Source organism: Eucalyptus grandis, chromosome 7, assembly GCF_016545825.1.
Source record: "Eucalyptus grandis isolate ANBG69807.140 chromosome 7, ASM1654582v1, whole genome shotgun sequence".
In the NCBI taxonomy this organism is placed as follows: Eukaryota; Viridiplantae; Streptophyta; class Magnoliopsida; order Myrtales; family Myrtaceae; genus Eucalyptus; species Eucalyptus grandis.
The window spans coordinates 51,035,489-51,147,064 of record NC_052618.1 but is presented as its reverse complement, the minus strand read 5'-3'; the positions used below and the strand labels follow the sequence as shown (position 1 = coordinate 51,147,064).

Here is a 111,576-nt window from a genome sequence, read left to right as displayed (position 1 = left end):
AGTTTCAAAATTGACTAAATTTAATTAATCAAAACACATAAACGTGATCATGCAACACAGGAAAAGTATTTGAAATTTTTTCGCCCTAATCTCTATAAATTTTCATTAAGTAAGCCCCAGGCGAAAACCCCTAATAACAACCACACGGTTTAGCAACGTTTGGTTCACTCGTAGCCGTCCACACACAAAATAAGAAGACATTATTTCTTTAGATAGTGTCAGTCTAATATATAAATAGATCATGTTCTCTCCCATGTAGAAGACGCAGTGTACATCTGCACCTACTATGCATTTAACTTTTCTAATTATCCTATTTTCGCCTCAAATCCTTATGATGTGGTCAAACGTTTCTTTAATTTCCAGCCATGTTATTGTCTGAAGTGCTCATTTCTTTATTTAAACATTATGAACTCTTCAAGAAAATGAGAAATCAAATTCCCCACCTTCCTCTTTTCAAGTAAGAATGGTGGCGACTAAGACAACTCTCAATAAGCAAACATTATGAATTTATGAATACTATATTTTTCATAGCATAATCTCTCCCCCATAAACTTTGCCATAGATTCCTCCCTTTGATACCTTTTGCCGTCCGATTGATGCCAAAACCACGTCCAGAGCAAAGCAGTTAGGCCGTCATCACAAGAAACGAACAAAAAACAGGCACCCTCACTTATCAAAGGGGTTCTGGTGATCACTGTTCATTTCAACCTATCTTTTTCGCAGAAAGAAATCTGAAAACTGTCTGACAACATGCTCTCCTTTGAATCCACCAAAATGGGTATTCTCCAATTAATACAAGAGCGCCCAAATCCAATTGGCGTTGCATTGGCTCTAGGCGCAATCTTCATTTCTGCGGTCTACATTTTCAAAAGAAGAAGATCAAGAGGTTCGTGCAAAATTCTAAATTTTGGTGCATCGTTTTCTCTTTAGCATCCTAGAAAAGTTGGAGAACTATTTAAAATATCCTAAACTTATTATATGACCGTTAGTTTAATTATAATTTTTTAATTTAGCTAATTTAATCCTAAATCTTTTGATGATTTGCCAATATAATCATATGGGTTAATGTTGGCTGAAAATCACTCAAGAGAACATCAATCGTTCTACATGACACAGTCAAAGTTGATCTGAATGATTTTTGTAATTTTTAAATTTTTTTAAATTTTATCCTTTTCTTTTATCTCCTTTTCCTTTATTATTTCCCCTTGCATTTTAGAGAAGTATTGCTAGAAAAATCTATCGACATGTTAAAAAATGCGGATTGTCCATTTGGCCACGTGATTATTGAGCTAGCTTAGCTGCTGTCTCGATTTCTAGGGCCATTTTATTAGTATATATTTATTTCTCAGACAAAAGCGTAAAAATGGGAGGAGTTAATTGCACCTTACTGTATATTTTACCGAATTTCGTAGACAAGACCGCATGGATGAAAGCGAATTAAACGTAGTTCAGCTGACCCTAAAGACCTGTTCTTCTACTATGTTGATCAGAACATGCAATAAGCAATCCAGTAACGAAAGAGAGAAGAGAAAATTAAAATTTTACGAAGGGGAAAATGCTAGTCTTTCAGAGAAATAGGACATATTTTACAATCAGACTCTACGTTGTGATCTAATTCTTGCGGAACTTGATGTATTGAGATGAATCGATGTGATTTGACAGTCTTTTTCCCCTCCAAGGCACACTGACTATATCCCAATAATTGAATGAGGAAAAGGAAAAAAAATGATTCATTAATAAGACAGAAAGAGTGTGGTGCTATTAATATCTCTCCCACGTCTTCGTTGATCTCATCGAATTAACCTGCTTGACCAATCTTCTTGCGTTGATTTTATTTTAGCCTGAAATTAATTAGTAACTCGGAATAATAACACATCTTCTGGATTTTTGTGGTTCACTAAGGCTGCTTAGACCCCTCAAAGTTTAAGGAATTCAGACTCATCAAGAAGACCCAGATTAGCCCTAACACCGCAAGATTCAAATTTGCTCTTCCTACGCCCAATTCGGTCTTGGGACTTCCTGTGGGACAACACGTAATCTGCAGGTATAATATCAAATAATTTGTCAGAAACAAATAATTATAATTATAATTATATATATAAGGTAATTACACCGTAAATGTCATAACTTTCGAACAGCACTTACTCAAGTGCCTTAGCTTTTTTTTCAATGACTTGAGCACCATAATTTATATACAGAGCTCACTTGAGTGTCACAACAATTTTTTCCGATTACTTGAGTGTTATATAACTTTTCAATTGGTCACTGAAGTATCATAAATCTTTAAAATTGTTCATTGCAAGTGTTGTGTCATGTCAAAATTTTGGCACTAACAATATTAAAAAGTTATGGCACTCAAGTGATCGATTGAAAGTTATGACATTCAAGTGAACGATATTATAAAAATTACATTATTTAAGCAGTAAAAAAAACTATATGACAATTAAGTGATCGTCATATGAAAATTATGGCATTTATAGTATTCTCGTCCCTAGCAAATAATTATTAAAAAAAAAAGAAAGGTCGATTGATAAATAGAATATATTTGGAGTGGATTAACCATGGCACTAATCTATGTCGAGCAGAGGAAAGGATAAAGACGGTGAAGAAGTTATCAGGCCATACACTCCCATTACACTAGACTCTGATGTTGGTTACTTTGAATTGGTCGTGAAGGTATATGTTCTTTCATTAAAATAATCACTAATTACACTATGTAATCTACAATTATTACAAAAACAATGATTTGACTAACTTACATTGTGTTGATTTTGGGAATGCTTTAGATGTACCCAGAAGGAAAGATGTCTCACCATTTTAGAGAAATGCGAGAAGGTGATTACCTCGCTGTTAAAGGACCCAAGGTACTAATCAGCTCTATGATTCCTTAATTTTAAATTATAGATGATATGTATTTGCTACGTACTTTCCCTCTTGATTTCAATATGGGCCTGGTTGCGATGGGCAGGCCTGGACAATAAGTTAGGCCTAACTTTAAAGGTCGCCTTGGTCTAAGACAGGTCCAATGATTACCTTGGCTACTCATGAAGACCTAAATGGGAAATCTGGAGAATGTTTCTATTATGTCAACCGGGGTATCCGAGACTCTTAAGCACTTGTGTAATTCTTTAATATTAGTCATAAAATCAAAATTTTTACAAAGATTGTGTCTCGAAGCATACTATAGATACAAATTTAGATAATAATTTATTAACTCTATTATTGCAACAAATTGTTTTCACGCGAGTCAGCCCTTCTAAAGGAATGTCCACGCATTATCATTTGAAACGGTCTCCATTAAGCATGGATCTAACTTACTCAACATCATCAATCTCACACAATGTGCATCTTGGAACATCACAACATTTCGTTGGGAAAAGATACAGGCGAGACTAGTGCAATATATCTTCTTCAAATCTAAAATGATCTTGTATAGTGACGATGTTTTGATCATCTCTTCTCAAGGGACGACTCAAGTATAAGCCCAATCAAGCTCGTGCATTCGGGATGATTGCTGGAGGCTCCGGCATTACCCCCATGTTTCAGGCAGTGCTTCGTTATTCTCATCAACTCTTGAAGAAAATATCTTTATTATTAAGTTGAAATGTTCTATTTTGCTGTTTACATTGAGGCTTTTTCCCTTCTTCTTTTTTTGCTTTAATATTCTGATGCAGCTTATTCGCGCCATACTGAAAAATCCAAAAGACAAAACAAAAGTGCACTTAATTTATGCCAATACTACTATCGACGACATACTTTTAAAGGTACACATATTTTTCTCGATTTTCTCCTTTTAAGATTGATATCAAATTTGTCATTTGTTCATATCTCTCTTCTATAATTTGGTGCACCACGTTACGGCATCTCAGACAACAGTCGTGACACCGTTTGTAAAGCACGTTTTTGAGACAGTATTTCATGACCTTTTTTGAACATTTGTCGTCTAGAAAGTGGATTCCAAGCAATAGTGACTCGGTTATCCAATCACATGCAAGCAATTTATTTTTCCATAGAGGAGATTCAAAGGGAATTAGAAACAATATCTCATTTAAAAGGTTTATTTTACCGCTTCGAATTTATACCGACATGAAATAGCATTTCATGTTTTCCCACGAACTTAACATCTTGCATTAAGTTCACCTTATTTGCTTCCTGTTTAATTTGCATTAACAAAGTAATTCGCATCCTAATGACTTCCTAAATTATTTGCAGGAAGAATTAGATAGCTTTGCCGAGAAATTTCCCGACCGTTTCAAAGTGTATTATGTTCTTAGTAAGGTGAGTGAGGAAATTCAGGTGGCTTATAAATCTTCGTTCCTTTCCTTTTTATTTATTAAACCGTGAAAACAATACATTCTCGGATTGTATATACATCATATTGCTCCATCTCTTGGCCAAATTAGCGCCCATTTCATCAATTATAAAGCATTTTCTGTGCCCACAAATTGATTTGGCCATTAATTAATCTTTGCCATTTTCAATTATCTAAAGCATTTCTTGCACAATTTTCAGCCTCCTGAAAATTGGAATGGTGGAGCCGGGCGGGTAACAAAGGAGATGATCCAAGCCCATTGCCCACCACCAGCTTCCGATATACAGGTTAATCTCTCAATTTTCACGTACTTATGCAATTCATTTTGTTGAAAGCCTTTTCTCCTTAATGACGCTATTTTCTAAATATGGCAATTTATTATTTTTGGTGTATTGGGAGTGAAAAATTAGTACGATTTCTCTCTGCATTTAGTTGAGAAATCCTTAGTTTTTAAAACTAAAATATGATTTGGCCCATTTAATTTTTATTTATTTATGGTTATTTATGATGTTGTAGATACTGAGGTGTGGTCCTCCACCCATGAACAAGGCAATGGTGGCTCATCTGAACGAGCTTGGTTACACACAAGATATGCAGTTTGAGTTCTAATTGGCAAGATTTGGATGTGATTAGCCATCCTTAATATGTAATATTTTCATTTTCAATCACATGACCATATAAATGTAGTGCCTAAAAATGACAATTTTTTTATTTATTTATTGAAGTGTTTTTTTTTTTTTTTTGTCAGTTCTACTCTATTCCTACTCTACACTTACTCGCAGACTTGTGCCCTGCCTCTTGCAACTGCCAAATAAACACTCATCAATAAAATTCTTATTAGTTATTAAATTTCAATTGGATATTCATAATTTGATATGTAATTCCATCATAAATCATATGTATAAATTTATTATATTCCTAAGTTTAGAACTAGACTTTCTTTTGTAGAAATCTTAGGGTCTTTTTGGCAATCGGCTAAATAGTACCTGACTCTATTCTTTTATTCCTAGGAACAAAAAAAGAACATAAATCTATTGGTTAAATTTTTTATTTTCAAGAATAGATTTGGAATATAATCAATGAGTAAAAAAAAGTTACTTCTTTATGCTCAAGAATAACTTTAGAATCAAGCCAATCCATTTTTCTTTTTTTCTCGTTTCTTTTCTTTTCTCTTTTCATTCTCTCTTCTTCTTCCTCCTAACTAGTCACTGGCCACTGCCGCCCGCTAGCCAACAACGTCGCCACTTTGCTAGCAACCAACTGGGCAAGGTTAGACAAGCTCATCAAAGGCTCATTTGGCCACTAGTGAGGCTGAGTCTCGCCCCAGCTAGCAAGGCCAAGCCTCGCACGAGGCTTGGTCTCACCAAATCTAAGTGAGGCATGTCGGCACGGCCCAAGCCTCGCCATGGCTCTTGGCAATGCTCTGGCGAGGTCGTTGGCCCTCATCCAACCTACAACTAGAGGTAGGAGAAGAAGAGAAAAGGAAAAAAGATAAAAAGTAATAAAATTATTTAAAAAAATTAAAAGAAAATGGTTAGGGCTAGAAATTTTAAAGGTCCTACTAAACACATTTATATTTTGAAACTAGAAATTTTGGATAATTATCAAATACTTTCAAATGTTCATAAACTTGTTGATGAAATAAAATAAAAAAATTAATTTTTTAGCAGAAATTATTCTCGAAAACAAAATGATTATCAAACATGCCTTTAGTCTTGAGAAGCATGATAGAAGAAAGTTAATGGGTCATCATCGAGTGAGGTCAATACCTATTGTTTCAAAGTGTATATCAAGAGTTCTAAAAAAAGTTAAATTACATAAAAGCAAGGTTGGACATTTGGTGGGAGCATTTGTCCACACTGCACAAGCCATAGCCTCGCTCTTAATTAATGAGTATGTCGAAACATTCATTGAACACGCTAAGTAAGAAAGGTTTTGATTTGTAAAATATAAATTGCATATATTGCGAGTGAATGAAGTACTGTATTGAAAATTTAAACTTTTCTATTAATTAGTTACTTAACCACAAGGCAAGGCACTAGTGAATAATTCTTTGAAAATATTAAATGGAAAGGCCGGCCTAATCCGGGTCGACCCGGATAAGGATTGGCAACAATTCGAACACTGTTTGGGATTTATAATGAGAGGAATGGTCTCCCTGCTCGAGAATTTCTATCATTTTCTATTGCTCTCGTGCCGATTTAGAAAAGGTCCAAGGAGTCCTTCCTATTCATACAAGGATTGCACCTAACCTCATACAAAACAAAACATTTAGGAGGTTTTCCAATTTCCTCGTATAATTTCGCCTTTTAGGAACATGGTTTTGGGCCCTAATTTTCTATTAATTAAAAAAGAATGATTGATTATGTGGCAAGTAAAAAATCCTAATAATACCCAACATTTATTCGATAATTGGAAAAAATGAAATCGATGACTGCCCTAAATAGGGCCGACCTATTTTATTTATTTATTTATTGCTGAGAGCGAGTAGGGCCTACTATCATAATTATCCAAACAAAACAAAACAAAACAGAAAACAAATAAAGTATAGTGAATGACATAGCCAAAAATATATGGGTTAAAAAGGATGAATGAGTTACACCCTTAACGTGGGTTGGCTATGCAAGGACCTATTCATGTTAATAAAATTGAACATACGCCTTTTATTTTTAGCTGGCGGGTAATTATCTTTTGTCATTGAGGTAATAAGGCATTCTTTTCTATTTTATCAATTACGTCATTCTCATTCATCCACACTTAATTAAATTAATGATTTCTAGAAAGTAATCATTTTTAACTGATTCCATTCCTTTAAAGGCTGTCCAAGATTAATTGATTATGTGACCAAAGAATTATTCTTGAGCCAAAATATAATTCTTCTAGATGCTGGTTGACCTTGACTCCCCCATGTAATTTCTTCTTCTCCCGTAACATTTGAATTTGACACTGAAAAAAAAAAAACACATCGATTACAAATATCGACTCAAAAGGCCATCGTTGATCCGTTTGTGACTGATGCAAGCCTCGCCTCAGCTTCATCCCATTATAGCTTCTACTGGACTTTGGCGTTTGGTAGAGCTATCTACACCACCTGCAGACGGCTCTAGCAAATGCCAAGTCCACCGGATCAAGGAGTATTAAAAATCAACATAGATGCAGCTTACCAGTCCGATTGTAGTGAAGCTTCGGTGGCCTGCGTGTGTCAAGATTCCTTTGGCATCTTAATCGATGGATTTGCCTCTTCCTCTTCGGCCCTGCAAGTAGAGGTGATCGCACTTAATCTCACAATTCAATTTTTGCTGCAGAAAGGAAAGGCCACAGATCAAATGGTTCTGGAATCCAATTGCTTAACTCTTGTGGAAGCCATTCGAAGCCCTAATCTGACGCCTCGGGAGAACAGATCCCTTTTTGAAGAAAGCACGGCGCTTTTGCTTCGGTGCCCTAATCTACTAATCACACATTGCAGAAGGGGAGTGAATACAATTGCAGACCGAAAGGCCCATGGGGCCTACTAATTGGGTTTTTTACGAAGACATTATACGACATAAAACGTCTCCTCTAGTTTGACATATTAATATATTAACCGGCTTAGACCAAAAAAAAAAAAAAAGTCCTCACATAATAATTTTAGAGGGATATTGTTTATTATATCTCTCTAAGTGGGGAGTAAAGCGTCGGGGACGTTAAAACAATTGTCAAGTTTCAAGATTCTTCCACCTCCGAATCATGAATTAATAAAGGTATTTCTATGAGGCTATGTATGTCTTCCCAAAATTTTGAGGGCAGTATAATAAAAGGACCATAGCAAATGTAGGAAAATAGACAAATTAGGACTTGGGAGAGTATGAAAAACTTAGAAATGGACACAACTTATCGTTGAGATTATGAACACTAACACTTAAGATTTCTCATAAACCCTTTCTTTCGTTGACTACTCCTATGTATAGCCTCTTTTCTTAACCAGAGATGAATATGTAAGTTATTTTCACACTCATAATGGACATAGACTGTGATGTGAACATTGTTACTTTTAGATCTCAACATTAAAAAATAGCTAGTTACTAAGGATGCCAATTGTATTGGTGTTTCTCACCTCTGTTTGAAAATCATTCTCAGTGATTGATACGACATTACAAATCTTAACGGATGTCACATCAAATGAAATTACCACGTGAAAATACTATATTGCTAGTGGAAAGATTGCCCGGTTAGCTAATGAGAAATCACAATAATTTAATCCACGCAATATCAAAGTTGGCTAAACTTAATTCATCAAGACACAAACGTGTTCATGTGACACAACAAGAGCATTCAAAGACTTTTTGCCCTAATCTCCATAATTTTTCATAAAGTAAGCCCTAGATGAAAAACCCCAATTGCAACCACACAATCTAACAAAGTCTGGTGTGCTTGTAACCGTTCATACACAAAATAAGAAGACATTATTTCTTTAAATAGTGTCAGTCTAACATATGGACATGTTTTGTTCTCTCCCATATATAAAATTTTACACAAATAATGGACCCAAGAAGACATAGCGTGCATCTCCACCCACTATGCATGCAACTTTTCAAATTGTCTTCTAAGTTGCCTCGAATCCAAATGATTGGTCAAGCGTTTCTTCAATTTTCAGCCAAGTTATTGTCCCTCGTTTCTTTATTAAGACATCATGAATTTATGAATAGTAGATTGTCCCCAACATAATCTCTTTATGAAAATTGCAATCGATCCCTTCCTTTTGATGCCTCTTGCTGTCGATTGATGCCAAAACCCGGGTCAAAAGCAAAGCAATTAGGCCATAATCACAAGAAAAGAACGAAAAAACAAGCACCATCATTCATAAATAGGGTTGTGGTAACCAATATTCATTTTAACCCATCTTTATTTGGCAGAAAGAAAGCTGAAAACAATCTCTCGACATGTCCTTCTTTGGATTCACAGAGGGCATTCCCCAATTCATACGAGATCACCCGTATCCCATTGGTGTTGCCACGGCTCTGGGCGCAATTTTCCTTTCTGCGGTCTACATTTACAAGAGAAGAAGATCCAAAGGTTTGTGCAAAATTCTAAATTTTGGAGGGTCGTTTTCTCATTACACCTTAGGAAAGTTAGAAAAAATGCCCAGAAAATCCTAAATCTACTGTACAATAGCCAATTTTGTATTAAGCTTTTCAATTTGACTAATTTAGTCAAAACTTTTTGAGAATTTGCCAATGTAATCCTTCAAGCCAAAATTAGCCCGAAATTGTTAATATAGATGCCAGCCGTCCTGACAAGGTTGATTCTCATTTTATGTTTAAGTCATTTGATTAGTATATATTCATTTCTAGAGAATTCAGGCAAAAGCGTAACCTTACTGTATTTTATACCAATTTACTAGACAAGACATCGTCCGTTGGATAGAAGAGTGTAAACACAGTTCGGATAAACCTAAAGGTCTGTTTTTCTATTATGTTGACCAGAACATGCAATAAATATTCCAATAGCAAAATAGAGAGGAACAAATCAAATTTTTACAAAGGGGCAAATGCTAACTTGTCCAGAGGAATAAGACATATTTTACAATCAAACTCTATCTATCGTTGTTAATTATTTCTTGCCCAACTTTATATGTCGAGATGGGTCCGCGAGACTTGATGGTCTTTTTCCCTCCCAGCACCCTAAATATATCTCAATAACTCAATGAGAAAAAGGAAGGGACGATTGAATAATAGGATAGAACGAGTGTGGTACTATTAGTATCTCTCAGTCGTCATCGTTGATCTCATCGAATTAACCTATTTGACCATCTTCTAGTGTCGATTATATTTTAGCCAGAAATTAATTAGGGATAATAACACAAGCTTCCGAATTTTTGTATGGTTCACTAAGGCTGCTTAGACCCCACGGAGTTCAAGGAATTCAGACTCATCAAGAAGACCCAGATTAGCCCCGACACTGCAAGATTCAAATTTGCTCTTCCTACGCCCACTTCGGTCTTGGGTCTTCCTGTGGGACAACACGTACTCTGCAAGTATAATATCATTCAAAATTGTCAAAAAATAATAACAATTGTGCATACACAAATTATTATTATTATTTATTATTATTATTATTATTATTATTATTATTATTATTATTATTATTATTATTATTATATGGAGCGGATTAACTATTTCACTAATCTATGTCAAACAGAGGAAAAGACAGTGACGGTGAAGATGCGGTTAGTCCTTACACTCCCATAACTGGGGACTCTGATTTGGGATACTTTGAACTCGTCGTGAAGGTATGCATTTTTATTTAAAAATCCTTAATTAAACTATGTAAACTATTGCTACTGCAATAATTATGATTGGACCAACTTATGATGTGTTGATTTTGGTAAACGCTTTAGATGTACCCAGGAGGAAGAATGTCTCGCAATTTCATGGAACTACGTGAAGGTGATTACCTCCCTGTTAAAGGACCCAAGGTACTAATGAGTTCTATAGCTCCTTAAAGTAGAGTTAAATTACAGATGGTGTGTATATGCTACTAGCTAGCTAGTTTTAATTTGATTTGAAGCTTGAGCTCGTGAAATACTATTTTGTCGTGAAGCCCAACGTGTGCCGATTGTGACGGACGAGCTTGGACATCAAGTTAGGCCTATATTAAAGCTCAGCTTGGTCTAACATAGGTCCAATGATTACCTCCATTCTTGATATGAAGGACCTAAATTTAAATTCTCAAGTGAATGTTTCTTTGTATATCAATCGATGTTCAGGGCTTTTAAACACTCGACTAATTCCCATTGGTTAGTATCTAAACCAAAATTGTTACGAAGAATATGTCATCTAAGCCATACTATACATACGAACTCTAGATATAATTAGAGTCTTATGTTATCTTTGTTATTACAATGAATTGGTCTTTTCATTTATGCGGGATCTCAAAAGAATTTTTCTTGCATTACCATTCAAAATGATCATCCTTGAGGATAGATCTTGTAAATCACGCAATAGCGTCACTATCATCCAATGTGAATATGGAAATCACAACATTTAAAATGAACTTTTTTAATGAAGATTTTTTGCTCATCTCATCTCAAGGGAACATACAAGTACAAACCCGGTCAAGTTCGGGCGTTCGGGATGATTGCTGGAGGTTCAGGCATTACTCCTATGTTTCAGGCAATGCTTCAATATTCTTATCAGTTCCTAAAGAAAATATTTGCATCATCAAGTTAAAATGCTCTTTTCTCAGGGGTTTAATTGCGGTTTTCTTCTTCTTCTCTTTTATATTTTGATGCAGATTATTCGTGCCATACTGAAAAATCCAAAAGACAAAACGAAAGTGCACCTTATTTATGGCAATCGCACTGCCAATGACATACTTTTGAAGGTACGTATATAGTTCTTCTAAATGTTTCCCTTTAAACTTTAAATCAAATTTGTCATTCACATTCATGCATGCCCCTCTTTTGTAATTTGGTGTACTCTACTAGAGAATCCTAGAAAACATTAAATCCGTTCTTAAATGAGTGACGAGCTTAGGTGACACTCACGAATTATTACTAGCGATTTCTCAAAACCGTCCCTACAAAATGTTAGCATTTGTCTCGGAAAGTGAATTTCTAGTAGTGACTAGGTTTAAAAGACATTAATTGAACTAAACCTTCAACTGAAAAGAGATATTTTAACGGAATTAAAAATAACATATGATTTAAAAGGTCTATTTTACACGTCGCATTTATATCACTCTAAAATATTAAATTCATGATTTCCCATGAAGTTGATATTTTGCATTAAGTTGACCTGATTTTCTTCCTGTTTACTGAAAAATTGCTAAGCAATAAAGAATTTACATTTTAATGACTTCATAAATTATTTGCAGGAAGATTTAGATGGCTTCGCTGAGCAATTTCCCAACCGTTTCACAGTGTATTATGTTGTCAGTGAGGTTAGTGAGAAAATTCAGATTGCTTCTAAATCTTCGCTTTAATATGTCTACTATATATATTATGCACCTCAATGATTTGGGAAAGATTTTTCTAAAAACGATTGTTTACATCACTTAAAATAATTAGCTAATGGAAAATATTTTTCATTATCGACTACAATTTGTATCTAAATATTTTCGTAGGCAATAAAAATATTATTTATTCAATCACTTTTGTAAGTGATGTGAGCAATCATTTTTAAGAAAATATTTTTCAAATCATTTAATTTTTCATGAAATATCTATTAATTATTAAGCATTGCTTACACCCATTTTCTGCCATGGAAATTAGTTTTGGCGTTAATTAGTCTTTTCCGTTTTTTTATTATGGCTATAATACTTCATGCATTATTTTTGCAGCCTTCTGGAAAGTGGAGTGGTGGAGTCGGGTATGTGACCAAGGATATAATCCGAGCCCACTGCCCACCACCAGCTTTTGATATACAGGTTAGTCTCTTCATTCGCGTATTTCTGAAATTCATTTTATTGAAATCTTTTTCTTTAATGAAGCTTCTCTTATTCTCCTTTTTTTTTTTTTTTTCCTGAAGACGGGAAATGTATTTCTTAAATGCTTAGTTTTTCAAGATAAAGTACGGTTCCATTTATGTACTTTTTATTTTATTTTATGATTCTCTATAATTTTACAGATTCTAACATGTGGTCCTCCGGCCATGGCCAAGGTAGTAACTGCTCATCTTAACGAACTTGGTTACACGGAAGATATGCAATTTGATTTCAACCGAGACGGTATTTTCTATTTATTATTTTGAACCAATCACGCAATTAAAGAAACATAATGCTCTGAAGATACTTTATTATACGTGTGCGTAAATTTCGATCGAATATCTATTGTGTAATATTTCGTTTAATGATAAATGACTTGTGTAAATATATAACTTCGGCATATTCAAAAGTGGACCTCTGAGTCCTGTAACTATCCAATCGAACCCTGTGTCACTGTCAATCGTGAGTTCTTCCAAAATAGACACTAGCCAAGAAGTAGAGCTCTGTGACATTCTCGATCAAACTCGCCGTGGCTGATTGGTTGACCGGACCGCCACCTCCGCCGCCTTCGCCGACCGTAGAATCGACTCTCTTCCTCATCCTGCGCTTTTCTCGTGGTCTCGGGCACCATAACGAGGATTCATACGAACAAAATTAGGTGAAGCGACAGATACGGATCGGCAGCAATTCGAGCACTCCCCATGGCAGAGCTGACCACCGGCAGCCGCCGGTCCTCCTTCCCGATGAGTGCTCCCCACTCTGCAACGACAAGCTCGAACCCGGATGCTCGCTGCCGCTTAGCGACTTGTTGCCACGGAAAATGATTTGGCTGTTAATTTATCCTTTTGCCATTTTCATTTATCTGAAGTGTTTCTGCACAACTTTCAGCCTCCTCAAAAATGGAATGGTGGAGCGGGGTGTGCAACAAAGGAGATGATCCGAGCCCACTGCCCACCACCAGCTTCCGATGTACAGCTTTATCTCTCAATATTCACATACTTAAGCATTTTATTTTGTTGAAAGCCTCTTCTCCCTAATGACGCTATTTTCTAAACATGGCAATTTATTATTTTTGGTGTATTAGGGGTGAAAAATTAGTAAGAATTATCTCTGCATTTAGTTGAGAAATCCTTAGTTTTTCAAACTAAATTATGATTTGGTCCATTTAATGTTTTTTTATGGTTATTTATAATGTTGTAGATACTGAGCTTTGTTTGGCCATCGCTGCCTGCTCACCAACGACGCCACCACTGCCAGCGACCAACTGGGCAAAGTCGGACAAGCTCGTCAAAGGCTTGTTTGGCCACTAGCGAGGCTGAGTCTCGCCTCGGCTAGCAAGGCCAAGCCTCGTCAGTGGTTGGACAAGCTCGGTCTCGCCGAGCCAATGCCAGGTCGGCCTTGTCTTGGCCGGGGGAGACTTGGCCTCACCAAATCTAAGCGAGGCATGTCGGCATGGCCCAAGCCTCGCCGTGGCTCTTGTCGATGCTCTGGTGAGGTCACTAGCTCTCATTCAACTGACAACTAGAGGTAGGAGAAGAAGAAGAAAGGAAAAAATATAAATAGTAATAATAATAATTATTATTATTATTTAAAAAATCAAAAGAAAATGGTTTGGTCTAGAAATTTTAAAGATCCTACCAAACACATTTCTATTCCGAAACTAGAAATTTTGGATAATTACTAAATGCTTTCAAATATTTAGAAACTTGTCGAGGAAATAAAATAATAAAAATATTTTTTTAGCAGAAATTATTCTTGGGAACGAAATGATTATCAAATACACCCTTAGTCTTGAAAAACATGATAAAAGAAAGTTAATGGGTCATCATCGAGTGAGGTCAATACCTATTGTTTCAAAGTGTATATCAAGAGTTCTAAAAAAAGGTTGAATTACATAAAAGCAAGGTTGGACATTTGGTGGGAACATTTGTCCACACTGCACAAGCCATAGCATCGCTCTTAATTAATGAGTATGTCGAAACATTCGTCAAACACGCTAAGTAAAAGAAAGGTTTTGATTTTTAAAATATAAATTGCATATGTTGCGAGTGAATGAAGTACTGTGTTGAAAATTTAAACTTTTCTATTAATTAGTTACTTAACCACAAGGCAAGGCACTAGTGAATGATTCTTCGAAAAAATTAATTGGAAAGGCCGGCCTAATCCGGGTCGACTAGCTACGGTCCCTTCTAATTCCTCCCACTCATTTTCGAGGAAGGCTGAGAGCTAATCACATTCAAACTCAAGTCCTTTGCTCTCCATTCCGGCATCGCGTCAATCAATCGTTGAGCCCTTCCAAAGTAGACACCAGCAGAAGTTAGTGGAGCCTCAGTAGCTTTCTGGATCAGTCTTGTCCAGGCTGATCAGCTGCTCGTCGTCCCCGTCCACAATCACTTTCGTCCTCCTCCTAGTCCACTCTCTTCCTCGTCCCGCGCCTTTTTGTGGCATCGTTTTCCTCCAGCACCGTAACGAGGATTAGTTCAAACAAAATTAGGGGAAGCAACGTATAAGGATTGACAACAATTCGAACACTGTTTGGGATTTATAATGAGAGGAATGGTTTCCCTGCTCGAGAATCTCTATCATTTTCTATTGCTCTCGTGCCGATTTAGAAAAGGTCCAAGGAATCCTTCCTATTCATACAAGGATTGCACCTAACCTCATACAAAACAAAACATTTAGGAGGTTTTCCAATTTCCTCGTATAATTTTTCCTTTTAGGAACACGGTTTTGGGCCCTAATTTTCTATTAATTAAAAAAGAATGATTGATTATTTGGCAAGTAACAAATCCTAATAATACCAAACATATATATGATAATTGGCAAAAATGAAATCGATGACTGCCCTAAATAGGGCTGACCTATTTTATTTATTTATTTATTGCTGAGCGAGTGGGGCCTACTATCATAATTATCCAAACAAAACAAAAAAAAAAACAAATAAAGTATAGTGAATGACATAGCCAAAATATATACATACATACATACATACATATATATAGCAAAAATATATGGGGTAAAGGATGAATGAGTTACACCCTTAACGTGGGTTGGCTATGCAAGGACCTATTCATGTTAATAAAATTGAACACACGCCTTTTATTTTTGTTTTTTAGCTGGCGGGTAATTATCTTTTGTCATTGAGGTAATAAGGCATTCTTTTCTATTTTATCAATTACGTCATTCTCATTCATCCACACTTAATTAAATTAATGATTTCTAGAAAGTAATCATTTTTAACTGATTCCATTCCTTTAAAGGCTGTCCAAGATTAATTGATTATGTGACCAAAGAATTATTCTTGGGCCAAAATATAATTATTCTAGATTCTGGTTGACCTTGACTCCCCCATGTAACTTCTTCTTCTCCCGTAACATTTGAATTTGACACTGAAAAAAAAAAAACACATCGACTACAAATATCGACTCAAAAGGCCATCGTTAAGTTTAAACAATTGTCAAGTTTCAAGATTCATCCACCTCCGAATCACGAATTAATAAAGGTGTCTCTATGAGGTTATGTATGTCTTCATAAAATTTCGAGGGCAGGATAATAAAAGGACCATAGCAAATGTAGGAAAATAGACAAATTAGGACGTGGGAGAGTATGAAAAACTTAGAAATGGACACAACTTATCATTGAGATTATGAACGCTATCACTTAAGATTTCTCATAAACCCTTTCTTTCATCGACTACTCTTATGTATAGGCTCTTTTCTTAACTAGAGATGAATATGTAAGTTATTTTCACACTCATAATGGACATAGACTGTGATGTGAATATTGTTACTTTTAGATCTCAACATTAAAAAAAATAGCTAGTTACTAAGGATGATAAGTTGTATTGGTGCTTCTCACCTCTTTGTTTGAAAATCATTCTCAATGATTGATACGACATTACAAATCTTAACGGATGTCACAACAAATGAAATTATCACATGAAAATACTATATTACCAATGGAAAGATTGCTCAGTTAGCTAATGAGAAATCACAATAATTTAATCCACACAATATCAAAGTTGGTTAAACTTAATTCATCAAGACACAAACGTGTTCATGTGACACAACAAGAGCATTCAAAGACTTTTTGCCCTAATCTCCATAATTTTTCATAAAGTAAGCCCTAGATGAAAAACCCCAATTGCCACCACACAACTGTTCTAACAAAATAAGAAGACATTATTTCTTTAAATAGTGTCAGTCTAACATATGGACATGTTTTGTTCTCTCCCATATATAAAATTTTACACAAATAATGGACCCAAGAAGACATAGCGTGCCTCCACCCACTATGAATTGTCCAAAAATGATTGGTCAAGCGTTTCTTCAATTTTCAGCCAAGTTATTGTCCCTCGTTTCTTTATTACGACATTATGAATTTATGAATAGTAGATTGTCCCCAACATAATCTCTCTTTGTGAAAATTGCAATCGATCCCTTCCTGTTGATGCCTCTTGCTGTTGATTGATGCCGAAACCCGGGTCGAAAGCAAAGAAATTAGGCCATAATCACAAGAAAAGAACAAAAAAACAAGCACCATCATTCATAAATATGGTTGTGGTAACCAATATTCATTTTAACCCATCTTTATTTGGCAGAAAGAAAGTTGAAAACAATCTCTCGACATGTCCTTCTTTGGATTCACAGAGGGCATTCCCCAATTCATACGAGATCACCCGTATCCCATTGGTGTTGCCACGGCTCTGGGCGCAATTTTCCTTTCTGCGGTCTACACTTACAAGAGAAGAAGATCCAAAGGTTTGTGCAAAATTCTAAATTTTGGAGGGTCGTTTTCTCATTACACCTTAGGAAAGTTAGAAAAAATGCCCAGAAAATCCTAAATCTACTATACAATAGCCAATTTTGTATTAAGCCTTTCGATTTGATAATCTAGTCATAAACTTTTTTGAGAATTTGCCAACGTAATCCTTCAAACTAAAATTAGCCTGAAATTGTTATAGACACCAGCCATCTTGACAAGGTTGATTCTCATTTTATGTTTAAGTCATTTGATTAGTATATATTCATTTCTGGAGAATTCAGGCAAAAGCGTAAAAATCGGAAGGTTTAGTTGCACCTTACTGTATTTTATACCAATTTACTAGACAAGACATCGTTTATTGGATGGAAGCGAGTAAACACAGACCGGATAAACCTGAAGGTCTCTGTTTCTATTATGTTGACCAGAACATGCAATAAATACTCCAATAGCAAAATAGAGAGGAACAAATCAAATTTTTACAAAGGGGGAAATGCTAACTTGTCCAGAGGAATACGACATATTTTACGATCAAACTCTATCTATCATTGTTAATTATTTCTTGCCCAACTTTATATGTCGAGATGGGTCCGCGAGACTTGATGGTCTTTTTCCCTCCCGGCACCCTTAAATATATCTCAATAATTCAATGAGAAAAAAGGAAGGGACGATTGATTAATAGGATAGAACAAGTGTGGTACTATTAGTATCTCTCAGTCGTCATTGTTAATCTCATGGAATTAACCTATTTGACCATCTTCTAGTGTCGATTTTATTTTAGCCAGAAATTAATTACGGATAATAACACAAGCTTCCGAATTTTTGTATGGTTCACTAAGGCTGCTTAGACCCCACGGAGTTCAAGGAATTCAGACTCATCAAGAAGACCCAGATTAGCCCCGACACTGCAAGATTCAAATTTGCTCTTCCTACGCCCACTTCGGTCTTGGGTCTTCCTGTGGGACAACACGTACTCTGCAAGTATAATATCATTCAAAATTGTCAAAAATAATAACAATTGTGCATACACAAATTATTATTATTATTATTATTATTATTATTATTATTATTATTATTATTATTATTATTATTATTATTATTATTATATGGAGCGGATTAACTATTTCACTAATCTATGTCAAACAGAGGAAAAGACAGTGACGGTGAAGATGTGGTCAGGCCTTACGCTCCATAACTGGGGACTTTGATTTGGGATACTTTGAACTGGTCGTGAAGGTATGCATTTTTATTTAAAAATCCTTAATTAAACTATTTAAACTACTATTACTGCAATAATTGTGATTGGACCAACTTATGATGTGTTGATTTTGGTAAACGCTTTAGATGTACCCAGGAGGAAGCAATGTCTCGCAATTTCATGGAACTACGTGAAGGTGATTACCTCCCTGTTAAAGGACCCAAGGTACTAATGAGTTCTATAGCTCCTTAAAGTAGAGTTAAATTACAGATGGTGTGTATATGCTACTAGCTAGCTAGTTTTAATTTGATTTGAAGCTTGAGCTCGTGAAATACTATTTTGTCGTGAAGCCCAACGTGTGCCGATTGTGACGGACGAGCTTGGACATCAAGTTAGGCCTATATTAAAGCTCAGCTTGGTCTAACATAGGTCCAATGATTACCTCCATTCTTGATATGAAGGACCTAAATTTAAATTCTCAAATGAATGTTTCTTTTATATCAATCGATGTTCAGGGCTTTTAAACACTCGACTAATTCCCATTGGTTAGTATCTAAACCAAAATTGTTACGAAGAATATGTCATCTAAGCCATACTATACATACGAACTCTAGATATAATTAGAGTCTTATGTTATCTTTGTTATTACAATGAATTGATCTTTTCATTTATGCAAGGGATCTCAAAAGAATTTTCTTGCATTACCATTCAAAATGATCATCCTTGAGGATAGATCTTGTAAATCACGCAATAGTGTCACTATCATCTAATGTGAATATGGAAATCACAACTTTTGATTTAAAATGAACTTATCTTTATTAATTTAAAATGAAGATTTTTTGCTCATCTCATCTCAAGGGAACATACAGGTATAAACCCGGTCAAGTTTGGGCGTTCGGGATGATTGCTGGAGGCTCAGGCATTTCCTATATTTCAGGCAATGCTTCAACATTCTTATCAATTCCTAAAGAAAATATTTGCATCATCAAGTTAAAATGCTCTTTTCAGGGGTTTAATTGAGATTTTCTTCTTCTTCTTTTTATATTTTGATGCAGATTATTCGTGCCATACTGAAAAATCCAAAAGACAAAACGAAAGTGCACCTTATTTATGGCAATCGCACTGCCAATGACATACTTTTGAAGGTACGTATATAGTTCTTCTAAATGTTTCCCTCTTTAAACTTTAAATCAAATTTGTCATTCACATTCATGCATGCTCCCTCTTTTGTAATTTGGTGTACTCTACTAGAGAATCCTAGAAAACATTAAATCCGTTCTTAAATGAGTGATGGGCTTAGGTGACACTGCTCACTAACTATTACTAGCGATTTCTCAAACCGTCCCTACAAAATGTTAGCATTTGTCTCAGAAAGTGAATTTCTAGTAGTGACTAGGTTTAAAAGACATTAATTGAACCAAACCTTCGACTGAAAAAGATATTTTAACCAAATTAAAAATAACATATGATTTAAAAGGTCTATTTTACACGCATTTATATCACTTAAAATATTAAATTCATGATTTCCCATGAAGTTGATAATTTGCATTAAGTTGACCTGGTTTTCTTCCTGTTTACCGAAAACTTGCTAAGCAATAAAGAATTTACATTTTAATGACTTCATAAATTATTTGCAGGAAGATTTAGATGGCTTCGCTGAGCAATTTCCCAACCGTTTCACAGTGTATTATGTTGTCAGTGAGGTTAGTGAGAAAATTCAGATTGCTTCTAAATCTTCACTTTAATATGTCTACTATATATCTATACTATGCACCTCAATGATTTGGGAAAGATTTTTCTAAAAACGATTGTTTACATCACTTAAAATAATTAGCTAATGGAAAATATTTTTCATTATCGACTACAATTTGTATCTAAATATTTTCGTAGGCAATAAAAATATTATTTATTCAATCACTTTTGTAAGTGATGTGAGCAATCATTTTTAAAAAATATTTTTCAAATCATTTAATTTTTCATGAAATTAATTATTAAGCATTGCTTACACCCATTTTCTGCCATGGAAATTAGTTTTGGCGTTAATTAGTCTTTTCCGTTTTTTTATTATGGCTATACTACTTCATGCATTATTTTTGCAGCCTTCTGAAAGTGGAGTGGTGGAGTCGGGTATGTGACCAAGGATATAATCCGAGCCCACTGCCCACCACCAGCTTTTGATATACAGGTTAGTCTCTTCATTCGCGTATTTCCGAAATTCATTTTGTTGAAATCTTTTTCTTTAATGAAGCTTCTCTTATTCTCCCTTTTTTTTTATTTTTTTTCCTGAAGACGGGAAATGTATTTCTTAAATGCTTAGTTTTTCAAGATAAAGTACGGTTCCATTTATGTACTTTTATTTTATTTTATGATTCTCTATAATTTTACAGATTCTAACATGTGGTCCTCCGGCCATGGCCAAGGTAGTAACTACTCATCTTAACGAACTTGGTTACACGGAAGATATGCAATTTGATTTCAACCGAGACGATATTTTCTATTTATTATTTTGAACCAATCACGCAATCAAAGAAACATAATGCTCTGAAGATACTTTATTGTACGTGTGCATAAATTTGATCGAAGATCTATTGTGTAATATTTCATTTAATGATAAATGACCCGTGTAAATATATAACTTCGGCATATTCAAAAGTGGACCTCTGAGTCCTGTAACTATCCAAGCGAACCCTGTGTCACTGTCAATCGTGAGTTCTTCCAAAATAGACACTAGCCAAGAAGTAGAGCTCTATGACATTCTCGATCAAACTCGCCGTGGCCGATTGGTCGACCGCACTGCCACCTCCGCCCCCTTCGCCGACCGTAGAATCGACTCTCTTCCTCATCCTGCGCTTTTCTCGTGGTCTCGGGCACCATAACGAGGATTCATACGAACAAAATTAGGTGAAGCGACGATACGGATCGGCAGCAATTCGAGCACTGACAGAGCACCAGCGGCAGCCGCCCGATCCTCCTTCCCGATGAGTGCTCCCCACACTGCAACGACAAGCTCGAACCCGGATGCTCGCTGCCGCTTAGTGACTTGTTGCCACGGAAAATGATTTGGCTGTTAATTTATCCTTTGCCATTTTCATTTATCTGAAGTGTTTCTGCACAACTTTCAGCCTCCTCAAAATGGAATGGTGGAGCGGGTGTGCAACAAAGGAGATGATCCGAGCCCACTGCCCACCACCAGCTTCCGATGTACAGCTTTATCTCTCAATATTCACATACTTAAGCATTTTATTTTGTTGAAAGCCTCTTCTCCCTAATGACGCTATTTTCTAAATATGGCAATTTATTATTTTTGGTGTATTAGGAGTGAAAATTAGTAAGAATTATCTCTGCATTTAGTTGAGAAATCCTTAGTTTTTCAAACTAAATTATGATTTGGTCCATTTAATGTTTTTTTATGGTTATTTATAATGTTGTAGATACTTGAGGCTTGTTTGGCCATCGCCGCCGCTCACCAACGACGCCACCACTGCCAAAATGACCAACCGGGCAAAGTCGACAAGCTCGTCAAAGGCTTGTTTGGCCACTAGCGAGGCTGAGTCTCGCCTCGGCTAGCAAGGCCAAGCCTCGTCAGTGGTTGGACAAGCTCGGTCTCGCCGAGCCAACGCCAGGTCGGCCTTGTCTTGGCCAGGGGAGACTTGGCCTCACCAAATCTAAGCGAGGCATGTCGGCACGGCCCGAGCCTCGCCGTGGCTCCTGTCGATGCTCTGGTGAGGTCACTAGCCCTCATTCAACTGACAACTAGAGGTAGGAGAAGAAGAAAAAAGGAAAAAATATAAATAGTAATAATAATTATTATTATTATTATTTAAAATCAAAAGAAAATGGTTTGGTCTAGAAATTTTAAAGATCCTACCAAACACATTTCTATTCAAACTAGAAATTTTGGATAATTACTAAATGCTTTCAAATACTTAGAAACTTGTCGAGGAAATAAAATAATAAAAATATTTTTTAGCAGAAATTATTCTTGGGAACGAAATGATTATCAAATACACCCTTAGTCTTGAAAACATGATAAAAGAAAGTTAATGGGTCATCATCGAGTGAGGTCAATACCTATTGTTTCAAAGTGTATATCAAGAGTTCTAAAAAAGGTTGAATTACATAAAAGCAAGGTTGGACATTTGGTGGAACATTTGTCCACACTGCACAAGCCATAGCATCGCTCTTAATTAATGAGTATGTCGAAACATTCGTCAAACACGCTAAGTAAAAGAAAGGTTTTGATTTTTAAAATATAAATTGCATATATTGCGAGTGAATGAAGTACTGTGTTGAAAATTTAAACTTTTCTATTAATTAGTTACTTAACCACAAGGCAAGGCACTAGTGAATAATTCTTCGAAAAATTTAATTGGGAAGGCCGGCCTAATCCGGGTCGACTAGCTACGGTCCCTTCTAATTCCTCCCTCTCATTTTCGGGGATGGCTGAGAGCTAATCACATTCAAACTCAAGTCCTTTGCTCTCCATTCCGGCATCGCGTCAATCGTTGAGCCCTTCCAAAGTAGACACCAGCAGAAGTTAGTGGAGCCTCAGTAACTTTCTCGATCAGTCTTGTCCAGGCTGATCAGCTGCTCGTCGTCCCCGTCCACAATCACTTTCGTCCTCCTCCTAGTCCACTCTCTTCCTCGTCCCGCGCCTTTTTGTGGCATCGTTTTCCTCCAGCACCGTAACGAGGATTTATTCGAACAAAATTAGGCGAAGCAACGTATAAGGATTGGCAACAATTCGAACACTGTCTTGGTTTATAATGAGAGGAATGGTTTCCCTGCTCAGAGAATTTCTATCATTTTCTATTGCTCTCGTGCCGATTTAGAAAAGGTCGATGGAATCCTTCCTATTCATACAAGGATTGCACCTAACCTCATACAAAACAAAACATTTAGGAGGTTTTCCAATTTCCTCGTATAATTTCGCCTTTTAGGAACACGGTTTTGGGCCTTAATTTTCTATTAATTAAAAAAGAATGATTGATTATTTGGCAAGTAACAAATCATAATAATACCTAACATATATATGATAATTGGCAAAAATGAAATCGATGACTGCCCTAAATAGGGCCGACCTATTTTATTTATTTATTTATTGCTGAGCGAGTGGGGCCTACTATCATAATTATCCAAACAAAACAAAACAAAAAAACAAATAAAGTATAGTGAATGACATAGCCAAAAATATACATACATACATACATACATATATATAGCAAAAAATATATGGGGTAAAGGATGAATGAGTTACACCCTTAACGTGGGTTGGCTATGCAAGGACCTATTCATGTTAATAAAATTGAACACACGCCTTTTATTTTTGTTTTTTAGCTGGCGGGTAATTATCTTTTGTCATTGAGGTAATAAGGCATTCTTTTCTATTTTATCAATTACGTCATTCTCATTCATCCACACTTAATTAAATTAATGATTTCTAGAAAGTAATCATTTTTAACTGATTCCATTCCTTTAAAGGCTGTCCAAGATTAATTGATTATGTGACCAAAGAATTATTCTTGAGCCAAAATATAATTATTCTAGATTCTGGTTGACCTTGACTCCCCCATGTAACTTCTTCTTCTCCCGTAACATTTGAATTTGACACTGAAAAAAAAAACACATCGACTACAAATATCAACTCAAAAGGCCATCGTTAAGTTTAAACAATTGTCAAGTTTCAAGATTCATCCACCTCCGAATCACGAATTAATAAAGGTGTCTCTATGAGGCTATGTATGTCTTCATAAAATTTCGAGGGCAGGATAATAAAAGGACCATAGAAAATGTAGGAAAATAGACAAATTAGGACCTGGGAGAGTATGAAAAACTTAGAAATGGACACAGCTTATCATTGAGATTATGAACGCTATCACTTAAGATTTCTCATAAACCCTTTCTTTCATCGACTACTCTTATGTATAGGCTCTTTTCTTAACCAGAGATGAATATGTAAGTTATTTTCACACTCATAATGGACATAGACTGTGATGTGAATATTGTTACTTTTAGATCTCAACATTAAAAAAAATAGCTAGTTACTAAGGATGATAAGTTGTATTGGTGCTTCACCTGTTTGAAAATCATTCTCAATGATTGATACCATTACAAATCTTAACGTTCACAGCAAATGAAATTACCACATGAAAATACTATATTACTCAAAGATTGATTGAGAAATCACACAATTTAATCCACACAATATCAAAGTTGGCTAAACTTAATTCATCAAATCTTAACACAACAAGAGCATGACTCAATCTCCATAAATTTTCATAAAGTAAGCCCTAGATGAAAAACCCCAATTGCCACCACACAGTCTAACAAAGTTTGGTGTGCTTGTCTTCTAAGTTGCCTCGAATCCAAATGATTGGTCAAGTGTTTCTTCAATTTTCAGCCAAGTTATTGTCCCTCGTTTCTTTATTACGACATTATGAATTTATGTAAACACAGACCGGATAAACCTGAAGGTCTCTGTTTCTATTATGTTGACCAGAACATGCAATAAATACTCCAATAGCAAAATAGAGAGGAACAAATCAAATTTTTACAAAGGGGAAATGCTAACTTGTCCAGAGGAATACGACAAACTATTTGAAATTGTTATAGACACCAGCCATCTTGACAACTCTATCTATCATTGTTAATTATTTCTTTACTAGCCCAACTTTATATGTCGAGATGGGTCCGCGTCCAGACTTGATGGTCTTTTTCCCCTCCCGGCACCCTTAAATATATCTCAATAATTCAATGAGAAAAAAGGAAGGGACGATTGATTAATAGGATAGAACAAGTGTGGTACTATTAGTATCTCTCAGTCGTCATTGTTAATCTCATGGAATTAACCTATTTGACCATCTTCTAGTGTCGATTTTATTTTAGCCAGAAATTAATTACGGATAATAACACAAGCTTCCGAATTTTTGTATGGTTCACTAAGGCTGCTTAGACCCCACGGAGTTCAAGGAATTCAGACTCATCAAGAAGACCCAGATTAGCCCCGACACTGCAAGATTCAAATTTGCTCTTCCTACGCCCACTTCGGTCTTGGGTCTTCCTGTGGGACAGCACGTACTCTGCAAGTATAACATCATTCAAAATTGTCAAAAAATAATAACAATTGTGCATACACAAATTATTATTATTATTATTATTATTATTATTATTATTATTATTATTATTATTATTATTATTATTATATGGAGCGGATTAACTATTTCACTAATCTATGTCAAACAGAGGAAAAGACAGTGACGGTGAAGATGTGGTCAGGCCTTACGCTCTCATAACTGGGGACTTTGATTTGGGATACTTTGAACTGGTCGTGAAGGTATGCATTTTTATTTAAAAATCCTTAATTAAACTATTTAAACTACTATTACTGCAATAATTGTGATTGGACCAACTTATGATGTGTTGATTTTGGTAAACGCTTTAGATGTACCCAGGAGGAGCAATGTCTCGCAATTTCATGGAACTACGTGAAGGTGATTACCTCCCTGTTAAAGGACCCAAGGTACTAATGAGTTCAATAGCTCCTTAAAGTAGAGTTAAATTACAGATGGTGTGTATATGCTACTAGCTAGCTAGTTTTAATTTGATTTGAAGCTTGAGCTCGTGAAATACTATTTTGTCGTGAAGCCCAGCGTGTGCCGATTGTGACGGACGAGCTTGGACATCAAGTTAGGCCTAAATTAAAGCTCAGCTTGGTCTAACATAGGCCCAATGATTACCTCCATTCTTGATATGAAGGACCTAAATTTAAATTCTCAAATGAATGTTTCTTTTTATATCAATCGATGTTCAGGGCTTTTAAACACTCGACTAATTCCCATTGGTTAGTCTCTAAACCAAAATTGTTACGAAAAATATGTCATCTAAGCCATACTCTACATACGAACTCTAGATATAGCTAGAGTCTTATGTTATCTCTGTTATTACAACGAATTGATCTTTTCATTTATGCAAGGATCTCAAAAGAAATTTTCTTGCATGACCATTCAAAACGGTCACCCTTGACGATAGATCTTGTAAATCACGCAATAGTGTCACTATCATCTAATGTGGATATGGAAATCACATCTTTTTGATGAGAAAAAATTATAGGCAAGATCAGAACAATATATCTTTATTAGATTTAAAATGAAATTTTCTAGTGAAGATTTTTTGCTCATCTCATCTCAAGGGAACATACAGGTATAAACCCGGCCAAGTTCGGGCGTTCGGGATGATTACTGGAGGCTCAGGCATTTCTCCTATATTTCAGGCAATGCTTCAACATTCTTATCAATTCCTAAAGAAAATATTTGCATCATCAAGTTAAAATGCTCCTTTCACGGGGGTTTAATTGAGATTTTCTTCTTCTTCTCTTTTATATTTTGATGTAGATTATTCGTGCCATACTAAAAAATCCAAAAGACAAAACGAAAGTGCACCTTATTTATGGCAATCGCACTGCCAATGACATACTTTTGAAGGTACGTATATATTTCTTCTAAATGTTTCCCTCTTTAAACTTTAAATCAAATTTGTCATTCACATTCATGCATGCCCCCTCTTTTGTAATTTGGTGTACTCTACTAGAGAATCCTGGAAAACATTAAATCCGTTCTTAAATGAGTGATGGGCTTAGGTGATGCTCACTAACTATTACTAGCGATTTCTCAAAACCGTCCCTACAAAATGTTAGCATTTGTCTCAGAAAGTGAATTTCTAGTAGTGACTAGGTTTAAAGGACATTACTTGAACCGAACCTTCGACTGAAAAAAGAAATTCGAACCAAATTAGAAATATCATATCGTTTAAAAGGTCTATTTTACGCGTTGCATTTATATCACCCTAAAATATTAAATTGATGTTTTCCCATGAAGTTGATATTTTGCATTAAGTTGACCTGATTTTCTTCCTGTTTACTGAAAAATTGCTAAGCAATAAAGAATTTACATTTTAATGACTTCATAATTATTCGCAGGAGGATTTAGATGGCTTCGCTGAGCAATTTCCCAACCGATTCACAGTGTATTATGTTGTCAGTGAGGTTAGTGAGAAAATTCAGATTGCTTCTAAATCTTCACTTTAATATGTCTACTATATATCTACACATACTATGCACCTCAATGATTTGGGAAATTTTTTTCTAAAAACGATTGTTTACATCACTTAAAATAATTAGCTAATGGAAAATATTTTTCATTATCGACTACAATTTGTATCCAAATATTTTCGTGGGCAATAAAAATATTATTTATTCAATCACTTTTGTAAGTGATGTGAGCAATCATTTTTAAAAAAAACAGAGGCTTATATCGATTAATTATTAAGCATTGCTTACACCCATTTTCTGCCATGGAAATTAGTTTTGGCGTTAATTAGTCTTTTCCGTTTTTTTTATTATGGCTATACTACTTCATGCATTATTTTTGCAGCCTCCTGAAAAGTGGAGTGGTGGAGTCGGGTATGTGACCAAGGATATAATTCGAGCCCACTGCCCACCACCAGCTTTTGACATACAGGTTAGTCTCTTCATTCGCGTATTTCCGAAATTCATTTTGTTGAAATCTTTTTTCCTTAATGAAACTTTTCTTCTTCTCTTTTTTTATTTATTTATTTATTCCTGAAGACGGGAAATGTATTTCTTAAATGCTTAGTTTTTCAAGATAAAGTGCGGTTCCATTTATGTACTTTTTCTTTTATTTTATGATTCTCTATAATTTTGCAGATTCTAACATGTGGTACTCCGGGCATGGCCAAGCAAGTAACTACTCATCTTAACGAACTTGGTTACACGGAAGATATGCAATTTGATTTCAATTGAGACGATATTTTCTCTTTATTATTTTGAACCAATCACGCAATCAGAGAAACGTAATGCTCCGAAGATACTTTATTGTACGTGTGCATAAATTTGGATCGAAGATCTATTGTGTAATATTTCATTTAATGATAAATGACCCGTGTAAATATACAATTCGGCATGTTCAAAAGTGGACGTCTAAGTCCTGTAACTATCCAAGCGTACCCTGTGTCACTGTCAATCGTGAGTTCTTCCAAAATAGACACTAGCCAAGAAGTAGAGCTCTATGGCATTCTCGATCAAACTTGCCGCCGCCGATTGGTCGACCGCACTGCCACCTCCGCCCCCTTCGCCGACCGTAGAGTCGACTCTCTTCCTCGTCCTGCGCTTTTCTCGTGGTCTCGGGCACCATAACGAGGATTCATACGAACAAAATTAGGTGAAGCGACGGATAAGGATCGGCAGCAATTCGAGCACTGACCACCAGCGGCCGCCCGATCCTCCTCCCCTACGCGATCGAGTGCTCTCTACACTGCAAAGTAGATCTCGAACCCGTATGCTCGCCGCTGTTTAGCTCCTCCATTCATCTCAGGTCGTCCTCCTTGATCCTCACCACTCGCGGCTCCTCCTTTCGCATCGCTGCAGCGCTCAAGAGTCGGCTCAGACAGGCGAGTGGGGCGGCGAGGGCACGATGTCGTTCGTGACGCTGGTGATGAGAGAGGGAAGGATGACATGGATGGAAGCTGGGGCTTGGGAGAAAGAGAGCGTGAGTCGAGGGTCGAGTTCAATTGTGGAGTCAAGCGCCACTTGGAGCGGGTTCGATTCTGAGAGGAATGAGAGCGGCTGGGGTGACAGGAATATTGAGGAGAGGACAGGAGATGTGGGAGAGCACCATGCATGCAAATTTTCTAATTGTCTTCTAACGTTGCCTCGAATCCGTACGATGTTGTCGCGTGTTTCTTTAATTTTCGGCCACGCTATTATCCGAAGTGCTCCATTCTTGATAAGATATTATGAGTTTTTGAATACTATTTTTTTCCATAGCATAATCTCTTCCCGTAAACTTTGCCATTGATCCCTCCCTTTGATGCCTTCTGCCGTCGATTGATGCCGAAACTCACGTCCAAAGCAAAGCAGCTAAGCCATAATCACAAGAAAAGGACAAAAGAACAAGCACCGACATTCATAAATATGGTTTGGTAAATCAATGTTCATTTCAACCTATCTTTTTTCGCAGGAATAAAGCTGACAATAACTGCCTCCTTTGGAATCACTAAAATGGGCATTCTCCAATTCATACAAGAGCACCCAAATCCAATTGGCGTTGCATTGGCTCTGGGGGCGATTTCCATTTCTGTGGTCTACATATTCAAGGGAAGAAGATCGAGAGGTTCGTGCGAAAAATCTAAATTTGATGGGTCGTTATCTCATTAGCATCCTAGAAAAGTCTGGAAAATCATCCAAAATGTCATAATTTTAGTGTACAGGGGTTAATTCGATACCAAGTCCACTAGAATGAATTAGGAGCAGGCCATGAAATTCCAAGTAGCCCCATTTCCATGTCATGCAGTAAAACTTTTTAAGAGAACCCAGTTGAACAGGATTTAAAGTTGCAACAAGTCCTAAGCATTCTCCTGCGTGCAGCAAATTTTCACGATGCATTCATTTCAAAGTCCTTCGTACTTGTTTTTTCTTTTCTTTCACTGCTGCACTGAGATGCTCTCCCAGCTGCGCTCCAAGTGGTGTCACCATCGTTGTCGGGTGGCAGTGATAGCGGCGGTGTCCTATTGACTTGCGAGTGGTGATGTTTGGTGCAGCCAAATTGCTGAGTTATGTGGAGGACGATTATGGAGGCGTCAAAGTGGAAATGAAAGAGGCTATGGACTCCGCGACCTTTGTCTCCATGCTCAGAGCTTCGATTTCACACTGGAGAGAGCAGGTTTTCTTTCGTTAGCCTCTCCGTTGAGCTTTAACCATTGATTTTCGCATCAAATTTGAGTTAGATGTGCCAGATTGGTTCTTCCTTCTATCCAGGTAGATTAAATAGAGCACGTAGATGACAGCGAATGTGGCCGACTTGCTGTTATTCACTCATGAATCATGTTGTTATCGATTTAGAATTTAAATCTTCAAATTTTAAGAGTCCCTCGTTTTTTGTTCATGTTACTGTTCTGTAGTACTGAAGTGCCAGCATTTTTGCAGGGCAAGAAGGGTGTGTGGATCAAATTACCTATTGAACTCGTAAATCTTGTAGAACCTGCTGTCGCGGTAAATGTTCTATCGACTCTGCAGATTGATCACTGAACCGTAGGTCATGTGGTTTGCTCGGGGGACTGGCTGGAGCAGGAAAGAGCCAATTGCCACTGATTATATATTTACTGTGATGATCATAACTTTCAGACTAGGTTTTCCGCTTGATGAGGTGATTGTCATCTACTTTGGGCAGGAAGGATTTTGGTATCACCATGCGGAGCCGAAGTACCTAATGCTTGTGTATTGGATTCCACAAAGTGCTCATACCATTCCAGCAAATGCGTCGCACAGAGTATCTGTCGGTGTAGTTGTTATGAATGAGAAGGACGAGGTATTCCTCCCAATCTAAATTTCCATGTGAGATCATCTTTCTATGTGAATGAATACGGGCCCTCTTCTTGCAGATTTATGCTTCAAATTATTTAGACAAGACAATTCTGTAGGATAAGTGGTAGCAAAACTACAGCTGAAATGACCTACTTAAGTAGAACTTCTTCTTGCTTTGGAATAAATCTAATTGTAGAGAGTCTGAAGAGGGCAGGAGATTCTCCCAGAATAAGTATTTGGGTGCAATGTTTTTTTTTTCCTTTTCCATGTCATTTACCCTTCAGATTTAATCCGCCAGAGTAGCACTGTGGCTTTCCTGTCATCTCTCTGTTGTAACGATGTCTATGCTCTGTGATCCTTCGGAAAATGTATGGTCATCCCCTGTGTATGTTGCTTGTAAAACTTGGCTTGGGACTCAATATCTTTCATGTTCCATTCCAGGCGTCCCATTATGTTTGGGGCGATTGTTTGGTTTTAATCTCTGGAGGCGTGATCATAACTTTAGAACTATGCTACTATGGCTTGTAAGTTTGACTCCCATTCTGGCAGCTGCTCGTTGTACAAGAGAAGACTGGAACGTTTGGAGGGACTGGTGTTTGGAAGTTCCCGACGGGTGTTGTTGATGAGGTCATGATTCCATTGCAGACTTAAATGTAGCAACATGACTTCTGCTAGTTTTTATTCATCTTTTGGCTTCACCATCTTCAGGGAGAAGACATATGTGCAGCTGCTGTAAGAGAAATTAAAGAAGAGACTGGAGTGAGTAATATTTACGTGATTATACAAACAGCTGCTTAAATGCTGTGAAGATTTATGTCGTGCGGTTTCTGCATATGCAGATTGATGCCGAATTCGTGGAAGTCTTAGCATTCAGGTATTAAGCCCGTTTCTCCTTTTCTTCTTGTTTTCGTTCTTGGGATAAGATTCATACTTTCTCTTCCTAAGCTTCTTCCTTCGAAACCGTGCGACTTTATATCTCGGTACATAACACACTCCACCTGCATTTTTGCGGAGGGTCAGAGCCAAACCATGGCCATTGCTTAGTGGCATTTTAGCATCCATTAGTTCCTGTCTGGAAAAAGAAGCGCGTTACATTATGCCGCTAATCTTGTGAAGAGTGCGTCAGGGCCTTGAAGCTCCTGGGCCATTAAACCAGATTTTGAGTAAGATACTACAATTTCCTAACTCTTCACCGACTATCCACAGGCAAAGTCATCGGATGTTCTTTCAGAAGTCGGGCTTATTTTTCGTCTGCTTGGCGCGACCTCTATCCTTTGACATCTGGAAGCAGGATTCGGAGATAGAGGCTGCTCAGGTAAACAGATATTGTACTAACGGTATAGCTACTTCACCAATTCGTTCTTTATCATTCTCGGTACCTTGATGACTACCACCACCCTGCCTGACTGACCAATTCTCCTTTTTCATGCATTCTCCCGTGTGCTTTTGCCGTTCACTCTGACCTGCCAAATGTAAGCCAAAGCTTACAATCAATTAACCATTGATCCGACTGAAACTGACATCAGGGGTTTCCCAAGCTAAGGATTTCCGAGTGCATCCTGCAAATGAATGAGGAAACTGCTTACAAAATGCTATATTACAGCAGGAGAAGCACCACTTGTGCTCGCTGCAGTAGTTCTTTAATAAAGTCCAGTGGTAATTCTCTCTTGTCGCCTGCAGTGGATGCCATTCCAAGAATACGCAAAGCAGCCATACTGCCAAAAAACCGAGGTTGTCCAGTACGTCATAGAGATATGCTCAGCAAAGAAGAACGGGAAGTATTCTGGATTCGCTCCGGTACCAACGACATCAAGCTTCTCTGACCAAAAGAGCTACTTGTACTTGGACAGCCATTTCCGTCGCAGGCAGTAAGTAGGAGCATGCGAATGCTGATGGATCTGAAAAGGATCTTCGGACTCATAGGTTCCATTGAAACTGTGCACATCGTATGGTCGGAGACATTGTAGAGTGCGAACGGTGTCTCTTATGGCATTCATGCCCTTGATCGAATGAGATTCCATGTCGCGTCGCAGGGCATATCTCGGTCTTACGGAAGCCTCTGGAGTTTCTATGACTGAACCTTCTCTCCCCGTCTCCTACGCCAGTAGTCGGGTGGAGCTTTTATGCGAGAAGTCCTGTTGTTTTCTACACATTGAAATCATTGATTAAGATTCAATCGGCCTACTTCTTGTCCCAGTCACTAGGCAAATCAAACATGGCCAAGAAATTGCAGCAAATCATAAGGTATGATCTGATGGGTAATCTAAACTTGGCTCCTTGCGGAAGTCTGCAAACATGAACATGAGCTAACAATGTAGCGAAATTGTAGCGAAATTGATTTTATGAGTGTTTTTCAAGTCCATAAACAAACTATCGTGTGAAATCAAAAAGGGAAAACATAGAAAACAGAACACCAACGCGAAGAGAAAGAAAAGACAAAAGTTGGCCCATGCAGGTCTCGAACCTGCGACCTTCGCGTTATTAGCACGACGCTCTAACCAGCTGAGCTAATAGGCCACTTGCGGCGGGTGTTCTTCTAAATTTTATTACAATCTTTTCCCGAGACTTCCAATTTTTCGTTCGAACAAAGCAGATATTTTATGAGATTGGCATGAAAGTTTTTCGGTTCTTTTTTATTTTTATGTGATCTATATATATATTTTTTGGAAATAAGAGTCCGTTGTTCAATTAAAAAGACAAATTTCAAAAAAAAAAAATTAAAAAATTAAAAAATTAAAAAGACAAATTTGTGTATTTGAGAAAAGGCAAAAAAATGAAAGGAACTAGAAAAGTCATATGTATCATTGAATATGGAAATCCCTTAGTATAAAGCAGACCAATAGATTACTTATGGAAAATGAATATCATTTTTCTATGATTTTATTTTATTTTATTTTTACAAAATAGTAAAACAACGTTTGCACTTCACAAAGATTTATGCTAGCAATATTGATGGGAAAATTATCCAAAAATATAAAACTTGTTGCACTGGAATCGAACAAGTGATTTCTTTTCTCTCTTTCTTTCTTTCTTTCTTTCTTTTTTTATCAATTTCTAGCAAGGAATGGAACACTGGAACCGAACAATTGATCGGAAAGAACATACTCTTGTAGAGTGTAAGTGTGTCCTATATATATATCGATCTAGTCCATGTGGTTTGGATCAAGAATTGCTTAAAATTGGACTGATTGAAACCTATTAGATTTTAAGTTCCAAGATATGCAACATAAAGAGAACCTATTTCAATGCATAAATTCTAGGTTTTAGGTAGATAAAATTTTAAATAAGTGTTTGTGTTTTTTTTTTTTTTTTTTAGTTTTGTGCGATCTTGCAAAGATTTTATGGCATTATGTATAATTCAAAATCATTAATCCAAGCTTCCATTTTATGATTAAAACTTTTACTTTGAAATGTTTTTCATGTATCTAAATATAAATTGTACTTAGTAAATTATAGCAGTGAGCGATAATCATTAAATATGATAATTTATTGCAATTAATAATATAAGTAGAATCTAAATAGACCTTAAAATCGACTCTAAAACCTATGATAAGTAGATTTCATGATATAGGATATGCGGGATACATCTCAGTTTCCAAAAAAATATGAATATATTTTAATAGAACTTGAAAACGCTCACCCCTATTAAACTAATAAATGGTAGGCATTTGGTATTAAAAAAAAATTCCAGAAAATTTAGAAAGAAAGGCTGGCCAAATCCGGGTCGACCGGCTGCGGTCCAATCCGATCCGACCAGCTCATCTTCGAGGAAGGCCGAGAGCTGATCATATTCGGACGTGGAATTCTAACATCAATCGTTGTTGTGAGTTCTTCCAAAGTAGACTCCGGCCGACCCACCGGAGCTCAGCGCGCTTTCCCCGTCGGTCAGAGTCGCCGAGCCGGATCGGTCGATCCTTCTCCGCCGCCCGCCGCCCGCCGCCACCGTCGTCCTTCTCCGAGTCAACTCTCTTCCCGAGCTCCTCGTCTCGCGCCCCCGCGCCTTCCTGCGGCGCCGTTTTTGTTCCTTCCGCGCCGTAACGACGATTCGTACGAACGAGGACTCGGGCGGCGATCCGAGCGCCATCGAGCTCCGACCCGCCGCGAGATTAAGCTCAATCGATGGCCGGAGCCGCCCTCCCCAAGGCGGAGCTGACCACCAGCGGCCGCCCGATCCTATTCCCCAACGAGATCGAGTGCTCTCTCCTCTCCAACGTCGAGCTCGAGCCCGAAGGCTCGCCGCCGCTTAGCTCCTCCATCCACCTCCGGTCCTCCTTCATGATCCTCACCACTCACCGCCTCATCTTCGTCTCCGACTCCTCCTCCGCCGCCGCCTCCGCCTCCGCCGCCGCCACCGCCAACGCCGCCTCCTATGTCCCCCTCGCCTCCGTCGCGCACATTTTCTCGCTGAAGAAATCGATCAAGTCGATGTTCGCGTCGCCGCGGCTCAAGTTCCAGCTGTCCGTGGGGTCGGACGGGCGAGTGGGCGGCCCGGCGGCGAGGTCGCTCGTGGTGACGCTGGTGATGAGAGGGAAGGATGACGTGGAGGCGTTTGTGGACAAATTCAGGCAGAATTGGGGCGCTAGGGCTTGGGAGAGAGAGAAGGAGAGCGAGAGCGCGAGTTCGGGGTCGAGTTCGATTGTGGAGTCGAATGCCAGTTCGAGCGGGTACGATTCGAGAGGAATGAGAGTGGTTGGGGTGGCAGGTATACTGAGGAGAGAACAGGAGATGTGGGAGAGCACTGATAAGAGCTTGCAGGACGCTTTCCAGGACTTGAATGCGCTCATGGTAATGTAGTATCTGTAAATTCGGTTCTTTTGATTGACATTGCTAAGAACTATTTAGGAGTGGGGGAGGGGAGGATTTAGATCCTCAGCATTGTCGTCTAGTTTGATTGCTTTGATTGACTTCTATGCTGAAATAGTAAATTATGGATGCGATTATTTGGGATGGACTAAGTGCGGTTGTCCTGGACTTATGGCGAGAAGGATATGCAGCAGTTAAAGAGTTCGATTTCTCTGTCCTTTGTTTGGCACATTACTTGGATTTTCTTTCAGAAATTAATCTGCTCTTAAGGTGTAACGACTTGAGAGAACTGTCTTTTTTCATGCCTCTGTTGACTAGCATAACATTTTGCACAAGGCATCGTTGCTTTGGGATGAGAAAAATGGGAAGGAGAAAAGACTTAGTTTTCAGCTTACCATCCATCTACTGTATAGGACCTGCCGAAAATCTTGAAGAAAGAGGAAACCCTAGGCAGATGTGAAGGACTTGTCCTATTTCTTGGCAAACAGCAACTATGACTGTCTGTTCTCTTGTATAGCTCTTCTGCTATCGATGAGTAGTTTACACTGAGGGTTCCATTTTCTTATTTCAATGTTGCTGTGTGTTTGCAGAGTAAAGCAAAAGAGATGGTGATGCTAGCTGAGAAAATGAGGTCGAAACTTTTGTCTGCCCCATCTCAAGCTGGATCATCCAATGACGAGGAATTAGGTTCAAAAGAAGAAATGCAAGAGTGGTTGTTGAGTGTTGGTATTGTATCTCCAGTTACAAAAGAGTCGGCGGGTGCTTTGTATCACCAGCAATTATCCCGGCAGGTCCTCTTCTCTTGCCATTTACTTAAAAAATGCAATTTTTTCTTATTGATTGTTTGCATCTGTAGCACTGGTAAGCAGGCCTTGGGACGAGTACTTGAAAATGGAACTCTGGATTTTGTTTGGCATTTTACATAGTAAATGTGTTGATTCTATGTCTTGTCTCAACATGACAGTGTAAAATAGGGTTGTGGTCAATACTTATTTAGTGCAATGCTTTCACAACAGTGGTAATTAAAAAAAAAAAAAATTTAGAACAAAGTTGATGGTGGTACATATTTTATCCAATCCGAGTGTTAGCATGCGAGTGCATACATCTCAAACTAGTAGGAGCTTTATATTCTTCCCTTGATTCCTTGCCTTTGGGCAATGTGGACGTCCCAAAAATTGGAACCTCTCAAGAGCGCAAGGGAAGAGATTTTACTGTTATGCTTTTTGCCAAATAGCTGCTGAAGTTGTATCTTGGTCGAATCTCATTATTGCATTTGATGTATGGTTATTATTTAAATAACGGCATGTTCAGTGCTTATCCTCTTGTGTATGGGGGAAGATTGATGTCTATTCTCTGTAACAGTTTTATTTAATAGGCATAGCGGGTCTACAGCTTCTCCTGCAGCATGATGTTATCTAAGTGAGATAACATTGATAAACTTTTCAGCTTTGTGCCTTTGGAATACTCATAAAAAATCACATACATGTACCCAAAATTTGGAATAGGATGACATGCTGTGGGACCTGAGAAAGCATTCTCTATAGATAGATGTATGAGGCTGAGCTTTTGATGTGATATTAGAGAACAGGATGAACTGCCCTTTGAAAGGGTTACAGCATTGAAAAGGATACACCTCAAGGTAGAAATTATGGAGGTGTTTCATCTCTATACTATGCACGTGGGGATCTCAATGATCAATGGCTGGAGTTGGGGAAATAATTGAACTGCTTGTTTTAAAAGTTTTTCCATAAGGAGTTTGCTGGTGTATGCATCGCGAATTGCAATCTGAGGGTGTGCATTCCAGTTCATGAGGAACTTGCTCCATTTTCTACCTTCTGTCTTATAGAGCCTGATGTCCTTGCTTCCTTTTGTATAGCCTTGTTGGCCTTTTCGTTCATGGGGAGAGAGGGGTAGAAGGAGAGGAGAAGAGGAGGGTGTACGTCAAAGCAAGAGAATGTAGACGATAAGATACATGCTGTTACAAAGCACTTATGGTGGAATTATTCATCATTTCCTCCCTTTAGCATTTGTGCAGTTATTCCATACTGAAGCATGTCTCTAATATACCTGCTTAATATGTTCAGAGTTCTAAAAAATGGACTACCTGTGTCCTTCTATTTGTACTGTGTGATTATTTGTATTTATAATCTTAGGTTTTTGGTTCTTTTTTCTCAAAATGTTTAACAAAAGGTTAATTATCCTTTTTTGGCTCTTAGTTAGCAGATTTTGTAAAGATTCCTCTTGAGAGGTCTGGAGGAATGATTAATCTAATTGACATGTACTGCCTTTTTAACCGGGCTCGGGGCACAGAACTGATTTCTCCTGAGGATCTGTTGCGAGCATGTTCTCTGTGGGAGAAGTTTGATGTGTAAGGCATCTTTATCTATTTGAGGGATGTCAGTGTCATTATTACTTGTTTTGAGATGATGTCTGATTTTTAAGATATACTTATGGAGCTTTCCCTTCTCTCAGTCCTGTAATGCTTCGGAAGTTTGATAGTGGAGTAATGGTTATCCAGAATAAGTCTCACAGCGATGAAGAGGTATCTTTCTCTTGCTCTCTAATCTATGAAGGCGTTGATCAAGTTTACTTTGGGGTGAAATGTCCTGCGTTCGATTATCTGTATTCAGTTTACACTGCCGAGATGAAATGTTGTTATGCTTGTGGCTGCTATATAAGTCTTGCTTTGGGAACTGCATTATGGACTGTGGTTTTCATAGATACACCACTTGCTCGTGCTCTCTAGACTCTAAGAGAGAAAATTTTGTAGTTTGAGGCAAGAGGCTGCCAAACTTGGTCATCATCAAGAGTTGGCTCATATGCAATGATCAAATTATGGCAAATCATTCCGTGAGCAGTGTTAGTGGTTGGATACGTATCTTTCCTTTGACAGTAGGAACTACTGAGGCATATGTGCTCTTTGGATTATATTACCCATGGAACTAATAGTACTCTAATTACTTATCTCCTACTTTGCCTGATAATAACTGAGGGATGCTGTTTATAGGTTTTTGCTAGAATCAAATCACTCATAACACGGCCTGACGCCCTTCAGATGGGTGTAAGTGCTGGTGATGCTGCCATGACCCTAGGAATTGCTCCAGCAATGGCCAAGGAGCACCTCTTAACTGCTGAGAGCCGAGGTATGTGGGTCTTAGAGAGAAAAAATTATGTTGAAACAACTAACATGCTATTGCAACAAGCATTCTTACATTGCTTTGCTCTTTGGCAGGTTTATTATGCCGGGACGTTAGCCCTGATGGCTTTCGTTTCTACATTAATCTATTTCCTGAGATTCCTACAGATGACATTTACCTGTGAGTAAAAAGCTTCTTATTAACAATGGTCATCCTACTTTGCTATGGCTTGATAATGATATTTGGACTTTGGGTTTCTTGTGCAGCACACTCCTTTAGTGAAATTTTGATATGCAAATAACTTTATGATATAATATCCTAACACATGACCACGCATGTTCTTTGTCCAAAAGAAAGTTCTGCTCAACTACTTTTGTGCTGGGCACTATTAATTCAAGGAATTGAAGTTATTCTTGCCAAAGAAACAAAAATACCGTTTGTGCTAGACTAACAGCTTCAAGAATTTGTTCTTCTGGACCATAGTATGTATACCACAAATTGGGTTTTGTTGCCAGTCATGTTTTGTGAACATTCTGTGCTGTCTCTGTTTATATCGCATTTCATATCCATGAAAAGTGGCTCCTGGATCTGCTACCCGGTAGCTATTGGGAAAGGACTCTTTAAATGATGAAATACTGCTTCCTTGTTTAGCACTAAATAGGACACATCTTGTGACTTTACAATATGTTGTCAGTGTTTTGTGGATCGTTTGATCAATTGTTGCTTGAGAAGCTGTCTTTGACGATGGTCCATTGATGAATATGTGTAACGGACAGCTCATCTTATTCTTACATGGTACATCTCTAATTTTCAAAGCACTGTCAATGAGGTCTTCTGGTATAAGGATATATACAGCCAGTGTTGCGATCATGAATTGTGTTAGATGCTATGGTAGTTGCATATGGTTTTCCCAACCACATCATATATTAGCTATGGTTTTCCCAACCACATTCATATATTAGCTATGGTTTTCCTTCGCAGGGTGAAAGATCAGGGAATCTATGCTACATGGATCAAGTGTGCATCTTCTACTTCAAGGCAAGACACACTCATTATCTCTTTGATCTTTGGTGGATATCCAACTCGGATTTGCAGCAAACTTCGCAGAAATGAGGTTGAAATTGTTTTGTTTTCATTTACTCGCTGCAGTCTTATGTTGGTGTTTCTTCTCCATAATGTTACAGGTTGGAATGAGAGAGAGACACCTCCAGGTTCCTTAACTTTGTCGCGAACAAATGTCACATCTGCTGACATCGATTGAAGAGGGATCGCCCTCTGCGTGCCTGCATTTCTATAGGACCGTGCTTCGACCTTTTTGATTATCTTTCATGGTGCAAAACAATTGGAGTGAGATCAACCGTTGAGGCATAAGCTTCGTCCCTATTCTGGAGACCGAAGAGAGACGAAGACTTGTGGAGTTCTAAGTCGGGAGGTTTATCTCCTCTCATCCTCACGATTTGTCATCAGAACAGATTTAGTCAAAATCGGGGGCCTTAGTCCATATGATAAGGATTCAGGGGAGCGCCGGGGACTCATCATCATGGTATAGCAATTCCTCATTCTTTCCCAGCTTCAGATTCTTGTTTCTAGCACATTTATAAGATTGCGAGCTCCTCCCTTCCCCTTGTACCTTTACCTTTTTGTTCGTGAACCAAAAGCCCGAGATGTCCATCTTACTTATTTTTCATAAATCAAATTGTGATGTTCACGCATACTTCATAGAGATCCGGCTCGTCATCGCGAGCAGCTCTAGATAGAAAGATTCATAGAACGGTGCGCACACTTAAAAGATACAAAACGAGTCTTTGCTCATCAGCCGAAATAAAAGCTATGTGGCTCTTTCTTATTAAAGACCATGACCTGCCATGGTTCTACTTCCATTCATTTCTCCAGAACCGGGACGTCCCTCAGAGCTTCGCCCGGGCCATGGTTTGGCCCGATCTGATCGGGAGCTGTAGGTTCACCCAATACGGGTCGATCCCATCAAGGCTGACGAAGAACTTGTCGACCATTTCGTCGGTGACCAGTTCCAGCTTTGGCGGGTCCCACTGCACTTGTCAAGATTAACAAGGGGGAACTCTAGAAAATTGAAATAAATGTGGGCAATTTTTGTAGTTTCTAACTTCGTTCGGCTTTTCTTTTAAGAATTTAATGTCACGAAAAATATCAAATTAATATATTTGTGATAAATATATTAAAAATTAAAATTTTCAATTTGATACATCTATAATAAATTTACTTCAAACAAATATGGATTTTCACATCAACTTATTATGTCAATTGAGTTATTATTATGTGTTATCTATTTTTACAATTTCACAATATAATTTGACAGAAGTTAAGGGAATGTAAATAAGTCACAAGTGCGTTAATTTGAGATTTTTGTTTACTCAAAAGTTAATTTGGATAATTTTGTCACGGTATATCAGTTTAGAATTTTTCGTAGTATTACCCATTTCTTTAACTTTAGCCCCTTTAAGGACAACCAAAATCATTTTTCAACAAGTCGAAAATTTTGAATTATAATCACAACATAATACCTGGGGCTTATTGTCCTTGTCGATTAGCATGGCTCTTGAACCCTGAAAAACGGGGAGTTTGTCGTCTACGGTCAGATGTGTGCGTGTGCGTGTGTATTTATTGAAAATTAAGAAGGAATGGATAAAATTAGTTTAGGGACCTCATAAAAATCTCGATGCATGGACCGACGCAACATGTGGCAAGAAATTGTGTATTCACGAGTCAGACATTGTTCCATGGTTTGTGCCCGTCCTTCTCTCATCTGGGGTGGCAAATTTGATGACGTCAATAAATTTTCCTAACTCCCTTAGATCATGATAACTTATATATCATAAAGCTAAAAAAAGAATCAAATTTTCACATATGAAAAGCAAAAAATAAAGAAAAAAGTGATGGAAATGCAATTAAGTACCGATTTCAGAGTTATCTTAAGGCTTGTTGGAGAGGCTGATCTCATTGACCTTATAGCATCTTTGATCCATTTCTTTTCTCCATCATTTTCAACCTCATTTTCCTGCTATAAAAAGACCTAAGTTAAGTACATTAGTATAAACCAAGCGCGAAATTGTATGAAATTATTCACTTTTAGATCTAATGTTACCAATGATGATAATATCTCCTCGACGGTCGGTTTTGAGAAGCATCTGTTGATTATCTCCAACCTGCATCGCCAAATGGCCAATTTCAAATGAATAGATAATCTTCGAAGCCTTTGCATTTAATCTAAATCAATTTAATTCGATGCCAAGCATTTATATAAAAATTTTGAAAGCACACAAATCAATTACCTTCTGAAACTGCTGTTTTCCTTGAGATTTGGTTTATGAGCGAATCTGCTTAATAAATCGGAAATGGTTGATTTCCTAAGAGGTGCTTCCTCACATAAATTCTTTTCCAGTAATGGAAGGTCCTGAAACAAACTCAAAAAAATAGTTTTTTTTTTTTTTTTTTTTGGAAAATAAACGATAATGAGAGAGATAATAATTAGAGGAAAGATAAAGTCTGTTATTTATATTCCATAATCTAAAAAAAGTACACTCTGAAGAATGCTATAATTACTCGACAAAAATTGTCCATGTGAATAAATAAAATATCACCTTGGAGAGCACATAATGAGATGCAAGACCACAGGCAAGCATTTCGCCGCCGTCCAGGCGTGTACCGGTGAGCGCCAGATATTCTCCTAAGGACATTCAACCTTCCACAATGTGATTTGCAAACAATGACTCGAAAAAGAGAAAATTAAAATAGTTTATTAATGATGTTGTCATGTAATAACTATCATCGATATTTACTTATAAATTAAACCTATCGAGTGCTTACCAAAAGAGCCCGGAAGCTTAGATAGGAACTTCGACGCACCGACATCCGCAAATAGACCTATTGACGCTTCTGGCATTGCAAATACCTATTCATTATCCAGCAAGAAGACGATAAACGTATAATTAGTAAACATTGATGATGACTATTGCGATTCATTTCGTCATACGAAATAGAATTGCATTCAAATCGATAGCGAGAGATCGAAAATTTGATACCGTGTTCTCAGTGACGACGCGGAAGGCGGCATGCATGGCGAGCCCGGCTCCTCCGCCCATCACGATCCCGTCCACCAGCGCGATCTTCAACGACATATAAGCGATATGGCCAGAGAAGATATGCATACATCATATCAGGAGATTCGAATGGTCCTCGTTTAAAACGAATTGAGATGGATAGCAGTGAATTGAACTGACCACAGGTTTAGTGTAAGTGGCGATCAGATAATCCAACATGAGCTCGCTTCTGTAGAAAGCACCAGCAAAGCTCCAATGCCCTGCACTCGATTCTCCATCTTTAAGGAAGCATCCCATGTACAAACAGCTAAAGAGACGACGCGAAAAGAGAGAGAGAGAGACCTGCCCCTGATGTACAGATTACGCCTTTGACATCTCCTCCGGCACAAAACGCCTTGCCTTTTCCCTGATAAAAAGAACTTGTCTCAATGACATCTCTACATCTGTACAAATTTGCCCGACATGATAGTCCAATTAGTGCCAGTCATCTACGTGACATAACCAGCGATGATGTGGGTAATCTTTATAATTTTTTTAAATTTTATGATTTTTTTTTTTTTCGTTCAAGTGGAAGTACAAGGCCTCCCAGCAGAACGTCCACCTAGAGAAGGCCGCCGTCTTCTTCAACCCGGGGGCTGTGTACAGCCAAAACAGGCAAAGCTACAGGCCGTCGATGATGGAGGGGCGGCAGCAAGCAATCCAGGCGTTAATTGGTGCGGCGGCGATGTTCACTTACATGAGAGACAGCGTGGCTGTTAAGGTCTCGATGGGCAGTTCGACCATAGGGGATGTGTTGGTAGAGTGCAGAGGGCTGCTGGAGAGGATTGGTGCTCAAAGGGCTTGGCGAGGGCGTCAATCCTTGCCTACCACCCCTTGCCCAGATCTGGTGAGGATGAGGGCTGCCCTCACTGGCCACCTCTCACCCAAGTGAGGGCAACCCTTGCTTATGGCCAACAATATGGCCAATGAGTGTGGCCATCACTAAGACCAGCCACAGGCAAAAAAGAAAAATAAAATCAAAAAAATCATTCATATCAGTATTGGTTTTGCCATGTAGATGCCAATGGATTGCCATATCAATAATTTTTAGCTAAAATTAGCCCAAAAGCCTGTATTGAAAAATCATCAAAATGTTTGACACTAAACTGACCAAATTGAAAAATTTAAGATCGAATTAACCGGACAATAGATTTGGGTTTTTTCAAATTTTACAGCATCCGAAAGTACAAATCACAGCAACATTTTGTATTTCACCTTTAGAGTTATGCATTCAACTGCTGGATCACATTCATATGCTTCCAAAGCTCTTGACATCTGAGTCACCTGTAATTTGGAACCAAAGAAAAAGAAGGTGCATAATGAGAATAATAAGCAATCCCATGATGGAAGCATCAATCTGATTGTTGAATGGGACTTGCAGAATATCATAAAACATGTCATTGTATAAATGTTGATTGTGAAGTTCTTTTTTCATATCTTAAGTTCTTTTTTCATATATACATATATATATATATAGCAAAAGGCCTGACTAAAACACATAACAAACCCCGTCAAACCCGGGGAAATTATCAACTCACCTAACAATGACCCTACACATACGGAACGAATTAAAGTCTAAGCGACCAATTATCTTATAGCAATTACTTTCAGATTCCTTGGACGCCGAATTACCGCCGCTTCGAGTTTCGAGAAAATTCTCTATACTGTCGATTATACTCCATTCTAATAATTGTCGTACCATTTCATAAGTGAGGCAGTTCAACTTCGTGGGCCTATTCAACACCACCTTCCTCACGCTCGAGGTTTCTTCGAACAACACCTGAGTCCACCAGCAGTTTTTGCATCAAGAAGATCACTCCCAGAAGAAAGACCCACCCGAGATCCGAAACGCAGGCAGAAATATCAAGAGGCCACATCACTTGCATCGTGCAAGACATGGAGTATGTGCATGGGGGAAGCAAATGATGTATACGTACCTGGTCGTCGTCCTCGAGGTCGAAAGAGCAACGGAAAGCCATGGAACCAGCACTAGATCTCAGAAAACGAGAGAGAGAGAGAGAGAGAGAGAGAGAGAGAGAGAGAGAGAGAGAGAGAGTAATACAATGGCGAGGTACAGATTAGGGTTTATATGGATCTTCTTTTTCCACTCTCTCTGTAAACCAGAAGGGTGCAAGTTTGGTGGGACAAGTTCCCATGAGTCAGTCCGTATAGAGATATGATTACTCAATGGCGAGGTACAGACTAGGGTTTATATGGATCTTCTTTTTCCACTCTACTGTAAACCAGAAGGGTGCAATTTTGGTGGGACAAGTTTCCATAAGTCAGTCCGTATAGAAAAATAATTGCATGATACTAATAATAATCTATTCTGAAATTAAATTATAAATTATTATTACCCTTATTTATTCAAGAATTTATGATTCGTAATAAATTATTATTTTCATAATACCAAATGATTGTTATGTTAGTAAAGCCCATCCATAAATACACACAGTGGCCTCAGTTCTAGTGTGTTAATTGGTGTGGCTGAGAACTTACCATAAAAGCTCATCTTGCAGGTGCAGAGCTTGCGCTCCCCCTCATTTATTATTTGCCCTAAATCCGTTTCACCATTCTACATGCTGTACTCGATGCTTTTACTCGACAAGACTTCTCTCGACCGCGTGCTTTTTAGGGTAAATTTGAAATATCGTGCCGCTTCGGTTCGTGCTTTTCTGCCATCTTTGATCGGAGGAAACTCTGTCGAACCGGTATTCCGAGCGTTGGGTCGCGAATCTTCCCCTTGCAAACTCGGCTTTAGAAATATTAATGTGGACGTCGTCGATCGGATGGTTATTTTCCTTCCTCCTGGGTGGAGGTGTCGTATTCAGGCTCATTCGTGAGTCACAAACACGGGCATCGCCCTCTTTGGGGCTGTGTTCTCCTCCACCTTCTGTCGGAGAAATACTTGCTCCAATCATCTCTAATAAATGGGTTACCAACATGTATGGCGCCCACTTTTAGTTCTAGTTCGGGTTGCAAGCAGTGAATGTTCATTACTTATACCCCGACGGTTCGAGACATGGTTGGAGGAAGACATAGTCCACCTTTATCTATTAAGGTTGCATGGTAAGTGATGTTTATGACTTGTGACCTACCAATAAGAAACATGGTTATATTTGTTTGAGGAAGTCTCCTTTGATTTGGGATACAGGCAAATATAACCCATATCCGTATTTATAAGCTATCAATCATAAGATTAATCACGGAGAAAAATGAAGTAAAACACGAATCATTTTATTTTTACCCAACGCTACTACAATGGGCCACATGGAACAAAAAGGATTGGTCCACATGATATCAATGCAAGAACTCCTCCAATAAATGCATGGTTGGTGAATGGAGTAGGGCCAAACTTGATTTGAAATAGACAGGAGTAATCGCATGTGGAGAAGACCTAGATAGGTGATTCTTCATTAATGAAGATATCTTAAATTTTTCAATTTGGCTAATATAGTTATGAACTTTTTTAAAGATTTTCCAATATAACTTATCAAGCTAATTTAGTTAGGGAAATTCTAATGTGGAGACCCAGTTAACGTTGGCGATTTTATGTGACATGACCGGCAATCTAACATATATGACTCTATTCCAAATATTATCATTTCAAAAAATTTCATTATTTTTTTTTAACTGATCATAGTCTCCTTGTAGATTTGTTAGCTCGAATTTTGTAGATCTCCGTCACTATTAGTAGCTACCTCTCCAACCATCCAATCCTCGATTATCGAGGCCTCGGTGACCAAATGTCAAAAAGGAGTATTGCTGGCAATACGAATCAACGCCGGCTAGGTCGTCCCATGTCGCATCCTCATACTCTCATCAAAAGAGTAAGGTATTATGACACAAATTCAAGCGCGATGCATTTTGGGGTTAGTTCAAATACTCCTTTTTTTAAGACTTTCTCCGCATGGACCAAGCCGGATCGTTACGACTAAACCTCATATCCCCGATAAATCTCATGCACGCTTGCAAGGATTTAGTGTATGATACCAGCACTTGATTTCAGAAAAGGAGAGAGAGAGAGAGAGCCAATGGCGAGGTACGGATTTTACATGGATCTGGTGCAAGTTTGGAGGTACAAGTTCCCAAAAATCAGTCCGTATGTACACATAGCGGCCTCGGCCCTTAGGGTATTAATTGGTGTGACTGAGAACTTACCATAAAAGTGCCTATTGCAGGTGCAGAGTTTGCGCTCCCCGACGTTTATTGTTGCCCTAAATCCATAGAGAGAGAGGAGCCAATGGCGAGGTACGGATTTTATATGGATCTGGTGCAAGTTTGGAGGTACAAGTTCCCAAAAATCAGTCCGTATGTACACATAGCGGCCTCGGTCCTAGGGTATTAATTGGTGTGGCTGAGAACTTACCATAAAAGTTCCTATTGAAGGTGCAGAGTTTGCGCTCCCCGTCGTTTATTGTTGCCCTAAATCCATTTCACCATCCTACACGCTGGACTCCATACTTTTACCTGCTTCCTCACGAAGAACTTCCCTCGACCGCGTGCTTTTAGAGTAAAAATTTGAGATGTCGTTCCGTTTCGGTCTTTGATCGGAGGAAACACTCTCGGACCGGTGTTCCGAGTGGCGGGTCACGAATACGAAGATCATCCCGGTGCAAACTCGGCTTTAGAAAAATTAATGTGGACATCCTGGATCGGATGGTTGTTTTCCTTCCTCCTGGTTGGAAATGTCGTATTCAAAGGCAGAGGAAATTTGCTCCAACTGTGGGTTACAAATATGTATACCGCCCTTTTTTAGTTTTACTTACACTGCACGTGGTGAATGTTCACTACTTGTATCCCAACAATCGGAGACTCGGTTGAAGGAAAATATGGTCCAACTTTGTTTGTTTTAGTTAAATTGCATATGAGTGATGTTCATAATCTGTGACGTACCAATAAGAAGCATGGTTAGATGGGTTCAAGGAAGTTTCCTTTGATTTGGGATGGAGGCAAATATAACCCATGTCCATATTTGTAAACTATATCAATCAAAATTGATCATAGACAAAAGTTTAGTAAAACGCAAAACCTTTTCTTTTATTTTTACCTTGCTCTACTACAATGGGTTACGTGGAACAGGCAGGATTGGTCCATATGATATCAGCGCAATATCTCCTTCAATAAATGCATGTTGGGCAAATGGAGTAGGGCCATACTTGATCCAAAATAGGTGGGAGTAATGGTATGTGCAAAGAATGTGACTTTTCATAGATGAAGATAGTGAATAAGACAGAAATGAGAAAATTACCAAATCAATTTTAAATCATTATGTTGCTATTAATATAATTTTAAACTTTTCAATTAGGTAAATATAGTTATGAACCTTATAAGAATTTTCTAATGTAGTCCATTTGGCGATTTAAGTTGGAAAATTTTATTGTGGAGATCCAATCCATGCTAGCAGTTTTATTAGGCCTGACAAAAAATTTGACATATATGACTCCATTTCTCAATGACATTATAAAAATTTCAGAATTTTTTTATTTTTTCTTTTTTTTACTATTAATCGTCTTGGTTGCTTGAACTCTGTAGCTCACTATTACCGCTGGTGACAACCTCTTCGACAATGTAATCCTTGCTTGTCGCCAACCTCGACTTCGACTTCGACTTCGACTTCCTCGGCTGCACCGTTGACGGCCTCAACGACCAAATGTCAAAAGAAAGTATTTCTATCGACACGGATCAACACCGATTAAAACATCAAATCCTTTGATTGAGGGGCATGTCATACCCTCACTGTCTCATCAAACGAGCAAGGTCTTATGACACTAATCACAAGCGACATGCATTCCCAAACGGTCGCTGCCTCTTGGGAGTCACTTCAAATAGTCCTTTTTTAAGACTTTCTCCACGAGGATTAAGCTAGATCGTTTCGTATAATTGATGGATCTCAAGATCTTTCGTGGTGCAAATTTGTCTCCTTTGCAATCAGAATGACATTGAAAGGGCCCATTTGAGGCAAGCTAAGGTACAATCCTTCATCTGAATTTTTCATTAGACAACTTTAAACGTGAGATTAGTCCATATGGGTGAATAATATTTATGCTAAGAAGCATTCTAAAGATTTCAAGATCTTCAGTATCACCTTGTGTTTGTGTGTGCATATAGCAATCCTATATATATGTGTGTCAAAATCTTCCTAACTGAAATTCTTCCTAATTTTCTTGAAGTGGCTATTGCGACTAAGCTATAATAAAACAAAACTTCTTAAGACACAGCTAATGCAAAGGAAGAAAAAACTGCATCTCTTAAGTTTGACCAAACTAGAAGTGTGACTAATTTCATGCGCCAAACATAATAAACACTAAAGTTCAAGCGATTAAATTCACGAGATAGTTATAAATTGAAACATGTCTATGTGAATAAACAATAAGATCTCATAAATGGAAATTTCATTGGATAGTCCGAGAGGAGCGACAGGTCCCTTCCGCACATGACGTTCCCCTCAGAGCCTCGCACGCGACCGGGTCTGGCCCAACCGGATCGGGAGCCGTAGGTTGACCCAATCCGGGTCGACCCCATCAAGGCTCGTGAAGAACTTGTCCACCATCCCATCAGCTACCAGTTCCAGCTTCGGTGGGTCCCACTGCATTTTTCTCCAAGGAAACGAAGGGGGGGAATTTTTTAGAAATTTTTTAAAAAACAAATATAATTAATTAATATTCACATATTTAAAGATAATGCGCTAATTAATCAATATTAGAATAGCATGCCTTGGCCTTTTTGTCCTTGTCAAATAGGATCGCTCTTGAACCCTGAAAAAGATGCAGGATATATTAAGACATTGCATAATTCCCGACAAAAATAAAAAATTAAACGTGGAATAAATAAAATAAATTTAATTTCAAAGCGACCTCAAAGAAATCTCTGTTTATGGATCCTCGCAACATGTTGCAGAAGACAGTGTATTCGTGAGTAAGGCATTGCTCGAGGTCTTGCGTCCGTCCCTTTCTAATCTGCGGTCCCGAAATTTAATCTCGATTAACTTTCATTGATATGAAGTAAAACTCACTCCTGGAAAATTAATTAAATTAAGCTAATCTCCACTATCACTACCGATTTCAAAGTTATCTTGAGGCTTGTTGGGGAGGCTGATCTCATGGACCTCATGGCATCTTCGATCCATTTCTCTGCTCCATTATTTTCAATCTCATTTTCCTGCAAAAAAATTGTTCGATTTAAAAGACAAAGCAGGAAGCGAAAATGCGGGCTAGGTTAATTGCTTTTTTAATCGCGAGTTTATTACCAGTGACGAGAATATCTCTTCGACGGTGGGTCTCGAGAAGCATCTGTTGATGATCTCCAATCTGTCTCAACCAAATGGCTAATGTGATAATTTGCCATTAATAATACTAACATCTGTGGGTGAGAAATTGGAAGCTCGGGAAAATTACCTCCTGAAAATGCTATTTTCATTCATATTTGGGTTATGCGCAAATTTGTTTAATAAATCCAAGACGGTTGATTTGCTTAAAGGTGCCTCCTCGCACATAGCTTTTTCCAGTAATGGAAGCTCCTGAAACCCACAAACGAGGAGCCTTTATTAGAGAGAGAGAGAGAGAGAGAGAGAGAGAGAGAGATGATAATTAGGGTTTTACAGATGAAATTAGTGATTTAAATATATAATGTATAATAAAAATGGAAGTAAAATACAGTAAAAATTGTGTACTAATCTTATGGAATTAAGACCAAGCTAACTACGGAATATTGACCTAAGTGAGTCTGTGGAGGTATAATTAAAAAGAAAACAATGGACAAATTAATTAATCCTATCTCATAACAAATTAATGAGAATTACTCGAGAAAATAGTCTATATAAAAATGAAAAAAAAAAAATTACCTTGGAGAGCACAAAATGAGATGCGAGACCACAAGCTAGCATTTCGCCACCATTCAGCCGTGCACCAGTAAGCGCCAAATATTCTCCTATGGAGTTAGATCAAATGCATTCCACTTTATTGTTGAGGAGAAATAATATCTCGAAAAATCAAAAGCATTGATTTAAAATTTGATTTTACGAGTATATGTGTGTCTATGAATAAAATCACCAAAGATAAAACTAACAAAAAATGTGTATTAATCTTGTTTATTATTTTTGTGTCTGAGAAAGTTCACCAAAAGCACCAGGAAGCTTAGAGAGGAACTTTGATGCGCCGACATCTGGAAATAAACCTATTGATGCTTCCGGCATAGCAAATACCTATGCATATTTTCACAAGTCAATCAATGAAATATATGGCTCAAAATAATTTTTTAAAAAAAAAATGATGAGCAAAATATAAACATATATATATTTGTATTACACACATATGTCGTGCTCCTTTTCAACTAGTTAGTAAGAAAATAAGAGATTCCACGACCAATACCGTGTTTTCGGTGACGACGCAAAACGTCGCTTGCATTGATAGCCCAGCTCCTCCACCCATCACAATTCCATCAACTAGAGCAACCTTCATACATGGATAATAAACATATAGAAAGAAAGTAGCGAGTCAATGAAGTCGTCTTAGTTCCTCTAATATAGTGAATAATTATTTTATTTCAACACAAGCACCATCGTTGGAATGTGATGTGTATAAAAATATTTCTATTTTCGGCATGGATGATGATGATGATGATGAATGAAGAAGTAGGGCATGTGCCTATACTTTGTTATGTAGAGTTGGGACTCACCACAGGTTTTGTGTAAGTGGCCAGTAGATAATCTAAGATGAGCTGAAGACCGTAGAATCTTGAACCCAAGCTCCAATGTCCTATGGTTTTTTTTTTTTTTTCCATATTTAACGGGGCATTAATTAAAAGTATATAAAAGGTGAAAAAAGGGAGCGTAAATGGTTAGAAAAAACCTAGAGAGAGAGAGAGAGAGAACCTGCCATAGCTGTGCAGATCACTCTCATGACATCGCCTCCAGCACAGAAGGCCCTACCATTCCCCTGATGAAATTCTTCCATCAGTGCATTAAATCACATGCAAAGCATATTGCTGAAGTCGGCAGGTTTGTCCATAAAATAAATAATTCCAAGAAAAAGATTTATGTTTCCTAGCACCCAACAGGAAACTGAGAGAGAGAGAGCGTGATTTGTCATTTTCACCTTCAGCATTATGCATCCAACTGCAGGATCATCTTCATATGCTTCCAGTTTCCTTAACACCAGAGACGCCTATCACGGGGGAAGAAGGGAGAGAAGTTGATCGTCTCTGTTTGTATTTTGTTAGGTGTGCAAAAAAATCTAAAGAACAAAAATAAAATATTGCTGCGACAGCTAATATCACTAAATAATCCACTTTTTCGTTTTTCGTTTCTGAGAATTTGCATAAGTTCAAGTCGTCAAGAGCCGTGCAGAAAGATCTCGCATTCAGTGGTAAGAATGTTAGAGGAAGCTATACTTTAAAGAGAGAGAGGGGGGTTATGTCATCTGTACTATTCAGTACCATTTCATAAGTGAGGCTGTTCAGTTTCTTGGGCCTATCCAGGATCACCTTCCTCACGCTCGAGCTTTCTTCAAATAAAACCTGTGGCCACCCCCATCTTTCTCATCAACCAACAGGAGAACAGATAACAAGCCAAAGAAAGGAAAGCTTGCGTACCCCGTCCCATAAAAAGAACAGGTAAGTAAAGATGAGGAGAAAACCCTAGAGAAAAGATTCATCGGAAGAAGGGAAAGTAAGCTCGTTTACGAAGAAGATACGCGCATACATACTTACATGTACACTGTGACGTATAAATGTATACCTGGCCGTCGGCCTCGAGGTTGAAAGACAGATGCAAAGCCATGACGTCGGGAAGCAAGGGGGAAAATGAACCCTAAAAGAAACAGAGAAGGAAGGAAAGAGTGAATATAACTCGAGAGTGGTGCAAAGTACAAACGCATTCAGATTTCGCACGCAACCCCCACGACACGCTCCGTTGAGAGTTGAACCCCTCTCCCGCTCGTTTAGTGTTCCCGGGGTCTGATGGGTTTCTTTTCTTTATTTCAGAAACGAATGTTTCTTGCTCGGTTGCATCAGTCGAAGAAGAAAGACAGGGTTTGGTGCAAGTACGGCTGTGGAGGAATTTAATGCTCGGCAGAGGAATCGGTTGGCATTGGGCCGAGAGCTTTGCCATTCTCGGCCATCTGCATGCAGGTACGAACCGAACCTTTGCTGGAAATTTGTAGCCATTTCCGTGTCTATGACAGGAACGGAGACTCATCTCTCCACTGGCGACAACACATGGGGCTGCCGGTTGTTAGATCTGATTTGAAGTTGAGGAGTGATGTGACGAGCACAGCACGGCCTCCCTCGCTAGGAGAAGGCGTCGCCATGCTCAGTTTGCTGAGATTAAGAAATAGGATGTTCTTGTCTTAAACGCATTTAGCAAAGTTAAGTCGGATTCACAAGCCCTTTGATCCAACCTTGGTTTCATTGTAGTCTTCAAGAACCCGCTGTATACCTCCTCGGAGAACTTGTGTCACGGGTAGAATCGATATTCTCTCAATCGATCGGGAAATTAAAAACGGTTGGAGAATAGCGGATTAAGTGTCATGAGACACAAGTCCGAAGAGTTGTCGTTGATCCAAGTGTTGAGCAGGAGCGATAACTATATTGTTATCGAACTAAAACATGGAGAAAATATTGATTGCAGTTCTGATTTCAACATGGCATAATCCGAGTTTATTCATCGGGCGACACATGTCGCCATGTGCCAAGTTGGAATCAGACTTTCTTTGGAAGATATACGGCTCTCTCTCTCCGGCTGGGCCCCACCAGAGACCCCGTCTCTCTCGGTCAATTTACAAAATTCGGCTCTCTCTAAAACATGTAGCAGAAACTAAATTGGAGCATTTAGAGTTGTAGACGTAAATAACTCTATATAGACGAGTGAAGTGAACTGTTCACATGTCAAAACCGAGCTGGGCCAAGCGCTTTTACCAATCTCCAATCAGAGCCCGTAATTTCCATGGGCTTAGTGACCCGCGAGCTTTTCCGGGCCCGACCTGGCCCGGCCCATTTATCGCCAATGAGATTAAAGCTTCTCTCGTGTTGATAGCCGGAACGGGGGAACGTCGCCGGTCACGTCGGATTTCTTCTCGTCTTCCGATGATCCGCCGACGCCGAGTCGTTAGGCTCCGATTCCATTAGCAACTCGCGGCGCCGAAACCTCGCTGCGGCGGCGGCGGCGGCAGCGGCGAGCGCTTTCTCGGTGCCTCTGCCCGTGCCCGGGCCTGTGCTGGTGTGCGCGCGAATTGAGAGCTCCACTGATCGCGATCTCTCGCTCTCGTGCCCGCGAGCTCGTCGAGGTGTGGATTTTGGATTTCCTTCCGCTTTACGGAGCTCCATTTTGTTGTTCCCTTCGATATTTCTGTTTCGCGCGCCAACTGCTTGATGAAAATCCTCAGTGTGTAAGGAATCTTGTTTATTGGGAACTTCGAATTGCTAGTAGGGTAGGGTTCCATTTCCCATTTCGCTCCCGACGTTTCGTCTCCTTTGGGATCTGGTTGTGGAAGTCGAGATGTGGAGTGGCCCATGTGAAAAGGTTTGTAGGCTCGTCACGTTGCTAAGCTTGTTCAAATGGGTTGGTTGGGTAATTGGTTGTTCTGGATTCGAATTTTTGTCGGGGATGTTATGGGAAGAGCTATGATGGACGGACTTAGATCGCAGTTTTCATGCTAAGCTCTGTAAGAGTATAGTTGCGTGATGAAGTGCTTCTTGATGAATAAGAGTGCCCTCACGATTGACTGATGATTTGAGATCGAGCGTAGCATGATTAGTTTTCTCTAAAATGCATGCTTGGGTAGTGAAGATTGTGCTATGTGGCATCTCCAGTTTGGTTACTTTGAAAATTGCAATCTCAAAATAGCTTAGTGGATCTTGATCCCGCTTATTTTCCCGTTATTCAATGTCGTTTTGAGTTTTCTGTGGCTTGATCTTGTCGCCATCATGACTATGCAGGAAGCACAGATCTTGTGGAGGTCCTGGCATATATCTATTGCACATAGAACAACAATAGGAGGATTCATTGACTGTGGATCAACATCTCGTTGACAGGCATTTCCTTATTTCAGTCACCATGGATAGAGAAAACTCTTCTCCTACCAGACCCAAATGGAGAAAAGTGGCGTATGGAGGGATGCAGCCTGGATATGACGACAATTATACGGATGATTCTTTCCTTGAAGGTATGGTCACGAATGCCAATGTCGTCAAACGGGATTTAATGAAGGTGATGCGAGACTCGGTTTCGATTTCTCAATACCTATGCATTGTTGTTCTGGTTGGTGTCGTTTGGACCTACACCTTGAACTCTAGTCTCAGTGAGAAGTCTCTCCTGCTTATTGATGCGAGCCTTCTGATGTCGGGGTTCATGATTCTGCTGCTCACAGAAAAGATGCTCTCGCTCAATCAGCTTCTCCATTATTTAGCGAATGTTGCCTTCTTTACATCCGGGTTGTATGTCTTGGCTCCTATCTACAGAACTCTAACGACGTCCATAAGTTCAGACTCCATCTGGGCAGTAACCGTTTCACTGATGATCATCCATCTATTCTTACACGACTACGCGCGAAGCACGGTACATGCTTCAGGAACCTGGAAAAATCCTACCTTGACCAGTTGCATATCCCTGAATGCCTCTATTGTGGCTTCAGTTTTCGTTGCTTCTCGCCTTCCTTCATCCGGATATGTCTTTGCTATAATGCTGTTCTCTCTCGTCATTTTTCTTTTTGCCCCATTAGTCACTCATTGCATAAAGAAACGGTCTTTTTGTTTACATCTCCTGTTCTCATTCGTGTTAATGGCTGTTAGTCTGGCTTTTGTCTATAAATTGCATCGGGTGCTTTTCTTCATGTTTCTAGTTTTGCTGGTGTTTGTTTGCCGTGGTGTGCCCTTACTGGCTTATAAGGATACAGGAATACAAGTTTGAGATCAACGGCCCTTGGGACGAGGCTAAGCTCTGTTTCGATGTAACCGACTGAGGGCAATAACAGAAGTTTCTTGTTTCTTTTCACTCTTCATTTCACCATGCTGAAATTTGCAACAGCCAAATATGTCGTGGTACTTATCATTTGCTATTTCTTCTTTTCTCAAGTTTGAGATTATTTGAACTGTGCACGGAGTTTGGTTGGCCTTAGGCTTGGCCAGAGCTTGTCTGAAGTAGTTATTAATGCCTGGCAAGTAGACGGCTTCCTCACTGTGGTAATTGAACTGCTTTTGCGAGGAGAGAAGTGAATCGATTTCTCTCTGATCCGACGATCTTCTTGTTCCGTTCGTGATGTCTAGTACCATTAGGGAAACGCGCACTACCGGAATGGGAACTGGATGACTTGATTGATTGCACAATGCTGTGAAATCTACATAGACATGAATCTGTAAGGAAACATCTTCGCGGAAGCATTCTATGTGTTCACCATGCCACTCAAAACTGAATCGAAATTTCGTTCTTTTTTTCGGTTCGGTCTAGTTAACCAAGCCAAACCGAACTGAAATTCGCAATAAAAATCGAATGCCCAACGTAAAATCTCTCTTTTTTTCTTATTATTTAGTCAGTTTGGTTTCAACATGCGATGCAAAAATAGAAAAATCAAACCAGACTCTCGGTTCGGGTTGGATTCACGCCTTGGTTTAGTTTGGTTTGGATTTCATGAAAATCCAAGCCAAATCCAACTGTCGACATCCTCGCAATCGCACGTGTTGACCATTTGCTCGCGCGGTGGTTGTTAAAAGTTCTTGATTAATAAACCCGTCATCATTGCACACAGAACTTAAAGAAAGCCAGAAAAAGAAGCGAGCCAAGGCGATTCAACTCGTTGCATAATGGATCGTCAACGCAATAATGCTCAGCCAAAGGAAAGAAAAGAAAAGAAAGTAAAAGAAAAAGCTCTGCCGAAGATGGCGGCCTACGCGTTGCTAACGAAGAAGCGGATCCTTCTCCCGCCATAGAAGCACTCGCCATTAATAAAGGAGGAAAGAGGAACAGGAACGGAACGTGGCCATGTGAGAGGGAGAGAGCACCGAACGGGCTGGCAAGAAAGACGGCTCGTCTGGTCAAAACCAGAGAGAAAAGCGGGCGCTTTTCCCAACGTTGGGTAGCGCCGAAACTGGCGCAATCTCCGACAGTGAAAAGGCCCAGAGGAAGACGAAAGAGCGCCCCACCACGGGACTCTCTGCTCCCGTCCTACATACCCATCACTGTTGCCTTCTTCTTTTGTCTTTCTTGGGTGGTGGGTAAGTCATAAATTCCATCGGGCGCGCGTGCAGAGTGAATCCTCCGTGGATTCGCACTCTCTGTTTCCATGGCTGTTTCGGCCTTCAAGTCCACTTCGAGAAGAGGCGGCGCCGCCGCCACCGCCGCGCAGGCTTCCTCTGGCTCCTCCGCCGGCGCGGGGGCGGCTTCTTCTTCTTCTTCTTCCGTTAGAGAAGCCTCGCGGGACGCCCAGCGGCGGCCCCCGCCCAGGAGATCGAGGAGCGTGAGCGCCTTCTCCAGGGTCTCCTCCTCGCCACCCGAATTCTTGAACAAGAGGAACAACCCTCTGTTCTGCAGCGGCGATTCCCCGCCCGAAGACGAGACCTTGCCCGAGAAATCGGTCAGGGGTGGTGGGAACTCCGGTGGTGTCGGATCGAAGGTAGGTGGGACTAAGGCGGACGGGAGGAGTCCGGGGTTGTCGATGAGAGGAGGGGGAGATCGGTCTCGAGGAACGGAGGCGTCGGGTCGAATTCGTCGGGGGATAGGAGGGATGTCGGCCGGAGCTTGTCAAGTGTCGACACGAGGCGGCGGGTCCGGTCGGTGTCGCGGAATCCGGTTTCCAGAGGCCATTTGGTTAGCTCCGAGGTCTGGTCCTTTATCTTTATTGAGGTCCTGGAATTTTGGGGGCGTTTGATAGAGTATTGAGCTTGTGTCTGTGGCCTTTTTTCTTTTGTTGTGTGGTCAGAGTGAAGTTGAGCCAGATCATGATTCATCAACAAAGTATACGAGTAGTCGTTCTGATGTTTCGGATCAGATGAAGAATTTGAGGACTTGGACTAGCCAACACCGGAGTGTTCGGCCACCCGATGATTCTGCCACAAGTTTGGTAGGAGCTCAGCATCGAATTAAACTTTAACTCGTGAAGATCGATTTTTTGAATATGTTGCCTATCTTAGTCTTCTTCGCAGTTTTCGCATTGGGAAGATGCAGTTTCGGTGGGCTCTCTTTCTGGAGTAGAGGAGAAGACCTTTAAAGCAGTCTCTGTCTCCGAACAAATTATGGTAACAAATTAATAATAGTTACTCTGTTGTTGCTTTTTTACATAATACAGCTTCTTCAATGTTATAATGTCCACGTTGAATTTCACTGCTCATAACATAGTTCCCATTGTGCTATGACTGCAGCCAGAACCGGAGGATGCTTTGGGAGGTGATGCTACTCCTAGCAGCATTTATGAAACAGTTCGATCTGAAGTGAGACGGGCAATCTCTGACATTCAAACTGACCTTGAAACTGTAGGTCCTATTGATCTTTCATCCATCATAGCGCTTTTTCCCTTGCAAATTCAGTGACAATGTAGCATTCTTGCCAATTGAGTTCTTCTTAGAGGTCATATGACATCATGCTTATTCTGGGTAAACCCAAGTAGGAAAGATTTTATTACAAGGATTGATTTGATAGAGCTTTCCAGATGACTGGCATCACAGGTTGTGTGATCAAGCATGCCTTTTCAGAATAAAAATTCACAAATTTCTTGAATTTTTCCTATCTCGTACTTTTTAAGAAGGATAAAACTCATTGTGGAACTGAAACTAGCAGATGCTACTCTGAAGTTTTCACTAATCATTGAAGTTTTTGCATTTCAAGATCTGTGTTTGCTTTCCACATCACTTGTGGACCTATACAACCTTGAATTGACTGTCTTGGTGAGGTTTACTCTCATCCAACCATTGCATTATATAGAGAGAAACAGTTCTTGCACTTGCGCCACCTATCTAAATCTGTAAATATTGTTGCTGGTGGTGAGTTGCAAAAAGTGATGACTACTTTAGAAAGATACTCTGCAATTATCAAAGAGAGTTTTCTCATCCTTAAACCAGAAGAAAATAAATGGGCTGGACCCTAAGGAAAAGTACTGTGGTGCTTTATCAGATATGTTTTATTATTCGTCATGGCAGTTGCCATTGTCATTCTTCTTTACACCAGCAACTATGTGCAAGAAATTATATGCAAGGTACATGCATATGCATGCAGACTTTTTTAAACAAGTTTAAAATTTCGGCTAGTCTTTGTCAATTGTTAGGATATCTTGCATGTGTAATATGCCTATTGGAAGAATCTCAATTTTTTAAGAAGGGAAGTTAATCAATGATATATATATCTCATGTACTGGCCATGAAAGACGACATTGCATGACTGGTGATTAGAGGAAGACATAAATTGGATAAATAACATTTGGGAGAATTATGGCTGAAAATAAGATTCATTTCTATCTCCAGAGATTGTGGTATGTGCTTCCACAAGCAGCCTCCGCTATTCTTTATTGCTTGGACCAAGAAAATACATCTGTTTTGTGTGATATTGATATGGTGTTCTCATGCAGTTTCTTTTTACTTAGTAATGCAATGTTCTTTGGGGCTAATTCTATTGCTTACATGAGCTGTGTGAAAATGGCACTATTACTACTGTGCTCCTCTACATCTTCCAAAAACTCCTATAAGAGTGGTAATAAAGCTCTTTCACTAAAAAGAAGGTGTGGAGAACCAAAGCCATGAAAATAAGGAAAAGCATTCATAATGGCTTCCTGTTTCCACTAATTAAGAGGTTTTTGGGCCGTATGGTGTCACTAGCACACTAGGGGTGTTTTGTATTAATTGGGAGTCTGATATGATCTGTGATCATGCATGTGCTCTCCTTGTTGAGGGAATGTATAATTATTCAAACATCTTTTGCATGTGGAATTGAGAATGTTTGAAGCTCCAGGTCATTGAATCTATTTTTGGATACTTGTCTTAAACATGTAAGCGTGGTGAAAATAATGTCTATTTTGATCCTTTGCCTATTTTTATTGAGCCTTTTTGTGCTATAAATGTAATTAGGCTATTCAAAGGAGGAATACCACTGCCATTGGAATCTCCAACGTCGCAGATATCCCCCTGACCTTGTAAATCCAGGAGCAGTTGAACTAGTCATGGACTTCAGGCGAGAATATGAAGAAAAGCTTGAGGAGGTGTTTTCCTTGCTCAGGATCTTTTTGAACTAGCTCTGTAGTTATTTTTGTGGGTAGACTTCAAGTTCACTCTTCTAAATGTCCACTTGTTATCGCTTGGCTATCACATAAAAAAGTGATGTACTACGTTGTAGTGAACTGGTGCTTAAAGATTAAGTTTTTTCAATTGTTGGATTTGTAGCTCGATGCATCGTCTGGCAACTCATTTCCTTTTGCCACTAAAATTGCTGATTGACATTGACTTGCAGTCCCAAGAAAGAGCCAGAAAACTAAGAGCAGACTTGGCTGTTGAGGAGCACCGTGGGCAAGAACTGAGTAGAATCCTGAAGGAAATTCTTCCAGATGCGAGAGCGTCTTTCGAACAAAAGTCTCGTCCGGGACGAAAAGTGAGCGCTTCATCTCTCCTCTGGTTGATTCTTTTCCTTTCATTAAACAGGTTAAAGCGCTTTAGTTAATTTCCATTGTTTAAAGAGTATATGAGCTGGATGGCAACCATTTAGATGAAAAGCTTCCTTCTTCTTTTTAAGTTTGGCATACGTTAGTAAAAATGCTTATGTGATGTGTTTTTCTTTTTTTCTTCTTTTTAAACCTTAGCTCTTTCTGTGACGTGGGAAGATAGTTCTGTAATATGTTTCTGGAAGCTTGCTAGGAGGACGATAAGATCCTCATGAATGTGATATGTACTTCGCAGGATTTTTCTGATGGCACATGTACACAATATACACGAAAAAGCCATTTGTACGGATTGCAATGTTAATTTGTGCGATGATAATTTCACGCCTTTGTTATATTACCGTTTGTATTGATAACTTTCCTCCCTCTCTCCCTCCCTCCCTCTCTCTCTAATGAATTTCACCAAAATGACGATAGGCTAGCCTTGAGAGAAGAAAGATGTCTAAACGTTTGACAGAAGAAGCCCTGGCGTACTTTGATGAGTGTGTGTCACTGTCGACATTCGATAGTTCTGACTTCTCATCGCCAGAAGATCCACCACTCAAAGTAGTTGGTGATGCTAACCCCTTAAATGAAGGTGGATCAGTTCGCACATCAAATTTGAGCATATCAGCTATGCATATTCCAAGTGATCATGTCAATGAGAAACAGGTCTGTCACCATGCTTTTTGCTATATCTTTAGCCTTTTGTTTTGTCATCGACTGTGAACCAAAGATTCTCAAATCATCGTTGTCCTTCTTATGCCATGATTAGAGAGATTCTCATATTTTGTACTGCATATTAATCAAAAGACAAATACAGAATCTGGTTTTCTAGCGCAAATTACATGTGAGGATCAGATATATTGTGGCAAAAAGGAGGAGGGCAATTCAAGATGGATGAGATGATTTTAGTGTTCTAAATGGAATTTGGTTTCAACTGTGCAGCACTCATTCACAGAGAAACGGTTCGAGCTAGGTGGCAAATCCTCAAGAGCAGCTGCCGGCTGCAGCAATGAGAATTCTACCCCAGAGCCGGGTAGTTCTGAGAGTACTAGCCGGGAACTGGAATGGAAGTACAAGTTCTCTTTCTCAGGTGACACGTTCAAATACTTCAACCTTCAAAACGACATCAGCAACTGCATCAGAGGCTCGAAGAACCATTCTAAGAAGGACGACAGTAGCACGGAAAGCAGAAGGAGCGGTCACTTCCACGTCGACGAGCATGACTTCCACGCCTCGATGCAAAGCCTGTTGGCGGACAGAGTGACCCACAGGAACCGTTTGGAATCTGGTGGTTTTCTTATTTGTGGCGGCGGGGTCACGGTGACATTCTCTCCCTTTAGTTCTTTCATCTGAGGAGCCGACTATAGCAGAAGTTCATCAAAGAGGAGAGAAGCAAGATCCGCCCGGTGAGGATTGTAATTATTTAATTCCTGTGAGTGGTTTGCATTACAAGAAAAGTTATTTGAGAGGCGAAAAAAGGGGATGACGATCTCTGTGGCTCCGTCCATTTGCTCGTCGCGCACGTCTCGTCACTTCTTCCTTATGACCGAGAACGTCGATGGCGCGAGCCTACTTTGAGAGACTGAACCCAGGTTTATGCTCTCGGTCGAGTAGGTCAGGCAGACCTGTTTCGGACTTGGATCCATCGGGGCGCATCATTTTCTTCCAAAGACAGTAAAAGGCTTTACCATGGAGTGCAATTTTGTGATGAAGCACTGCTTAGACGATCAAACTGGGCAGTTTACAAAATTAAGCACTGATGATTAGCTGTGTTGAGAATGAGCAATGAACAAAAGAGTTCGACAATTAGGACCTATTTGTTAACCGATCTGATTCTTTTATTTTCCAAGATAGAAAAAACATAAATCTGTTTGGTAGTTTTTTTTTTATTTTGGAATAAATTTGTTTTCAAAAATAGATTTGGAATAAAATCAAGAAATAGAAAAAAGTTGGTTTTTGCTCTCAGGAAATAACTTCAAAATTGAGCCAAATTTTCTTCTTCTTCTTCTTTTCGCTTTTGGTTTTATTTTTTTTCCTTTTCTTTCCTTTTTCTTCTTCTCACTCATTGCCGATGGTTGGCCATTGCCAATAGCAACCGACTAGAGAAGAAGAAAAGGAAATGAAAAGGAAAAGGAAAAAGAAAAAAAAAAAAGAAAAAAATAATAGAAGTATTAAAAAATTAAAAGAAATTCTAAATAAAAAAATGAGGGGTCCTATGGAATTCTAAAAATTTTAGGTTTTGGGTAATTACTAAACATTTTCAAATGCTAAAAACTTTTTCTAAGAATAGAAAAAAATAAAAAAAAATTATTTATAAGTAAAATTGTTCTTTTTTTTTTTTTTGACTTAGAATAAAATGATTATTAAAGAAACTCTTAAAATTTGTTTTCAATATCCTTTGTTGTTTTCGTCTCCTTAGAAACGAGGAAAATCCAAGATCAAATCATATTGTGCTTTCAATCATGCGAGTACCTATAAACTATTCCATCGTGTACTTCTACAAATCAAATTGTCCTTTTTTCTTAACAAGTGTGATTCAATCTTAGGTTTCATTTGGCTTTATGAATTTCAAATCATGATAAGAGTATATGATATATGAAATGAAATCTTGAAATTTTGCTATATTATATTCATTATTTAGTGGTTGTAGTAACAAAGTTAGATATATCACATAATATATATATATATATATAAATAAATAAATAAATTTACATAAAGATGGAAAAAATTTCTTGCAACACTCTTATCTAATATATTTTTATTTGCTTTTTATTTTATTTTTCTCTTTTTAATTAATTTCTTTTTATTTCTTTCTTCCCCATTCATCATTCCCTAGTAAAATTTTATTAAATATTGAATTGAACTAATATACCTAAAATTCTATAATACCTAAAATATGTAATAAATATAAATATAAATTTATATTCATATATTGAATTTATATTATATTAAATTTGAATATATAAATAAAAAGAAGATTAAATTAAAAAACTCAATTTTTATTTTTTTTATTTTGAATTTCTTATATTAGTATTCAAATGTAATTTCTATTGAAATATAATTTTAATTTTGTTAATTGAAAAAGTTTGTTATTAGAGAAAAAAATAACTTTATTATTATGGATATTGAAAATTCTACCCACACCTTATCAATGAAACAATTTTATTATGTTTATATCTTTTTATATCTGATTTTATCTTGTCTTGAGTAAGTACAAAATATGTGAGAGAATAAATCTTATCCTAAATCTTATCCTATAATGAATTTTATTTTGACCACCAAACATAACCTTACAATATATGATCTTGGGTACTGCTTTCTCGACATGATCCGAGATGGAATTGTGTGGGTCCCGTAATTTAGTCAATCGGCTGGCGGCTGTTGATAGGCGGTGGCAATTTCTTTGCCATCCTTAATTGGATCGAGAAGTGATTATTAACAATTTTTCAAAAAGACTCGACAATATTTAATAATTTTATTTGAAAAGGACCCTCTCAAAAGGGAAACGAAAGCCCATCGGGGGGAGCAATGACTGCTGCTGTGGTCGAAGGTCAATTGCTTTCCTCAAATTCACCCTTATTAATTTGCCCACTTCCACGAGGGATCATTAACCCTATTTTAACCTCACACCCTGGTTAGCCTTAACCCCAGGGTTAAAGGCATTCAGAGTTAGTAGGCTCATCGGGTTATCTTTCGCCTCTCATTTTGCTTTATTTATTTATTTATTTAAATATTATTATTATTATTATTATTATTATATTTAGAGCTTAGTCACCCTCTGTCTTTCTCCTCTGAGTTCTTCTCACTCTCTCTCTCCCCCAATTTGGAAAACAGCTATAAGATTAATTGCATCCAAGTCAGCAAACTCCATCTGGAGAGGGCCGCAAAGTTAACAGAGCCCCCCCTCCATCCTTCTCTTTCATTCATATGTAATTCCTCTCTCTCTCTCTCTCTGGTTTGAGACAGCAAGAAAAACAGAGCCCCAACCAAATGAAAAGAGGTCCTCCTCCTCCTCCTCCTCCTCCTCCTCCTCCTCCTCCTTCATCTTCATCTTCTTCGAGTACGCCTTCTGGGTCCGATCCTAATGACCCATCGGAGCGAAAGCCGATACGGAGACGCGCCCGGAGAGCTCGGAACGCCGGCGAGCCTCCGAATGGTCATGAGCAGAGCTCGTGCAGGAGGAGGAGGAGGAGCTCCATTTACAGAGGAGTCACCAAGTCTCTCTCTCTCTCTCTCTGTCTCTCTCTCTCTCTCTGTATATTGTCCTTCTCTTGCATGGGGTTTTGAGATTCATTGGCGGGTGGGTGGAACAGGCACAGATGGACGAAGAGATTCGAAGCCCACCTCTGGGATAAGACCTACAGCTCCGGAAGCAAAAGAGGACGACAAGGTGTGCAGTACACGACTCTCTCTCTCTCTCTCTCTCTCTCTCTGTCTCTCTGTGTGACAAAACCTCTGCTTCATTGAAGAAGAGACACAGTGAGACTCGCTTCATCGGCGAGACTTCTATACAATTGTCAAATCTGTTTTCTTGCGTTTGCTGACTGCGTTTGATGTGGATGGTGATGACGACCCTTTTTGTCGAATTGCTCTCTCTCTCTCTCTCTCTCTCAACGTTCACCAACTCCTCTCGTCGCCGCCCAGTTTACTTGGGTAAGCCGTAGATCTCGAGGCCTCCCTCTTCTCCTTCTTATTTATTTATTTATTTGTTTAAATGATCAAGAAACGACGGCAAAAATTATATTTTTTTTTCCCAAAATATGATACAGGGGCATACGATAGTGAGGAGGCTGCTGCTCGTACGTACGACCTCGCTGCCCTAAAATACTATGGACCCCACGTCTTCCTCAATTTTCAGGTAAAAAAGATTTCCTTATTTTTAAGTAATTATTATAAAAAAGAGCCGAATTATCGACTAATTATTATAAAAAAGAGACGAATTATCCGATCACATATCATTGAATGTAAATTTTGATGCAAATCAATCTCAATCCATCCGTCCCACTCTATTCAGATCAGCGAGTATGAAAAGCCGCTCGAAGAGATGCAGAGCCTCTCTCGAGACGAGTACCTGGCGTCACTGCGGCGGCACAGCCAAGGATTCTCCAGAGGAGTCTCGAAATATCGCGGTGTGGCCAGGTTAAAAAAGTCATTTTCTTTTCTACATTGAATCAAGCCATCTCAAATATATGTTAGGTTCACGTGGAATTTACAAAAATAAGACTTGATCTTGGGAAATCGTTTCGTGCTCCTTATTAAGGAAATTTAGGACAGGAGTTGCGGTATCGTCATAATCCTTCTTAAAGATGAGAAATTCTTACTTGAACTTGTGCAAATTGTCGTTATTAATATAAATCAGATAAAATGATATTTGGGGTCGGTATTTGTTCGAATTTTGTTTTGTTTTATTAATTTGTTTTTGGTAAAATAGGCACCACCGTAATGGGCGATGGGAGGCTCGCATTGGAAGAGTACATGGCAACAAGTACATCTACTTGGGCACCTACGGTCCATCTCTCTCTCTCTCTCTCTCTCTCTCTCTCTCTCTCTCTCTCTCTCTACATACATGCATGTTGTACACTGTACATTTTTTTTTTTTAAATTATGGGCAAATAAATATTTAGTGCCGATGAAGAGTCGCTGTAATAAAAATAAAAAATAAAAACGATCTGTTAATTTGAATTTCTACTTTGATTAGGATTTCTGATGAGTCTTACTAATTCTCCGGGGCCGTTAATTAATTGTTTTTTATTAGGTTTAAAAAAAAACCAAATCGATTTTCCTCACCCCCGCAGGCACTCAAGAGGAGGCCGCGGAAGCCTACGACATGGCGGCGATCCAATACAGAGGGGCGAACGCCGTCACCAACTTCGACGTCGGCATCTACGTCGACCGCCTGAAGAAGAAAGGCATCCGCATCGATCGCTTCGGCTCCGACCAACCGCCCCAACCGCTTCGCAATGTGGATTCCAATGACGACCGAAGTCGGTCGCGTTCACCTGCCCCCGTGCCGCAACAGCAGCCCCGACCACCTCGAATCGAAGCTTCCGCCGCCGGAGATGGCGAGCTTCCGTGGAGCTGCTCCGACGACATGGGCTTCGCGCAGCTGCCGATTCCCAACCTGCCAGATTTGTTCGACGAGATCGACGGATTCGAAGACGACATCGACTTGATCTTCCATCCAGAGTCCGGGAAAGAGATCGTCCACGGGAGTGCATTGATGGAGACAAGTGAGTCGAGCTCTGGAGCTGATAAAGTGGACGGCAGTGCTGCTGGCGGCGGCGGCAGCGGCAGGACCCAAGAAGTTGCTGTCATCATCGGGGTTGTTGTCGTCCACGACAACCGTGGCCTCGACGGCGTCGGCCGTTTCTTGTCTCTCTTGCGTTTGAGCTTTTGAAGGCGAAAAAGACGTGGAGAGATTTTGCATGCATTTTGTGATTCCGCAACTTGTTGCACCGGTGGTCAATACTCGAATGAGATCTTTCAATTACTTTTTGACATTTTTTGTGTTTACTTTGTGCGAAAAATTGTGGCTTATTAATTAATGGTTTGCTAACTTTAAGTGCTGAACCACCGGCCATAGTGACTCTACTAGATAAGAGCTCCATTGATTCTTACCCAAATGTGAGGGGGTTCGAAATCCAGTGGAGGCATTAGTGTCTTAAGTGTGATGCCGGGGTGGACTAGCGTTACCCCAGGTTTGCTTGGCTGGCTGTTGGCTGTACGGGGTTCCAAGATCATAAAAAAAAGAAAAACCATTAAGTGTTGAGAACGTATTAATCATGAATATGAAAAGGTATAATTGCTACGAAAAGTTGCTACTTTTAGGGCTCGTTTGGTTCGGCTTTTGGAGATGCATTTGCCGAAATGCAAACCTAAATGGGGTTTTCCGAAATGCAAATATCGTTTGGTAAAATTTGAATTGAGATACAACTTTGGCCAACATACCGTTTGGTAAAATTTGCATTTGTAAATGACTTTTATTAAATTAAAAAAACAAAAAAGAAATTTCTATTTTCTTTTTGAAGTTTGGCTCTCTGATTTCTTTGGATCCGTGATCGGACTACCGGATTTGGCAGCTAGTGGTGACTGTCGCCTGGGTCACGCGACCTCACGCAATGGTTGTTGGGGTTGGACGACCCCAAGCAACGGCCGCCTGAGGTCGCGCAACCCAAGCAACACGCGACCTCAGGCGACGGTCGCCTGGGGTCGCCCGACCCCTGCGACGGTTGCCTAGTTCGCATGACCTAAGCGTCACTTGAGATCCGGCGACGATTGCCGGGGTTGGGCGACCCTTGGTCGGCGGTCACCAGCGCGTCGCCAACATGGGCAACCCCTTGGCCGGCGATTGCCAGCACATTGCTGGCGTGTGCGACCCTTTGGCCGGCTGTCATTAGCCTCTGATCGACTTCTCCACCGGAGAGATGAACAGTACCGAAAATTGCATTCCAAAAATGTAACTTCCGCATGGTCCTCTACCCCTCCATTCCCCCGAAGGCTTTTGAAGCCCCTTGAAAATGTAATTGCATCTTCCCAAAGTTCTCAAAAAATTGAACCAAACACCACAATATTTGGCCAAACCCTTTTAGAGCCCCAAAGAGCATTCCAAATGCTAAAAATGTGCTACTCTTATGAAAAGATCCAACTCTTTTATATATTTTAATGGAAGATGCCTAGTAAAGGCACTTACTAATAGCTTATATAAGGAGCCGGGTCCTCTCTCAATCCAAGACATTGAAATGTTGTATTTTATTATCGATTGATAGAAAAATCGGATTTCTTTATTTGCTTCTATATCTTCAACGATCATTTTTTTTTCAAGGTCATTACTATAGAAAAGGCATGTCTCCATCCTTCTTATCATGAATAAATCATGAAAATCTAAGCTTCTTTGATTTTGAATTCCTTCTTATGTCCCTATAGTCATCAGTAGAAGCAAGTCGAAAGCTGCATTTTGTCCGAGCCTCTATAGTCATCATAGAGCTTGTAATTTGCGCTCTTTTTCTTTTCCAAATTATTCTTGTAGTAAATGGGAGCCGTTCTGTGCTTCTAAATCTATTTCTAATTTCTAATGATATTATATGGCAGTCAATCTATTTCTAATTATTAGCCAAGTATAATTCTTTTTCTCATCCTTTTATTCATCAAAGATAAATAAATAAATAAACCTAGGATCGCTTGGAATCATCATAAAACGTGACAAAATCTTGAAAATATTTATTTTTATACTATCAAAATTATAATTATGACAGAAAAAAAGACTGAAAAAAGAAATTTCAAAAAAGTAGAAGAGAATAAATAAAACTGCAGATAATCCACCTGCCTTCCAATCCCGAGGGATGTTTTGACAAAGATAAAATCTACTTGAGAAGAAGAACAAAAAAAAGAGGATAATTTAATTGAAATCAAAGAAATTTGATTTTTCTCGTAATTTTACATCAACTAGAATTCGAAAACCTAATCCAACCATTTACAAGATTTACTACTAAAAATCCGTCTCCCTCCTTTCATCTTTATATATACACCCTAACGTATCGACCTTCCAGAGTACACACAAGCATGAGCTTCCTTTGTGGTGCCCGCCGGGCTCCCAAGAACCGGAAATTAAGGATGATCGCCGGGTCGTGCTACGTGCCGAAGAAGCGGGCCGTGTTCCCCGACGGCGACGACGCGCACTTCATATGCTCCGAGAAGAACACCATTGGCGTGTCCGACGGGGTCGGGAGTTGGGTCAGGCTGGGCGTCGACCCCGGGGAGTACGCCCGGGGCCTCATGACGGGCTGCGCCGACGAGGTCCGGAGGCAGGAGGCCGGTCACGTGGACCTCAAGTCGGTCCTCGGTGCGGCCTTCGACAGGACCTCCGTCAGGGGATCCGCCACGGCGTGTCTATTGACGCTGGCCGACAATGTAAACGTCCTTTCACTTCGTGGTGTCTCCGAGTCGACTGATCCGTGTTACTAAACTCGCGTGAAATTCCCGTTGTGCGTTCCTCGTCGCAGGGTCGTTTGCAGGTCGTGAACGTGGGTGACAGCGGGTTCGTGCGGTTCCGAAAGGGCGAGGGAGTTTACCGGTCGCCGGTCCAAGAATACGGTTTCAATCGTCCGAATCAGCTCGGAAGAAGTACGGCGGCGGGGCTCTACGGTACGCCGAGCTCAGCCCAGGTAAAAGAACTTAAAAAATTTGCAGATGGAGATTTGCATCGGAAGATTCCACGTATTTGGTTCGCTACGTACTGAGATTACGAGCCGGCTTTAACGTTCGACATGTCTAATAAAAGGCGGTCCGGGTTTCGAATTCATAAACCGCCCGAAACCCTGAATCATAACATGATATAATCCGCAGGAGCCTTATGTTTATCTCCAAATCTCTACATGTGTTCATATCGACTGATTCGACGGCTCTCATGTGATTTTCTTTGGCTCGATAACGATTTTCGCGCGAATGTCCAGAGCTACGAAGTGGAAGCACGCGAGGGGGACATCATCGTCGCCGGGACGGACGGGCTGTTCGACAACCTGTTCGCGGATCAAATCAAGGACGTGGCCGAAGCCGGGATCAGAGGAGGCAAGGATCTCGGGGACATCGCATCTTCGTTAGCCGCCCGAGCGCACGCCAATTCCCTCGACAAGACCGCGAGGACGCCCTTCTCCGAAAGCCTGGAGAAGTACTGTGGCGAGGAGCGCCGCCGCGGGGGCAAGCCCGACGACATCACCGTCGTGGTCGCTCGCATCGTACGGGATAAGAAAGAGAGATCTATCCATCTGTTCTGGACGTAAGCGTTGAAGATATCTTTCTTGCGAAGGCGAAACAGTTTGTGGATTTTGCTTTGATTCTTTTGGGGCAACCTTGTATATCGACTAGATTTGGCGTCTTTCAATTCGATTCGAGTTAATGTTTTTAAACCGTGATTTCGAAACTGAATTCTAGCAGCGTGCAACCTCCGATTATGCAACTTCGCAAAAAATTAGGAGAGAAATCGGATTTCACCACGATTTTATTTTTTTAAACTGAATTCCGATGAAATGCTTATATATAGCGGAAGTTTTCAATTTTCGATGTCTCTTGTGATATGTATTATAAATATTTTCAGAACTTAAAATATTTGTTCGCAAATTATATTTTTTTTTGTTAATACTACGAAAAATCTTAAACCGGTATGTCTCTTACAAATTTATCAAAAATTAATTTTTTGACAATCAAAAATCACAAATTATAACAATTTTATCCAAACTAATTATTTGAATATAAAAAACCCCAAATTAATACGTTTGTGACAAATTTTCCATTTATTAGTTTTCTTTAAATTGGATTAGTACAACAAAAACCACATGCTAATACACATGTTTAAAACCCTAAACTAATACACTTTCAACTGCCATTGACAAACCATTATGATTCGCTCCAGTGATCACCCTTCCAACATGGAAGGAGGAGGTGAGGGGTTCCATTCTCACATGGAAGGAGGAGGTGAGGGGTTCAAATCCTCACATTCTCAGGAGGGGCGATTAAGTGTTTCAGTCCAGTGATCACTTGGAAGGGAATGGGTTTCGACTCCCACGCCCTGCAAGAGGTAAGGCAAAAGTCTGAGAGTGAGTATAGAGTAGGACTGAAAAAAAATACTGCCATTGACAATGAAACTAGTTTGAGATTTTTGGTAGTCAAAAAATTAGTTTAAACAAAAAAAATAATTTGGATAAATTTAATATAAGTACACCAATTTAGAGTTTTTGTGATATTAGTTCTGTTTTTTTTTTTTTTAGTCAACTTTCTCAAATGCACTTGATAATGTCTTGAGACAAAGAGAACATTTCCAACAAGAATTTGAAATGCCATCAATTTCTCAAATTAGGTGAAGAATTAAATTTTATCTCAAATAGAGATTTGAAGAGCTTTCATTTTCTTAAATAAGAGTTTGAAATGAAAATTATTTTAAATAATGGCCTAAAGTAGCCATATCAGTATTAAAAAAGACCTAACTTCACCAACTAGTCAAGGATATTTTCTTTTTTCTTTTTCTACTTTTTCTATTTTCTTTCATTTTTCCTTTTTCTATTTTTTAACAATAACAAACTTAAAAAAAAAGAAAAAAAAAACGGCTAAAACTAATAATAATAATAATAATAATAATAATAATAATAATAATAATACAGCCGGGAGAGTTGGCCCTAGCCCTCTGCTTGTTTTTTTTTTTTTAAATTTTCCTTTCTTTTCTTTATTATTTTAAAGTTTTAGCTTTTTATTTTTATTTTTTTAGTTTGTCTTTTTACAGGGAAAAAAAGGGAAAAAGGAAAATAGAAAGAAAAAAAAAAGGGAAGAGTCATTTATTTAAAATTGACATGACCATTTCAAGTCATTATTTGAAAACGTTTAGTTGAGAAAATGAAAGAACTTTTAGACTCCTAAATGAGATAATGATGGCAGTTTAAAATTAAATTCAAATCTTTATTTGAAAAATTAAGCGTATTTCGGACTTTTATTTGGAAATTTCCCCGACGCTAAAGAAGCATTTATTAACGGGGCCCAATTTGCTGGAACGATGGACCCAATTGGAACGCTAGAGAACGGAGGAGACGCCGTCCGTAATTAATACAGAGTCCCGGGGCGTAAATGCACAATGCATCGACGATGACAAGAAACGGCAAAACGAAACAGCACCCCCGGTCTCGCATTTCTTCTTCTTCTTCTTCTTCTTCTTCTTCTGTCAGTTGCGGTGCCGCTCTTCCGGCCCGAGTCCCCGGAAAATCACCGGCTCCGGCCCCGGCGCGCCGAAAACGAAGCAGAAGCGAGCCCGGAAAGCTCACCGGAGCGTACGAGTGGCGGCTGCCGCCGTTCGAATTCGCTGTGCGACGCGCGATTAATCGCTCGAGCGCCGAACTCAGTAGTGCCGCGTAAGTTCGCCTCGTCGTTCGATTCGATTTCGGCTCTCTCGTCTTCGGCCGGGGGGGATGACGGGATGCATTGTTTAATTTCGGAAGAAATGCATGTCGCGCCGTGTTTTTTCTATGGTGTGCGGCGTTCGCGCTGCGGAAGTAAGTTCCTCTGCGCGGTCGAGGCCGTGGTCGAGGTCGAAATCGATGCTCTCTCTCGAACTCTGCGGTTCCATTATTTCGGAGTGTAGGAATTAGAGCGGTGGAAGTTATTCGGAAGGAGCTGCAGTCGTTAACCCCTGTCGGATCATTTCTGTTTTCTGTTTTAATTTGTGGAGCAGTGATAGTGAATCTACTCATCTTGATTTTTGAGGATGGTGATGATATCGCGTTTTCCACGCGAGTGAAATTCTCTGTTTTTCCAGTTAAGAAAAAAGGAATCTTTTTTTTCATTTTATGGGTGAATTTCCTTCACTTGGTCGTGCTTTTTTCAGCTTTGCAGGATGTAGTTCCCATATCATACTTTTCGCCACTTGGGGAGATGCTTAGCATGGCTCTTTTCACATTTTTAATGATATGAGTAGGCACGGAGAGCCTATGGAAGCGATTCGCCGCCACTGCTTTCTACTTTAGGTTATGAGTTAGATACAATGGAGGTTGAATCGGTTGATAAAAATGGGGTCCCCAGGGGACACCGCGTCCCTCGAAATGTTGTGCATGATCAGGGTGATGTGAGTGCCAGCGACACTTGTTCAGACCGGGAGACAACTACTTCAGGCTATGACATAAGGGCGAAACCATGTGTTGGAATGCAGTTCGAATCAGAAGAAGCTGCAAGAAGCTTCTATGACACATATGCTAGACACGTCGGTTTCAGCACCCAAGTTGGTCAGTTTAGCCGTTGTAGGCCTGATGGGCCGATTGTAAGTTGGGATTTTGCGTGTTCCAGAGAGGTTTTGAAAAGGAAAAATATAGAAAGCTGCAATGCAATGCTCAGAATTGAGAGGAAAGACTCAGACAATTGGGTTGTGTCAAAGTTTGTGGAGGAGCATAACCATTCAGCAGCAACTCCTAGTAAAGTGCATCATCTCCGACCAAGTAGGCATTTTGCTAGTGCTACAAAGAATGTGAGTGAACCTCTAGATGCTATTAGTGATGCTCATGCTTCTTTGGATGGGAACCATATCTCTATTGAGCCAAATAGAGGAGGGAGGAATATCTCCCCTGTCGAATCAAATCACCTGGCAAGAAACATTGGTTCCATCAACTACATGAGACCCAGTACTCGGAAGAGAAATCTAGGACGAGATGCCCAAAACCTTCTGGACTATTTTAATAAAATGCAAGCGGAAAACCCAGGTTTTTATTATGCAATCCAGCTTGATGATGATAACCGCATGACTAATGTCTTTTGGGCTGACGCAAGATCAAGGGCAGCATATACCTACTTTGGAGATGCTGTAGTTTTTGACACCATGTATAGACCAAATCAGTACCAAGTTCCCTTCGCTCCTTTCACTGGTGTAAATAATCATGGTCAGATGATATTGTTTGGTTGTGCATTACTTCTAGATGAGTCCGAGTCATCCTTTGCATGGCTCTTTAGGACATGGCTATCTGCAATGAACGATAGACCCCCTGTTTCTATAACTACTGACCAGGATAGAGCCATACAAGCTGCAGTGGCTCAAGTACTTCCTCAAACTCGTCACTGTATCTGCAAGTGGCACATATTAAGGGAGGGCCAGGAAAGATTGGCTCACATCTACCTTGCTCATCCTTCTTTTTACGGGGATTTGTACAGTTGCATTAACTTCGCTGAAACTATTGAGGATTTTGAAGCATCATGGGTCGCTCTTCTTGACAGGTATGGTCTCCAAAAAAACGAGTGGCTTCAAGCAGTATATAACGCTAGGAAGCAATGGGCTCCGGTTTATTTTCGTGACACTTTCTTCGCTGCAATCTCATCAAACCAAGGGGTGAGCTCATTCTTTGATGGATATGTGAACCAACAAACAACAGTCCCCTTGTTTTTTAAGCAGTATGAAAGGGCTCTGGAAAGTTCACTAGAGAAGGAAATAGAAGCAGATTATGATACCATGGGCACCACACCAGTCCTGAAAACTCCATCACCTATGGAACAACAGGCAGCAAACCTTTACTCAAAGAAAATCTTTGCCAAGTTCCAGGAGGAACTAGTTGAAACTTTTGTGTATACTGCAAATAAGATTGAGGATGATGGAGTAATCAATAAATACAGGGTTGCTAAATATGAACATGACGACAAGGCATTCATAGTTACTCTGAATGTATCTGGGATGAAAGCAAGCTGCAGCTGTCGAATGTTTGAGTACTCAGGAGTGCTCTGCAGACATATATTGACTGTCTTCACTGTGACAAATGTACTTACCCTTCCTTCTCATTACATATTAAAGCGATGGACCAGCAATGCAAAATCTCTGTTGGGATCTGAAGAACAGAATTCTGATCCTCATGGTATTGAAACTCTTACGTCTCGCTTCAACAGTCTATGTCGGGAAGCCATCCAGTATGCCGAGGAAGGAGCAATTGCCGTGGAAACATATAACGCTGCAATGAGTGCTCTAAAAGAGGGTATTAGAAAGATAGCTTCCGTGAAGAAAGGCATCCCTAAAGTGGCTCTGCCAAGTTCACAGAGCAGTGGAAGTAATGAGGACAGTAGCAAGAAAACCTCATCATCTGTCCCCGAGATGTTCCCAGCATTGTGGCCTTGGCAAGGTGCCTATCCTCCTCGTTTTAACCTTAACAACAATGGAGTTCCTGTGGCTGATTTAACTCAGCCCAGCCTCGCCCCTGTGTCAATTCAACATGACAATGGCACACTTGACGACACAGTAGGAAGCATTTTTCTTCTCTTACTTCTAAATTTTTCCTTCATCATTTTTCATCTTGTGAATTTGTTGGAGGGCAAAAGCTGCCAAAACCCTAAACTATGCCTGCTGTGATACACTTACCCCAAACATTTTTCTGTGACACCAAGAATTCCTAACTTGTACCTATGTGACACATTTATGCTCCATCAAAATTCTATCGATAAGAACTGTTGAAGAACTACTGACATGGACGCTAGAAAGCAAATGGTGTTTGCCATGGTGCTCACGTGGCCTAAGTGAAATAAAACTGACATTGTTTTGGCTAAAAAATCATCTAATTGAACTTTGACGGATGGTAAATGCATTACATGAGTATAAGTTTGGGGTTTTTGCAGCTTTTCTAATTTGTTAAAAGGTAGTTCAACATTTTGTGTCAATTTCTAATTGTCTTGTCTTAATGTAGGTTGTTCGAACTTGTTTTAAGTCCATGACTTGGGTAATTGAGAGTAGTACTGCAGCTTTGGCTGGTAAAATCGCTGTAGTTAATTTGAAGGTACGAGTTTCTCTGCCTTTCCATATGGTTATGCTTTTTGTACATCAGGCTTTTTTTCCCTGATTGTAAACTAATGTTAACCACTTGCATATCATTGATAATTTCCATTTCAGAGTTGAGACATTTACATTTACGTACTTGTTAAATATTTGAATAGACACTGTGTTGTTCATTGTCGTCTGGAAGGTAGTTTTTGTCGCTTATCTCAGTATAAGCATGTGTTCTTTCTGTGGTTCCATTGGTTTAGTACGTATGTGGGGCTGACTGGAGTTATATGATCATTCTGATATGAATATACCCATACGTTTGAGGTCATTCTCTCTCTCTCTCTCTCTCTCTCTCTCTCTCTCTCTCTCTCTCTCTCTCTCTCTGTGCGGATATTGCTTACAAGCCCACTTCATTTTCACTCACCTTTCTGTAGCTGCAAGACTATGGAAAGATTCCTTGTGGAGAGACAGAGGTGCAGTTCAGGTTGACAAGAGTCACGTTAGAGCCCATGTTGAGGTCCATGGCCTACATCAGCCAACAGCTCTCATCCCCAACCGATAAGGTTGCTGTCATCAATTTGAAGGTATTGCAAAGGCTTGACACCTTTTCTCCTATGGCTTCAGTGTTTCAGCATTTAACCTTTCTCGGTGAGTTGGTGATATATAGATATTTTATAGTGATATCTTTCATATTAGCAGCTATTGTTTTGTACACCACATCAATTTCTAGTTTTTCGTATTAGGATGTGTAATTTCTGACTGTCCAACAATGGTGTCAGGGTTTTTCTTCCTTCAAGTAGTTCCATGCCCCTAAATGTTTCGGGCTTTAGAGGAAGTATGTTTATGATGTTTTTTAATTAGGTTTTCAGTGTAGGAGAAGGTGCATAAGAGACATGGGGGGTTGAGCTAAACTTTGAATTTCCCCTAGCAAGCAAAAGCTCACAGATGTTGCTTTTTGTTGGGAAAACAGTGCACGATTGTCCCGGTGACCTTCAGGCAATTGGACTTGTCTTGGATTTGATTTATGTCCTTCTAGGATCCTGTACATGAGGAAAGTCACTGTGCAGTTATATCTTTTCATGGGGATTAACCTTTTTGTTTCTCACATGCTTGAGAAGAATCATCTCTCCTTCATGTTTGAGAGTTGTGTTCTTTAGTTAGTTGTCTGAGAGGGAACCTTAAAACTGTGTGACTTGTCCAAAACAATGTGTTCTCACGTGTTGTTGACTGGGTTCATTTAATCCTTGCTTACAACATTATATTGCTATCCCTTTTCCAGCTTCAAGATACGAAGACATCCACTGGAGAAACAGAGGTGAAATTTCAGGTTTCAAGGGACACTCTAGGCTCAATGCTCAGATCCATGGCTTACATCCGTGAACAGCTCTGAAAGGTGTGAGTAGGGTTTCTCAACTGTTTTCCTTTCAGTTCAGGAGTATGTAGATCATAGGTTTTTTGTTCTGTGTGGTGTTTCAAATGTTTTGCTAAAAAGTAGAATATATATTGATGCATGCATGACTGCTCATACAAGCTTTGCTGGTTTTTGCCATCACTTTTTCCTGTTTGAAGTTTATTTTGTTATCGACAGCTAGAGAGGGATATCAATTCCTATCAATTATTGATAGGTATATTTTTTTCCCTCTTATATAGCCCACCCAGCATACCATTTGCCAGTTGAGCTTTACTGTTTGCTCCAATTTACCTGGAGAGCTGGGATCTGCAGAGTTGCTTCAGGGATGGAGGCATTACAGAGGTCCGTAGTCAGAAATATATTGTATAATGTAGCAAGTCTGGTAAAGCAATAGCTAGGATTGATCTTCATTAAAGATGGCACAACATTCGCCACATTGGGTGGATATAGTTAGGTATTTGTGCCTTTTTTAGGTCCTTAGTGTTAGATAGTGCATTGATTATTTTAGAGCAACCAAGAGTAGGTAGCAACTGTAAATGTGAGTTGTGTGAATACTATGGTTCTAATGAATAAGGGAGAGGATTGGACATGTATAACCCTCGCTTGGGTTCTTCTTTTGATGCAATTTTGGAGGTTATACGAGTTAAATTGCTTCTCCTTTTTACCTGAGAGTGGAAAATCTTCCATCTTAAGCTAAGCAAATACTAGAGCTTGCCCAAGAAAATACATCAGTTGAGTTACTTCAGTTACTTTAATTATTGATGTAAATGCTTAAATGGTCTGCCAGTCAAGGGAAACCTTGTCCTTTAACGGCAGATTTTTTAAAAGAAAAGGTATGGATGGAAGTTTAACCAGGCTTGGCTCCTTGAAATATCATTACAATGACAGTTGCCAACAGATAGCAATGAACATTAGTCTGTCTCTCTCTCTGCTCAACAGTTTTTATGTGGCCGATACAAAGAGACAGAGAAACTTCATGAAAACAAAACTTTTTTATTATGGCGTAACACAGAAGTAGCAGGAAACTATGACGGACGAAGAGAAGAGAGCACAACATCTTGTAGGGAGCTGTCTCTCTGCATCGCCGCCTTGAACTCTTCGAAGGTGACTTTCCCGTCGCTGTTGGCATCCATCTGGTCGAATATCTCGTCTAGCTTTCCCGGTTCGGTGATGTCCTTGGGAAGGCAGTCATCGGGCAAAGCCTGTTGAAAGAGTCATCATCGGAACGTCACCTTTTCAACTTGGAGAAACAATAAATCCAATGAATTTAGTGAAAAAAGTTGAACGGTGGTATTACCCTAAGCATGGAAGCCACTTCTTCCTTGGTGATGCACCCAGATCGATCTGTATCGTACATCTGTTGTTCGCACAGAACTAACGTCAGCATGAGTTTCATTTTTCTTACAGGATCTCTGGTCTCGTGTCCAGAGTTGCAAAAGATAGATTTTTACTGGGGCTGGGAAGAAAGATAGCTTATTTTGGTCGGTTTGTTACAGTTATTACAGGAAAAGATCGCAGAATACATAAATGGAATTTTCAGACCGGTACTGAATTTCTAATCTGTTGCTTCCCGGCACGGTATAGCCGATAAATAATGTTCCTGGGGCTATACAGATAATCAGGTGTACCTTAAAATCCCTCCTAGTTCTTAGTAGAGCATCTTACTGTCCGACTCTAAAACTTTCTTGAAGTGTGTTATTCTCTTCTATGGAGACAATGAAGATTAACGTACCTCGAAGCACAGGCGTAGAGCGTCGTCCCCACGGGAGTTCCTGAGGCTGGAGAAGCCGCACAGTATCTCTCTCATATCGACGGTTCCATCGCGGTTGTTGTCAAATAAGTCAAAGATGCGAGGCGCCAGGGGGACTAGTGACGACATTTTCATCGCCTTCAGAACCTCTTCGAATTCCGATAGGGTGGCGTTGTCTCCGTTAGCGCATCTGCGATGAGCCAAGCATGCGTTCTTGTAATTAGAACATATTCAGAGTTCCCATAAAAGCGGAGAACCTAAATGAAAGCATGCGTGCAGGGGATTCGGGGACAATGGCTCACATTTTCTTGAAGTTAACCTTAAGATTCTCCAGTTCCTCTTTCGAAAGGTCATGAGACCCGAGCAGAGATTTCAGCTTCTTGGTCCTCAGGAATATGGTGCTGCTCCACACGCTGGCGATTGCCGCCGCACGTAATTTGCGCCTGGCGTTGAAGCTCTGCAGCCTTGTGACGATTTCAGGGTCCATCTGCTCCTCCTTGGCCAAATCACCTATCACCCACGGATGATTGAGAAGCTGTTCGAACAGCAAGTTTAGTATCACTCGAAGAGCAGGTACATTACTTCAGAAATTATCATGGGCAAGAATAGTTGCTCGTTCTTGATTCTTTACAGGACTATGCAATGAATTTACGTTACCCTGGTCAGTCTAGTACAATTTAAGTCTCTAGTTACGAGAAACGCACGGATTTCTCTTGACAGCAATTCGCTTTTATAGCTACTAAATCCATCTATTCATAGGTGAAAAAAACTTTAAGAGGTCTTATTGGAGTAGTAAATTTGAGTATCTTACATCTAGGGCACTCGGTCTCCTGCTAGGATCCACGGTCAGAAGGCTGGAAATTAGTTCTTTTGCTGATGAGGAAATGTTCTTCCAGGTCCTTTCGTCGAAGCTGAACTCTCCCTTCACAGAATAAACATAATCTCACTGAGTCAAAAGTATTCATCCTTGGAACCAAGAAGAAAAATACCTGATTCTAGGGCCACAAAAGAGAGCGAAATCTTTTCCTGTTACATGGATGTGCTTGACTTACTCTCAGTATCATCTGTTGCTTTTGGCGATTGGACGGGGCAATGAATGGCGGATACCTGAAATTCATACAAAACTATGTTAGCATCTGCGGATGGCTGCCAATTGCTGTAAGATCTGAGAAATATTTTTAATGCCTCTGCTGGAGCGGAATTGGAAGCAAAAAGCGAGTGAAAGGAACACTTTTCAGGAATCTGACAATCGTTAAGCCCTCTGGTTGCGAGGAAATTTAGCAGGAATTGGGAAACAATAACATTTTCAGAGAGATGGGAATCCCACTCGACGTGAAGAAAATTTAGTCAACAACTGGATTCTGAGACAGACAGGAATTGCTAAAAGCTCACAAACGAATCCGATAAGCAACTAGATCCTGCAACGGTCAGTTTAAACCGTTCTAGGCTTTGCAGTCACATAGTACACTGTCATGACTCGAGCTATAAATCAAGCGGTAACCTTGAGTATGTAGTATTCTAGGTGAGCTCTCCAACCTGAAACTTTCATATCAAGAGAGTGATGAGCTTAATCAAAAAGGTGAGAATTTTCACATCTGTGAAGGGCCTACTAAGCAAAGAAAACTGCAGAAGTAGCAACTACCCCACTAGATTATCATATTTCTACCTACCCGATGTAATCACGAATCAGGAGAGTGAAAATATTGCAACATACCCTGAGAGCAGGATGAATAGAATGACTCCCAAAGACCACATGTCACTCCTTGTAGTTATTGTTCCCTGAGAGAGAGCCTCCGGTGACACATAATCTATTGAACCGAACAATCCAATGACTGGGTCGGACTCCTCCACGGAGCTCAGCCCAAAATCCATGATCTTCAGTGGTGAATCCTCACGCTTGTTCAAGAATAGGCAATTCTCTGGCTTCAAATCCCGGTGCACAATATTGGCCCTGTGGAGAGCATCCAGGCCCCGGGCAATCTGCAGGACCACGGCAGCTGCTTCCACCTCCGAGTACCTCTTCCGATTCACAATCTGGTCAAACAACTCCCCACCTGAGCAGAGCTCGAGGATCAGATGGACCCCGCTCTGGTCCTCACACACATCGTAGAGGTCAATGACATTGTCATGAGGGGAAACATTCTCAACTATCCTTCTCATGACCAGGATCTCATTGGTAAGGAGTGCATCAGAAATGGGTACTTGCTTCCACATGGGGAATGTCAGTGAAGCAAACTGCTTCTTTGCCGGGACCGTTGGTGGTGGAGTTGACAGGCCGAGCCTCTTGAGCGTCTTGATCGCAACTTCTCTTCCATCTCCACTCGATTTGCAGAGGCCTTTCCTGACCACTGAGAATCCTCCTCTTCCTAGGACATCAGCCACTTCATAGTCATCAGAGAGCCTTCTCGTTTCTTGGTCCATAGGCAAAGAGAGCTTTTCTGCCTAAAGTTGGCAAAGACTAAAGAGAATTTGGAATCTTGGAGACTTGAGGAAAACTGGGTTTGGACTTGGAATTCAGAAAATGTTTGAACTTTAAAGAAGGAACACAGAGAGAGAGAGTACAAGTTGGGTTCAATAATAAGGGATTGACATAAGCGTATACCAACATTTAATTCTGCATTAGTTTAAAGACTATAAAGAAATGCATGAAATTCAGATGGAAACGAGGAACGAGCCTGGAGGGTATCACAGCTCAGGAAATAGAGACAAAGGTGACTTGGTCAACCAAAACTAACCAACCAATCTCCTTCCACATAATCCAAAAATGTTATCATAATTCTATGCTTTGATCATTTCCTCGTAAATCCATGCGATAAAATAGTCTCTTTACGAACCCAGAAAATAAAATAAGACAACAGCTAAGAAAGAGAAAGCAGAACGGCTTGGTTGTAGAGCGGCATGGTTGACTTATCTCTCATTGTATTATGCACCAAGATCTCTAGTGTCTCTCAGATTTTCATTAAACCCGATGCATCAGACCACAGTAAACAATTTTCAGCAAATTGCTTAGAACGCACAACGTAGTCCTTGTCGTCTTCGTCTGATGTTAGGATAACAGTATCGCGTCATTCAACTGTAATGACAAAATTTCTGCCGATTAGGGCAATGTGCAGTGCTAGAGAATTACCGAGTGTTCATTTTAACATAATCAAACAAAAAGAAAGTTTCTTCCCTAAGGGTCAGTTTGGGGTTCTGGGCTCTTCTTCTTTTCGTCCCTTGTAGAATTCTAGCCGTTTCTTTCCTCTTCTGGAGCACTTTCAGCAAACTGATGACATCTCTCAATATAGATTACAAGTATTTTATCACTCTTTTCTGTAAAAATTTGTTAAAACATGAAGAAATCCAGTCTCTAGCTTTGTTCTGTAGACTGTTTCTCTTTCATGGTGATTAGACAAAGAATAGCCTGTTAGTAAAAATCTCATCCGTCAGCACTGTCATGTTCTCCTCTCTTATCTAGGAAGGGAAAAACAGAAGCTGAGTAGATTGGACTGAAGACATTCTTTTGACACCCATGTTAACTCCAAGGAGAACATTGCCAAGAGAGTAACACCAAAAAAATGAGTTGAAAAAAATAAAGTGAACTAGATCAATAGGTATCAAAACAAATCAAAAAAAGATAAAAGAAAAATATATGAATTTTAATAAGAAAACTAAAGGCAACAAACTCGGAAATTTTCCCTTTATTGGTTTTTCCTTCATTTTTCTGTACAAAGTCACATGTAAAGGTGCTCTTTTTTATAGTTAAGAGAAAGTGAAGTGATTTTTGGAATAAAATAGGAAGAAAGGAATCGATATTTCTTTTTCGTTTTTATTTTTTATTTTTGTTGACCGAAAGAGATGAGCACATGCCATGTAAAAACTACTGAGAAAGATCGGATGGGTTCAAGCTGTGGAGCCGGTCGTACGCGGAGCAGTTTAATCAGTGAATAGGCCTTGGACGGCCCCAAAATTGGGGTAATTTACAACAGAAAACTATGATTCATCCAAATAAATTAAGACAACCTGAAAAGGACAAGCCACGCCATTGACCTTCAGATTCAAGCAAATGAATTTCCTAATTTAATAATCATAAGAACAACAGCTTAGATGAATGTCCTAATCACCATTGACGAGAGAATTCAGCGAGATACCAGACGCGCTAACCCTCAATAAAACAACAACATGATGCAAATTGTTAAATGAGTGTCATGTTACGAAAACTCGAACCACGCATACCTTTCGGCACTAAGCTCCTGGCTTCACCATATCTGTACAGACCATGTTGTGATTTTGCTGAGATCAGGTTTATATGTGAAAGAATAAACTGGCACATCATTCAGCAACCACAATCTCAGCAACCACATCACTTGTGGTTCGCTGGAGTTTTTGAGTGCATGCAGAGAAGAGACCCACCATTCAAGCAAAAAGAAGCAAAACAGAGAATCTAGATTTAGCTCAACAAAAGGCAAAAGTCTAGAAGTTACTATTGTATGTATATTCCAAATAAGAATTTTTTTTACAAGCCCAGTATCAGCAGAGTTCCAACAAGAAAACGAATTACAAAAAGCATGAAATTTTAGGACACTAGGGACCATGGAGTACGGTTTTTGTTTCTTCCCCATCTTGTTACCAAATTCTCTGCTCTTCAGTTACTGCAAATGCAATTGTAAGTTACTATCCATCCTATAGAGCATGCTGCAGGAGGGACACCCGACTCTGCATCTCGATTTTCCAATTTTAAACAGGCAAATCCAGCTAAGTTCAACACCAAAATCTTCGACCAACTTGCAGCAAAACTAAACTAAACTAAACAACAGATTGGTACTTTTCTGCTTGTCCAATGCTCCTTCTCTTACATCAGTTCTGAGAAAATCATGACGCAAAGACACAGGCAGTGGCTTCAACGGTACCAAACAAAGCCATCTTGCCTTGGAAGCAAATCCATCCTATTGCAGTCGGCCGCAGCCGCAGTCACACTAAATGGAGAACCAAATCGAGAGTCCACCGTACCATCATTGAGGCAAAATTCGAACGGAGAATCAAATGCCTTGCTTTGATCATGTTGACTGCCCATCGATGGAAAGACCGAATGGTTCAAGGGTAAGTTTATCTCTTCATGCGTTTTGCCTCCCATGAAAGCTCCATGAGCAAATAAGCTATCACCCATGCTATGCTGAACATTCAGCAACTGCTGCTCATTTGAAGGTGCACCAAGTTTCCCTGCACTAGTACTGTTCTGTTGGAGATTCACATCGTAGAAGGACATGAGATTGGATATCGTCTTTTGCCCATCTTCAGGAAGTCCAATTCCACGTATATTAAAAGACGGAGTATGAGTTCCAGGAGGAGGACTGGGATTAGGTTGAGCAAAGGAATGAAGAAAGGCTGCTTGCTGGCCATTGTTCACTTGGAAGTTTGAAATTCCAATGGCCTGGGAAGGGATAGGCTTACTCCGATAAGGGCAACTCAGCTGGTGATTATTTCTCAACGTCCTATCAAGAAAACCGAAGCTGTGATCACTGTGAGGGCATTGAGAAAACTCGCATGTGTATATCTTCTGATCCATCTTCGCCTTCGGCTCATCGGATGGTTGATTCCTCTTTGAAACTAGCCGCGAATTGGTTTTGGTTTCATGAACTTCTCCTTTGATTTGAGAAACCAGTGGATGGATCAAAAGCTCGCCTGTAGACACCCTTGGCCCGATGCCAAAAGCACTTGGATCAAAAGGCTTGCATTCCTCCGCCTCGAACTTTGGTTCATCATCAGCTCCTTCCACATCATAATCACTAGCATCGCTGATGACATAGGACCCAAATCCACTGTCCGAACACACGGGCGGGAAGCTATTGGGGTACAATTTCCTGGACAGAGCTTCTTCCTGGTTGATTATCGCGAGCCACGTGGCACTCTCCTTTGCGGTCATCTTATCCTGCAGACATTTACTCTGACGGACGAGCTTCCTGATCTTGGAGATGTCCGGCGACATGTGCTTGATGACAGCCGTGAGGACGCTCACCTTCCAAGCCTTCTTGAGATCGTGAGGTTTCTTGTAGGGCGGAGGTCCCTGGTCGGCGGGCAGGCCAAGCTGGGGCCACCACTCCTCTTCTCCTGTAGGCCACCACGGAGGAGCCACGCCCTTCTCCAGCGGGAATCGCCGCTGCGGTGGATTGCAGTGCTGCATCAGAGCCGATAAGAGCGACCCGAGAGTGGTGTCCTGCAGTTCTTGCAAGGTGTGAGGAATGGGGCCGATGGTGGCCGCGTCCTCGCCGTTCCCGGGGATCGAGTGGTCCGCCCGGTACTTGGCGATCGCCGCGGGTCCGTTCCGGTCGAACCTCACTTTTTCCTTCCACCAGGCTCGGAGATTGTCGGAGGCACCGCTCACTGGCTTGCCCTTCTCGGGAATGATCCCGTACACGAAGCCCTGGGCCTTGCACACTTCCATCATCTTCAGCATGTATTTGAGTATACCATCTTGAGCTCTCGACATCTTCTTCCTCCGCGCCTGCTCCTGCGATTGGCGCTGCTTCGCGCCATCCAGAACTTCTTTGTTCTTGCTCTGCTCCTTGAGACGCTTCAAGAGCATCCTGTCTCTCCACATCCTCTTCTCTAGCTCATCCACATCCACCTCCACCTCCACCTCCTCGTCGCTGTACTCTTCCTCCACGACAGCCTCGGTTTCCTGTTCGGCATCAGCCTCCTGGGGATTAGCTGATGAGAAGTCGATGCTACTGCCGAAGCCCATCTCTTCGAGGATACCCATCTATGACAAGAAGGCGGCAAAACCGACTTTGCTTCGACCTAATTTCGCAGTTCCTCACTCCCCAAACCGACCTAGAATCAAGCAGATCTTAATCACTCGAACGTTTCAATATCTTTGTGGATCCAACTCAAGATACATCTCATGATCCCAGGATGCGCACGATACGGTTCAGTCCCCTGCGACCAGAACCATAAATAAAGTGAAACTTCGGGACAACCCCCTGCCATAAATATGTTCACACAGTACATGAAACTGGCAACAAAATCGATAATTATCCCCCATTTAATGCTCTGCAACTCATTAAAGACACTAAGGCAGGCAAGTACGATTTCCACACGTCAAAATTTCGGGAACACAGAAACGCCACGCATCAAGAAACGACCCATCTATGGAGATGATTTAAAAAAGAGAAAAAAAAAAAGAGTCTTACCCTCGGTTTAGTTCTCAAGTTTTGAAACCGAAATCGAAACAGAACAGAACACAAATACAGAAATGAACCCACTTTTTTCAGAGAGCAGGCAACCAAACCAATTGGGAAGGTCTTACGTACCACGTAACCCCAGAAGGGAAAGAAAAAAGATTTGCGAAGATAAACCCACTCGGGAAAAGGACTCACAAACCAAGAACGGAAGCAGAGTTTATTCAGATCTGCCACGTACGTCATCCATTGGCTATGCAGATTTCTCTGTCGCCAAAGCAATCAGCAGCCGATTCAGAGAAGCCAACGAAACGAGCACACTCCACACACGAATGATAACTACAGTAACTCCTCGCCAATGATAACCACAAAAAACCCGCAAAAGCATCAGACCCCATAAAGGCCTAAAGGCTATGAAGCCACGAGCCTATGCACGAACCTACTCCCCGCCCGCCATCGAATAAACAAAACGAAGAAGAAGAAGAAGAAGACGAAGACGAAGAAGAAGAAGGAGACGACTACCTTCCGGCAAGCACGAGACAGTATTTTAAAAACAAAGAAGAGAACTTCGCAACGGAACTCACTCCCCCTCACTCGAGCTCGTGCTAGCAACGACGAGAAGCAAAACGAAGCAGAGCCCACGAAGGAACGAGAAGTAAGAAGAGAAGCGAGGGGAGATGGATTGAGAAGGGCATGCGGTGTACCGTTCAATCTCCGGATCATTCTCCTCCTCCTCCTCCTCCCGCAGATTCCTCAGTGACGCACGCAGAGACAGAGAGAGTAACAGAGAGAAGAGAAGAAAAAGAGGCAGAGGCTCTGTTTTAGCTTCCCTTTTTTTTTTATAATTTATTTTCTAATTTTTGTATTTTTATTGTTGTTGTTGTCCTATTATGTGCGATTCTCCATGAAAATGAGTGAGTGAAAATGTCGCTCTCTTTTTTTACGGGAGAAAAAGGGGAAAATGTCGAGATCGAGAGAGAGAAAGTATTCATCCCCAACCGTGGTCGGGTTAAGCCGCTGACCGCGGTTAAGCCGCGGCTCGCGACGAGCCGACCATTTTCCCGTCCCCGCGCGGGAGCAGGGGAGGTGGGGAAATCCTACGGTGCGAAACGCTCACACCGACGGACATAAATCGTCCTTCGTCGCCGACCGACCCGACACGTTCGGCATTGACTTCCGGATCCCTCCACGATTCCGCCAACGTAAATTCGGATCTAATCTTTCCTTCTTCTTTTCTCTCTCCCTCTTTTGGTCGGTGGAACAGGATCTTCAACGTTTGATCGCGCATGATTAACTCACTACGAGAATGCCCGATGATCTCATCTCGAACTTAATTGCGAATGACAGATCCTTTAATAAGTTAATGAATACCTGAACAAATCATAGACTGAACGATCTTATCCATTAAACATGATATTTTGATCATAAATTGAGTCTTCTTTATACCTTTCGTTTTCTTCGTCTCTCTCTCTTGGTCAATGGGAAGAGATCTTTGATGTTTGATCACGCATGACTAATTCAATACGGGAATGCCTAATGATCTTATCTCGATCTTAATAGCAATTCACGAATTCTTGATCGAGTTAATAAATACTTGAATGTCTTGGAATACGGATGACCACGAGCTTAGTACCCACTAGGCCCGATCATATCTAGTTAGCCTAAAGGATAGAATTTGAACGAGTCCAAGCAAATTGTCCACCCTTTTGGGCCAACCTGATCAACCAAAAGCCAGATGATCTTATTGGTTAATTGTGATATTTTGATCATGAGCTAAGCTTTTTGTATTATTGACCTCGTTAATGATCGGTTTAAAGATAGATAAGTTCCAAACATAGAATCTGAAAGACCTATATTTTAGAATCGATTCCCAACTTTTAGAACTTAAAACCTATCAATTTTTTCAATTTGATTTTAAGGTCTACTCAATAACCTGTTCTTTTGTATTCCTTTTATAGTAAAATACAATTAAGAGCAACAAATAAACAAGAGTGGGTGAACAAAGGCGAATTAGGAACAAACAATGGCTATGAGGCTCAAACGAGCAAGGGTGAGTTGGTGAGCAAGTGAGGTGAGAGATGACTCATATGAGTGGCGAATAGCGAAGAGTCATGAAGATTAGAGAGAACAAATGAAAAGAGAGATAGAGAAAAAGATATCAAGATAAAAATTAGTGTTTTTAAATTATGTAAAACTAAATTTAATCTGGTTGATCAACTTTTGGACGGTTCTTCTTGGAATTATGAATCTAACTAATTTTAATGAGGAATTAGAATTGGACCGAATTTCAAGGCGGTTCGATCCAGTGATCGAGTAGAACCGATCCGGTTGCACGACCCTACTTATTGGACTCGATCCGTTTCAATCATCGTTTACTTGAAAAGGGTGCAGGACAAGGGGCGTGAGCGAGCGCGCACTAGATCAGCCCAACCGGGGACAGCTGTCAGAGCCGAGACGGCGCTCCAAACGTGCGCAAAAAGAGGGCGGGGACACGCCCGAGACCAAGCCTACCTTCCAGGAAGGAACGGCTCACGTTCTCCCTGCGATTTTACGATCCTACCCTTCCCCGCCTCAATCTTTTTCCCCACACAATAAAATCTCAATTAAAAGGGGGCTGAAATTTAATGTTTTTGGTGGATTCACGAGTCTATCGCCGCCCCCTCCTTGGAATTCATGTGATTTTCGGCTTTTCTGATAGATATTTCCTCGCTTTATTTTCTTATATGAATTTTAAAGACGTCGAGACAAGGCTCATTCCAAACTTTTTTTTGGTTTTCGAAGAAGAATTGGATGGATCGGTGGGAATTCCCCAAGATACGAGGTCAGTAATTGCATTTTGGCGAGAGGCCCTTGTTTGTCGGTAGGGTCCCGACCCATTGACAAAAAAGAGAAGATATTTTTTTAATTATCTTTGGAGTTCATCAGAAATTTTTTGAAAATCATTATCTTAAACTTTTTTTTTGGAGGGAGGGCCGCAGCCGCCGGAGCGCACGGGGGGGGAGGGGCATGTGCTTGCGACTTCCAAGGCCGGCTGAGGACGCGCCACGCGTCCGGTCGGGGCCCCCGGCCCTTCCTCCCTTCCATGTTGTTTGTCGGATAGTGGAGGACACGTCACCTCCTTCGACAGATGGGCAGATCTCTGAGGAGAAGTTCTGGTTCGGTGGTCCAGAAGCGCGTGAGCTCGAATTGCGTTTGACCCGTCGATGGTGGAGATTGCCGCGTGGGGTCCATGGTAGCCAAGGGTCGAGATGCAATGGGCTCACGAGCGACCCGGATCATTCGAGAATTGTTCTTCCTTTGACCCGCTCCAGCTGGCGCTCTCTCTCTCTCTCTATCTCCCCTCCTTATCCTGTTATGCTCTCTCTCTCTCTCTCGCTTGCCGACGATTCCGATAATTTGTCCGCCGTGGGGTCCGCCAAGATGGGCCGACGAAACGGGGCCCGGCCCATTTATCGCTTTGCCGGAGGCGAACGCGACGTGACGAAAGGAGAAAAGAAAATTTAGAGGAAGAAAATCCGAATATAATTCGACGAAATACGATGCTCCCCCAGCCATCAATCCGAATATAACTACTTAATATAATTAATTTATATAATAACTCGGCCTGTCAAGAAATAAGTATATAATTCATTTCGACAGCTCTAGCAGATGCGACTAAGATATATGATGATTCGACATCACCAATTCTATTTTGACAGTTGTTTAATTTGAATCCGCTGATAAATTAGCTCATCGAAAATTGATGATGGTTGAACTCCGGAAACGTGAGAGTTCAATCAGTGATCGAAAGCTTCTAGAGTGTCCAGGTTCAATGGAAGAATGGCTATATGGGCATCAGGACATTTCTTGTTCGTTTGTTGGGTATTTGTCAGCTTATGCAATTTGTATTATTGAGTGGAAAATAAGTAGATTTTACTGGAATATGTGAATGGAATAAGAACTTGTAGATACTTTTGCAAGCAAAAGTGGGGTTGATGCAATGTCTAATCAATACTTTTCATGACAATCATTTATCAATTAAATGGGATTACTTTCCATCATTTGGTGATGTACTCAAAAGGGTAACAAAAGACATTTTTGGACTTTTAAATTATTAGGATGCATGTATAAATTGTGTTAGATAAATCTCATATTAAAAAATTGGTATGATAAGACATTTTTGGACTTTTAAATTATTAGGATGCATGTATAAATTGTGTTAGATAAATCTCATATTAAAAAATTGGTATGATTGAGTACTTAATATATATCATAGTTGACTTATAACTCATATCGGATGTTAGGATTAGGTGTATAAACACACCGAAATAGAAAGTAAGACAAGAAAGCTAAGTTGAGACATAATATTTATCCCAGTTTGCCTTTATACTAGGACTACATTTAGCATAAGCAACACAAAGTTAGTAGTCTAAACTATTAAAACCCTCAAACTCCTGTTCCCTCACCAGGGAACAAGACCCCATGCCTTTCTATTAATGAGGAGTATGAACCACATTTAACATAGATCCCTCTTTTGAAAATGCCGAAATTGTTATATAAACGCAATAACTGGATATTTATAATCTTGAGGAAATCGGTGGCGATTTTGTTACGTGTGGACAAATTTGGAACTAAAGTGAGAGTTGGAGATTTTTCAAACAAAAAAATAGTTCAGAGTTGAGATTGATCCTAAAGATGGGTTTTTTTTTATTTTTTTGTAGGGAATTAGCCCTATAATTTTACTACCAAAAACACAGCCCAGCCTACGAGATGTTGGGCTCATTAAGAGAAGGGCTCAAGGGCCTTGGAACAAAACAATAATTTACGAAAAGCCTATAAGCAAGACAGCCTTGCAGTGGTCGATCGCTTCATATGGAAAAAACGAACCGACTGATAAATCAATCGATGATGACATATGGAGATCTAGCTCGACAATGTCAACGCCAATCAATACCGAAAAAGTCACAACTTTTTTCTTTGATTTCTTCAATTCTTCATAGCTGTAAAATATCGGTCGGTTTCCGGCAAAAGCTTATTGAAAATAATGCATATGTATAGTCGAACCCCACAATTGTCATTGCTTTAGAAAATTATTCCTATGATTATTTTATATTTTTTGCTGTTGTTGCTGCTTCACAAACATGAGAACCACTCCAACCCCCAAAAAAAGCAAAGAAAAATATGAACAGGACATATCATCTTGACCTTGTTTCACGCTTCATATCGCTTTGTGCCTCGCACGTAGATCCGCGCCTTAACCCATGCACGGCCCCATGTATAAATTCCACCAACCTCCATCACAGCATCACCGCAACAGCGAAGCACAATAGACAATCTCGAAGTCGCACGTCAATGGCTTCGATCAAGGCCTATGGGAAGATCAACGAAGCCGAGCAAGCAGCGCTCGACTCTCGCCGCCGTCACCGGAAGAGAACCATCGTCATAGGCTTATCCTCCGTCGTTCTTGTCGCCATCGTGGTCGCTGCGGTGGTCGGTACCTCGGTGCACGCCAGCAACAAGAGCAACGGGGAGCCTCAACCGCTCTCGACGTCGGTGAAGGCCGTGTGCGATGTCACGCTGTACAAGGATTCGTGCCTTAGCTCCCTTGCCCCGATGGCCAACTCGAGCGGCCAGGTCCGCCCCGAGGATCTGTTCAAGCTGTCGATCCGAGTGGCCTTGGAGGAGTTGGCCAAGGCCGCTGGCTATTTCTCCGAGCCAGGAACGGTCTTCAATAACAACGCGGTGAACCAGACGGCGAGTGCGGCCCTGGATAGCTGCCGCGAGCTCCTCGGGCTTGCGCTGGACCATTTGAACAGCTCGCTGTCATCGAGCGATGCCTCGAACGTGCTCGATTCGGCAGACGATCTCAGGACCTGGCTCAGCACGGCCGGGACGTGCCAACAGACGTGCATCGACGGGTTTGACGAATCGGCAGGAGCACTCAAAGAGAATGTTGCGAGCTATCTCAAGAACTCAGGTGAACTGACGAGCAATAGCCTTGCGATCATCACTTGGATTTCGAGTATCGCGAGCTCGTTCAAGCTAAGGCGGCTCATGAGCTTGCCTCACCCCTACCACCACCTCGGCCGCCACCATGACCACCACAGAGTGCCGAAATGGGTGCACCGGAAAGACCGCGAGCTGCTTCAGAGCTCCGATTTGAGAAAGAAAGCAAATGCTGTTGTGGCCAAAGACGGTTCCGGCAAGTACAAGACCATCGGAGCTGCAATGAAAGCCGTGCCTGACAAGAGCAAGAAAACGTTCATTATCTACGTGAAGAAGGGGGTATACAGCGAGAATGTGCGGGTCGAGAAGTCGAAGTGGAACGTCGTGATAGTCGGCGATGGGATGGATGCGACGGTCGTCACTGGTAGCCTGAATGTCGTCGACGGGACTCCGACGTTTCAGAGCGCAACTTTCGGTAATTTGCTTCTTCGCAATCTCTTAACTCATTTTGCTTGCTTGCTTAGTAGAAGGTTCATATGGATGAATGGTGATAATAGTAGACCATTATTATTTTGTGATGGACTTGTTCCTAGAAAGTTTAATTGAAACTCATTTACGATGACAACCTTTTATCAAGGTATGAGACTATTAACTCTATGTGATTTGAACCATAATTTGAATCTAAGAATTAAAGATTTATTGCCTATATATTATTACTTACGATGTCAAGAAGAAAAAAATAAAAACGAACATTCTTATTTTTAGTCCATGGTTAAAAGTAAGGTTTAAATGATAATGATAATGTTCTTGTCTTAGCTTTACTCCAATTGTGGAAAATTAGGTTTAATTCTAATCAAACATTTCTACTTTGCAGCTGTTTTTGGCAAAGGCTTCGTTGCTAGGGAAATGGGATTCCGCAACACCGCCGGCCCAGCCAAGCACCAAGCAGTGGCTCTCATGTCGACTGCCGACCAGTCCATTTTCTATCGGTGCCGCATGGACGCCTTCCAGGATACCCTCTACGCTCACTCCAACCGCCAGTTCTACCGGGACTGCAACATCTACGGCACGGTCGACTTCATCTTCGGGAACTCCGCGGTCGTCTTCCAGAACTGTACCATCCTACCCAAGACGCCCATGCTCGGCCAGCAGAACACCATCACTGCTCAAGGCAAGATGGATCCTAACCAGAACACTGGCATCTCGATCCAGAACTGCACCATCTGGCCAGCGGGGAACTTGACCAATGTCCAGACATTCCTCGGGCGGCCGTGGAAGAACTACTCTACCACGGTTTACACGCGCTCCATGATGTCCAACATCATCAGCCCGAACGGGTGGCTACCGTGGGTTGGCAACTCAGCCCCAGACACCATATACTACGCGGAATTCCAGAATTACGGACCAGGGTCTAACACCAAGAACAGAGTCAAGTGGAAGGGACTGAGATTGAACCTTTCGACGAAGGAAGCCAGTAAGTTCACGGTCAAATCCTTCATCAAAGGCGACAAATGGATCAAGCCGGCGGATATCACATATAACCCAAGTTTGTGAATTTGATACCGTGTAATCACGACTTCTTCGAATGCGGCTTTTCTTTTGCGGTTCTTATTGCTTGCTGATTGATAACTTTGTATGATTGTTATAATTGAATTCTCCTATATGTAATGCCTTGATTGATTGGGATTAAGGGGAACGAAATGAGAATACTAAGTGAACGAGCTGATTATTCATCATCATGGCATATCTTCCTTCAATATAGTCTGTTTCATTCATGTCCTTTGGCAACATCCTCGAGCTCCCTAGTCCCTATGGCTCTCTGTGCTTCCTCCATGCACTACTCCGGAGTCAAAACCAGACTAGAGAGTACAAATTGGCTCGCGAGCTACCTTCACATGAAGTGCGGGCCGATGCCTCGAGAGTCACTTGCAAGATTGATGTCCATGGGCACATTTTCCATCTTTTTGGGCTATGAGGCCCATGCCCATGTTATACCATCAAAGCATGCCATTGACCCATGGACTAGTCCTTCCATTGCTTTATACCATCTGATATATTGGTGTGATATGACAAATTATACGGTGAGTTGTTTCCATTAAAACTTTCAATCTGCCTCATGTGTAGATTTAACGGAATTATATGCCTGAGAAATGCTACATCAAAATGTTATGTGATATGACTGTCGCATAAGATACTCTTCCAGTTAGGTTAATTATAGAATTATGGAACCAGAGCTCTTTACTACTCACTTGAAAGAAAACTATCCGTAGTCAATCATTTTGCAGGTGGAAGTCATGATAATTATCATTTTGACAATAGCAACTTAGCAATGATACCATGTGATATGTGTTGAAATTTCTTTTGGATTATTTGAGAGCATAGTAAATCTTAGCTGTTGAATAATTTGAATCTTATATGAGATGAACGTGATCTAACAACTGATTAATTAAATTGATGTGCACCCGAATCATGTAAGTATTGCTTATATATCATGGGCTTCGCCCATTTCCAAACAACATTAGCTGCCAAATTGGACCCCAACCTCTTCTCCTTGGTTACAATCCCAAAATGGACTTTTGTCTCGGGCCACAACAAAACTTCATCTGGAGGGGGAGTTTTATCATGTTCTTGACCATTTTGGCTAAAATCAAGATGACAATTGAATCTCTCCCAACTCTTTCTATCCAAATCCTCAGACTATTTTACTAAAAAATTGAGACAAAAATTGTTCTTTTAGTGTAATAAAAACTCTTTCAAGATAGTCATGTTCATGTCCTCGGACTGTGCCTTAGATCAAGAGATGTTCGAAGAGGAGGGCAGGGCTTCTTTGCTGAAAAGAACAGAGCTACGGCAGAGAATAAAATGTCAAAATGCAAAAAGGAATAAAAGGGTATCACTGATTTATTAATTAATTATTTTTTTTTGGGGGGGCGGATTTCGGAGCATTCTCTGAAAAAAAAATCCTCTAGAGCTGGAAAAAGAGAGAAAAAAACAGAGAGAGAATCGTGAGATCAGAGAGCAGAAAAATCGTGGGGAAAGAGCGAGAAGTTGGGGGTAGAAACCAATGTCAACTCAGCAAAATTCCAGATTGACCCATTGAGATCACGGATTTTCACAAATTTCCAGCTAAAATTTGCCAAAACCGTCAATAAGAGAGTAAAAGTACACTCAAATAGCTTTCTAATACATGCCTCAAATAGAGGCCGGTAAGGTAGCCAAAATCTCCCTGAAAAACACCATATTTATGGATCAATCCTAGTGTTGAGCCTAGTTGTCACGTGTCGGGGAAAAGGTGAGATTTTGAAGAAAAAAGGAGGGAGATAGAAGTTGCTAAAAAAGAGTTGTAACTGAAACTAGAGTACGTATAGTTGGAATGTGCATCAAGGGAGTCGACAAAAAAGGCACTAGAGTAAGGTTTTGGAGGTCAACAATACACCTCCGTGTTAAGCTTTCTTCCTTGTGGATCTCATATTCGGGCTCCTTTGGAGGATAATTTATTGGTTCCTTTGGTCAAGAACTATGCGACAAAGAAACCAGGAAGCAAGATAGATATCTTACATGCATTTTTGTTTAAGGTTGACCATGTTTTGACCATAGAAAATCAAGAGGAAAACCATCCAGAAAACTGATTTTTGAGGTTGGAATTTTTTCTAGTATTGATCCAGTTTCAAGAGCCTTGCATGCTTGACTCCATTTACATGTATTATCTATCTTCACGAGCTTGATGAATGTTATATGGGAGTACAAATGATGCTTAGATGATTGGTTTGGTCTTTATGTGAACCAAAAGAGTGCTTAGAATTTGAATGAAAAATTGAACCGATCCATTCTGGTTCATAGCCAGCTTGTGTGTATCATGCGCGAAGGCCACTTTGAGGGGTTGTTTTGATGTTCGTAGTTGATCATTATCCAAGATGTTTATAGCATTTTAAATCCCGTCTTACATTAATTCATTCAAATTGAGGTTCTTTTTTTTTTTTCCTCAGAGTCTTTAGTGTATTAGATAGAGGGACTTGAACCTTAAATCTATTCCTTTTTCCCTTGACGTGGAAAAAATAGGTCGCAACAATAGGTAGAGATAAAAAATCATCCGAGGCCTTATTCAGAACGGACTCGTGATCATCAGCCAAATAATTACCAACATCAATGATAGACAATTCCCCTCTCGGCTTCCACAACGCCATTAAGCGACGAATGAGAAGTGAGTACTCAATTTTGATCCAAGCTTTGCGCCAAGGGGCATGTGCTCATTTTTTCTCCTCTTGAGAAATTCGGACTGTTGGTCAGTTACAGCCATGAGTATCTAAAACCTTCTTATCAGGATCAACCCAATCAGTTGACTCCCCTTCCAAGTCAATAGGAATTCTAGTTTTACTATCCCTAAAGGGTTTCAAGATAAGTGGGTCGATCCATGGCCCTCGTAGCATCAACCCCAAATTCAGAACTCAGTTAAGGGTTTCTTTTTTGGCGTTGAACTTACCGCGTAATTGGACATAACAATGACACGAATTTACAGGAAATTTTGAAGTCAACTTGTTTGGAACAATTAAATTGTTGATGTAGAGTTAAGCCGATGTCTCTGTGGGTAACCCGATAGGAGTAGCAAGGACTTCCTTCACCCTTTGTTCATCAAACAGCATGCGAATCAATGGTTCATTCCATGTACTCTTCCCCTGCTCCATAAGTCCCTCTACTCTCTCAGGTTCATCTCTTGTAACCGGGCCTCCAATTGGTCCACTTCTCAGCCATATATCTTCCCGCACCAAAATTTTCTGTCCATTCCCAACGGACCACATAACATTCAGGTATATAGAGTCCCTTCCCATGATAATGCTTCGCCATCCCCATGAGGGTCTTGAACCATTTCCAGCTTTCCAGAATTCGCAATTTGGGTAATATAAACCCTTCAATAGTCTACTCAACAAAGATTTAGGTTGCTGTGCAATACACCAAGCCTGCTTTCCTAGCATAGCCTCATTGAAAACTATCAAATCTTTGAAGCCAAGCCCCCCTTCATCTTTTCTGAGTTTTAAAATCTCCCATTTCTTCCAATGAATCCCAGCAGATTTCTTCCCATTCTTCCACCAAAAAGTTGCGATTTTCTTCTCAATTGCTTTGCATATGGATATCGAGATTTTGAAAATAGACATGGCGTATTGTGGAATAGCCTGCACTACTGATATAATTAAAATCTCTTTCCCTGCTTTAGACAAAAGATTTTCCTTCCAACTTTCTAACTTCTTATTCACTCTAGCCAAAATCCAAGCAAAAACGTCTTTCTTGGATCCTCCCCAATCTGAAGGAATACCTAGGTATTTCCCTGTTTTGTCTATCTCAGGGACCCTCAACACTGCTGTCATATTCTTTCTTAAGCTTATAGGGCAACCCTTGCTGAAATAAATGCCTGATTTGTTTAGATTAACAGCCTGTCCTGATACGAAGCAGTATTGGTGTAATATTTCTGCCAAATTTTGACATTCCACTATAGAATCATGTAGGAAAAAGATTGAATCATCCGCAAACAGCAAATGAGATAAGATAGGGCAGCCACTATTTAGTTGAATTCCCTGGATTGTGCCATCTTCTACTGCTTTTTTCATCAAATGGGAGAGGACATTAGCTACTAGGATGAATATGTAAGGGGATAAAGGATCACCTTGGCGGATCCCTCGTGTAGGCTTGAAGAAAGGCTGAGGCTCGCCATTAAAATTAATGCTGAATGAGACGGTAGACACGCATTGCATCACCCATTGCACCCACTTCTCGCAGAAACCTATCTGAATTAAACATGCTTGAAGAAAATCCCATTCTATTCGGTCGTAGGCCTTTTGCATATCTACCTTTAGCACCGCTTAGAATTTACGTTTCCTCTCCCAAGTTCGCAGCTTGTGGAGAACTTCTTGCACAATTAGAATATTGTCTTGAATCTGTCTTCATCTTACAAAAGCACTCTGTTCTTCTGCTATGATGCTTGGTAGCATGGGCTTTAGTCTATTTGTCATCACCTTGGATATTATTTTATAAGCGAAGTTGCATAGGCTAATTGGCCGGAATTGTTCAAGCTTTTTAGGGTTAGGAGTTTTAGGAATGAGTGTAATTTGGGTTCTGTTTATATCAGGGTTTAGGTAACCTGTCTCAAAAAAATTCTGCACCTCACTGAATATGTCTTTGCTTATGGGTGTCCAATGGCTGCGATAGAATAGTCCGTTCAGCCCATCTGGCCCAGGAGCCTTGGATGCCCCTAGCTGTTGCATTGCTGCTGTAATTTTCTCCATAGTGACTGGTTCTACCAATTTTTGATTCATATGCCCATCCACTAATGTTGGAATTTTTTGAATGACAGGTTGTAGGTTACGCTGCCCCATTGATTGGTATAAGTCACTGAAATATAATGCAATGGTGTCCTTCAAGGCCTGCTCCTCCTTCACCCATTCATCCGCACCATTTTTGAGTAAGGTAATTCTGTTTTTAGCTCTCCTTTGAATCGTGGTCGCGTGAAAAAACTGTGTTTCTGTCTCCCCATTTTAACCACGTGATTCTAGAGCGCATACCCCAATACATCTCCTCTTGTCCCCATAGTTTTTCAATTTCCTAAGTGATGTTTTTGCTGTTTCGCTTTCTTTGTCCATATGAGAGTCATTTGTTATTCTTTGTAACTCATTCTTCAGCTCATTGATTCTGATTTTTGCATTGTCGAGGCTTTTCTTACTCCAACTCTCTAACGTTTGTGCCACTTTCTATAGCTTCTTCACCATATTCAAATTTTGGGATTCCAAATCAGCCTATGTTTTGTTGACAAGTTTCCCACATTCCTCATTTTCCGACCAGAATGCCTCATATTTAAAGGCCATCTTTTTCCTCTTCGTTCTCCAGTTAAATGAGAGTAGAAGTGGACTGTGGTCCGACCCAATGGCTGGAAGTGCTGAACAATCAGCATTAGGAAATGCGATCCTCCATTCTATATCACATAGCGCTCTATCCAGTCATTTCTTGACTAATTGCTCCCCTGTTCTGTTGTTTTTCCAAGTGAAGGCGCAGCCCTTGCTCTCTAGGTCCATTAGCGAGCATTGGAGCAGAAAGTCCCTGAAAGCTGTGAGCCTATAAATTTCAGTCCTCTTCTTACCCATTTTCTCCCAATGGTACGGTATTTCGTTGAAGTCCCCCAAGCAAAGCCAAGGTAAGTGGTGTCTAGTGCTGAGTCTGAATAGAGTCTCCCATAGCAACACTCTTTCATGGAATTCATTAGGAGCATGGACAAAGGTGATATGCATCCGTTGCTGTGTTTCCTTGAGTAAGCTCTGGACAATAATATAGTTTTTCGACCAAGAGCCTATTTGTAACTCCACCTGCTCATCCCAGAAGAGAGCTAAACCCCCTGCAGAACCTGTCGGATCTACCACAAAACTGTTTTGGTATCTCAGCCTTCTCCGTATGCGTTGCACTTTTTGTTCTTGATTTTTTGTCTCCATTAAAAAGATAACACTGGGCCTTTCTTGGGTCACAAGGACCCTCAAAGCCTGAATTGTCAAGGGTGTGCCCAACCCCTGACAATTCCAGCTTAATAGTTTCATGGATAACCTGGTGGCTTATTAGAGCTAGCCACCAAAGCCCACTGATTTGACTCCTCCGCCACATGAATGGGAGTTTCCACCAATTGTGTATTGTCAATATGCTGAGTTTTTGACGATTGGGCACCATACGGGAAAAAACGCTTGACTTTTTTACCATTTATGGACTTGGAATTTCTGGATTTGGATTTGAGCAGGCCCCTTTTCCCCTGATTGTGTCTCTTCCATATCCATAGTTGCCTCCTTGAGTTGTTCCTCATATAATATCATAGTAGACTCAGCATCGATACAGCTACTTCCTCTCTTCTGTGGTCCTCTTTCCTCCCTGATGAATAACTCTATCTGGTGATGTTGTTGTCTGTTCTCCTGTTCTACAGGTTGATCTGGATTCTGTTCTTACTGATGCTGTTCAGACTCAAGAGCTGCATGGACTGGTGTCTCGGGCACATACTCAACTTCTTCCGGTATGATCTCTTGTTTGCCATAAAATATCTTTCCATACGGACTGAGTTCGCGAGCCTCCACTCTTAGCCAATGTCCATAACTTCCTGGTAAGTTTGCTGCCAACCCTGTTTGTTCATACAGAATCTCACTGCAAAAAGTGGCATAATGCCCGATCTTTCCACACGTATAACAATAATGCGGAAGACGTTCGTACTTAAATTCAATCCACAGTCTCTTTCTCTCTAGATTAAGTAAAACACTTGTTTTCAGAGGCATTTCTAGGTTCAATTTGACTCTTGCCTTCCCAAATTTATAATTGCTATTTCCTTTTGTTTCTATTTTAACCTCAATCACTTCTCCCAGTTTTGCTGCAATGTTCCTAATGACATCATAATTCACTCTTCCATATGGAAGGCCATAGAAGTGCACCCAAAAATCACAGCATGTAAAATCATAGCATAAATCGGGGAGTGTCGGGGTCACATTGCTTCAGACGAGTAGGTTGCTAGAAAGGGACCATGGTCCCCGATCTAATACTCTTTGTTTTTTAGCTTCGGATTGAAAATTGAAAGAATAATACCCCGGTTCAAGTACTGCACAGGTAACATCATCTACTTTCCAGACTTTTTTCATTGTATTAAAGAAAGCGGTAAAGGGCGCATTCGGTTTAGTATAAAATTTCCCAAATAGGGTTTTCCGGCATTCAGATAGTTTCTCTTCAGGGATATCACCTGGAATCTCAACAACATCCTCTTCCGTCCACAGGTTGCCAAGGCTTTTACAGAGTGCTGCGACCCTCCTCTCTTCTTCATTATGGCATGCCATGTTCTCTCTCCAGATTCGAGGGGCGTCACACTACTAGCTCAAACTTTGGAAGCAGCAGGGGTATCGATTGAAGGGAGCTCAACGTAGACAGTCAACAGAAGAGGTTTCGAGTGAGGATTAAGCAGAATCGGATTATGGGTTTCGAGCAGCGGATTTGGGGGAGAAAACGGAAGGGGTGGGGATTGGGATAAATGGGTATTAGGGTTTTGATTTTGAGGGGGCATTGTGTCGGGATATCTTTGTAATGGGGTAGGGGAAACTCGCCATTTGGGCAATCTTGCATGGTGATGGACATCGAAAAAAATGTCCCTAAATTTTTATTTCCGTAGCAATGTTAGTCCGCTTATAGCTATGGCGTTAATTTGTTCTATAATTAGAAGGTCTTTGCCTGTTTGAAAAGATGTACTTGTAGTCACATAATCAGTAGCTAATTAGACTTATGATGTTACTGACTAGCGTCTAGTCTTTTCTCTTTCCGATGCTGCCAATATCATCTCTATTTCTATTCCTTTCCTTCATGGTAAGTTCTTACATTATATAGTTTAATTTTAAGTATGACGTATATATAACTATTTTGTCTTTACTTGAGACATTGTGTCCTAAATTGTATGATTTGAGCTTCATCTTCTCAAATGTCTTTTCTCTAGGCTCCGTATTGTGACATTTTTTGCTTTTGCTGCAAATGAAACAAATATCCGCAAAGTGAACATACTTTTATCTAACTTTGAAGCATCAGCATTAGTCATTGAAATGCAGTCCATACAGTATGGTTAAACTCAATTACAAGTTCCAATACTTTCCTCGTCAAATAATTGTGTAAGTGACTAGAAGTATATGATCTAGCCTCTTCAACTCAACAAATCTTCATTTGTTTGCTGAATTTCGAATGGCAGATTAGAGTTTTATATGTCGCCAAAAGAGAGGAAGACATCAAATATTATGTCGGTTATGTAGGCGAGATTATTTGATTGCTTATGTCTATTCCATGCAACCTCCTTGGTTTGTTTCCAACTAAACTTTTTGCAAACAAACTGCTTGAGATCTTGAAGGTTGTTTGCTCATGTTTGTAAAGCCTTGATGTCGATCTCTTGGGGAATCGTGGCGCATCACTACAGGCGAAATCCCATCATAGTTATGGGAACAATCGCAGTGTTAGAACAAGATCACACATTCATTTTGAGTTCCCAGTGAAAAGGATTTCTCCAACTGTCACAATCAATTAACCGCTATGATTCAATCTATATTAGGGTTATCATCAACATGCTCTTCGGCATAAGTGTGAACTCTAGGATAGTCATTGCTGTCACGACCTCTTTTGTCGTCTAGGGGAAAAAGAAGAAGGTTTAGGGGTATTTGCTTAAAGAGGCGGACCAATGGTCCTAAATTAGGTGTGGGCTCTCCCAAGTCCATATCTCACGTGACGTTGGATTTTGTATTTTAATTCTTAATAATCTATGTATTTCTAGGAATCGCCATTAGTTTATTGGGGTCAGCTAGAAACCAATCAAGATGTGGGAGTGTTCTCTCGATTCCTACGCAATCAGAGATTTCTAGAAATGAGAACTTGTTTACACCAATGTTTTTATTAGCGCCATTGCGATTCCACTAACTTGGAATGTTATTTATCTAAATGACCACACAATATTGATTACCAATTATAATCCTTATAAAACCGCTAAGCGTCCATGCAAATGTTTTTGTAGATATGTTTTCTTTAATGTCTAGACTAATCCTAACATAATTTAGAAGAGAAATTTACACTCAAATTATGAAAAGTGATGCATAAGTAAACATCAAAGAAATTGAAATGACTTGGAAATAAATGCAGAAAAGGAAAACCCGATACAAGTCGAGCAAATAATATTACATGGCCTTGTTATCATGCCCGGGACAAAACCCCCATGAGCAAAATGAGAATTTAAATATACATGAAATTACTCTAGATAACTTTAATCTACGCAAAATAGATTATTTACAAAAATGATTGTAAAATATTAAAATAGCATCAAGTTAGGACAACGACTTTCTAAAATTAGGAAAATCTCATAAATATCATTTATGCCCTAATTTGATACTGTCTAACATTTTTTTGATATTTTTGAAATTTTCAAATTATCATCATCATCATCATCATCATCATCATCATCATTAAACAAATATTAATAATAATTTCTTAAACGGATTTATGCTAACATGGAATAACACAGCACATGAATATCACAATAATCAAGCTCAAATCGACCGTTTCAGGATCGAAACTTGGTTTGAGCATTTCATCGAACAAGTGGTGTACATTAACCCACCTTAAGCAACTTCCCCAAGTCGTATTCACGACCTTCAATCTTGGCCCATGAGCAATCTTATGTGGAACTAAAGTATTAAGATTATACTACCACATGCAAGGAGCAAGATTAGACAGAAATCATAGCCTAAAACACAAAAGAACCAAGCTAAAATTGACTTCAAATATGTGGGTTTGAGCTGATTTGGCAAATCTAGGTTTGAACCCAAGTCAAGCAAACAGGTTGTCCGCCCATATTCAAGCCTCGACACTCATCACATGCAAGATCTACAGAAAAGATCACTCAAACAAAATGAAAGTAGGTAATATGGACTTTTAAATGCAATAAACATTATAGAGAATGATTAATCAAACACGTCGAAACAACCTCTCCAAGAAGTACACATGCAAGGTCCATATTGATCAGCCATGAATCAATGTTGATAAGCTTAGTTTTTGGCCAAAATTTTAAACAATCTCATAGTTCACACGGGGATTTAAAGACCAAACCAAGCTGACCTCAGCATCATTTGTACTCTCATACAACATTCATCAAGCTCGTGAAAATAGAAAACACATGCAAATGGGAGTAGCAAGCTAAACATGTATGGCTCTTGAAGAGGCTTCAAACACTTAGAAAAATTTCAATCTCAAAAATAAGTTTTCCAGGCTAGTTTTCCTCTTAGTTTTCCATGCTTAAAACATATTCAAAATTGACAAAAAAAAAATATACATTTAAGACTCTTACCTTGCTTCCTAGTTTCCTTTTCAAGTGGTTCTTGACTGAGGAAACCAGGAAATTATCCTTTGGGGTACGTGGAAGTTAGCTCATTTAAACTGGAAATGAGATTTGCAGAAAAAAAAAAAAAAAAAGCTGATAACGAAGGTTCTCGTTAACTTCCAAATTTAGACTTCATGACCTCTTTTGTTGGTCAAATTAACACTGAACCACATTATATATATATATATATATATATATATATATATATATATATATTCTAATTTTGGTTACAGCTCATGAATTTCCTCATTTGTCTCTTACTTTTCTAAAAACGCTCGTTTTCCCTTATTCGTGACCAATTGGGCTCAACACTTACAAAAAATTTCAGACTTTCTTGGCTTGACAAGAGGGTACTGTTTCGGAGGGCTTTAGGAGGCCTTCCCATCTCCATTTGGGACATGCGACCTATTATTGGAAATATCTTTGAGTGAAGTTTAACTCTTTAGTTTATAATTTTGGCTAATTTTGGCCGCAAATTTGTAAAATTTCACTTTTCTCTGCCAAAGTTAGTCTAAAATTTCTGGGTTTTGCTTTTCTGGAGTTGCTTCTAAGGGTGTCTTTTTGGGAACGATCGTGAGTTTTTTCTTCTCCTTCTTGTCTCATACCTTTCAAGCCCTAAAAAAGCTTGCTTCATTGATCTTATCCTCTGAATTAAGGGATTTTTTGTCGGTCTTTTGTCCACCTACCAAACCTGCCAACTGAGCTAGTTCACCCACTTTCTGACTAGCCAAATTTTCAATTTTTGCAATTGTTGAGTGTGCGGATTTTGTTGCAATTTTCCCGTGCTTTCAGTAGCTTATCCTTGATTAATTTTTGTCCACTTGCACTACCAATAATGGTCTTTTATCACATGTAGAGATTAGGTTGTTTGGCTATTGAGTAGGATATGGTGGGGTCACAAGATTGCTTACTCAACAACTCCAAATTGAGACCTAACTGTGGGTTGGGTTTTGGTAACTAGTTTAAGTGCTTTAATCCATCATTTTGGCTGAGGTTTTTGATCAATTAGCAAGCTCATGTATAATAGTTTAAGATCTTGACCATTTTTCACAATTGTCTCCACCCAATTTTGCAAAAGAGTCATTCAAAGTTGGTCATTTTCTTGCCCGAGCATGCCCAATTTAACACAATCTGGCCTTTGCCCAATTCGATTAATTATACCTGACCCAAGTTCAATTTCAATTCAATTGGGGGCCAAGATGATGATTTAAGGGCTTGGGCGAAATTTTACAAAATTTGCGAATTGGTCCCTCAATTTTTGAAAATTGCATTTTTAGCCCCAACTTGCCATTTTAATTCCAATATGACCTCTTGGGCTTGGCTAGTCACATTTAGATCATCAGCTCCAACTTTAAAAAAAAAATAAAAAATCTTTTTTTTTTAATTTTTTTTTTTTTTAAAATTTTAATTTTTTTAGAAAAAACATCTTCCATTTAAAAAATTACATTAAATGCCTAGGATAATCTATATGCAAGAATTTGACATGAAATATTTTTGTGGAAAAAAAATTCTCATTTTTCGGAAATGATTTTTTTGGCAAAAATTTAGGTGTCAATAATTGCGATGAGATTCCTGCTCAAAAGTTTAAATGGAATATATGGACCAATCAAAGTAAGATCTTGTACGACTTTGAAACTTTGGGATTCGTCATGGCACAAGTTATTTTGAGCTTCAAATAAAGTATCTCTTCCTATATGGTTCTATGAAAATGAGATTACTCTATACATGCATTTTGCAATCTCGCAGCAGGCTTGTGCGAGCGAAGTGTTCCTTGAGGATTATGAAGCGCTAGGAGTCAACGGTAAGATCTCTCACCTTTATCGAAACCTATGGGCTCTCAGTACAGGTTCCTAGTTTTTCTGCTAGGTAAATAAAGCTGGGAGTTACATCTTGGACTCAGCTTAGGGCACTTGGACAAGTCCATGCATTGGTTATATACCATGTAAACACAATTACATGCCTGAGAAACACCACAAGGAAAAGTCATGTGATATGACCGACACAAAGGATATTTTTCCATTTAGGTTAATTACATAAGCGTATAATGAGAACTCTTTGAAACCCATCTGCAGTTGTTAATTTGCGAATGGCAGCCGTGATCGTGTTATCATCTTGACATTTTGGGGAAGAAAAAATATATTTGTATGAATCAATCTTACTACTGCAATATTCTTGTGTAGTAGTACATTTTGTGGCTATTAATAGACAATAGCAACGTTATGCATATTACCAATCACATTCCTTGTTTGTCCGAATGTTTCCTTATCCCTCCCTCCCACTCTTTATACATACAATTATATATTTCTCCATTTTGGATTGAATAAATTTCCTTCAACTACATCTATATCGAAAATTGTCCAATTAATCCATAACCTATTGTATGGTTGTTAGTTCTGTCGACACCTAGTTTTTTCTCAAACATATATTAATGAAAGTCTAAAAAAAAAAAATTAAAATTAAAAAGAAGAAGAAGAAAAAGAAAAAAATTCAAAAAAAAAAAAAACGCGCGAGAGAGGCCGGGTCGGGCCGAATCCGACCTTGGCCCGACCCGCCTCTCCTTCCTTCCCCGCGTGGGCCTGGGCCCGGGCCCGACCCCTCCTTTTCTTTCTTTTTTCTTTCTTTTTCCAAGCGGGCTCCAAGCCCGACCCTTTCTCTCCTTCCTCTCTTCCTCCTGCCCACGCCCGTTTTGCAGGAAAGGTGGTACAAAGCAGGGGAAGAGGCAGAGGATCGCGAGGGTAGGTGAGCGTGATCTGATGGTCGGGGCTTGGCCGGCCAGCAAGCTGGCGATGGCCGAAGCCATGTGCGCTGGCCGCTGGCCTTCAAAAGAGGGGAAGAGGAGCGAGAGAAGGGATGGATTCTTGGAGGGTAGCCGGAGAGGAGACGGACAGAGAGCTTGAGAGAGAGCTCGAGAGAACGGAGGGCGAGCCAGAGGGAGAGAGTGAGACCGAGAGAGCGTTTCGGCATTTCTTGAGATCCGCCCGTTGCTCATCATCCGAACTGGGTAAGTCTCCCGAATGCCCCGTTTTAGGAGGTGTCGGACCGGAGCTCCCGACCGACCAGTTCGCGCGAGCTTCGGTCCCGCTGGTCCTTCGTTGATTTTGTTGTGCGTTCTGGTATGTTTCGATAGGAACTTAGGGCTGTGTTTGAGTCTCGATCGCGTCGGAAATCTCTTAGTTGGTCTTGACCGAGCCTTATCGTCCTTGAGTTCATACCCATGTTAAATTTGGTGTGATCTGTCTCTGAGTTGGTCTGGAATGTTGTTTGTGCGTCGATGATCGTTGCTTGGTCCGAACAATAGCCCCGGACGAGCCTGGGTCCTCCCTCTAGCTAGCTGGTGCATTCTATCTGTTTGATGAAATGTCAAAATGAGATTTGGAAATGGTTTCTGGGAGGTTCGTTGCTGTGATATTTTCTTTGTTCGAGTTTGAGTCCCTTCCATCGTTTGTTTGCTCATGCCGGTGTTAGTACTCGAATCGACGGGGTTTTGGTTATACGAAAATTTAGAGTTCAAAAATCTAATCTTTAGCCGGAAGCATTACGGCAACGGTGATGATCTCCGGCCAACTAGTGGCCGGCGGAGGTTCGGCGGTTGTTCGGGGCTGCGTCGTTGTTTGGCTGAGTTTCGATGAGGCCATGTTTTGGGGAAGAGAAGACTTCGGGCGTGCAGAGGCGATGCACGAGGGAGAAGAAGACCAAAGTGGGGGAAGAATAATAGAAAAAAACAAAAAAACAGAAGAAAAAAAAAGAAAAAAATAGCAGCAAAAAGTTAAAAAAAAAAAAGAAATAGGGAAAAAGAGAGCAAAAGTTGACTTCGGGAAGGAACAGTGCCCAAGATGGAGCAGCAGAAAAAGACAAAACAATGATAAGACAAAAAGAGAAATAAAGAAAGGAAAAAAAAAAAAAAAAAAAAAAATCTTTTGTTTATATATATATATATATTTATATATATATATATAAAATATATATATATATAAAATGAAAAAAAAAAAATCTTTTTGTTTATCCAACGTGGGTCGGACCTGGGCTCGAATTGGATCAGCGGGCCGGATTGAGTTTACCCGGTCCAAACCCGTTTTCCTGAATATAATAATATTAAATATTCAAAAATCAAAAATTTTAAAAAAATATAAAAAAAAAAAATTCGAAAATAATAAAAATTCAAAAACTCAGAAAGCATTAAAAAATTTGACCTTTTTTAAAGATTAAAAAAGTTACAAAATTACAAAAATCCAGTTTTTTTAGGAAAATTCTTAAATTCTTTTTTAAATAGATAAATCCAAAAAAAAAAATTCTAATTTTTTTTAAAATTTCCTCAAAAAGGTTAAAATTAATCTTTAGAGTATTTTTTTTTTTGCTAAAAATAGGAAGTTTTTCAATTTGGAATTATGCCCAAATTTGACTAGGCCTTTAGGGTTTTACCTTAGGGTTTCACTTATCCTATCCCTTTAGTCTAGTTAAGATTAATATTTATCTCTTCCCTGGTGTTAAATTTTTGCTATACCATGATGTGCATTTAATGCTTTTCTTGATTGTTGATTATTATGTTGATGATTGTGCATATGCATAATCACTTCACTTGTTAGCGGAGATGCTTAAAATCAATCCATACTGCCTAGCAAGAATTTTTTTTTTTTAAATAAATAAGATTAGATACCGAAATGGTATTAATTGGTTAATTAGTGTAATCAAATCCCCAATCCTAGGTTCCCTAGTTGTGTAGAAAGTGAGATATACTCTCATGTCACACTTAGTTCTAGCCGACCCCAATAAGCTAGTAGAGACTCATTATTTAGAAAATTTTCAGACCTTCAATTTGAACACCTAATATCGCACGAGATATAGGCTTGAGAGAGCCTGTGCCTAAACATGGGTCATAAGCCCGATCTTTAGACAATACCCCTAAACCTATTCACTTCCCCGAGGGGTAGGTCACGACAAGTTTAGTTCTAAATTTTTAAATTTTGCCAATTATTGACACCTAAATTTTACTATTTTACTTAAAACTTAATTGTGTACAAGATTAGGAATTAGCCACTAAAAAAAAACAACAACAACAAAACAAAAGAAAATACAAAAAAATTAAGTAATTTAAAAAAAAAAAAAAAACGAAAACGAGAGACTCCATTCTCTCTTTCTTTTCCCCACGCGCAGGCCCTTGTGCGGCCCATCTTCTTTTCTCCCTCGCGTGGCCCACGCACGGCCCATCTTCCTCTTCTTTCTCCTCGGCTCGGCTCGGCTCGTGCCCAGCTTTCTTCCCCCCTCCTGCTGGTCTTCGCTGAAAAAAGACCTGCAAGAAGAGAAAAAAACAGAGTAGCAGAAGTTGCAACAGCATAGCGAGAGCAAGAAGATCAAGGTTCGGCGCGATCCGCGGGTCGGGGAAGTAGACCGATCGACCAGCTGGCACGGCAGGAGGTCTTCGCTCGGAATACCTGCAGAAAAAGAAAGGACAGAAGTATAAGACCGAAGGAGGGCAGTAGAGAGCGAGGGGGGGCGGACCCAAGACAGAGAGAAACAGAGAGAGAAGGGGGTTCTGGGCTGCTTTTTTTTTGGGTCGAGAGAGAACAGAGAGTACCGAAGAACGAGTTGAAGAGGAGCTCGTGGAGAGAAAAAACCAGAAAAGAGGAAAAGAAGAGACCCAGCACAGAGGACCGAGAGAAGAGAGGAGGGGGAAGAAACGGAGGGGAGGAGGCGTCACCGTTGCAGGCCTCTCCGCCACCACCACCGTCGCCAACGAGCCACCCAATCGACGCCGTTCGCCGCCATCTTCCCCAGAATCCAGATCTAAAGCAAGGGGGAAAAAAAGAAAAGCGGCGAGGGAAGAGAGAAGAGACGGAGAACCGGGAAGGGAGAGATATCCAAGAGAGAGAGGTCGAAGGGGAGTTGTGGCCGCCATCGGTGGTCCGTTCGTGAGTTGCGGTCCGTCGCGGCTCTTCTCGTTGAACCAAGTAGGTCTTCTTTACTCATGTATGCTCCGTTTTTGTAGGGCGTCGGACCAGAGCTCGTGGACGACCTGTTCGCATGAGCTTTGGTTCCTTCGGCGCCTGTAAATCTTTAGCCAAACCTCTGTGTGTTGCTGGTCGTTTTCCGAGAACCCTGGTCCCATTTCGAGTCTCGGTTGAGTCGGAAATCCAAACATTTGGTAATGCTCGCGAACTGTTTGTATAAATGCCTGAGTGAAGCTAGCATGACTATTCTTGAACCCTCGTCCATTATACGCGCCCGCCGTTGATAGATGCGTTTTGTTGCTGTTCCGCACGTTTTTGTTTCGTCCATTTCGAGTTTACTAGCCATATGTTGTGATTCGGGCTTATTTTCATACAAGTTGGGTCTCGTCTCCTCCCTGTCCGTATCCGTATAAGTGAGAGAATGGGTCTCGGCTCGGCGGCGGCCTGAGCGCGAGCGGTGTCGGCGCCGGTGAGGATGGGTAGTGAGGCTTGTTTAAAAGGGCATTGGTTTAGTCGACGAGCTTCGGTGAAAAGAGCATAGGAGAGAAGGTGGCTTCGGGCGTGCAGAGAATGCACGAAGAAGAAGAAGATGGGTAGAAAGAAAAAAAAAAAAATGTAGAAGTGGGAAAAGACAAAAGGGAAAAGAAGACGTTCGGAGAGGAAAATTTGTGGGGAAGAAGGCCAAAAGGGATGAAGTTAAAAAAAAAGAGGAAAGAAAAAGAAAATTGCAGAAAAAGTGAAACACAAAAGCAGACTTCGGGAAGAGGAGCCGCAGAGAAGAGACGTAGTAAAAAGATGAAATAGGAAAAGACAAAAAATCGATTAAAATATTAATATTAATATAAAGAACGAAAAAAACAAAAGAAACAAAAAATGGGTTTTAAGAAATCGATTTCGTCTTTTCTAGTTTTACTCCGAGTTTGTGTCAAGCCAGAGGACCGGATTGGGTTTACCGGTCCGGACCCGTTTTTCTGATTATAATAATATTTACTATTAAAAAAAATATTAATATTAAAAAGAACAATTTTTTTTTTTGAAAATCCGAGTTTTTTAATTAAAAATTAAAAAAATCAAAAAATTGGAAAATGTCAGAAATTCAATTTTCTTTTGAAAAATTTTACAAAAAGATTTTATAAGCTTTTTTTCTAAAAAAAATTGGAAGTTTCTTAACTCTAGAGTTGTGCTTAAAAATTGACTAAGCCTTTGGGGCTTTACCTTAGGGTTTCAACCGTCCTTAGGGACAATTGTCTTTAAGTGCACAATATTGATATGTGGAGTTTGGCTTCTCTTTAGTCTAGTCAGGATTAGCATTTGTCATTTCTATAATATTAATTCTTTGCTTTCTCGTGCAATTTATTTAACGTTTTCCTTAGTTGCTAATTGTTATTTTAATAACTGCGCACCCGCATGATCACCTCGCATGCTAGTGGATAAACATAAAATCAATTTAAAT

The 111,576-nt window shown here is 39.9% G+C and overlaps 14 protein-coding genes, 1 non-coding gene and 1 pseudogene across 28 annotated transcripts; 11 read left to right on the top strand and 5 right to left on the bottom strand.

Annotated features, from left to right (window-relative positions):
* The first annotated feature begins 707 nt into the window (after positions 1 to 707).
* On the top strand, positions 708 to 13,167 carry LOC104455785 (NADH--cytochrome b5 reductase 1). Of its 3 annotated transcripts, none has more exons than XM_039316784.1 (9): positions 708 to 886; positions 10,184 to 10,325; positions 10,490 to 10,580; positions 10,689 to 10,766; positions 11,383 to 11,463; positions 11,585 to 11,674; positions 12,167 to 12,232; positions 12,632 to 12,718; positions 12,919 to 13,167. In XM_039316784.1, exons 1-9 carry the CDS (start codon positions 751 to 753, stop codon positions 13,039 to 13,041), a joined length of 894 nt encoding a protein of 297 aa, XP_039172718.1. In that variant the 5' UTR covers positions 708 to 750; the 3' UTR covers positions 13,042 to 13,167. The 3 variants fall into 3 exon arrangements, with proteins under 3 accessions (XP_039172718.1, XP_010068820.3, XP_010068819.2); XM_010070518.3 differs by lacking the exons at positions 10,184 to 10,325; positions 10,490 to 10,580; positions 10,689 to 10,766; ... (3 more) ...; positions 12,632 to 12,718; positions 12,919 to 13,167 and adding exons at positions 1,903 to 2,044; positions 2,586 to 2,676; positions 2,787 to 2,864; ... (3 more) ...; positions 4,513 to 4,599; positions 4,829 to 5,036; XM_010070517.3 differs by lacking the exon at positions 708 to 886 and adding an exon at positions 9,150 to 9,364.
* A 4,205-nt stretch (positions 13,168 to 17,372) lies between these two features.
* Positions 17,373 to 21,294, top strand: LOC120295272 (annotated as a pseudogene).
* A 4,124-nt stretch (positions 21,295 to 25,418) lies between these two features.
* On the top strand, positions 25,419 to 28,679 carry LOC104455784 (NADH--cytochrome b5 reductase 1). The gene is made up of 9 exons (XM_039317913.1): positions 25,419 to 25,422; positions 25,678 to 25,819; positions 25,977 to 26,067; positions 26,176 to 26,253; positions 26,923 to 27,003; positions 27,125 to 27,214; positions 27,709 to 27,774; positions 28,163 to 28,249; positions 28,456 to 28,679. The coding sequence occupies exons 1-9, from the start codon at positions 25,419 to 25,421 to the stop codon at positions 28,549 to 28,551; spliced, it is 735 nt and encodes a 244-aa protein (XP_039173847.1). The 3' UTR covers positions 28,552 to 28,679.
* Positions 28,680 to 29,768: 1,089 nt separating this feature from the next.
* LOC104454056 (nudix hydrolase 2) lies at positions 29,769 to 33,285 on the top strand. The gene is made up of 9 exons (XM_010068776.3): positions 29,769 to 29,920; positions 30,348 to 30,469; positions 30,733 to 30,798; positions 30,977 to 31,114; positions 31,660 to 31,737; positions 31,819 to 31,869; positions 31,950 to 31,984; positions 32,317 to 32,425; positions 32,791 to 33,285. The coding sequence occupies exons 1-9, from the start codon at positions 29,809 to 29,811 to the stop codon at positions 32,980 to 32,982; spliced, it is 903 nt and encodes a 300-aa protein (XP_010067078.3). The 5' UTR covers positions 29,769 to 29,808; the 3' UTR covers positions 32,983 to 33,285.
* A 268-nt stretch (positions 33,286 to 33,553) lies between these two features.
* On the bottom strand, positions 33,554 to 33,627 carry TRNAI-AAU. Its single transcript has one exon. It is a non-coding gene; the product is annotated as a tRNA-Ile (tRNA).
* A 1,267-nt stretch (positions 33,628 to 34,894) lies between these two features.
* LOC104454054 (vacuolar protein sorting-associated protein 36) lies at positions 34,895 to 40,762 on the top strand. The gene is made up of 8 exons (XM_010068775.3): positions 34,895 to 35,895; positions 36,504 to 36,704; positions 38,130 to 38,281; positions 38,386 to 38,455; positions 38,921 to 39,056; positions 39,146 to 39,230; positions 40,032 to 40,088; positions 40,235 to 40,762. Exons 1-8 carry the CDS (start codon positions 35,230 to 35,232, stop codon positions 40,242 to 40,244), a joined length of 1,377 nt encoding a protein of 458 aa, XP_010067077.2. The 5' UTR covers positions 34,895 to 35,229; the 3' UTR covers positions 40,245 to 40,762.
* LOC104455782 (3-hydroxyisobutyryl-CoA hydrolase 1) lies at positions 40,718 to 45,187 on the bottom strand. 2 transcript variants are annotated; one of them, XM_010070514.3, is made up of 14 exons: positions 45,103 to 45,187; positions 44,865 to 44,945; positions 44,381 to 44,449; positions 43,469 to 43,532; positions 43,307 to 43,386; positions 43,109 to 43,192; positions 42,894 to 42,978; positions 42,668 to 42,753; positions 42,359 to 42,480; positions 42,172 to 42,232; positions 41,983 to 42,087; positions 41,731 to 41,832; positions 41,591 to 41,632; positions 40,718 to 41,098 (listed from the first exon to the last, which is right to left on the bottom strand). In XM_010070514.3, exons 1-14 carry the CDS (start codon positions 45,142 to 45,144, stop codon positions 40,958 to 40,960), a joined length of 1,164 nt encoding a protein of 387 aa, XP_010068816.3. In that variant the 5' UTR covers positions 45,145 to 45,187; the 3' UTR covers positions 40,718 to 40,957. The 2 variants fall into 2 exon arrangements, with proteins under 2 accessions (XP_010068816.3, XP_018715215.2); XM_018859670.2 differs by having other exon boundaries at positions 41,983 to 42,084.
* A 4,426-nt stretch (positions 45,188 to 49,613) lies between these two features.
* LOC104455781 (probable 3-hydroxyisobutyryl-CoA hydrolase 2) lies at positions 49,614 to 51,624 on the bottom strand. The gene is made up of 9 exons (XM_018877451.2): positions 51,535 to 51,624; positions 51,284 to 51,368; positions 51,009 to 51,094; positions 50,563 to 50,684; positions 50,415 to 50,475; positions 50,225 to 50,326; positions 50,023 to 50,124; positions 49,882 to 49,923; positions 49,614 to 49,754 (listed from the first exon to the last, which is right to left on the bottom strand). Exons 1-9 carry the CDS (start codon positions 51,622 to 51,624, stop codon positions 49,614 to 49,616), a joined length of 831 nt encoding a protein of 276 aa, XP_018732996.2.
* Positions 51,625 to 54,206: 2,582 nt separating this feature from the next.
* LOC104454053 (phosphatidylinositol N-acetylglucosaminyltransferase subunit C) lies at positions 54,207 to 56,244 on the top strand. Of its 2 annotated transcripts, none has more exons than XM_010068773.3 (2): positions 54,207 to 54,447; positions 55,100 to 56,244. In XM_010068773.3, the coding sequence occupies exon 2, from the start codon at positions 55,218 to 55,220 to the stop codon at positions 56,067 to 56,069; it is 852 nt and encodes a 283-aa protein (XP_010067075.2). In that variant the 5' UTR covers positions 54,207 to 54,447; positions 55,100 to 55,217; the 3' UTR covers positions 56,070 to 56,244. The 2 variants fall into 2 exon arrangements, with proteins under 2 accessions (XP_010067075.2, XP_010067076.2); XM_010068774.3 differs by lacking the exon at positions 54,207 to 54,447 and adding an exon at positions 54,511 to 54,683.
* Positions 56,245 to 56,982: 738 nt separating this feature from the next.
* LOC104454052 lies at positions 56,983 to 62,591 on the top strand. 4 transcript variants are annotated; one of them, XM_010068772.3, is made up of 8 exons: positions 56,989 to 57,962; positions 58,075 to 58,215; positions 58,286 to 58,390; positions 58,514 to 58,624; positions 60,209 to 60,339; positions 60,588 to 60,725; positions 61,210 to 61,443; positions 61,720 to 62,591. In XM_010068772.3, the coding sequence occupies exons 5-8, from the start codon at positions 60,301 to 60,303 to the stop codon at positions 62,128 to 62,130; spliced, it is 822 nt and encodes a 273-aa protein (XP_010067074.2). In that variant the 5' UTR covers positions 56,989 to 57,962; positions 58,075 to 58,215; positions 58,286 to 58,390; positions 58,514 to 58,624; positions 60,209 to 60,300; the 3' UTR covers positions 62,131 to 62,591. The 4 variants fall into 4 exon arrangements, 3 of the variants coding, with proteins under 3 accessions (XP_010067074.2, XP_010067073.2, XP_010067072.2); XM_010068771.3 differs by having other exon boundaries at positions 56,989 to 57,974; positions 58,298 to 58,390; XM_010068770.3 differs by having other exon boundaries at positions 56,989 to 57,974.
* Positions 62,592 to 64,584: 1,993 nt separating this feature from the next.
* Positions 64,585 to 67,277, top strand: LOC104455780 (ethylene-responsive transcription factor WRI1). Of its 4 annotated transcripts, XM_018859693.2 has the most exons (8): positions 64,585 to 64,994; positions 65,091 to 65,167; positions 65,422 to 65,430; positions 65,547 to 65,635; positions 65,792 to 65,916; positions 66,209 to 66,285; positions 66,573 to 66,733; positions 66,794 to 67,277. In XM_018859693.2, the coding sequence occupies exons 1-8, from the start codon at positions 64,768 to 64,770 to the stop codon at positions 67,172 to 67,174; spliced, it is 1,146 nt and encodes a 381-aa protein (XP_018715238.2). In that variant the 5' UTR covers positions 64,585 to 64,767; the 3' UTR covers positions 67,175 to 67,277. The 4 variants fall into 4 exon arrangements, with proteins under 4 accessions (XP_018715238.2, XP_010068814.2, XP_039173159.1 ...); XM_010070512.3 differs by having other exon boundaries at positions 66,573 to 67,277; XM_039317225.1 differs by lacking the exon at positions 65,422 to 65,430 and having other exon boundaries at positions 66,573 to 67,277.
* Positions 67,278 to 69,358: 2,081 nt separating this feature from the next.
* Positions 69,359 to 70,622, top strand: LOC104455779 (probable protein phosphatase 2C 55). Its single transcript, XM_010070510.2, has 3 exons — positions 69,359 to 69,684; positions 69,777 to 69,938; positions 70,227 to 70,622. Exons 1-3 carry the CDS (start codon positions 69,388 to 69,390, stop codon positions 70,551 to 70,553), a joined length of 786 nt encoding a protein of 261 aa, XP_010068812.2. The 5' UTR covers positions 69,359 to 69,387; the 3' UTR covers positions 70,554 to 70,622.
* A 1,786-nt stretch (positions 70,623 to 72,408) lies between these two features.
* On the top strand, positions 72,409 to 78,072 carry LOC104454051 (protein FAR1-RELATED SEQUENCE 3). 2 transcript variants are annotated; one of them, XM_010068766.3, is made up of 6 exons: positions 72,411 to 72,665; positions 73,147 to 75,517; positions 75,960 to 76,049; positions 76,471 to 76,620; positions 77,316 to 77,429; positions 77,687 to 78,072. In XM_010068766.3, the coding sequence occupies exons 2-5, from the start codon at positions 73,295 to 73,297 to the stop codon at positions 77,424 to 77,426; spliced, it is 2,574 nt and encodes an 857-aa protein (XP_010067068.2). In that variant the 5' UTR covers positions 72,411 to 72,665; positions 73,147 to 73,294; the 3' UTR covers positions 77,427 to 77,429; positions 77,687 to 78,072. The 2 variants fall into 2 exon arrangements, 1 of the variants encoding a protein (XP_010067068.2); XR_001989184.2 differs by lacking the exons at positions 77,316 to 77,429; positions 77,687 to 78,072 and having other exon boundaries at positions 72,409 to 75,401; positions 76,471 to 76,608.
* A 217-nt stretch (positions 78,073 to 78,289) lies between these two features.
* Positions 78,290 to 82,061, bottom strand: LOC104454049 (calcium and calcium/calmodulin-dependent serine/threonine-protein kinase). Its single transcript, XM_010068765.3, has 7 exons — positions 80,912 to 82,061; positions 80,250 to 80,304; positions 80,009 to 80,119; positions 79,500 to 79,732; positions 79,180 to 79,387; positions 78,745 to 78,804; positions 78,290 to 78,649 (listed from the first exon to the last, which is right to left on the bottom strand). The coding sequence occupies exons 1-7, from the start codon at positions 81,616 to 81,618 to the stop codon at positions 78,473 to 78,475; spliced, it is 1,551 nt and encodes a 516-aa protein (XP_010067067.2). The 5' UTR covers positions 81,619 to 82,061; the 3' UTR covers positions 78,290 to 78,472.
* A 1,579-nt stretch (positions 82,062 to 83,640) lies between these two features.
* On the bottom strand, positions 83,641 to 87,209 carry LOC104454048 (ETHYLENE INSENSITIVE 3-like 1 protein). 3 transcript variants are annotated; one of them, XM_010068762.2, is made up of 2 exons: positions 87,059 to 87,209; positions 83,641 to 86,112 (listed from the first exon to the last, which is right to left on the bottom strand). In XM_010068762.2, the coding sequence occupies exon 2, from the start codon at positions 85,934 to 85,936 to the stop codon at positions 84,077 to 84,079; it is 1,860 nt and encodes a 619-aa protein (XP_010067064.2). In that variant the 5' UTR covers positions 85,937 to 86,112; positions 87,059 to 87,209; the 3' UTR covers positions 83,641 to 84,076. The 3 variants fall into 3 exon arrangements, with proteins under 3 accessions (XP_010067064.2, XP_010067065.2, XP_010067066.2); XM_010068763.3 differs by lacking the exon at positions 87,059 to 87,209 and adding an exon at positions 86,877 to 87,045; XM_010068764.3 differs by lacking the exon at positions 87,059 to 87,209 and adding an exon at positions 86,553 to 86,822.
* A 4,444-nt stretch (positions 87,210 to 91,653) lies between these two features.
* Positions 91,654 to 93,997, top strand: LOC104454047 (probable pectinesterase/pectinesterase inhibitor 46). Its single transcript, XM_010068761.3, has 2 exons — positions 91,654 to 92,754; positions 93,154 to 93,997. The coding sequence occupies exons 1-2, from the start codon at positions 91,686 to 91,688 to the stop codon at positions 93,831 to 93,833; spliced, it is 1,749 nt and encodes a 582-aa protein (XP_010067063.2). The 5' UTR covers positions 91,654 to 91,685; the 3' UTR covers positions 93,834 to 93,997.
* The last annotated feature ends 17,579 nt before the right edge of the window (positions 93,998 to 111,576 follow it).

Excerpts from the sequence above, each read along its gene's own strand:
- LOC104455779 (XM_010070510.2), top strand. The coding sequence starts at position 69,388 with ATGATCGCCGGGTCGTGCTACGTGCCGAAGAAGCGGGCCGTGTTCCCC. Across the intron at positions 69,685-69,776 it reads TATTGACGCTGGCCGACAAT|GGTCGTTTGCAGGTCGTGAA; the intron begins GTAAACGTCCTT and ends TCCTCGTCGCAG. Across the intron at positions 69,939-70,226 it reads GTACGCCGAGCTCAGCCCAG|AGCTACGAAGTGGAAGCACG; the intron begins GTAAAAGAACTT and ends GCGAATGTCCAG.
- LOC104454056 (XM_010068776.3), top strand. The coding sequence starts at position 29,809 with ATGGGCATTCTCCAATTCATACAAGAGCACCCAAATCCAATTGGCGTT. Across the intron at positions 29,921-30,347 it reads CAAGGGAAGAAGATCGAGAG|CCAAATTGCTGAGTTATGTG; the intron begins GTTCGTGCGAAA and ends TGTTTGGTGCAG. Across the intron at positions 30,470-30,732 it reads TTTCACACTGGAGAGAGCAG|GGCAAGAAGGGTGTGTGGAT; the intron begins GTTTTCTTTCGT and ends GCATTTTTGCAG.
- LOC104454053 (XM_010068773.3), top strand. The coding sequence starts at position 55,218 with ATGGATAGAGAAAACTCTTCTCCTACCAGACCCAAATGGAGAAAAGTG.
- LOC104455780 (XM_010070512.3), top strand. The coding sequence starts at position 64,768 with ATGAAAAGAGGTCCTCCTCCTCCTCCTCCTCCTCCTCCTCCTCCTCCT. Across the intron at positions 65,917-66,208 it reads AAATATCGCGGTGTGGCCAG|GCACCACCGTAATGGGCGAT; the intron begins GTTAAAAAAGTC and ends TTGGTAAAATAG. Across the intron at positions 66,286-66,572 it reads CATCTACTTGGGCACCTACG|GCACTCAAGAGGAGGCCGCG; the intron begins GTCCATCTCTCT and ends TCACCCCCGCAG.
- LOC104454052 (XM_010068772.3), top strand. The coding sequence starts at position 60,301 with ATGGACTTCAGGCGAGAATATGAAGAAAAGCTTGAGGAG. Across the intron at positions 60,340-60,587 it reads ATGAAGAAAAGCTTGAGGAG|TCCCAAGAAAGAGCCAGAAA; the intron begins GTGTTTTCCTTG and ends ATTGACTTGCAG. Across the intron at positions 60,726-61,209 it reads AGTCTCGTCCGGGACGAAAA|GCTAGCCTTGAGAGAAGAAA; the intron begins GTGAGCGCTTCA and ends AAATGACGATAG.
- LOC104455785 (XM_039316784.1), top strand. The coding sequence starts at position 751 with ATGCTCTCCTTTGAATCCACCAAAATGGGTATTCTCCAATTAATACAA. Across the intron at positions 10,326-10,489 it reads GGACAACACGTACTCTGCAA|AGGAAAAGACAGTGACGGTG; the intron begins GTATAATATCAT and ends TATGTCAAACAG. Across the intron at positions 10,581-10,688 it reads ACTTTGAACTCGTCGTGAAG|ATGTACCCAGGAGGAAGAAT; the intron begins GTATGCATTTTT and ends TAAACGCTTTAG.
- LOC104455781 (XM_018877451.2), bottom strand. The coding sequence starts at position 51,624 with ATGAAGGTTGCTCTAGTTGATGGAATTGTGATGGGTGGAGGAGCTGGG. Across the intron at positions 50,476-50,562 it reads GAAAATAGCATTTTCAGGAG|ATTGGAGATCATCAACAGAT; the intron begins GTAATTTTCCCG and ends TGGTTGAGACAG. Across the intron at positions 50,125-50,224 it reads TCAAGATAACTTTGAAATCG|ATTAGAAAGGGACGGACGCA; the intron begins GTAGTGATAGTG and ends TCGGGACCGCAG.
- LOC104454048 (XM_010068762.2), bottom strand. The coding sequence starts at position 85,936 with ATGGGTATCCTCGAAGAGATGGGCTTCGGCAGTAGCATCGACTTCTCA.
- LOC104454051 (XM_010068766.3), top strand. The coding sequence starts at position 73,295 with ATGGAGGTTGAATCGGTTGATAAAAATGGGGTCCCCAGGGGACACCGC. Across the intron at positions 76,050-76,470 it reads TCGCTGTAGTTAATTTGAAG|CTGCAAGACTATGGAAAGAT; the intron begins GTACGAGTTTCT and ends ACCTTTCTGTAG. Across the intron at positions 76,621-77,315 it reads TTGCTGTCATCAATTTGAAG|CTTCAAGATACGAAGACATC; the intron begins GTATTGCAAAGG and ends TCCCTTTTCCAG.
- LOC104454049 (XM_010068765.3), bottom strand. The coding sequence starts at position 81,618 with ATGGACCAAGAAACGAGAAGGCTCTCTGATGACTATGAAGTGGCTGAT. Across the intron at positions 80,120-80,249 it reads AGCAACAGATGATACTGAGA|GGAGAGTTCAGCTTCGACGA; the intron begins GTAAGTCAAGCA and ends TATTCTGTGAAG. Across the intron at positions 78,650-78,744 it reads AAGTGGCTTCCATGCTTAGG|GCTTTGCCCGATGACTGCCT; the intron begins GTAATACCACCG and ends CTCTTTCAACAG.
- LOC104454054 (XM_010068775.3), top strand. The coding sequence starts at position 35,230 with ATGGCCGGAGCCGCCCTCCCCAAGGCGGAGCTGACCACCAGCGGCCGC. Across the intron at positions 36,705-38,129 it reads ACCAGCAATTATCCCGGCAG|TTAGCAGATTTTGTAAAGAT; the intron begins GTCCTCTTCTCT and ends TTTGGCTCTTAG. Across the intron at positions 39,231-40,031 it reads CCTACAGATGACATTTACCT|GGTGAAAGATCAGGGAATCT; the intron begins GTGAGTAAAAAG and ends TTTCCTTCGCAG.
- LOC104455782 (XM_010070514.3), bottom strand. The coding sequence starts at position 45,144 with ATGGCTTTCCGTTGCTCTTTCGACCTCGAGGACGACGACCAG. Across the intron at positions 44,946-45,102 it reads ACCTCGAGGACGACGACCAG|GTGTTGTTCGAAGAAACCTC; the intron begins GTACGTATACAT and ends TGGTGGACTCAG. Across the intron at positions 44,450-44,864 it reads ACTGCCTCACTTATGAAATG|GTGACTCAGATGTCAAGAGC; the intron begins GTACGACAATTA and ends TCCAAATTACAG.
- LOC104455784 (XM_039317913.1), top strand. Across the intron at positions 25,820-25,976 it reads GGACAGCACGTACTCTGCAA|AGGAAAAGACAGTGACGGTG; the intron begins GTATAACATCAT and ends TATGTCAAACAG. Across the intron at positions 28,250-28,455 it reads CACCAGCTTTTGACATACAG|ATTCTAACATGTGGTACTCC; the intron begins GTTAGTCTCTTC and ends ATAATTTTGCAG.
- LOC104454047 (XM_010068761.3), top strand. The coding sequence starts at position 91,686 with ATGGCTTCGATCAAGGCCTATGGGAAGATCAACGAAGCCGAGCAAGCA. Across the intron at positions 92,755-93,153 it reads GTTTCAGAGCGCAACTTTCG|CTGTTTTTGGCAAAGGCTTC; the intron begins GTAATTTGCTTC and ends TCTACTTTGCAG.